Source organism: Anabrus simplex, chromosome 10, assembly GCF_040414725.1.
Source record: "Anabrus simplex isolate iqAnaSimp1 chromosome 10, ASM4041472v1, whole genome shotgun sequence".
NCBI lineage: Eukaryota > Metazoa > Arthropoda > Insecta > Orthoptera > Tettigoniidae > Anabrus > Anabrus simplex.
This window is the reverse complement of record NC_090274.1, coordinates 90,777,602-90,921,780: the sequence shown is the minus strand read 5'-3', so window position 1 is coordinate 90,921,780 and position 144,179 is coordinate 90,777,602. Positions and strand designations below refer to the sequence as shown.

Below are 144,179 nucleotides of genomic sequence, written 5' to 3'. Positions count from 1 at the left end.
ATTCTTCATTAATGTAATTTAAATTGTTCTTTTCTAAAGTCACCTCTGTAGTTTGGGATTAGCCCTTGCATTAGCGGCCTAGAGCCAGATTAGGTTGTAAACAAGTGTATTAGGAGTGCAAATCGCCTCCTCGCAAATTGATATTTTAGAGGCCGTGTAATTAACCTTTTCTCAATTAATAGGCCTCAGTAGGTTGGGTATTGTACCCCTGCGTTCATGTCTTTGGAGGACAGCTTGAAGGTAGAATTAGGAGTGGCCTATGGTAGGCTTGGATTTTAAGGGCAAGTAACCCTTTCTTGAAAATTGTGCTGTCTGCGCGCCTCAATGAGGCTTTTTGGTGTAATTGGAAGCAAGTGCTTCTGGCATGATTGGGGTCTTCTGCCCCTTTGTTGAATGGTGTACATTGTAAAGTTGGGCTTATTGCTCAAGAATTATGTATCTGACTCTCGGAGCCCCAATCGTGTAACTGTGTGATTGTACTTTTGTTACATTGCTACTCTGTACCTGCCGTGCTAGTTTTTTTCTGGATTTTGAAAAGAAAATATAACCTTGTTAAATTTTACATTAACCTTAATTTCGTAGTTTGAGACCCGTTCAAGCCCGCACCTTCTTTCACCTCTACCTGCCACAAAAATAAGGTAACAAGTGGTAGCAGAGCGTGGTTGAATGGGTCTCAATTTAGCCCCTTTTGACAGCTAAACATTGTTTTGATTCGAACTCTAACCGTTTTCTCAGTTGCTGGAATTTTTTGATTTTTTCAAAATTGTTCTGTCATCATGCCCGGCCCTCGCGATGTTCTCCATCTTAACTATTTGCGCAAGGAGGAGTTGATCTATGAATTAACTATTAGAAATGTGCAATCTGGAGGCACGGTTGCGGTAGACACAAACAAGCTTAGAGAGTCCCTTGATTTGCCCATTTCCATCCCCACTTTGGGAGAGAAAGAAATTGACGACTCTCTTTCCACGATCACCGAGAATACTACGGGGCTAGCATCTGTAGTTAGTTTTTTTGACGAAAATGATCCTTTCCCTAATCAAATTAAGCGTGTGCAAGCCAGGCTATTTCATTTTTCAAATAGAGTTAACGATCTGTTGTCTCTGAAGTTGAATGACGTTCAGAGGAAGGAAGCTAGTATGTTGCTTGAAAATATTTCTGAATTATCCAGTAAGGTTACCCAATTGTTAACTGGGGAAGTTCCTCCCAAAATCGATCAACCCACCCCGATGAATGCAGGTAGCGAGGAAGAGCCTCCTAAGGGAGAAGTCAATAGGATAACCGTCGCTGCTCAAACTATCTCTGCCCCATTGGACAACAAGTCTGAACGCCGTAACTCATTGAATAATGTACGTTCTGAATTAACTTCTTTGCCACTTAAACCTTTACCGACTATGTCACCTGGGTTCAGCAGTTTGCCTCATCCATTGTCAATGTTGCTCAGAGGTATCTCGAAGTTTTCTGTCAACACCACCAGTGAAGTTATTTCATTCTTAAGGTTTTTAGTTGAATTTCAGGATCATCCCCTTGTTTTTTCTCTTTCTCCATGTCAAATTTTACAGATTATTTATCCTTATGCAATTGGTATTCTCTCTGACAAAATAGTAAGAGCCATAGCTGAACAGTCATCTATTGAAGATTTTCATGCGCACTTGCTTGCAAATTTTATTCCTGCTCGCGCGAGGTCATCTCTGATTCAGAAGTTCTATTATCGAGTACAGAGATTGGATGAAAATTTGGCTGATTTCATACAAGACATTAAGTTCTACACTAGGGTGTTTGCTCTTCATTTTCCTGAAGATCAGATTGTACAGGCTATTGTAGAAGGAATTTCACCATCCTATAGGTCATATTTATGTTTCGCGGCGTGCCCGCAAACTTTCTCTGAACTTGAAGCATTGGCCGTCTCAGCGGAAGGAGTTAGATACGCCGATTCTTTGCGTGTCGCGAGAGAACCCCCACCATCTTTTGGTAATCCTCGACCTCCACCTCGCCGACCAGTCACACCTCGTAAATGCTATGCTTGCGGGTCGCCCGACCACCTTCGGAACAATTGCCCATTGCTCAAGTCTAGTGGGACAAGGAATGGAGCTGGTTCATCACAAGGCTGTTTTAAATGTGGGGCTTTCTCACATATCGCCAAGAATTGCCCAAATTCAAATAGCACCCCCTCCTGCTCAACTTCTGGTGCAAATTCCACCAATGCCAATAATAAAATGTGACTAGGGGCTTCGGCTGAGTCGACTAATCCCCCTTCCCGAGGCTCAGCCCCTTGTAAACTGGTCGAAAATTCAGGGAACGTTCAATCTGCAAATCCATCTTTTGAATGCCCCAAAGAGTGTCTTAGGATTGCGGCGGATTCCCCCGCACCTGTTCCTTTTCTTAAGATTGAGTTAAATAACGAGCCTATAACAGCTCTATTAGATTCAGGCAGTGTTTGTTCAATTATTTCGGACCAATGGTATTCAAAATTGAAATCTGTTTGTAAACTACCTGACTATGGCTCATCTCCTGTTCAATATGTTTCGGCTAATTCATCTCCATTAGAAATTCTAGGTTCTTTACTGGTCAAAATTCGTATTTTTAAATTTACATGGAAAATCAAATTGTTTGTGGCCAAGCACTTGTCTTGCCCCATTATATTGGGAGCTGACTTCATTTCTTACACTGGTCTTGTGCTCGATCTTCAGAGTAGGTCTTGCACTTTCAAATTTGCCTCTAATTGTAAAATCCCCTTATTAAAGTGTAATTCTGTATCATGTTCATCTATTTCGCCTACCCAGACATCTACCTGAGGAGCAGGCTGATAGTATTCGTAAATTGTGTCAGTCGTTTCCAGAGGTGTTCTCTGATACTCTTGGTGTTACTGACCTTATTGAGTACAAAATTGAGGTCAAGGATTCGATTCCTGTCCGTTTTCCACCTTATAGGCTATCTCCACCAAAAATGAAGGCTTTGAAAGAAATTATCGATCAGATGTTGAAGGATGGTATTATTAGGCCCTCTAAGTCGGCGTATTCTTCGCCTATTTTTCTAGTCCCGAAACCCCAAGGGGGCTTCAGGCCTGTCATTGATTATAGGGCTCTCAATCGGAAGGTGGTGTTACAATCTGTGCCCCTTCCTGACCTTCATTCTTGTTTTTCATGGTTTCGTAACGCCAAGTTCTTTACTATCTTGGACTTGAATCAGGCCTATAATCAAATTCCTCTAGCCGAAGAGTCTAAACATCTTACAGCGTTTGCCACGGACTGGAATTTATACGAATACAACCGCGTGCCTTTCGGGCTCCCCACGGGAGCAGCTGTACTCACTAGGCTGCTAGATAGGGTCTTCTCCGACATCAAATTTGAGTACTTGTATCACTACTTGGATGATGTCGTCGTATTTTCGGAGACCTTTGAAGAACATCTAGATCATCTGCGAGAAGTTCTCAATCGCCTTCGTAAGGCTGGGTTAACTGTCAAGTTGTCCAAGGTTGCCTTTGCTAAGCCCTATATGTCATTCCTAGGGCATATTGTGTCACCTGATGGTGTTGCCGTCGATCATTCTCGAACACAGGCCATCCGTGATTTTAAACCTCCCAAGGACATCAAAGGTATCGCCAGGTTCATTGGTATGGTGAATTTCTTCATGAAGTTTATTCCTAACTTCGCTAATAGAGCTGCGCCCTTGAACCTTCTTCGTAGGAAAGGCATTAAATTTGAGTGGGGACCTTCTCAACAAGCCACTTTTGAAGATCTTAAATTAGCTCTCTGTAATGCCCCGGTCCTTGCTATGCCCGATTTCTCGAAGAAATTCATCGTCCAAACCGACGCGTCGTCGTCGACGGTAGCTGCAGTCCTTCTTCAAGAGACTGAACTAGGGAGGCGACCCATCGCCTATGCATCTAGGACTCTATCGGCTCAAGAAGCCAAGTATTCCATCTATGAGCTCGAAGGTTTGGCAGTCTTATTTGCCTTAGAAAAGTTCCGTCTCTATCTGGAACATGTCAAATTCGACCTGGAGACAGATAATCAAGCCTTAAGCTGGGTCTTAGGTAGGCCGCGTCGTACTGGTCGTATAGCCCGTTGGGCCATCCGTATTTCTGCCTTCCAATTCGATGTCAGGCATATCAGAGGTACCGAAAATGTTGTCGCTGATGGACTCAGCCGTATGTTTTATAACGACGTCGAGACCCATGAACCGGTCGACAGTTCATCACCTCCCGAGTCCATACCATCTGATGTTAATGCCATCTTAACAGATGCTCCCATGCTCTTTAGGGATATCGAGAAATACCAACGTGAAGATCCGACGCTGGCTCAGATAATGGAAACCCTTTCTTCTGGGGAACATGTCGTCCCTTACGTACTGAGGAATGGTGTTTTATGTTGCCCATCGAGGCATGATAAGATGATGAAAGTTGTCGTTCCAGCTGTTCTTGTGCCTATGATCATCAAGTACTATCATGAGACCCCATTAGGGGGGCATCTAGGCATATTTAAAACTCGTGAGAAGATTCGTGAAAAGTTCATCTGGAAAGGTATGGACGGTGAAATCCGTGAACTAGTTAAGGCTTGTAAATCCTGCTTGCTTAGTAAACCCACTATGTCCACCAAGGTAGGCCTTTTGTCGTCGCATCAAGCGTCGCGCCCCATGGAACGCCTGTATATTGATTATGTAGGACCCTTCCCTCAGTCAAAGGGAAATGCCAACAAGTTCATCCTTGTATGTGTAGATGGTTTTACTAGATTTTCCTGGTTATTTCCGACTAAGCTGGCTACCGCTCAGTCCACCATTACTTGCCTAAATTCTATTTTTGCTTCTTTTGGTCCGTGCCAATATATTGTGTCGGATAATGCTAAGGCGTTCACATCAAATCTTTTTCGTAAATTCTGTTTTGACTTACCCATCTCTCATGTGACAACTTCTGCTTATTACCCTCAACCATCTCTGGCTGAACGGGTTAATCGTAATCTCAGGTCCGCGCTTATTGCCTATCATCATGAAGATCATTCTAGGTGGGACACGTCCCTGCATTGGTTAGCTTTTGCTTTGAATTCGGCGGTTCATGAATCTCATAAGTTTACTCCAGCTTCTTTGATGTTCAAGTTCGTTCCCAACACGCCACTCTCTAACCTCTGGTCTCTGAGCGACATTCTCCCTGAGACAATAGATCCGGATACCATTAAAGATCTTTGGAAGAAGGCTAAAGCCAATCTTAAAGTCTCTCATGAAAGGGTTAGGGAAAGATATGATCGTGGACGGAGACCCATTTGAAGGTAGGTGACCAGGTGATGGTCAAGAATTTTGTTTCCGCGGGCAAGCTTGCCCCCAGATTCCATGGGCCGTGTATCATTCTCGATTTCCTTACTCCCGTTACCTTATTGTTAAGCAATCCAGCCACCGAGAGGATATTTAGGGTTCACCTGTCACAGGTGAAACCGGTGTAATTTCTGTGTTAACTTGCTTCACATGATTTTGAAAGGAATATGAAGGTTAATTCTTTTTTTTTTTTTGAGTTTTCACCTTTAAGGCATTCTGCCCCTTCTATAATGTTTTGTGTTATATGTAAGCCTTTTGTAAAACCTTCCCCGAACCGTTAAACTGCCATCCTGCCGTTGCCACGGCCATTACCATGCTCCCGTCTCCTGCTCCACTACACACAGTGGCTTGTACATGAAATAGATATCTGCACGCCGCTGGCCCCTCAACCTTTCAACAAAGACTGTACCCTAAAAAATAATTCTGATCAAACAAAATTCTGCCGCCGAGTTTTAATGTTTCAGTTCCCCCGCAGCAGTGCGGCGCCGTAACGATCCTGAGGCAGGGTACGGGCCCGCCCTTCCCCAGTGAGGCCAACCTGTGTACGGCGAGCCGGAGCCCTCCTCCCGGCCAAGGCTGATGTGCGGCGCACGACCTGCTACTTGCCCGCAGCCTGTATATGTTCACCGCGGGCGCGGCGTGCTTCTACACCACCACTCCTCTCATAGTGCGGGCGAGCGGTATCTCAGGGTACTTGAGGGGTCCGAGCGGCCTCCTCTGGACACAAGCCGCAGCGGCCGGTCTGGCCATCCAATTTAATCAACTACATGGACATTTACTATCAGCAATTACTACACTTGGGAATTCAACTGCAATATTTGGTGGACTTAGAAAATTTTCTTCACTTTCAGTATTAAAATTCAGTTTCTACAAACATAAAGACATTACTTCACCAGTTACTACAAGAATTTTGAAACTGAATCAAACCAAATTTAGAACATTTTATAAATGCTTCTGCAATTAATCTCCATATCAATATCATAACTTGGACCTTATTTTCAAACAATTTCATGTATCACCCCTGGAGGGACTTTTGGGGGGGGGAGGTCTGTACCGGGCGGTACACCTCCACGCCGCTAATTCAAACCTTGCGCCAGTTGAAAAACCTCTGCTGGAGGAAGTACGAACTTTATCTACGGTATTAATTTTCAAGTTTCTCAGAAGATGTCACTACTTGGAAATCTTGGAGTTTTTGAACGGGGTCATTTTTGATGTGTTTTTGTTTTACCGGTAGTAAGAAGTGCGAACCTTCTCTTCTAGAGGACACTACTGAAGAACTACAATAGTGCACCCTAGTGCGTTGTGAAAGAACTGTTTTTTTTTTGGAGAAATTTTTATTTCAAAAGTTTGTTTCTTGTTGAATTTCTTTCTGGTATTATTTAAGTTGGCTGTATACCCCTTCCTTCCCCTTGTTTTGAATTTAGCCAATCCCGAATTTCTTGAAGTAATTTGTGACCAATAAGGTGTTTCTTCTTGAAATTGGATATGCTGCTTTGCCCTAACCAATAAAAAGATCGTGGGCGGGTGTTTTCTTTCCTGAAACGCCTCGAACTTTCTGCGAGAGTATATAAACTGCTGATTTTAGGGTCTCTGTGCCACTTCTCTACCAACTTTCAGTGTGTAAGGTACATAGCAGGGGGCGGGAAGCGCCTCTTTCTTCGGGCAGCAGTCCTACAACCAGGTAATGGCCATTTAATAACTTCTTTTCTTGCTAGCTCAGCAGTTTAACTCTCGGGGCGGGTCCGAAGCGTTTCCACCATGTAACCTTTCCTTAAAATGTAAAGACACTTAGTATCTATTCTATCTTTGAAACTACATATTGGGATAGAGAGTGCTTAACCCTCTCGAGCTCCCACTCATATTGTGTTGAGGTGATCTTATTTTTTACAACCTATTCTTCATTAATGTAATTTAAATTGTTCTTTTCTAAAGTCACCTCTGTAGTTTGGGATTAGCCCTTGCATTAGCGGCCTAGAGCCAGATTAGGTTGTAAACAAGTGTATTAGGAGTGCAAATCGCCTCCTCGCAAATTGATATTTTAGAGGCCGTGTAATTAACCTTTTCTCAATTAATAGGCCTCAGTAGGTTGGGTATTGTACCCCTGCGTTCATGTATTTGGAGGACAGCTTGAAGGTAGAATTAGGAGTGGCCTATGGTAGGCTTGGATTTTAAGGGCAAGTAACCCTTTCTTGAAAACTGTGCTGTCTGCGCGCCTCAAGGAGGCTTTTCGGTGTAATTGGAAGCAAGTGCTTCTGGCATGATTGGGGTCTTTTCCCCCTTTGTTGAATGGTGTACATTGTAAAGTTGGGCTCATTGCTCAAGAATTATGTATCTGACTCTCGGAGCCCCAATCGTGTAACTGTGTGATTGTACTTTTGTTACATTGCTACTCTGTACCTGCCGTGCTTGTTTTTTTCTGGATTTTGAAAAGAAAATATAACCTTGTTAAATTTTACATTAACCTTAATGTCGTAGTTTGAGACCCGTTCATGCCCGCGCCTTCTTTCACCTCTACCTGCCACAAAAATAAGGTAACAATAATAATAATAATAATGTTATTTGCTTTACATCCCACTAACTACTTTTACGGTTTTCGGAGGCGCCGAGGTGTCGGAATTTAGTCCCGCGGGAGTTCTTTTACGTACCAGTAAATATACCGACACGAGGCTGACGTATTTGAGCACCTTCAAATAGAACCGGACTGTGCCAGGATCGAACTTGCAACGTTGGGGTCAGATGGTAAGCGCCTAGTACTTTCTGCGATATGGATTCGCCAAAAATACTTCAGTCAGTTAACTATTGTAGCTCTGATATTATGTGTCTTCTTTTTACAAATATAGATAATATCTAAAAGGAAAAGAAAAGAAAAGTAAAATTATATTTTATACGTTTTAAAAAATTAGCTTACTTTTTTCAGATAAATGTAGAAAATCAAGCCGAAAGATTTTTCTCAATAAGAGTGGACAGCGGATAACAATCACCGTTGATGATGGAGTAGATAGCAGATAAAAATCACCGATAATGATGGCAATAATGATGAAGATAATTCTGAAAAGAAAAATCGTAAATATATAACTTGCTTTTTACTTTTCAAATAAACATTATTTTTGCAAACAGTACGCACATATAGCCTTGTCTTGTTGGTGTCTCCTAAGGCAGCCAGTAACTCAGAGGGAATGTCATCAATTCCAAGTGCCTTGTTCCTGTTTAGGTCGCTTACAGCTCTGTCAAAATCTGACCTCAAATTTGGGTCTCCCATTTCATCAGCGTCAACAGCCTCTTCATGTTCCAGAACCAAATTATCTACATCTTCACCTTGATACAACTGTTGGATATGTTCCTGCCATCTTTCTGCTTTGTCTTCTTTCCCTATAAGTGGCTTTCCATCTGAGCTCTTAATATTCATACAACTAGATTTCCTTTCTCCAAAGGTTTCCTTGATTTTCCTGTATGAAGCATCTACCTTTCCTAGGACCATACAACCTCCGACATCCTTGCACTTCTCCTTCATCCATTCTTCCTTAGCTACCTTGCACTTTCTATCCAATTGATTCTTTAATCGCCTGTATTATTTTCTGCCCTCTTCATTTCTAGCATTATTGTATTTCCGTCGTTCATCAATCAGGTCTAGTATCTCCTGAGTTATCCCCTGTTTCTTAGTTGATCTTTTCTTCCTTCCTAACATTTCTTCAGCAGCACTGCTAACTTCATTTTTCATGACTATCCACTCTTCCTCTATTGTGTTTCCTTCAGTCTTTTCATTCAGTCCTTTTGCAACATGTTCCTTGAAACAATCCCACACACTCTTTTCTTTCAGCTTGTCTATATCCCGTCTTTTTGCATTCTTTCCTTTCTTCAATTTCTTCAGCTTCAGATGTCATTTCATGACCAACAAGTTGTGGTCAGAGTCCACGCCTGCTCCTGGGAAAGTTTTGCAATCGAACACCTGGTTTCTGAACCTCTGCCTAATCATAATGAAATCTATTTGATACCTTCCAGTGTCTCCAGGTCTCGTCCACGTATACAGCCGTCGTTTTTGGTGTTTGAACCAAGTATTGGCAAGGACAGTGCAGAATTCAACCAACCAACTTTCTCTTTCGTTCCTTTGTCCCAATCCAAATTCTCCTACAGTATTACCTTCTCTTCCTAGGCCTACCACTGCATTCCAGTCTCCCATCACAATTAGATTCTCGTCACCTTTTACATATTGTACTAAATCTTCTATCTCTTCATATGTTCTTTGGATTTCCTCATCATCCCCTGAGCTAGTAGGCATATAGACCTGCACCATTGTGGTGGGCATTGGTTTGGTGTCTATCTTGACGACAATAATTCTTTCACTATGCTGGTCGTAATAGCTTACCCGCTGCCCTATTTTCTTATTCATTATTAAACCAACTCCTGCATTTCCTCTGTTTGATTTTGTGTTGATAATTCGGTAGTCGCCTGACCAAAAATCCTGTTCTTCCTGCCAACGTACTTCACTTAAACCAACTACATCTAACTTTAGTATATCCATCTCCATTTTCATATTCTCTAACCTACCACAACGATTCAAACTTCTAACTCGCAGAATGTCAGTATCCATCTTCCTGATGATCGCCCCCTCTCGTGTAGTCCCCAACCGGAGATCCGAATGGGGGACTAGTTTACCTCCGGAATATTTTACCCGGGAGGAGGCCATCATCAGTACATCATTCATACAGAGAGCTGCATATCCTCGGGAGTTAGTTACGGCTGTAGTTTCCCGTTGCTTTCAGCCGTGTAGCAGTATCAACACAGTTAAGCCATGTTGAGTATTATTACAAGGCCATATCATCAATCATCTTGACTGCCACCCTTGCAACTTCTGAAAGGCTGCTACCCCCCTTTTGATAAACCATTCCATAGTCTGGTCTCTCAACAGATACCCATCCGATATGGTTGCACCTGCGGTTCGGCTATCTGCTTCTTTGGGACACGCAAGCCTCCCCACCGCGGCAAGGTCACATGGTTCGCAGGGGAGGGAATAACCATTAATTATTATTATTTTATTTAATGAAGAAGTGCACTGATAAAACACATCTGAACAGAGCAAGTGCCTATATGTAAGTGTTCTCGGAAAACTATCTTCAGGGCTGGCGACTAGCATTTGACTGATTTGAAAATGTGAAACCAAGGAAAACCATTTTCAGTAGCTGACGGATAAGTATATTGCTTTGCGACTACCTCTACATTTACACACACACGCACACAGATATTTGTTTACCGTTGTTAACGAACAACCAATAATAATTATTCAGTTTTAATATAAAATTTCACTGATATATTCAGGCAAACGGAGAGAGTGTCTATACGTAATTGCGCAGCACACAAGTACTGCTCCACTGCTGTCTTTTGTTCACACGATACTCCATAGGCATGGGCGGCCAGTAAAGATTATATGCTACGGCATGAATAATCTTGATATTAATCTTTACGATACAGATAGGTCTTGTACCAACGATGGGGTTTAGCCCATATCCTTAATTAAAGTATAACCCTACCTCTTGCATGGTGTAACAATTGCAAAACCACGGAAAACTATCTTCAGCGGCTGCTAACAGTGGGATTCAAAACCCACTATCTCCAGGATGTATGCTTACAGCCACCAATGATTAAATTTATATAAAATGCACTAATAAACACAAGTAAACAGAGCAAGTGTGTATGTAACTGTTCTCAGAAAAAAGCTATCTTCAGGGCTGGCGACTAGCATTTTTGCCTGGTGTGATAATGCAAAACCGCGGAAAACCATTTTCAGTAGCTGACGGATAAGCACATTGGTTTGTGTTCACCTCTACATTTACACACACACTCGCACAGATATTTGTTTTCTACTGTTAACGTTCGACTTGGTCGGTCTAGTTCCTTCTGTATGCTACGTCTTTTGAATTTCCCCAGTGGATCTTAACTTCGGACCGTGGGTTGGCGACTACGGCGCACTTAGCTGAGTCCATGATTTTTTCCACTTCCTAAAACAATAATCACTACTACCAAATACAAGCTTACAACTGGGTATCCTCTGTCTTTGCTCAACTAGATTGGTCTTGTAACGACAATGGGACAGGAAAAGCGGCCGTGATTATTGTAATCGTAAGCGCTGAAGTCAGTTCAATGTAGTCTTGGACATCCCTTGCCTTCGAGCTGTGGAGTTTATCAAATGAATTTCTTTGCGTCAGCAAATGTTCGTTTCCTGTGTGCCTTGACTTGCCTCTCCTTGCACTGGGCTGCAAGTACCTGCAGATGCTCTTTTGTAAATCTATCGACTCTAGGCTGTTATATTTTAAAAACTTCAAATACTGAGGAACTGAGCGTACTAAGATAGTAACAGGAAGGGCATACGTTACGGTCACCAAACTTGACTTCATAATCTGCAGGTTATCGAGCAGAACAGAGGTCGCTCTGTAGGTCAAGGCCCAGGTAGGTAGCCTTTATCCAGGAGAGAGTAAGTTCGAATCCCACTGTCGCTAAAGATAGTTTTCCGTTGCTTTGCATTTTTATATTATTATCCGAGGTGTCAGAATGTTCCCGCTACGGGGGGGGGGGGTGTTGTGTGTTTAGTACGATAAATCCGCTCGTTCGTTATTCGATTCTAAGCGGCGAAAGACGTTCAGTTAGCAGTTTTACGTGGTTTTGCATTTTCTCATTAGACAAATTATCATGAGACTGTACCTTAATAACCAAGCGAGCGCTGTTCATCTTAGAGCAAGAGGCAGGCAATATTATTATTACCCGTGGACCAGCAGAGGTGAAGGAATGTGCCGGGATGAATGGGTCTAACTACAAAGTCAAAGTTAATTTTTTAACAAAGGTTATATTTTCAAGAAAAACATCAAAATTTTAACAACTTTTCACTTAGTGACGTAACAAAGACATAGCGATTTAAAAAACAAGACTTAGAAAGATCCAAGATTACAGAAATTTAACACTCTTGGGCTACATGCCCGTAGTATTACAATTTTTGTGTTCCCAGCTCAAATTTTGCAAAGCACCAATTTGTTCAAAGGGCAGAAATTACAATTACAATATCAAGTCTCCCAGAGGCATTCTTACAATACATGAAAAGAGCTGATGTGCTCTTTGTGTTCCCAGCCTACTCAAGACAACACAATGTGAAAATCTAATAATTACTGGCCTTACAAGGCACTATTTACACAAGCGATGATCGCACGCTGTTGTGGAAGACGTTTAGTTCGATAGTCGATGCATACATCATCGATAGGTGATGGAACATAGCTCTTCCTTGTGCTTTAAGTTCGTGCACATGGGTTAGGGATACACAAAAGCGATTGCTACATGCTCTAGCGGGAGAAGCCTAGTACGATAGTCGACGCATGCATCATCAATACGTGATGTGTACACGCTATTCTTTATTCTTTAAATTTACGCACATAGGTAGCAGCACACAATTGCGAACGTTGTACACTCTAGCAGCGGAAGTTTAGTACGATATTCGATGTATGCAAAATCGATAGGTGATGTGTACACGCTGTTAAACATCGTTATTTGTTATGCTTTAAGTTCGCGCGTATAGGTTATGCTAAGATAGCAGTGCAATCTAGCGGAAGAAGTTCAGGGTGATGTGTACACGCTTTGAAACATGGCTATTCGTTGTACTTTAAGTTCATGCACATAGGTTATGCTAAGATAGCAGCATAATCTAGCGGAAGAAGTTTTAGTACGAGAGTCGATGCATGCGAAATCGATAGGTGATGTGTACACGTTTTGAAACATGGCTATTCTTTGCACTTTAAATTTATGGGTATAGGTTATGCTAGGATAGCAGCACAATCTAGCGGAAGAAATTTAGTACGAGATTCGATGCATGCAAAATCAATAAGTAATGTGTACACGCTTTGAAACATGGCTATTCTTTGCACTTTAAATTTATGGGTATAGGTTATGCTAGGATAGCAGCACAATCTAGCGTAAGAAGTTTAGTACGAGATTCGATGCATGCAAAATCAATAAGTAATGTGTAGACGCTTTGAAACATGGCTATTCTTTGCATTTTAAGTTCATGCACATATGTTATGCTAAGATAGCAGCATAATCTAGCGGAAGAAGTTTTAGTACGAGAGTCGATGCATGCGAAATCGATAGGTGATGTGTACACGCTTTGAAACATGGCTATTCTTTGCACTTTAAATTTATGGGTATAGGTTATGCTAGGATAGCAGCACAATCTAGCGGAAGAAGTTTAGTATGAGATTCGATGCATGCAAAATCAATAAGTAATGTGTACACGCTTTGAAACATGGCTATTCTTTGTACTGTAAGTTCATACGTATAGGTTATGCTAAGATAGCGGCACGATCTAGCGGAAGAAGTTTAGTACGAGGGTCGATGCATGTAAAATCGACAGGTGATGTGTACATGCTTTGAAACATGGCTATTCTTTGTACTGTAAGTTCATACGTATAGGTTATGCTAAGATAGAGGCACGATCTAGCGGAAGAAGTTTAGTACGAGGGTCGATGCATGTAAAATCGATAGGTGATGTGTACATGCTTTGAAACATGGCTATTCATACTGCTGCTCTGTTCCCAAGATTTTTAAACATAGCTAATCCTAATGCTGCTCTTAACGACGTAGTGCTAAGGATTGATTACGTGACCGTGACGTCACAGCCACGTGCTCTTGTTTAGTAAACCAATCCACGTGCTTTTTTGACAGCCGTCTTCTTGACGGACCCTAACCTCACATTGAAGGACAATAGAGCGTCGCTAACCTCACTGCTGCCATCTTTACGGCGGTAAACATCAAGGCTGCCATCTGATGCATGTTATAGCGTGGAATTTAAAATCCAACAACAGAACGTCGCTAACCTCACTCTTGCCATCTCGATGGGCTTAATCCTTACTGTTGCTACCTTGGTTTTACGCTTTTGTGTTAGTTTACTGTTAATCGCTAAGCTGTTCGCATCATCGAAGTAGAGAGTAACAAATGTCAAGTAGATTTAAAGAAGAATCTGTTAGCAGAAGATAAAAGTCCATCATGGAAAAACCTATTTCTAGGTATATTTGCGAAGAGTGTGGAAAAGCATTTTCCCGAAGCTATCACAGGAGACGTCATGAGATATCATGTAGGGCAATTTTTCAATGCAAACATTGTAGAAGAGAGTTCAAGAACGCATACAACGCTCAACGTCATGAAGCCGCGCGTAATGTAGCTTCATCGGGAACAAAATACAAAGAGCTCAACCATATTCCAGCGAACACTGATTTATGTTTAAAAAGCACACCTCTGCGAGAGATTTTTAATTCTCCCTTGTTGTCTAGACCTGCTGCAAGTTCTGTTACTAAGCACAAACTTCAAGATAAAGAGAGGCAAGATCATGATTATGATAATAAGGATAATGATGTTGATCGAAACAGTAGTAAAGGGAAAGTAGAAGAAGAAGAAAATTCACTGCCATTACATCTTGATGATTTTACTTCATTTCCTAAGCCTACTACACGTTCTGTCGCAGTGCAAACATCTCAAGAAGAGATGCAAGGTAAAGAAGAAGGAAATTTCAACGCTTCATCGCTATCGAAACAAGTTATGTTTGTACCTAGAAACGCTACTGCTGAAACACGTAATACATCAAAACAAGTCCCTACACATCAACTGTCTGCATATAGACTCAAAGTTCACAAGAAGCCTCTGTTACCCTATGTAGATATAAGATACTGTAAAGACCCCAACGTACTCGTAAAACGTTTACAACTGCTAAGAGCCTATCATGATGCTGGTTACACACAGTACAAAGAAGATATTTTTGAAATAGAGCATGAATTACGTCGTATAGGTACTATTAAGTAAGCTTTACCCTCACCTATGTCATCCATCTGTAGTATATAGTCGATCGAGTAGCTATATTCGTATAGATTATTTCCCAACATTCTTCCTTCCTTAGGGTGTTAACTCCGCCTCTAGTTGTAGAGCCGGTCTCAAGCCCGGATAAAGAGAGGAGAGGCACCCTAGCCCTTTAGCCCTTTAGCCCATTAGCCCCTTAGCCCATTAGCCCTTTAGCCCTTTAGGCCTTTTTCCCATTAGCCCTTTAGCCTATTAGCCCTACAAGGAATGTGCGGTAACCTAATCTTCATAGAACAAAGGTATAACCTGACATGTTCTAAACACATGCTGCATCGAGTACAGTGTTCTATTTTAGTCTTGATCACTTATTTAGTGTTCTAAACACTTCAATCAATGTTCCGATCACATGATAAAGTTAACGGCATAGAGTGCAGTGTTCGATTCTTGTCTTGTTATGTTTCTTTAGTGATTTGCAGGTCTAAACATGCATAATGACGTCATCACTGCAGCACGTGCTTACTCTAGGTATCCCGATGCAGGTTTAAACTTGTTCGATAGAACTATGCCTTGACATAAGAGGAGGCCTTAACAGCTTATGTATAGCCGCTATTGTTTAAAGATAGCTGCTGTTAAGAGAAAAGCACGTAGAATTTTTAAAATTACCCGCCACCTCATTTCAAAGGTATGAGGTTTAGTGCTGTAAAGATACCTGCACGATGCAAAGCTACCTTTCTTCATCAGAGCAGCCACCATCTTGTGTAAGCACCCCTAGGCCGTATCATAAGGAGCTGTGTATAGTCACCGTCTTGTCGCTGCTACCTTGCGCAAGCACCCCTAGGGAGTCTCATAAGAGCAGCAGCCATCTTGTGTAAGCGCTCTTAAGCTATCTCATAAGAAGCTATGTATAGCTGTCATCTTGTAGAATTAGATAGCTGCCAATGCCAAAGGGTCTAAGTAGGGATCGAACCGTCGATCTCATCATTAGACTATGTTTTTCTTATGCTATCGTGTTCCTGATACTGCAAACCTAGGTATCAGGTGAAAATATTTTATCCGTTTTGCTCTACGATGCACCGTTTTCGAGATATTTAACCTTTTGCATTTAAACCCCAATTTTAATGAATCGAACCTGCACGGCACGTTATACCCTCTACCATAGCTAGACCTGATCATGTTACGAAGACTTGCTTCAATACAAGCTAAAACAGAGCGAATGCCAAAGGGCCTAAGTAGGAACCGAACCGTTGATCTAATCATTAGACTATGTTTTTCTTATGCTATCATGTTCCTCATACTGCGAACCGAGGTATTGGGCAGAAAAATTTTACCCGTTTTGCTCTACGATGCACCGTTTTCTAGATATTTAACATTTGGCATTTAAGCCCCAAATTTAATGAATCGAACTAGCACGACCTGTTAACCTCTAAGCTAGCTTTCTTCATAAGAGCAGCAGCCATCTTGTGCAAGCACCCTTAAGGCGTCTCATAAGGAGTCGTGTATAGCCGCCATCTTGCGTCCGCCATCTTGCCCAAGCATCCTTAGGGCGTGTCTAACCATCTTGTGCAAGGACCCTTAAGCCGCCTCATAAGAGCAACCGCCATCTTGCGCAAGCATCCCTAGGGAGTCTCATAAGGAGCCTTGTATAACCGCCATCTTGCGCAAGCATCGCAAGGGCGTCTCATAAGAACCTATGTATAGCGGCCATCTTGCATAAGCACCTTTATAGAGTCATGTATAGCCACCATCTTGTGCAATTAGCGTCGAGAGATGGCTGCTTTAGAATTTTTCTTTTTAAATTATCCGCCACCATATTTCAAAGGTATGTACCTAAAGAGTGTAGCACTGAGGTTTGCGATGTAAGATGGCGGATGACAGCTGACAGAAAAGCGCGTGAGTTTGTTTAATAAACAAGAGCACGTGGAATTTTTCAATTTGCCGCCACCACATTTCAAAGGTATCTAGCAAAAGATGGCAGCACGGTGCTCTCTTGATTAAAGATGGCGGATGACAGCTAACAGAACTTTTCAAATTGCCCGCTACTACATGTCATAAAGAGGGCAGCACAGTGCTCTGTGGATTAAAGACGGCGGATGACAGCTGACGAAATTGCCCGCATGATAGCAGCACAGTGCTCTATTGATTAAAGATGGTGGATGACAGCTGTCAAAAAAGCACGTGGCTTCGTTTACTAAACAAGAGCACATAGAATTTTTCAAATTGCCGCCACCACATTTCAAAGGTATCTAGCTAAAGGTGGCAGCACGGTGCTCTCTTGACTAAAGATGGCGGATGACAGCTAACAGAACTTTTCAAATTGTTCGCTACTACATGTCATAAAGAGGGCAGCACGGTGCTCTCTAGATTAAAGATGGCGGATGACAGCTGACGAAATTGCCCGCATGATAGCAGCACAGTGCTCTATTGATTAAAGATGGTGGATGACAGCTGTCAAAAAGCACGTGGCTTTGTTTCCAAACAAGAGCACATAGAATTTTTCAAATTGCCGCCACCACATTTCAAAGGTAACTAGCTAAAGAGTGCAGCATTGACGTTTGTGATGCAAGATGGCGGATGACAGCTGTCAGAAAAAAGCACGTGAGTTTGTTTCCAAACAAGAGCACGTGGAATTTGCCACCACCACAAAGAGGGCAGCACGGTGCTCTCTTGATTAAAGATGGCTGTTGTCACGTGGAATTGCCTGCCACCACAGGTATCTAGCTGAAGAGGGCAGCACGGTGCTCTATGGATTAAAGAAGGCGGATGGCAGCTGTCAAAAAAGCACGTGGATTTGTTTACCGATACAAACCTCACGCTAGTGAGGTTAAGTTGGTAGCACTAAGGTTTAGGCCCGCCAAGATGGCAGCACTGCCGATGACAGGTGACGAATTTGCAGCTACTGCGATAAAGAGGGCAGCACGGTGCTCTGTAGTTTAAAGATGGCGGATGACAGCTGTCAAAAAAAGCACGTGGCTGTCAAAAAACACGTGGATTTGTTTATCTAGCGCTAGTTAGGTTAATTTGGTACGACTGAGGTTTAGGCCCGTCAAGATGGCAGTACTGAGGTTAGCGATGCGTTGGTGTCTGTCAAAAAGCACGTGGCTGTCAAAAAACACGTGGCTTTTTTTACCAATTCAAATCTCGCGCTTGTGAGGTTAAGTTGGTACCACTGAGGTTTAGGCCCGTCAAGATGGCAGCAGTGAGGTTAGCAGTGCGTTGTTGTCGATGACAGCTGTCAAAAAGCACGTGGCTTTGTTTACAAATTCAAATTTCCCGCGGGAGGCGGAGGAGGCCTCTGGGAAGGCCCCTCGGGAGGCGGAGGCGGAGGAGGCCTCTGGGAGGGACCCCGTGAGGCGGAGGCGGCCTCTGGGACGGCCTCCCGTGAGGCGGAGGCGGAGGGGCCCCTGGGAGCCCGGAGAAGGAGGCGGCGGCAGAACTGTCCTATTATACTACTCACTGGTGCAAAGTTTAGAGAGGGTTTGTCGAAAGCTTAGAGCATTGTAATCGCAGAGTGTGAACAGCACCATTTCATCCACCTTGCGATGCAAGGCCAGCATCATTGTAAAAGGGTTTAAGAAGTATCGTCATACAGTGGCATACGATCAGAACACGAACTCTGCGTGATGCTGCTAACATGGATGCTAAGAATTTTAAATCTCTTGATGAGTGGAAAAGATGATGGGAAGCAGCAACGGATGTACGCCTTCATACCTTCTTCTCAGGTCCCGAACTTCCAAGTGGATCCCCCCTACCACGCAAGACCTGGACTGCTCTGAATATAATCAGAACAGGACATGGCCGGTGCAGAGTTGTTCTTCATAAGTGGAAAAAGCTACCTAATATAGACTGTGACTGCAGAGCTCCACACCAGACTGTTCATCATATCGTCAGGGAATGTAAGATTCGAGCGTATTACGGTGATGAAGATGACTTCCTGCTGGTATCTCCAGAAGCTGTACGTTGGATTGAAAAACTTGATATTCAATTGTGAAGTACAAATTAATTTGTTCTCAGCTGTAAATATGTATGTATATTACTGATATTGTCTGTATAAGCCATACGCTAAATAATAATAGAACACGATATCAGAATTCTGCTTGGCTGTTGCGGTTAGCATTAAACTCCAATACAACCGTGGATAAAAGTTAGTATTTATGACGGAAATCCTTAAAACGAAAGAGACCGGCAATAGGTTAAAACCACATTCGGAACATATCCCATTCCCGTGATAAGCACTGTAATGGTTTATTGTAGAGGTCACTCCTCACTGTACCGGACTACTCGCTACTAACACATGAGTAGCACTATAATGGTTGGTCACTCCTCACTGTACCGGACTACTCGCTACTAACACATGAGTAGCACTATAATGGTTGGTCACTCCTCACTGTACCGGACTACTCGCTAGTTGTTCAACGTTCACTAACACATGGAAGGTTTTCGGCAATGGGGAGATGGAAAAGTACTAGAATTGGAAACGGATGGCCGTGGCTTTAATTAAGGTATAGCCTGGAGTGAAAATGGGAAAACACGGAAACCAACTTTAGGACTGCCGGCGGTTTGACTCGAAAACACTATCTCCCGAATGCAAGCTCATAGCACCCCTTGTGTGTAGGGGTGGTAGAATAACAACCACGGTATCCCCTGCCGCTTGTAATTGCCGACTGAATTGTACCCCACTTGATATTCACTTGGGAGCGTGGGTTGGCAACCACAGGGCCCTTAGCTGAGTCCAGGTATTGCTTTCAATTATTTGTGCGAGGCTCCTCTTTCATCTATTCCATCCGACCTCCGTTGGTCTACTCTTGTACTGTTCCTTCCACGACGGTTTGCGAATACTAAGGGAGTCTTTCACTTTCATGCTTTTCGTCACATTTGCCCCTTAGGGGAGATGTTCACAAAATATGATTCGAAAACACATTTTTCAAATAAATTATTTTATCACAGCACAGAGTCTCATCAACATATTCCCAATGTTCCATGGCGAAAAATGTACCTAAGTACCATAAAACATCAAAAAATCACGTACGTGCGTTTCTGCCACGCCCACCAGTCAAAGAGTAGTTGCCTCCTTGTAAGGCTTATTCCCATTTCTTGCAGGTACTTACAATAACTGTTATTTCTTTGTACTGTTCTTGTAGCAAGACTGGGGCAATGGTCTAGAAGGCTGTGTGTTTGTCCTTACGTGATTTGTTATTGTTGAGACTGTTTCCATGTAAACATCAAGCAAAATACATAATGTCCTTTCCTATCTGTGCATTTGTTAATCAGCTATGGGATGATCCTCTCGGAATTTTAAGAAAGTTACGAAGTCTCAAATAGGTAATATAACGTCAAAAAACAAGACGCGTTTCCCAATAACGTGTGTCTTTGCTGGAGACAATGCTGGAAATATCGTTCTCCCAGTGAAAACCACACCACCAAATGCTTCCTGTCAGAAACTGAAACTTGGACTGTTTGAAGAGCGTGTGAAATGTGACATAGGCCTAAATAGTGGTTTCTCTCTGCTGCTATAAATATTGTATGTTGTTGTACACAGAGTGGAAGTCCGAGTATACATCTTATTGATTATGTAAAGCGAATAGGTCTTGCTTGTAATCTCCAAACAGTGTGCGATATCTGCAAGGTCTGCTAACTGAAATATGAAGTAAACGTTCGATTTGTGTATGGAATGAGACGTATTGGAGTAGGGAGAGAGGGTGCAAACTTATTTTGTGTCATTATGAATATGCCACCACCTCCTGCAAGATTCACTGCTCTAAATACTGTCATTTGGAAGGGTCTCAGTGTTGTTTGTGAGATGAGTATGAGCTAAACAGGCTGTGACACACAATGAGAATAGTGTACCTACTGATTTGTGTGCACCTCGTGATGGCACATGGATGAAGTGGGGCCATCAGACCCTTCATGGTGTATCGACGGTAGTTTCTGTGGACACAGGCGAAATGTTGGACGTAGAAGTAGTTGGTAATGACGAGCAAGAGGAAATCGAGTGGTGTAACAAACATGAAGAGGCCTGTGGTAAAATCCTTAGTGGTTCAAGTGGCGGTATGGAGGCTGCGCGAATGAAACCAATATTTAGTTGTTCTGTCCAAAACTACGTTGTTCGGTATGTAAAGTATCTCGGAGATGGAGACTCCAGTGTTTACAAGGCAGTGTGTGAAACCCAAGAGTATGGAGCTGACTGTATAGTTTAAAAACTGGAATGCATAGGATATATCCAGCAAAGGATGGGAAGTAGGCTGAGGAAGGTGGTAGCTGTTTCGAAAGGAAGATGGAATAAATGACATTCAATACTATTAAGGTATGGCAATCAGGAACAACATACAGGATGTGAAAGCAATGCAGAAATTTGTGTGAGCTATTTACTTCCACTTGCTGTCAACAGATGAGCACCCAATACATGGTTTGTGTCTGGAAACCTGGTGCAAATATACAAAAAAGCACATATCAATGAAGAACCATTTGAGCATTAAAATAAACTTCATGCAGCCGTGATGAATGAAATAAAGCCTACTTTTAGAGTCTTTAGACACCCAGACTTTCTGAAGAAATGTTTACATGGAAAGACGCAGAATCCAAATGGGAGTCTGAACAGTCTCATTTAGAAAAGGTGCCTAAAATCCACATTTGTATCAGCAAAGGTTGTACAGATTCCAGATTTTGGTACAGTAGTAGATTCAAATAATGGTAATTCTGCAAGCATTGACACAATTCGTAATCTCGGTTTCTCTCAGGTGAATTCACTTTGAGGATTTTAAAAGACATTGGTGACAAACGTGTTGCTGCTGCAGATGCATCAATGGAAACAATGTCTAGACTTGCTCAATACATGAGGGAATCAAAGAAAAAGAAACCACTACTTGAAAAAAGAGACCCAGAATACGCATGTGGTGAATTTTAGTGAAGAACTCCAAGTGTGATATGTGTCCAACTTTAAGGATTTTTCTGGGAACGTGATATTTTCACATTCCTGCACATTTTTCTCAGAAACTATCAGAGATTATAAAACAAATTTTGTGCAGATGCACATGTAAGTTCATTGAAAGTTTTGGTGGAAGGATATTTTGATAAATTAAGGGGTAACTATGGTTCAGCCCTGAAAATATCGTTAAAATTGGCCCAAAATTTATGGAAATTTTAAATAAGTTGACTTTTAAACTCCTTTACTTCATGCCCCTTCCACCGGTTTCTTTGTACATACATTGACTACGACTGCACTGAATTTCAGATGTCTATCGCCAGCGGTGTAAGAGAAAAAGGTACCGGTACAAAACATTCTTTCAAAGCTTTCAATTTAATTTATTATAACTATTTTAAATAATAAGTGATGGCACTGAATACATTTGGTAGGATTCCTTATCGTATACTGCCCTCACATGCTACGTTTCAGTTTTCTAGGTTTAATAATAGTCATAATATTAAAAATTGCAGCAGTGTAATTTTGCCTTTATCTCCCATTTAAGGCAGACAACTTCAGTTTTCGAAGCGTCGGACACCTTCCGTTATTTCCCTTTGATTAGTGTTGAGAGGTTTACTTTCTCCAAAAACTACCACCACCACCAAGCTTACAAATGCGTGACCTTAACAGCAAGGTCACCTCGCTCGGTACTGGGTTTACTAGGTGAAAGGTAACCTAAAAATCGTCCATTATGAACTGTAGCCAAATTTTAATTATGAATGCGACTGACACCCACAATAAACACTTTATGAACTGCACAAACAGCTGTAAAATACTGTTTTTACTATGCTTGGTGCACATTTGACAGAAATAGGCCTACATCAAACCACTGCCAAAGCGCAAGACATGGAGAGTGACACACAGCCTTCAGGACCATTATGGAGAAAACAAAGAAAGAACTTGAATATCAAACTTCAGTCAATCACTTACCAACAGCAGATTGAAACAAAAAATATCTCATGGACAAAAGGTAAACAGGTAGGCTAACAAGAAATAATCATTTATGATAAGTTGGAAAGAGGGAACATACAACTCAACTCAAACAACTCATACAACTGAAAACATGGCTGCCCTTGATGAAAATATCTCCGTGAGCGATGACGTCAGGCATACAGCGCCTCTGTGTTGCTCTAGCTCGTTGGCTGTTTACAAATAGAGGATTCTGGGGGTGCTTAGTGTATTCACAGACGCTGCACCAGCCGTACCGTCGCTCGCTGGCACAAGTTAAACGTAGAGAAGAAATACCAAAAATACACAAAGTCAAATAAAAATTAATAAAACAACACGATACTCACCGCAAGTGGGTGAGATGGGAGCACAAAGATCCGAAGATAAATTAAAAATATTGGGCACAGTAGAAAATAGTTGAAATACCTCGAAAGGAAAGATATAAGTATTTCTTTGTAATAAAGTAATTATTTAATTAGTAAAACAAGTGAATTAAAGTACACTAATGTAAAATATGTCCTCCAGATTAAAAGTCAAATAACTAATTAAAATCAATTAATAAATAAAAACTTAGCAACGACTACATAAGTGAAAGAAGTGAACTGAAGTACATTAATGGGAAAGTTGCCCTCTAAGTTAAAATGCAAATAACTAATTAAAATCAAGTAATTAATAAACTAAAAACTTAACGAGGACTGCATTAGTGAAACAAGTGAACTAAAGGACATTAATGGAAAAGCCGTTCTCTAAATTAAAATGCAAAAACTAACTAAAATCACCAAATTAATAAATTAAAGACTTAATGAGGACCGCCTTTAGAAAAATAGGATTTAACAGGACCAATTTTGATTCTTAAAATTAGTAGTAAATCTTTGGTAAAATAAAAGAAACGTATTTTCTACTTTACAGTTCACCTCGACGTTACATTTAATTCGAAGATTTCAGCACTTTTCTTTTTCCTTTTTGCTTATACCAGAACCATGCAAATAGCGATCACATAGGTCAGTTCCCAAACTCACGTTTCAGAAAAGTAAAAATAACTTAATACGTATAACCTGTCCCAAGACAGAAAAATGTGACCAAGGAATGGAAGGAAAATCAAACAAGTAACATTAAAGAAGGGATCACATTCAAATATCCACGATGAAGCAAGATCAATACAGGTCAAGTCATCTAGGTCACACCCACTCGAATCAACAAAGTCACTGTCACCAACACTGCAGTTACCACAGAAACGACAACATGCCCATAAAGGCCAGAAATGACCAATCATGAAAGCAGAAATAAGAATGGGGTAGACCCTGAGAAGGAAAGGAGTACAACAAGAAGTTAAATGCATAAAACAAACAAATGAAATTAAACAAGTAGGAAAAGAATAGCTCCGAATCCAAATCCCAAACTGAGATTCCGAATTCCAGGCGAAATCTCACGTGATCTCTACATCTTCAATAAATTAAACCCATGATGTTGCTCAATACCATTAATGTTTAAATAATTTTCAGGTATCGTATTCCCAATTACGCAATTAATAAATATTACTACTACTACTACTACTACTACTACTACTACTACTACTACTAATAATAATAATAATAATAATAATAATAATAATAATAATATATTATTACCAAGGTGTATGTAGTAATATTTCCAGCATACGATTTAAAATCAAAACTCCTTAGGAGGTATTAACTACATTAATCATAATAAACCGTTTTACATTTTAGTTACAGAGAGAACGAAGGCTACAATTTCTTCCTTGAGATCCTAAAGATGCAAACAGTTCAGAGGAGAAAACAAATATCCAGAAGTTGTATTTGACCAGTCCCAGAAGGAAGAATAAAATTGGAATAACGGTGAACTTACATGATGTTTTCAGATTAGTAGCAACGCCTTGGCATCTCTAACGTAATACCCACCCAGGTGAGATGAATTCAGTAAGAATAAAATAAAAGGAGGACACCTTCCAACTAACCAGTAAGTAAATGGTTCTGAGGGTATAAAACGCTCGCACAAACGGATTTTATCCCGGGGTCATAATGTAGACTGAAGCCAGACACTTATGTGCCCACCAAACACATCTCACACGCATCATGGCTGATCATCCACTCAACTCGGCAGGGTAGCCCACACCAAGCAGGACCTCTCCAAGCCTGCCCAAGCGTACTAATTGATTGGAAAGAAAGCGAGAACGAGGTTTGGCTCGCTCCAAAGGTGGCACAACACTGGACCCAAAAATATTACCCGTGGTGAGTTAATTGAATACAAAAGACATTAAAGATAAACCATACATCCTAGGGCGGAGAGGATAAAAATAAAAATTTAGCGACATGAAGTCGCACAAAAGGTAGTAGTTGAATACAAAACGGAAATAAATTCCCATAGACACCAATTTCTACAGCGATATTGCTAGTCCGAAAATATAGTGGTAGGGGCCTAAAACCACGTCACCAATGTGACAAGGCCTGCCGACTGAATGCTAAAAGGCTTAACAACATATAATTAATTTAGTTTATTTTCGGGGTTGAACCGTGTTGTTGTTGTCTGTACACCACGCACAGTTTGCCGATGTTTCGAACTCATTGCAGTATTCTTTGTCAAGGCGACTGCGAGACTGATAACTGGACAAAGAAGACTGCAATGTATTCGAAACGTCGGCAAACTGTAAGTGATGTACAGACAACAACAATACGGTTCAACCCGGAAAATAAACTAAATAATTCTTCACACCGTTGAGGCTACACCCCTAATATATAATTAAGATATATGTATGGCTGTAAAAGAGTGTAAAATTTACTTTGCACAGGAATACCCTTGAAGCAAATTTCAGTTATACAAACGATATACCTGACTTAGCAGATGTCATGGGTCTCCTCTGGCCGTGAGTCGACAAGTCCCTGGTAGTCCTCTGGATGCAGCTGACAACAAATCGTTTGCAGAGCGGCCGCCAATGCTGGTGTGTTCGTGGGAGCAGAATCCTTCCAGGACATCCCAGATATGCTCGATACGGGCTCCTGGGCTGCCATGGCAGTCGTTGGACCTCCGCTGCATTTTCCTGGAACCATTCCCCGGCGACGTGGGAGCGATGTGGTGGCGCGTTATCATCTTGAAACACCGCAGAACCGTCTGGGCGCTGGAAGGCCAAAAATGGGTGGAGAAGGTCTCCGAGCAGCTCAACATACCGCGTACCATTCAAAGTCTCTTCCAGAACAACTATGGGGCCCATTCCATACCAAGAAAATGCACCCCAGACCAGAACAGAGACACCAGCGCCCTGGACCACACCTTCAAGGCAGGCGGGATCCATCGCTTCATGTGGTCTGCGCCATACACGGTGCCTCCCATCGGCATGGTGCAGTTGACATCGTGATTCGTCCAACCATATCACGTTACTCCATTGTTCCAGTGTCCATCCCTGGTGACTGGCGACAAATGCGCGTCGTTGTGCCCGATGACGTTGGATTAACAGTGGCATCCGTGTGCGGCGCCGGCTCCGACACCCCATAGAACCCATGTTCCTACGTATTGTCCTCTGGGAGACGTGTCTAGCACAGCCTGTGTTGAATTGAGCCGTGATTTGTTGCACGGTTGCCCGTCTGTTACTATTGACAATGCGTGTAAGATGTCGCTGGTCACGGTCATCGCTGGTGGCTGGACGGTCGGTCGGTCGGTCGTTCGTCCTTTTTGAACGGTGACACCCGCACTCAACATTTAACGATGCACCCTGGACACGGTTGATCGTGTGAAGCCGAATTCCCGCACCACTTCCGAAATCGCACTTCCCATCCGTCGGGCACCGACCACTATACCCCGTTCGAACGGTGTCAGCTCACGACGACGACGTTCCATGTAACACCTGTCACATGCACAGCCACGGTTCACAAGGTCTCCTATACAACTGCTGCTGGCAGAGGGGGCGTATTGTGCGCAGGCAACTCGCCTGCGCATCTGTGCTCCGCTATCCAATGACATTTGCTCAGTCAGTGGACACATCACACTTCTTTAGCATTCCTTATCAAGACTTAACCGTTACAAAACACTTCATTTGAGCCATCGCTCACTAATGACAGTTACTTTCAACTGTCACGAGGGAAGCTGAAAACCGACAACGCTGAGAAAACATTTAGCTGTTACCAGTTGCTTTCAAGGAGATAATTATCACATATCAGTCACTCAGCTCATGGAATGGGAATGGCGGTGAACATGGCATGTCACAAACGATATCATCACTCTGATACACGACATACCAAATGGTTGCTCACTTAGAGGCATTTGTCAATTCTTGGTGTATAAGTTAGTTTTTCACGTGTATTGGTGTTATTTAAATTATCTGTGGCATTAGTGACGGGATTTCTGTTAATTTCTTCGAATTGTCTCGAGTCCTGAAGTGCAGACATACGGTATAGTTTAACTTTTCCTTGACATTGATCATGCACTTGGAAGATAATCATCTACAAAGCCGCGCTCCTAAGAGAAGAGTAATACAAAACAATACGGCATCAGCTAGTTGGCAAGAATAGCGCTGTGTCAGGATACATTCACATGTAGTGCTGCATTTCTAGACCATGAGAACATCAAAAGGAGAATTTTATTACGCTTTCAACAAGAAGGACAATGAATTAGGGCTTGTCAAGGAATGCAAGTAGCGTTAGTACTGTGTCATGATGTATAAACGAAGTGCCTTTTCCGCTTTGCCGTAAATTCTTCGTAGGTCACAGGTGTCTTACGAACCATATTAGTAAGTCACATATTGATGTACATAGAGAAAATCCTGAGCCAACCCACATCATGAAGGATAATCGACACGGCTCCTCGAGATGTGTACGTATTAACAGTCCGGAACTGAAAAAAATTGCCACTATATAAAAAGGGTCCGCTCCTTATTGTTAAAAATCAGGTGTCCCTGTTCTGCGCCGTGTGTATAGAGGTGCTCGCTCAACCGTAGCCGACGCCTTGCGTGAAGTTGTTCGCCGTGTGGTGGATACCAACGATACTAGTACCTGGAATGATCTTCTGTTTCCTTTTGCTGCTCTCCGTGTTCCTCAGCTATCAGATGAGGTGACCAACATTACGTCGTGGGTTGAACTGAGAGTTCGATGTTGGAATAAGGTCCACCGAGATGCCATACCCTGTTCTTCTTTACATGATCGGAAGTCTCACTCTTCTCTCAGTTCAGTCAACGTCAAGAGCGTGGAGAACAAACTTTCCGACGGTGACGTTCGGGGAGCAGTTCTGTTGCTTATTTCTGATTACACTGTCACTGCGTCTGTATTGGAAGACCTTCGTGAGAATCTACCTACCAACTTAGGTCCAGTCGTTCTTCCAGATCCTCCGAAGATATCAACTTTTGTTCCTGAAGTGACAACCATCTCTACTTTTACTTCTGGATCAGTTGGTGGACTGGATTGCCTTCGTCCGTTGGCCCTGAAATACCTTCTCCAATGTTAATAGCATGATTGTAAGAAGCAACTCAAAGGATCTTCTCGAGGTCTACTTGACCTGATTTCTGACAAAGTCCCTTTCGAGGTTCTTCCACTATTTTTTGGTTCCTCACTCACTGCTTCGAAGAAGAAATGTGGTGGCATTCGCTCTACTGCTGTCGGTACAGCTTGTGGTCTACTAACTGGGAAAATCTTACGTTACAGAATCCGTATACCTGCTATGGACTTCTTATCTCCCCACCAATTTGGAGTGTGAGTTGCCAATGGAGCTGAATCTGCTGTCCGTGACGCATATATCTATTACTCGTCTCCTCATCAGTGTCCGAAAGCTTTCGTTAACTTAGACTTTCGTAATGCTTTCAACGAGTTCCATCGTGATGCTATGTTGTTTCCTTCCACCTGACAACTGACAAGTGACTTTTCCTTGATGAAGAAATTATACTTTCTCAATGTGCAGTTCAACAAAGTGACCCACTCGATCCTGCTCTTTCGCAGTTACTCTTCAGTCGATTGTCAACTCCATTAATACCGAGTTAAACATTTCGTATTTGGATGAAGGTACCATTGCTGATGAACCTGACTTTGTCCTTTATCTCTAGAGAACATTCGCACATATGCTTCAAACATTGGTCTACTCTTAAATTTTCTATGAGCGAAGTGGGTTTTCTTGGCGTTCATTGGGAAAAAGCTGGGATACTGTACGAGAAGCTTAATGCTTCTGCCCAGGAATTCGTCTTTTAACAACATCCAATACTTTTCCAGTTGGTGCAGCGCTATCACCTGGAGCTCTGTGCAGAATATTGGCTGAAAGGACGACGAAACTTAAGTCGTATATATCACGTCTTTCCATGGCTTCGTCACATTAAGCCTTCTTCTTGCTCTGCGCTTCGTTTTCCATCACGTGATTGATGTACTTCCTGCGTTGTTCTCCGTCTTGGCGTGAGACCCCAATATTGGAGGAATTCGATTTTGTGTTAAAAACCGGCCGCGAAACCTTCCTCAAGTGCTCCCTGAGTGGAAATACCTGGTTACCGTCTTTCCTTACTCTTCGTTCTGAAGGCCTCGGCATTCGTCATGCTGCGGTTAGGGCAATTGCGTCATTTTAGCTTCTTTCCACGTTTCTGTTCGTCTTGTCGAGACTCGTCTTCTACCTGGTGGATGCCTGGACCCTGATGGTGCCCTACAAGAGAGGGCATCTTGGTGGTCAAGCTTGGACGGCTTAATTCCCCCTGATATTGGCAAAAGCAGTAATCAGGCCGCTTGGGATGCTGCTCCTATAAGTCAACCCCACTCCTTTCAGCAGCAGCCAACCAACAGTCTTCAAGACAAAGACTTTCCCCTCGCTGCTTCTCCTGAATCTGCTGCATTGCTCCAAGCATTACCGTCGCCTTCTCTTGGTCTTCATCTTTCCAATGAGAGTTTCCGAATCGCTGTGGGTTTACGTTTGGGAGCAGCCTCTGCAAACCTCACCGTTGCTCAGCTTTTGTGCCTATGTTGATCGACGTGGCCTCCATGGCCTTTCCTATTTGAAAAGTAAAGGCAGACTCATACGCCTCTCCACTATCAACGATGTCCTCTTGCGCGCTCTGATTTCAGCAGACGTTCCTCCTATGCGAGACCACACTAGCTGCTGCCGTTCAGACAGTAAAAGGCCAGACGGAGTGACACTTGCGCCATGGGAAAGGGGTAAATATCTCTTGTGGGGTTTTACCTGTGCCGACACATTCGCCCAGTCCAATCTTCCGCTTTCATCACTGACTGCTGGAGGTGTACCCGCGAATAGGAAATATGCTAAAAGAAGAAAATATAGCGATTTGCTGGACAAATTCTTTTTAGTAACCGTAGCCATTGAAACGAATGACACTTGGGGTACGAGGGTTTCAATTTTATCAAAGAGATAGTCAATGTAATGCTCATATTTCAGGCGATGAGCGATCAACTGCTGATCTTATTCAGCGAAAAATCATAGCTCTAATGCGTCGTAACGTCACATCCATTCTTGAGACATTACCACCTTGTAAAGAGCTGGATGAAGTTTTTCTTCCTTAATCCATGACTTTGTATTTTATGATATTCAGGGTATATTAGATTAGTATTTTAATAAGTATTTAAAAACACAAAGTACATTTCTTTAAAAAATTCATCTGATTTGACATTTTTACAACTGGAAGAGTGGTATACTGTACCAATGGTTGTTTAGGATGAGAGATTATCTATAATGAGGTGAATCTGATTCACTACTGAACCACTTTCTTCTACCCAAATTCTTCTCATGAAAATCAACTGTAAAATGCATCCAAATTCCTGGAATGAATATCTGACTATTTCAGAATAGGCATTCCTAGTTAAAAATACCATTTCACATTTATTCAAAAATCTTACAGGGATATGACAATATTTTGGAACCGCATCACGAGTCATATTGGTGGAAATTTACGATGCAGGAAAATTTGAGTCCGTTGACAAGTAGGCCTAAAATCTTATACTTTGCAGGGAAAAGAATACACTTCATTATCAGCTCACCATTGGAACTGTCTCTGGAAGTGAGTGAATAACATGTACATAACCTCTTCTATGATAACCTAGGGGTACAGAGCTTGATAGGCACATATTCAGCCTTCTCATCACCACATTCCTCTCACTTAATTTGTTCAGAGAGGATGATTACATAGTTGAAATTCCTCTTAAAACAAAAATCACCACCGCAAACACACGACTTTCTAATATAGAATCAAGCAATTTCGCCCACCAGTAATGGATATACACTTCAAGATCACTAATAACAAAATACAAGTATATCCCCGTTTCCACTACCTTGTATTGTTATCAGTCCCGTATACAGCATTACTTGAGGCTTGCAGCAGCATTTATAGGAAAAATATAGTCAGTAATAACTGTATCTAAGGCAAAATAGGGCATACATTCGAATATATATTTTGTGGTTATACTGTAATACTCATTGTTATATTGCACTGAAATATACAATATGAACGACGAAACTAAAATTAAAAGTAAACTTACACAAAATTTTTGTTTATCATTTATACCTTGGTAACCTGAAGAAGATATATCTCTTATGTAGCCTAAATAAGTCGTAAAAAGTACCCAGAAACCAGTGCCCAATTAACCAACCCTATGTCCGCCGATAACTAGTACTAAGTGTAGGGATGCGTTTGCTGTCACACCCTCTACCGGCACTGCGGTGTACTTCTTCTTACTTACAAACTTAGTTCAATTCATCACGCGCATATGTGTGCCACAACTTTCAGTCTCCAATCTAAATAATAGTAACAGGCAGGATAATGAGGAAGGTACATTTGCAGTTTTGTTAAAAAGTCAAGGGATTTAAGGTGAGCCAGGCAAAGTTTTTCAGACAATATAGTGTAGGTCTTCTGAGCTAGAGTTGAAGGGCTACTTCCTTCTACAGTCTGCTGGAGGCCAAATCGACCAGTCTCGTTTATTAGATTTTTATTCAGGGTAAAGAACTGAGGGAAGAAATTTTGGAGTTATGTTAGATCAACGAACGTTGGTAGACGTGTTTATACATCTGAAAAATGAAGTTGATTCAAATTCCCCGCAAATCGCATTAGCGTGGCCCTAGTAGCGGCCATATTACTTTGCACATCAGGTTTGGTTTACAGGCTGTACTCTGCAAGAGCGTTAGTTACCTGTGAGATTGGACAGAGTGACTATGAGTGGTTCAAGAATGCCCTCTACAGCGACGAAGAGGACAGTATGTACATCTCACTGCGGTACTAGGGCTACTTGAAGGTGGATTTTCCTTCCGCGCTATTGCAGAATGACTAGGCAGGAATGTCTCCACCGTGCATGCGTGCTGGCAGCATTGGTCACGAGAAGGTACTCTCGCAAGGAGGCCGGTCTCCGGATGTCCCCGTGGCACCACCGAGACGGCGTATGGCTGTTGTGAAGCGGACTGTGTCTGCAGCAGCAATTCCAGCTGTAGTTGGCACCTCAGTAACGCCGCCGCTCTGCGGTGTTCGTTTCACTTACCCCACAGTAGTAGTCTTCAAGACAAAGCCCGTCTCCTAGCTGCGAATTGGCCGTGTGAAACATTCAGTGGCAAGTTTTTATCCCAACATCCAAGATGAAAAGAGCGAGTGTTCATTTTATCCATTCTCACGAAACCGCTGATGTTCTTTCCTCCTACATCTGACTACATTTCCACAAGTGCACAATAATAGAAATAATAGAAAACGAGTAGAACGTGGTGCCTACAGGGAAAGAAGCAGGATCAAGGTGGACAAGCTCTCCATGTCTTGATAAACAAGCTGAATAACCGATTGCGTTTATAGAATGAAATCTCTTGCGAGACGTCATTGGGGGGTTTGGAGTGGACGTCCGCTGTGTTTTCCGATTAAAGCCAGTTCTGTCTCGGTGCCAGGGATGGCGATGTGTTGGTTATAAGGAGGCCAGGTGAGCGCCTGCACTCCACCTGTCTGTGGCTTCGACACACTGAACTTTCACCGGGAGTTCTGGTCTGGGGAGCGGTATCCTATGGCAGCAGAAGCACTCTGGTGGTTATCCCACGCACCCTGACTGAAGCTGTATACGTCCGTCCGTCTGATGATTCGATCCGTTGTGCTGGCGCTTATGAACTGCATTCCCGGGATGTTTTCAACAGGATAATGCAAGCCGCTATGCTGCTGTTGTAACCCAACGTGCTCTACAAGGTGTCACGATGTTGCCTTGGCCTCTGGATCAGCCCATCTTCTGCTAATCTAGCACGGATGGGACATCACTGGACAACTTCAGCGTCATCCACAACCGGCAATAATCGTCCCTGAATTGATCAACCAAGTGCAAAAGGCACGGAACTCCAACCCAATTTTTTTTTTTGCTAGGGGCTTTACGTCGCACCGACACAGATAGGTCTTATGGCGACGATGGGATAGGAAAGGCCTAGGAGTTGGAAGGAAGCGGCCGTGGCCTTAATTAAGGTACAGCCCCAGCATTTTCCTGGTGTGAAAATGGGAAACCACGGAAAACCATTTCCAGGGCTGCCGATAGTGGGATTCGAACCTACTATCTCCCGGATGCAAGCTCACAGCCGCGCGCCTCTACGCGCACGGCCAACTCGCCCGGTAACCCAAAATCTAACATCCAGCACCTGTACGACCGAATGCATGCACATTTGTATGCCTACATTCAAGTGTCAGGCGATTGCACCAATTATTAATGGACCAGCATGGCACATTTGCGATGGCTTTTCTCGCGCGGACATTAACATATAGTCTTGTACCTTAAATCAATTTAATATGTTACCTTGAAAAATACATTACCAGTATTTCCGTATGCTCCATTCCTTACGTCATTGTGTTTGGATTTTTTTCCGCCAATGTATTATTATTGACTAGCTGATGTACCCGTGCTTCGCTACGGGATTCTCAGAAAGACTGACATTGTGGTTTTCCTAACTGAAGTCAACAAAGGTCATTACAAAAGCGTCAGTAGGAATGTAGCGATTAAAAGCAATGCTATCATATAAAATACTCGATCAAATGGAGAACCGCACGAGTATCACTTTTAACGAACTGTACTGTGGTGCCAATCTAACAGTCCGAAGTTCCAGAGCTGGAATAACCAGGCCGCAGTTTGCCATGAACACTCATCTGCCATTATTCCGTTAAATATGCACACTGTTCATTCCAATCAGTGCCTCAGAGTAGGGTTTGAATAGCCCGAATGCTATGATGATCCAGTGTGTTACGTACCAGTAATATCAGAAAATTCATGAACCAGGGGAATGGAATGCTAAAGAAGAAAGTTATCTAACCCCCCAGCTACTTCCCATCAATATTCAGGCAGGCTGTTACACTCTTTACGACTGGGCGAGTTGGCCGTATGGTTAGCGGTGTGCAGCTGTGAGCTTGCATCCGGGAGATAGTAGATTCGAACCCCTATGTCGGCAGCCCTGAAGATGGTATTCCGTGGTTTCCCCCTTTCACACCTTAATTAAGGCCTAAGGCACTCCTAGCCCTTTCCTATCTCATCGTCGCCATAAGACTTATCTGTGTCGGTGCAACGTAAATCAAATAAAACATACTCTGTACGCAGCAGTAACTCTATCTACCGGAGATAAGGGCAACAGAAGACACACAAAGGGCATCACGACAAACAATGGTCAATGTAATGTTATTTTTGATCAACGTTATGAGCTTTCTGTATCGTAGGCCTTCACATTTAGTTTTCTTTCGACTCAGTGATTTGTAAAATATTTTATACCGTAAACTATAGTTCCTTATTCTCCGACTTTACATACCGATTTTCATTAAATTCTCTTTACCCATTTTCTCGTTACTCGGCGCTGATCTTATAACAGCCATATAAATGATAGGAGGAATGGCTTCATTAAAAACATGATATGGACTTAGTAGCAAAAATAAAAATTCATGAATATCCTTGTGATCACAGCCGGTACGATAACAAGGTATGACATAAATGATAGGACATTTAATACTATATAACCTTACTTATGTAGCATTTATCGATTACACCTCTAATAAGAAATATTTGAGGAATAAATTTTAGGCCTACCCCTAAACTACCATTTCACTCAGCGCGAATAAAATAATTTACGGCCTAGATTATAGCGACTTATTTCCCAACTTTGCATACCAATTTTCATCAATAACAAAAATATTTGAGAATTAAATTTTAGGCCTTCCCTTAAACTGCAATTTTTCTCAGCGTGAATACAATTATTGACAGCCTAGATTGTAGCAACTTATTCCCCGACTTTGAATACCGATTTTATTTAAAATACGACCATCATTAACATAAATAGTTGAGAATTCAATTTTAGGCCTTCCCCTGAACTAACATTTCACTCAGCGTGAGTTAAATGATTTATAGCCTAGATTGTAGTGGCTCATCCCACGACTTCACATACCGATTTTCATTAAATTCTCTTCAGCCGTTTTCTCATGATGCGTGTACAGACAGACAGACAGACAGACAGACAGACAGACAGACAGACAGACAGACAGACAGACAGACAGACAGACAGACAGACAGACAGACAGACAGACAGACAGACAGACAGACAGACAGACAGACAGACATTACAGAAAAGTAAAAAGTGCATTTTCTTGTTACTATGGAGATGACCGATACAGAAATACCATTATTTTCAAATTTTGAGCAATGTACAGACAAAACTCTTATTTTATATATATAGATAGTACATAAATTTATTCTCAATTTTGCCTAAAGCTATCCATTCCCACATAATTCTGGACAAAGTATTAATCATACATTTCTTTATTATGGAACCACTTACTATGAAGAGGCAGGAGACGTTCGTTTGTTTGCGGATTTCAACATAGAATCAGCATTTATCATCGGTGCTGCAGGGCAGACTAACATTAACGATCAAAAGGACCACATCGGTTTTTCTGAGTATGTAGCAAAAATGCAAGTTTGATTAGACTGAACATGACAGATTTGATGGAGGAGTAAAATAGTCGAGCAGCTGTGCCAAACTTAGTCATTTGGTTTGAGGGACCTGCGTCGTGTGCTTGTCCGAAATATGAATGTTTTTAAGCTCCACATTACTTCAAGTATGTCATTTCCCAAGCCAACACAGTGCACAATAATAGAAAATTATAGAACAAGTATAACGCGGTGCCTACAGGCAGAGAAACAGGATCAAGCGAGACAAGGTTTCCACGTCTTGATAAACAAGCTGAAAAACCGATTACGTTTACAGAATGAACCCTCTTGTTGTTTGAAACACACACGCTAAAACCTACATCACAAAACTTACTGTATTAACGTAGAGGCGCGTGCTGAAACAGGGCGAAATAAAAATTTGCACATCAAAAATGCCTGAACGCTACGGTACTTACTTTAAAAATAGATATATTCTCTAAATACATCACGACTGGAGGAAAGCTCTTGTGGACAGCGATACTAACAGGCCTTCTTTTCCGAGCAGCCATTTACCCAAATATATAAATAATTGAAATTGCAACAATTACTTTTCGAATGGGAATATTTCGACAACTTAAAATTCTAGCACACAAGGGAAAGATCACGCTGGGAATTGCTTTCCAGACAGAACTACTTGCATACTTATTTCTCAGTGTAAAAGCTGGTCACACCATAACTGCAAAGTGGCCGTATGAAACATGCAGTGGCAGATTTTTACCCTAACATCCAAGATGAAAAGAACGAGTGTTCATTGTATCCATTCTCGCGAAACCGCTCATGTTCTTTCCTCCGACATCTGACTACATCTCCAGTAGTTGTTAGCTTGAATGTTAAACACGGCACTGAAGCTTAACACAAAATCCTACGTACATGAGGAATTATGAATCCACCTCAATTAATTTTCCCTAGTAATCACCATGGCTATGCTTGCAGCTAAATTAATATCCGGAGTAAGTTCCTCAATCGGATCTCCGGGAGGGGCAGATACAAGCACAGCGATAGATAGACTGAAATATCAAGATAGAGTCAAAATTGGAACTTGGAATGTGAAGACGATGAGCCAGGCAGGAAAGATCCACAATGCAATAAAGGAGATGACAAGAATGAAAATAGATATTCTAGGAGTAAGCGAAATGCGGAGGCCAGGATCTGGAACCATCAACATAGACGAGCACCGAGTTTGGTACTCGGGTACAGACAATGGTATGCATGAACATGGGGTAGGAATCATATTGAATAAAAGAGTAGCCAAGTGTGTTGACAACGTTATTCCAGTCTCACCACGTGTTATGTTAGTTCAAATCAAAGTAAGGCCAGTTGAGTTAAATATTATTCAAGTCTACGCTCCTACTACAGACAAACCAGATGAGGAAGTTGAAAATTTCTATAACAGCATAAAACATATCCTGAATAAGCTAAAAAAGAGAAGACCTCAACATAGTCATGGGCGAATTTAATGCAAAACTTGGGGCGGGAAAAGCATCAAACGCCGTCGGACCCTTTGGTCTAGGAGACAGGAATGCTCGAGGAGATGACTTGGAACTATTCGTAGAAACAAATCAGCTAGTGGTGATCAATACATGGTTTAAACTACCACCACGCAAGTTATACATATGGAAATCGCCCATGGACAAATCAGGACACATTGTGAGGAATCAGATTAATTTCATGATGGTGAACAAGAGATACAGAAATTGTTGTACATCTGCCAGAACATATCCAGGAGCAGACATACAATCAGACTATGTCCCAGTGGTTGGAAATTTTAAGATCAGAATGAAATATGCTGTCCCCAAAACAGCACGGAAATAAGACTTGAGAAAATTGAAAGATGCTACCATACAGCAGACAGTCAAGACAGCTCTAAACAATAAATTGATTGACAATGGTGACGATGTTAATGAAAAACTCACACACATACAAGAAGTGATAAAATGAGTAAAAGAAGAACCGGACGTTAGAAAGAGGAAAACGTGTATGACAAATGAGACCTAATGGAAGAACGAAGGAAGAGAAGAGGTAATTCGATGGAATACAGAGCGGTTCAAAATACAATCAGAAGGAAAATTAAAGAAGCCAAAGAGAAAGAGAAAACTGAATTATGTGCACACATATAGTTTTATGAAAGTATATATGACGATTTTAATGTGCACTGGAAGGTCAGAGAGCCAACAAAAAATATCGCAAATCAAACTGTGCAAAGCTTGTAGCTAGTAGCGGTAACCTCATAATCGACAAGGAAGGAAAAAAGAGAAAATGGGAGAAATATCTGGAACAGTTATTCCAAGATGACATAAGGAGACAGGAAGCAGAGATGTCAGATACAACAGGACCAGATATCCTAGTAAGTGGAAGCGGGCATACAACAAACGAAGGAAGGGAAAGCAGCTGGGCCAGATGGCATACAAGCAGAATTTCTCAAACTGCTCAGTGAGGAAAACTTAAAAATGATCACAAAAATATTCAACGACATTTACTCATCACGTAAAATCCCTCCAGAATGGTTAAAATCAGAATTTATTGCTTTACCTAAGAAATCAAATGCCGAAGAATGTGGGGACAACCGTGCCATCAGTTTAATGAAACATCTGCTAAAATTATTTCTTAAAGTGATACACAAGCGGATATACATTATTTGTGAAGAACATATAGCGTCCAACCAGTTTGGGTTTTTGAAGGCAGTTGGCACTAGAGAAGCAATATTTAGTGTACAGGTATTGTTCCAAAGATGTAGGGATATCAACCGTAATGTATTTGCATGCCTCATTGATTATCAAAAGGCGTTTGATCGTGTGAATCATGAACACCTGATAGACGTACTCAAGAAAACAGGAATTGATGGGAAAGATCTAAGAATAAAGGCAAATTTATACTGGAACCAATCTGCGGTCATGAAAATAGGTCAAGATCAATCTGAGCAAGTGAGAATACGCCGAGGGATCAGGCAAGGATTTCAGTGAATGGTGTCAAACTCAACAATTTGCGCTACACAGATGACACAATTGTCTTTGCAGATACGATGGGAGGGCTACAGAAGTTGATGAACAAAATTTCTGAAACAAGCAAGAGATACGGTCTGGACATCAACACTAATAAAACAAAATTGACGATCATCAGAAAGAAGAACATCCGAGGCGTGAATCTGTTCCTCAGTGGAGCAAGTATAGAGAGAGTTTCACAGTATCCGTACCTGGGTACCAGCATTAACGAAGCAAGAGATAAAGTGTCGCATTGGAAAAGCGAGAAGTGTTTTCAATTCAATTAGCTCACCCTTCAAGAATCACGATTTTAGCATGGATACCAAATTGCGACTCCTTAGGTGCTATATGTTTTCAGTTCTCTTTTACGGTGTGGAAATATAACCCTTACAAAAGCCACCACTGCTAAACTGGAAGCATTTGAACTCTGGCTATACAGGAGAATTTTGAGAATATCATGGAATCAGAAAGTTACAAACGTTGAGGTTCTACGCCGAGTTAACAAGAGACCAGAGCTGATCAACACCATCAAGTGTCGTAAAGTACAATATTTTGGATACATCACGAGGAATCAGAAAAGATATGAGCTGCTCGAACTTATCCTGCAAGAGAAAATAGAAGGAAAAAGATCCCCTGGGCGAAGAAGAATTTCCTGGCTTGACAACCTTAAAACCTGGTTCAACAAAACATCTGCAGAACTGTTCCGAATTTCAATGGATAAAGCCAGAATATCCATGTTTATCGCCAACGTCCGAGGCGGGCAGGCATGCTAAGAAGAAGATGAATCCTACGTTCTGCCGGGTAATCAAGTCTCCTCGCACAAGATTGCAGGAATAAAGTTTGTATTTATAAGTAGAGTCTCCATCTGTTAGGATATGATCTGTTGTGTTTGCAGGTTTGGTATCTCAACTCTGGGCTCCGGAGACAACTACAATTTGTCCGTGTAAAGCAATTTAGTAATAATGTTTCGCTTTACGTCACACTAACTACTTTTACGGGTTTCGGAGACGCCGAGTTGCCGGAATTTACTCCCGCAGTATTTTTCCTGCCAGTAAATCTACCGACACGAGGCTGACGTATTTGAACTCCTTCAAATACCACCGGGCTGATCCAAGATCTAACCTACCAAGTAGAGTTCAGAAGGCTAGCACCTTAACAGTCTGAGCCATTAAGCCGGGCAAAATATTAAATAGTGTTGAATAGAAAATACATACGTTTATTCATCGTCTCATTGCATTCTTGGTTGTTATAGTGGGATGGAGTGATCTGTTTTGTTGCTACCTGATATGTTTGGATTAAAACACGTATTAACTCGCAGTGGTGGATTGATAATCTACAAGAACCCAAAGCTACCCCAAACTAAATAGTAAAGCTTAATACATACAAGGTAGATACCACGTCCCTTATGCGAGCAAAATCAGACAAAATTCTTAATTAAATATAAAACAGCCTATAAATAGTATCATATCCTACGCTGAGTTGTAGATTAGGTGCACCAGAATGAACCACGTAGGCTAATCAGCATTGGTGAGGATCGAGTCAAAAGAGTATGTTCTCTCATTTGAAGATTCCTCGTGTGGCAACACATACGTTGACTGAAAATCCATTAATTCACTGCAAAATTTCGAAGGTTCAATTACTCGTCCTCAGTTAATCATCACTTGACAGCATGCCTGAACATTCCAGGTTAACTGAGACCTGGGTGTTCTATAATGAGTGCAGTGAACTCGGGAGTGCCCTCCAGAAGATTTGCAAGTAGGAGAAATATCTCGATAAAGTACACTTCTATTTCATTCTTACGGACCCCGTACACACGGCCCTCGAATTCATAGCTGTGTCACTGTATTCGTCTCCATCATGGTGAGGAATTGCGATTCATAACTAAGTACGTAGGTACATTATCAGTGGAAACCTCATGTGTTAAAAACAAGACAAGATTCATACTGCTATTAATTTATGAAAGTGAAAGATCCATTACCGTAATTCAAGAGTTTGTCTCTTCATTGACCTCATTGCACAACACATCAAAAATTTGTCATCTCCGGTGTTGTGTTATTTTTTCACTACTTTCTCAATTACGTTAATTATAACTGCAGTTGTTTCCAGGCGCGTTATAGGTTATGCAGATTTCCATAATCGATCTTTGTCATAAAAATTTTCTGTACTCTTGGGTTGTAAAGACAACAGAATATTCAGAAGTTAATGAATAAATGGTTTGCGTGACTTTACTGTAATGTTCTGCGTAATACAAGTCAGCTTTAACTCAAGTGCTTCATGTAGTAAGTACAGGCTCAACAGAATGAGGAATGAGGAATACGCTGCGCAATTTTCCAACATTTTAATATTTTCGTTTCATCTTTCATGTCATCTTTAAATTTGGCCATCATATTTCCACAACAAACATGCATATGTTTCCATGTATTATTGATACGCCTGGGATTGAACTCAGGTACTCTACGATTGCAATGGGAGCTGTATATCCAGCATTCAATGAACAACTTAGGAGATTTAGCTGATACGTTCTGCCTGTTACAACTTAGCTTTAAACCAAGTGCCTCATCTTGTAACTATACGATGAGGTGGTATATTGCATCGTTGTATCTGAGCCCCACGCCACGTGGACAATTCAATGCGGATGCCATTACTAAATAGCAACATCAAAATTGGATGGAAGCAAAGAGCAAATTTCGTTATTCAGCAAGGGAAGATAACGTCAGATTTATAGAAGTTTAATGAAATTATTGAATCTTACCAAACAACGATCCCAGGACATAATACTGAGTGCTCTTATAGCGCCGATCACGTTTATCAGTCCGTGAACCAGCAGCGCACACCGAGGGAATGATCCGTTTCTCAAGCGAGGTAGTCAAAGTGCAGGGCGCGCAAAGCCCCACTGTGTGAGAGAGAAACGCGCAAGCGAGACAGTCACAGAAATTTAATAACCCAAGCTTGTTCAATTTGTTCGGGGAAATACAATTGCCAATTGTGAGGGGGAAAATATTTGATGCTTGAACGTTCGAAAACCCAACGAACTGATTTCATTCCAGCACGGGCACCCGATATGGGCGAAATAAAAAAGCAAAACAACCAAGATATAATTACGGTTGCTGAGAAGGAAAGAGTAACAACTCAAAAACTGAATTTTTGCGATTTTTCTCTCAGTGTTTACCGTATGCCGACCTCTAAGACCTCCGAAATTGTAACAGCACAACATCTAATGCATTCATTTTAGCAAGCACTTCAAACAGTTTTCATTGTTCTGAAATTCGTCGTTTTTGTTCATTCAAAAGGCTAGCATTATGAGTTATAACTCTATTCTACATTATAACAACCACGTAATATTCACGTACACACCAATTTTCATAAAAATTTTGAAACACGTAAATTTTTGAGGGGCAATGATGTAAACTGCTAGAACACTAAAATTTTCTCTTGAAGAGCAAAGATTTCGAATTGTAACTCTTTCGTTCTGGACCATCAAATTATACAGCCATGCCCAATCATTCTTTAATTCATCATTCTGGTAGAAGATATGAAATTACAGTGAACAAATAACAGGAAGTCGGCTGCCCTCAGAAAGAAATGTTTGTTAGTGTCTGTTGAGGGGGCCGTGACTTCAAAATATGAGGGTGCGATGCTTCCCTTTTCTTTTGCCCAGAGCTGTTGCTAGAAGTGCGTGTCGCTTGTCGCGAACTCGGAGTTCTTTGTGAGTTGTACATTTTGCTCTTCGTTCAGGGCGGTTAGAGAATAGAATCCAGGGATTAATATGGAAGACCTAAGGTGGTAACAGTGGATTAGTAAATAGATTCAATAATAATTGCAACCCTTAATGTGGGCGCTGAACTAGACAAGCTTGTGAAATTTGTACTAAGGAATATGTACTTGGAGTTGGACGAACTAAGACCATTATGCTGTTGATGCTTTTTATATAATAAGGCTGAACATCTAAGGTATTCGGCCCCAACTAAGACCATTAGGTGTATCTAATATCTGCTTACGAATGGACGGATTAATTCCAGTGAGGCAAGTAAGCACACCAAACACTATCTTATATTTTTAAAAGCTGGAGCATTTGAGTTCGAGTTTTGCACGCGGTAAACGTGTACCTTAAAGTTCGTGCGGCCCTCTAGTTCAGAGAAGTGTAAGTGATCAATTACTAAATAGCCCAATGTGTTATATAGCAGCGACGCATTTTACAACCCATGAACATTAAAGCCTCACAAGTATGGTGGTCGATATCACAAACGGACCCATGAACTACCCTGAAGTCAATATTATCGCCATGAATCACTAATCACCAATGACAGACACTACGAAACCCATGTCCATCAAATGATAGAGACCAGGTAGGTACTAATCAATATTATTTTATTTAGGAGAGTAGTAACCAAACCGCACACGGTCATCTACATAAACCTGTAAATATCTGTCACTTACGATTCATTGTGGCGATTTTAATTTTCCTACTTACCTATCTAACCAACATCATCCTCCAGACCACCGAGCCAGCCTTTTGGATAATGGGTAGAAAAACTTTACACTCCGAAAGGGGAAGGCCCCCAGGAGAGAAGGTTGGTAGCGTGTTCGCCCCAAAACAGGGAGTTAAAGCTAACACCACATGAGGCCCAAAAGGACAAGCAAAACAACAGCACACCAAACAGATTAAACAAGAGTAAGTACGCGTACCTGGGGAGGCGGAGGGAAGCAGAAAAAGGCCGCGGTCGAAATCGAATAAGAAACAGTGACAGTGCTCTATTGTTCCAGTGAAATGAAAATCCACAATTTTCAAAATCAATGAATAACTTTAATTAACCTTTCAAAAATATATGCAGTAATCAATTAAGAAAATAGAATTTTAACTGAAACATAACTTAAATACTCTCTGGATATCGCTAATAACCTCTGGGAAAACATTCCAATGAGGAATGAATAAAACCAACGAGTTAAAAAATCAATTAACTGAATTAATTAGTAATTAATAGTTATTTAATTGACATTGACAAATATGAATCCAATTAAATAAATTGATAAAATAAAAATAAAAGCTGACCTCGATTATTAAAAGAAAATTAGAGTAGCACAAGGATAAGGTTTACCTTCGTGACCGGTCACCTACCTAAAATTGATTAAACTTGAATCTAGTAAATAATTAGCCCTATGTTGCAGCAACATGTACCCCAAGAAAACTCCTTAGCTGGACGGTAAGCCTTCGCAAAGGATAGTACATAAAACCACAATGTACCACAAAACCACATTTCAAATTTTCCCAGCCGAAACAAATTAAAGGCAAAATAAATCAGAGATAACGTTACAGTTAGAACACACGAAAATCAAACACATCAATTAAGATACCACGCTCCGATGAAAAAACAAGTTAGCCCAACAATGCCAAAAACCAACCCGTTGCTAAGGCAACAACAACAAGGAATTTTCAAGGCGACAAATGCAAACACCAAAATAGCCCGCAAAAGAGAAACATAAAAAATAATAGCCGGGAAAAGCAGAACGGGAAACAGAAATTAACTGTAAACCCAACCCCAAAGAACAAATTTAGGAAGGTTAACCAAAATTTTCAAACAGAATTTAGTGATGGCTTTCCGTTTACATGAGTTTCTGGAAAAATTTACCAGTAAAAATCATAGTTAAACTTAAAATTAATTTTGATTTCAGTCCGCACCGTGCTTTCTTACTAAAAACACAAAGATGAAGCTTCTTGCTGAAATGCGTTGCAATGTAACGAACATGCAGTTCTTACGCAATTTGTAGATGGTTCTTATTATTATAATCACGGCTAGAAATATTTTTTGACATCAGACGACGAAATTTCTTGGAAATTTTCAGGTTCCTTCAAGACAGTATTCCACATTATTAGTATTTAATAAAGGAACCTACAGTTTTCGGTCCATGTGTACGAGGTGACGCCAAAGGCTACATAATGTTACCTCACACCAACTGGGCTTCAAGTCCGGTTTAAAAGCAGAATAACTCCTTGGGCACAAAATTAAAAATAACGAGGCCAACTATCCATTTATCGGGCACCTAAGGCCCACAAGTGACCGGTTACTGCCGTTGTCGAAGATACCGCCTCCAAGCATGTTGCCAGACACACACACACAACTGTTTCCCATGGCGTCTTCTCTCCAACTGCACGCTTCATTACTGCAAGCAAACGTGGCTTTCCGTTGCTGTTATCACGCGCGTATCTTCCTTCAGGCTCTCCAAAGTTCCAAGCCTAGCCACCAGAGCGTAGCACATCATAACACGACACGGCACGATAAACAAATTCAAACCAGAAGGGTAAGATATTACACAATAAATGTGATGCGGCAATGTTCGTTCCAAATGTGCATTGACACGAATTTCTAGCGGTGTAGGATCAAGTCCAAAAGGTTTACAGAGAGGTTCTGGTACACTAAATACCGTCACAGTCTCCCCTCTCCGAAGCACGACATATACTCACATACTCCAATGAAAAATGACCACTGAGATTAAATTGTTCATATTAAAGGTCTACATGACCAAACTGATAATAAGGATACTGTTGCACATGAAGTTGCCCTTTGAATGATAGACGAAGTATACTGAACATTAATTACCAGACGCATTAATTGTCCATCCAGGTAATTGCAGCAGAAAATTTCACATCAAACTGAGAGCATTTACACCAGAGTTTTCCAATTTGCCAATTGCACACGGTATACTTTCAATCGAGGTGTCACTAAAGCATGAACAATGTTCACTTAGTAGTTTCAAAAATCTAACATAGATTTCAAACATTCCAACCGAGAACCAAAATGAAAACCCTTTCAGTACAAGTTCATGCATCCAGGTTATTCCCTAAAGCACGGTGGTAACAATTTTAACGCTAGAATACATTTACAAATCTCGTTAGGTTTTAAGGATGTGCATCATCTCGTGTTGCAAATGAGCCACAACAGGCGAATGAAACGTACAATTAGACCCGGAGGAGGGCAAAAAACCGCAAGGAGAGTAAGTTTAAGAAAAACAGGAAATAATAAACAGGTGAGTATTCAGTACAAGGATCAATAGATCCGCCAATTAACTTTACATCTCTTTAATTACCAACAAACTAACTGAGGCCCAGAGCGCTCCACATGGTCCGATTAGGCACGGGAAGAAAATGAAGAGTCAATTCTACAACAATCAAGGAACAAACAGGAGATCCCATAAAATATACTAGGTTACTCCACCACGAAGGGTATGTACAGAACAATCAACAAGAACACAGTAACACTTACTAAGGCCGATACCACAAATGGTTCAATAAAATAACAGCAGGGGAAGCAGTAAAATTACATGAGCACAGATCACAAAATGATAATCACGTAAATAAAGATACAGGAACACGCAAAAGCATAGTCGCACTGGGAACATATGGTATGGTGTAATTGGAGTAAAATCAGGAGGGCAAAAACATTAATTTGCATATATAGATGCATGGGTAACACACACACACAACTGCAAAGTGGTGAACTCGTCAATTTTTCAACGGATCAGAAATCAGCAGCAAAAAAAAAATACTCGCTAGACTAGGATCATCAACTTATCCCTAGTTACCTACTAAATCTCGGGGAAGGAATCGAGAAGAGAAAACTAATACCTTAAACAGACCAAAGTAATACCAGCAGAAGGAAGAGACGCAGAAAATAACTCAACTTAAAGGGAGGATTGAAAGGGGCAACAGTACAGTTAATGGGCACTTAGGAGACTCCTATAGGTTACCAGATGGAGGGTTCGCGATCAGCAGGTCATCCGCAACCGCCACATCAAAGGTACGACCACAAGAAACAATGCCCAGATACCAGTACACTAACTCATGAACTTTCCATCTTAAACACCATGACAGACACAGGGCGCGCTTGGCTAGAAGGAGAATGACGGGACGAAAGCTCCGCAAGTTATAGGGGGTAGATAATGAACCCATTTCAGAGAATACGCTTGGTTAAAGAAGGATGAAGGAAAGAACACAAGGTAGATATTTCATAATCTTTTACCAGGAAAAAAGGTCATAAGCAAGCAGGGTACTTGAGAAGAGCTTAGAGTTACAAAAATATAGAATCGTGACGACAGACCGAGATTAAGTGGGAAAGAATAAGTTGAAGAACACAGATCCTACTAAAATTAAGATATTTCCACCAAGAAAGGTTACTCCATCAGAGTTGTGGACTCAATAACAAATGGCCAAATCTACTGCAACACAGAGGTAAATTAAAGGACAAATCACATCTCAACCAATGTGTCTTGACAACCAAACATCTGAAGCTCAAACACAATTACAATAATGACAAACTAGAAACACGGGTCAACTCATTAAGAGGTCAAAGGATATCCATCCTCAACGCGTGCTCACCAGCCATTACACAAATTCAGCACAATACGAAGCAGAAATTACATAATCAAACCAGGTACAAGCTAAGGCACAAAGGAGATACCCCCTCAGGGAAGAAGTCCAATACAGTACCACCGAACAACCCATACAGCAACTAGTAGATAAGGTAAATTACACTTCATCACATCAAATCCACAACTCAAAAGGATGAAAACAATACCACAAATACATTACCAAGTCACAAGACAAGGGATACAACCACAATGCTCGCAGAAGTGCACAAACCAAATACCCACAGATAAGGAATCAGGAGACAGATTTTCTACATAATTTCAAAACTAAAGGTTAGGAGGATAAATCCCACACCAAAACACTTACAGGCAAAATAAGATTATCGGTGGTTCACACATAGATTACCACACTAAAACAGCTGGCAAGTGCACCCAAAAGTAAGAGTGTTAGATCACTTGATCATGGATGAACAAAAGACATCAGTAGTCAGAAAATGAAACACCTTTAAGACGTACAGTCCATGCACAAGGCAAGCAGGGAACCTTTCCGACACCAACCAATCGTAGTACACCATAACCAGAAATCGCACAGGTTGCAACCAAATCATAACTAAGCTCCTCATACTTTCACACACATACAATGAAAGGATGATAATATGGTAAACCATTCGGGTCCCAAACCCACACTCTCACATTCCATCCCAAACTCACTATAGCCCACCAATGATTAAGTTACTCGATGATGGACGGATACAGCGCATGGAATTCCATGCGGAGCCACGAAGGAAATAAGTCCATAAATTTACATTTTAAAAACCTTGAGTAAACAGAAGATCAGTACAGAAGCACAATTTAAAGTTAGATGAAATTAGACTTCCTCCATGGTAATTCAGTAGCGCACCACACAAGCATAAGGTTCAATAACACGAATATACCATTCCAAGGTATTAATACCACCATCACAAGACAGGTAAGGTAAACAGTTTTCTAGCTACAAGAAACCAAACAGAGTAACAGTAATACACAAAGAGCACTAAATTAGACTCACCAACCCAAGGCACAGTAAGGACCAAATTGACTCGCTCACCAACCCACAGTATGTGTGCTAGGTTCAACTAACAGTACGGATCAGTTACCAAAGGTGCATCCTACCAGCAGAGGATGAAGTAAAATGTTGCCCGTTTAACCAGGCTTAATTTGTGAAACATGAACGCGCCTAATCCGTTTTGCTACAGGGTCACATACCAAAATTGAAACCGGAGACAAGAACTCCAACAATGTACACGGGCCTTGGTATATAGGGGCAAGCTTTGCCGAAAACTTATTCATGGCCTTACTTATGGGGTAACATATAACAGATCAGCAACGTTTAATTTTGACGGCTTTCCACCTTTATCGTACTTCCTTTTGACCTTCTCATATGACACAGATAAATTCTTTTTGGCTTCGTTTCAGATCTTTTGAACGTAATTAGGCTTTGATAGTTCCGGCAAAAGATCTTCAATACATAGAACATTAGACATAGGGGAGTACGGGGTATAGCTGAACATTAGAGACATAGGCGTCTTACCATGTGACTCATGAATAGCGGAATTAAAAGCATGGGCTAACCAATGCAGACAGGAGTCCCATTTGGACTGATTGTCATGATGATACACTATCAACGCGGACTTTAGGTTCCGATTCAACCTCTCGGCATAAGAAGGATTTGGGTAGTACGGGGTAGTGGTGACATGGGAGATGCACAGCTCAAACAGATACCTTTTGGAAGAGTTACTGGTGAAAGAACTAGCATTGTCAGATACTAAGAAATTGGGTGACCAAAGGATGCGAAGATAGAATTTAGACAGGAGATAGAGGTACGCGAATTAGTGGGCCAGGTGGGGAAGATCCAACAAAACCGAGAGAAGGCATTTATACAGACAAAGATGTGGGTGTTTCCTAGAGAAGACTGAGGGAGGGGACCTACGAAGTCGACGAACAGCCGCTGCATTGAGCTGAAGCTTGTGATGATGACAATAATCCCACCCGATTATTCAAATTAGGTTTGCTGATGGCGCAAGATTTACAGAATGTGATCATATTCCGGATGTCGCTGTCCATTTTCTTCCAAACGAAGAATTACCTAACTTTCCGACGAGTTTTGAAGTTACCTAATGACCACCAATGGAAGAGCAGTGGTAATATTTAAATATGACCGGTACGATAACATTTGTAACGACAATTTTGAAGTTATGGTCCTTGTGACCCATACAACAGAGAACGCCCTTAGAGAAGGAGTAAGATTTTACTTCGGTCCCACTACTGATTGTGTCAATGATGATTTTCAGATCAAGATCAGTTTTTGGCGATCCCCAAATTCTTGGTACAACAAAGGATGGCACTAACACTGCAAGCTCATCGACACTCGGGTTCGCTCCAGTACAAGAATTACCATCAAACATCCTGCTCAAACCATCAGCAATGACATTCTTGGAACCACGTATATGTCGAACATTGAAATTAAAAGATGAGATCTAGTTATCCTACCAGTCCTTTTAGGTCGATTTAACACCCAAGGAAGAGCCTGGTTATCGGACTCTAGATCAAAGTTCACATGTTCTATAAAGGATCTAAATTTTTCTAGTGCAAACAGCACAGCTAGACACTCCAATTCGTAGATGGAGTATTTAGTCTAAAGATCATTGAGGACCCTGGATACATAAGACACCGGCCTACGTCCGTCTTCATATTCCTGTAGTAGGACACCAGCAATAGCACGCCCGATGGCATCAGTTTGAACAATGAAACGCTTCACAAAATCTGGAATGGTTAACACAGGGTCAATGCGACCTTCAATGAATTGAATGCTCCCTGCTGGGCACTATCCCAAGTGAATTTCACATTTTTCCTCCTAAGATAGTTCAACGGGGCAGCTAATTCAGCAAAGTTTGGGATAAATTCTCTGAAAAAGTTCACCATACCGACGAATCGGGCGGCACCTTTAACATATTTGGGAGGTGGGAAATTCCTGATGGCCTGAGTTCTGGAATGATCAATAGAAACACCTTCAGAAGAAACTACATGTCCTAGGAAGGACATGCTGGGTCTGGCGAACGCTACCTTTGATAACTTTACTGTCAGTCCGGCTTTCTTTAGCCGTTGCAAGACTTCCCTGACGTGTACCATATGTTTCTCAAAGATATTCGAGAAAATTATCAAGTCGTCCAAGTAATTAAAGACGTACTTGAACTTAATGTCCGAGAGAATGGAATTTAGCAGTCTCGACAACACAGCTGCTCTACAGCTTAAGCCGAACGGGAGTCTCAGGAAATCTTACAGGTTCCAGTCGGTTATAAAAGCAGTAAGGGGAATGGATCTCTTGGATAAAGGCACTTGGTAGTATGCTTGGTTCAGATCTAGCACCGTGAAAAATTTCGCTCCCAAGAACAATCCAAAACAAGTATGAAGGTCGGGTAACGGGATAGATTGGAGCACAATCTTGCTGTTTAGAGCCCTATAATCTATAACTGCGCGAAAACCACCAGAAGGCTTGGGTACCAAGAACACAGGGGACGCGTACGGAGAAGTTGATGGCCTAATTACTCCATCTCTATCCATTTGCTCAACAATTTTCTTCAGTTCCAACATACGGGGTGGGGAAAGACGGTAAGGAGGAGATTGAACTGGCTGATGGTCAGGAAACTCGATATCATACTCCAGAACGTCGGTGAAGCCTAACTTACTAGTGAACACATCGGGAAATTCCTTACAAGAGCGCGGACTTGACAGGCTTCGGCATCCCCTAAATGATTCAGGTCAAGGCGATCAATGTCACTAGCCTCATCGGACTGAGGGTAACCCACACAAGAAACAATAGGCATTTTCAAAGGAACGTTAATCAAGTCAAACTTCAAATCAGGAGAAAATATGAAAAATAATTTTTGACACTGTAGATCCAAAACAAGCCCAGCCCTAGATAGAAAATTGGCCCCAAGAATAACGTTACATGATAGATTAGATGGTACTAAGCACTTGATTTTCCAAGCAAAATGACCAATTCTTAACTTGACCTTCACTGAACCCAAGATATTAAAAAACTGACAATTGGCAGAAAACAATTCAGGTAATTTACATGAGGTTTTCATTTGACGGTACCATTCATAATTCATTAAACATACTACACTACCAGTATCGAGTAGAGCATCCACTGGTTCATTATTGACCTCAACAAACGTGCAAGTACCAGAGGAGGGGACATGAGCGGAGATTCTATTGCACGTAGGGGGATACACAGGCTTTCCAAAAGATTCAGAATGTACAATCTAAGGATGGGCATGCCCTGCCCTCTTGCTCTGTAGTCATTGAGTACTCTTTCGACCTACTATGGGGCAATTTTTCTTAACGTGCTGTCTAGAGCCACAGGAAAAACATCCACTAGAATCTCGTCTGACATCAGGACAAGAATTACTTAAATGATTTCGGGTCCCACAGATATACCATTTACGAGCTTTCACCTCTTTAGATGTTGATGAAACGACAGGATAATTAGGTGTAGCAGGAGGAGGAAAATTCACAGGCCTAGAGGCATCCCCGTGTTTGACATCCTCGGCAAAATAACAGGCCTCTTCTAATTCTTGAAAATTAGTTGGGCATCGAGTCAAGGAAAGGTAGGAACGATATGCAGGAGATATTCCTTTTAAAATTCTAGCTATCATCTCTCCTTCTGGAACTGAAATTTTAAATACTTTACAAAAGGATCGTAGATCTAGTACATCCGTCTGTAGGTTTTCATGCAGAAACTGTGTTCGGAAACAGTACTGTGGCACTAGACTTTGAAGAGCAAGGGAGGGAATGAATTTAGACAGGACATGCTCATGAAACGTGTTAATAGTTAAATTTCTAGAAATAGCTTCTGAAATTTCCCTTTTCAGGATGCCTTCACAATGAGGGAAGAGGGCGCGGAAAATCCCCAAATCATCGACCGAGTAAACATTTCCAGTGTCTGTTAACTCTACAAGGAATCGCAGAAATCTAATACTCTCTTCGACTGAATTCACTGAAAAACACTTTACTCCACGGAAAACTTCTTTCGGGCAGTTGGGAGAGGAAACAGAATTTAACCTAGACACTAAATTTTTCAAGAAAGGAGCTGTCACACACCATGACCCTTGACTCTGGCAAGTAGACACAAATTGGTTAGTAGGAAAATTGGAGGCGGGTACAACGGGATCATGGCAACTGAGATAGAGCAATTCTCCATATTTCTACTGAATAATAACAAATCTAGATCAGCACCACCGTTAACAGCCTAGCGCATTCCGAAATAAATTCAGGAACAGGCTTAATGGAAAATAGGTCCTGAATTCGGCCCGAGTAGTGGTTCGCTCTGGCCCTCAGCCGGTTTACTTGGGCTATCGATGGAGGCATCTCAATAAATACCTCCCTAATTTTATTTATTTCATTGAGGTTCTCACAAATTGAATTCAGGTACTCACCAACTCGGCTCCTATTAATTACCGATAGGTTAATGGGGACCTGGGAGTAGGCCGATAGCAAGGCAGCACATTCCGCAACAGTACGGGCAGATTCCAGACCACGAATAGTTAATTCATACTCCAAATCAGCACGACCTAGAAAGGAGGGGTGCATAACAGCGCCCGCCATAGTAGAAGACATGCAACAAAATCAATGACAGAATTACACGAGATCCTAGCACTTCCTTTCACAATAATTACACTAGCCTGCAAAATAAAACTTTTTGTGCGGTAAAAACGAAACTAGGTGGGTTTTATGAATTTATTAACGCAGAATTCGAGAAAAAAATTAGTTTTGGTGAATCACGTCTGGTTTGGTGGTAATTTTACAAAATATTATTTTGTTCTTACGTAAAAGTTTTGATACTTAGTATTGATTAAATTTGATGTATTAATGTAAATTTCAGCTTGCAAAACGCAATCATATTTTTCATGCATTGAATACACATAAATGCTGCTTTGTAAGCAAGTAGGTAGTATGTATTATATTTTAATGTACACTGAAATTCGTGAAACTGAAGCATAAAGCGCCTATTTAGTTTCAACTGTACAGTTGCTTTTAAATTAATATAACCGTACCTTGAATAAAAATTAGTTGGTTAAACATACATAGTTTTGTTACTTACATTATGTGCAGGTTAGATTCACACCTCCGTCTTTTCCCGTGGAATTTCCGGGTTTTTGAAGTTCTTGAATGATCTCTAGAAGAGTCGTCTCGTGCAATCGACCAACAGTAATCGGCCATCATATTCACATCCCAACGTCCCTGATAGCGGCGTTCTGCATCTTCGAGATCCTGGTGAAACCTTTCACCTTGTTCTTCACTGACAGCTCCGAAATTTAGAGGGAAATTATCCAGATGCGAAGCTAAGAAATGAAGCTTAAGGCTCATATTACAACCGAGTTCCTTAAACTTTACCAACATTTTCCTTACAATTTCTTTGTATTGAGGTTCCTTAATGTTGTCAAGGAATTTAGTCACTACATCTTTGAATGCGATCCATGCCTCTTTCTCAATTTTGGTCATCGTGTCTGTGAAAATTTTTTCCTTCATCTGATTACGAATCTGTGGTCCATCAAATACGCCTTCTTTGATTTTTGCATCTAATAATGAGGGAAATTTAGTGGATAAATATTGGAAGCATAGGCTACTTTTATCTAATGCCTCGACATACAGTTTCATCAATCCAAATTTGATGTGCAAGGGTGGAAGTAGAATTTTTTCACGGTCAATAAGACTTACATTCAAGACATTTTTGGATTCTGGTTGTAGTTGTTTCCTTTCTGTCCAATTCACTGTATCCCAATGTTTATCCCGTGCCCTGCTATCCCATTCGCATAGGAAACAGGGAAATTTTGTATAGCCTTTTTGTTGTCCCAGCAACAATCCAATGATCTTCAAATCACCGCAAATTTGCCACCCATGCTCATGATATTTAATTTTTTAAGCACCAACTTTAAGGTCTCGTATGTTTCAGACATTTTTGTGGAGTGTGCAAGTGGACGGATGCCAGAACATTTGTATTATGAAGCAAAACAGCCTTTAAACTTATTTTGGAAGAGTCAATAAAAACACGTCACTTACTAGGATCATACTCTTTCTCTCCCAATCGACATAGAAGATTTGAAACATCCGTACAAAATACAAGTTCATCTTCTTGAGTATAATGCCTTCGGACTGTTATCTTTGAAAGGAAACTGCTTGATCAGTCCATCATAAACATTGCATAAGGGCTGGGGCTTTTAACACGTCTGATTATTCAAGTGCTCTAAGATGAAAGACAAACTCTCAACTGTCTTATCTTCAATCCTACATACCTCGCGGTCTATTGCGTATCTGGGGGAGTTTGTTATGAATTTACCAGCAAATCCCCAACTACAAAATGAAAATTTAGACAGCAATAAACCTATAATAAAATGCAAACAATAACAAATCAAATCACATAATTGTATTCTAAAAATTGTTGCGTGAGAACATCCCTCAACATCACATCTTACGAATTCATGCAGATACTAAAACACTGAATTGCGTCAAAACTAGACGTGATAGGAAAAATATAGCATCATTTTCGGAATCAGGGCAGCGATTTCCATAAGAAATACATATTTTCTATTATACCGCAAAATCATGTTGGCTAGTGTTATTCACAGTAAGTTTTAACTTTCTTTGTTTTTTGATTTTCATCCACCATCAAATCAATACAGCACTGCACTGTACCAAACAAGGGAAAATGGGGTGAGGAATTAGGCTGCACAAAGCAGAAACAACTAAAACCAGGCAGCAGAACAACAGTTAAACAACAACAACCACTGCTCTGCGCACCACTCTCTAACCAACATCATCCTCCAGGCCACCGAGCCAGCCTTTTGGATAATGGGTAGAAAAACTTTACACTCCTAAAGGGGAAGGCCCCCAGGAGAGAAGGTTGGTAGCGTGTTCGCCCCAAAACAGGGAGTTAAAGCGAACACCACATGAGGCCCAAAAGGACAAGCAAAGCAACAGCACACCAAACAGATTAAACAAGAGTAAGTACACGTACCTGGGGACGCGGAGGGAAGCACAAAAAGGCCGCGGTCGAAATCGAATAAGAAACAGTGACAGTGCTCTATTGTTCCAGTGAAATGAAAATCCACAATTTTCAAAAACAATAAATAACTTTAATTAACCTTTCAAAATATATGCAGTAATCAATTAAAGAAGAAAATAGAATTTTAACTGAAACATAACTTCAATACTCTCTGGATATCGCTAATAACCTCTGGGAAAACATTCCAATGAGGAATGAATAAAACCAACGAGTTAAAAAATCATTTAACTGAATTAATTAGTAATTAATAGTTATTTAAATTGACATTGACAAATATGAATCCAATTAAATAAATTGATAAAATAAAAATAAAAGCTGACCTCGATTATTAAAAGAAAATTAGAGTAACACAAGGATAAGGTTTACCTTCGTGACCGGTCACCTACCTAAAATTGATTAAACTTGAATCTAGTAAATAATTAGCCCTAGGTTGCAGCAACATGTACCCCAAGAAAACTCCTTAGCTGGACGGTAAGCCTTCGCAAAGGATAGTATATAAAACCACAATGTACCACCAAACCACATTTCAAATTTTCCCAACCGAAAAAAATTAAAGGCAAAATAAATCAGAGATAACGTTACAGTTAGAACACACGAAAATCAAACACATCAATTAAGATACCACGCTCCGATGAAAAAACAAGTTAGCCCAACAATGCCAAAAACCAACCCGTTGCTAAGGCAACAACAACAAGGCATTTTCAAGGTGACAAATGCAAACACCAAAATAGCCCGCAAAAGAGAAACATAAATAATAATAGCCGGGAAAAGCAGAACGGGAAACAGAAATTAACTCGAAACCCAACCCCAAAGAACAAATTTAGGAAGGTTAACCAAAATTTTCAAACAGAATCTGGTGGTGACATTCCGTTTATATAAGTTTCTGGAAAAATTTACCAGTAAAAATCATAGTTAAACTTAAAATTAATTTTGATTTCAGTCCGTACCGTGCTTTCTTACTAAAAACACAAAGATGAAGCTTCTTGCTGAAATGCGTTGCAATGTAACGAACATGCAGTTCTTACGCAATTTGTAGATGGTTCCTATTATTATAATCACGGCTAGAAATATTTTTTGACATCAGACGACGAAATTTCTTGGAAATTTTCAGGTTCCTTCAAGACAGTATTCCACATTATTAGTATTTAATAAAGGAACCTACAGTTTTCGGTCCATGTGTACGAGGTGACGCCAAAGGCTACATAATGTTACCTCACACCAACTGGGCTTCAAGTCCGGTTTAAAAGCAGAATAACTCCTTGTGCACAAAATTAAAAATAACGAGGCCAACTATCCATTTATCGGGCACCTAAGGCCCACAAGGGACCGGTTTCAGCCGTTGTTGAAAATACTGCCTCCAAGCATGTTGGCACACACACACACACACACACACACACAACTGCTTCCCATGGCGTCTTCTCTCCAACTGCACGCTTTACAACTGCAAGCAAGCGTGGCTTCCCGTTGCTGTTAGCACGCGCGTATCTTCCTTCAGGCTCCCCAACGTTCCAAGCCTAGCCACCAGAGCGTAGCACATCATACCACGACACGGCAGGACAAACAAATTCAAACCAGAAGGGCAAGATATTACACAATAAATGTGATGCGACAGTGTTCGTTCATAATGTTCATTGACACGAATTTCTAGCTTTGTAGAACCAAGTCCAAAAGGTTTACAGAGAGGTTCTGGTACAATAAATATCGTCACACCTAGTATATAATTGGTTTAAAGCATGTCCTTTTTAAACATAATTTCAGCTCTTCCTCAGAGAAACGCTACCCAGAAAAACGAAGGTATTACAAAAACCCATAGCACTACAGTAAGAAAGCTCACTGTTAAAAGCTACAGTCGTCATCTTGCAAGTAAACAGGGTATTTCTGAAGATAAAGGGCGGTAGAAATCTAATAAATTGTAATATGGAATGGAAATGCAAAAATAATTGTCAACGACAAAATTATTCGAGATTCTAAAATTAATGCAACTCTGCATGGGAAATAATAAATTATTAAATTGTCAGGAGGTAATAAAATTGTCATCAGCCATTGCACCACATATCCTGAGTTACATTTTTATAAAAAAGTACAAACTGAAAAATAAGTTTGTTATCTTTGAGGACAATTGAAGGGTTGATAGGAAGAACAACCCATGTAACTTTTTTGTCGAAAACGAGTCATCGATATCAACGGAGAGTGTAGGACATCTAGCATCTGTTTATGCTTACGGTTTCGGGAAAAACAGACCTTGTCAAAGAATATAACATTTGATAATAGCAGTGGTTCTGAAAAAACAGCCTATGTCAAGCGCCAGTTCTGGAAGTACGACCCTTGTCAAATGACATGGGTTGATTTTCTCAGAAATTTGGCAAAACTTGCATTGAAGGAATAACAACATGGACGGTAAGAGCTGCAATGATGTAGCTCTTGATATTAGGCCCAGAATGCGAAAGAGAGCAATTCATATAAAGGACATAATCAAGAAAGCAGAACTCAGAGGTGAATCGCATATAAACCACGTAGGCAAACAAATAAGTGCCAAGGGGTTTGGAGATTACTGTAGGTAATTCGAATATGCTCAGAATAACACAAGAACATGAGTACCTTGCAGTCAAACATACTTACAATAGGGCTTGGAGGTCATGCGTTATAAGAAATAGGACAAAACTGCGAAACGAACTGTAACTGAAGAGACTCTACAACGGCCCCCTTCCTCTGAATCCTGGAAAACCTGGAGATTTGAAAAAAACTGTGTTAAAGGCCAGCAGTCTGTTATTTAACAAATCACTTGAAATGCATGTTGCCGGGGATTCTGAAGTCGATAATGATATTGAAGTTGCTCTGGCAGATAATAGCAGCGGTGAAGACGAATAGAGATGGATAGCAGGTGAAATGGGAACTAAAAGAAACCTGTCTATTGAAAACTAGAATATGACGGCAGCATGGTGTCGGGGGAAACGCGTCCACCTGTCATCCGGCGGCCCCGGGTTCGATTCCCGGCTGGGTCAGGGGTTTTCAATTATTGTAAAATTACTTTTCGTCGTGTCCTTAACGTTCCTTTCCTCACATTCAACACTCTACATTTCCACCATTCTAATTACACGTAGGGGCAAAGATCTCTACAGGTCGACGCCACGAACAAATAGCATTAAAAATGCTATAAGATTTGATTCGGTGATTTACTTTGATACCTAGGTGTTATAATATTATTGTTAGGAGAAATACAAAAATCAGTTGCCTTATACGGTCGTTTACGTCCACATTACTGATATGAATATCTAGGAAAAATAACCATTGTCAACGTGAACGTCCCAAAAAATGCACAGTAACTTGAAAAGTTTTCTTAATAAACTAAATCTAATATAAAAAATACATTGATAAAACATGAAGGAATGTAAACCTATAATTTCAGTGTTATATTCCTTTAAGGAATTAAGGTGTAATGATTTTTCACTCTCCTGAAAAAAAAGTGTTCGTATTGTCAAGGGTTGCTTTTCCTATCACCCCTTCATGTACAATTTACCTCCTGATATTCTCAGCAATTACGGATGTGATGATGTAAATTTTATGTGACATGAAATTACATTTAAACGGTCTGTCCACGGTAACTGGTAGTATACATGAATTGTGTACGACTAGTGGCAAGTATAAATTCTATTGCTCATTTTACTCAAGTTGCCATCGCATTTGTGTTGCTCTTCTGCACATGAATTCCAATTCTCTAATATTTCAAATTCTCGTTTATTTTAGCACGAGGGCATTTACTCTTCTTATGTCGTTTCCTAAAATAACATTTTAAACAAGAATTACCTGCTTGCGCCCCTGTGCCGCCCCTCATGATATTACCCATCATAATTGCAAACAATAGAGGTGACTACACATTTAATAGATTTAAGACAACTTAAAAACTTGTAGACTATAGCATGGAGCACTATTGTGGAGTAAATACACGTGCGTAACAGTATTCTGGAGTGTCATCGAGCTCGAAGTGTGGAACTTTAGGTTGCTGAGCGGCAACAATATTATTCTATTCATACAAGAAAGCAAAGATCTACTTCCACTGTTGTCTTCATACAATTATACTTTTTAAGATATTTCCACAAATCGAACATCTAATCAGCCATACTCCACAGTAAGTAGATATAAGGGTATTAACGGGAACTTACTGGACAAACAAACTTTCAGGCACAGCAAAACTCTACAAGACATCTCCGGAGAGAGATAAGAATTTTATGTAATAATAACAATAATTTTACTGAGCCACACATCCCGACTGTTGTTCAAGGAAAGACCAGTTAGAAAAACCTGGCACTGTATACATGAGATAAGTGCGGCCTCAATCATGTGTTAGTGGATTGGTAACATCGACGATTTTACCACAGAAAAAAGTACTATTGTATACATCGCTATGGATGGGCGTTAACCCAAACCATGTTAACCCTAGAACAACAGTGTGATAATCGCAAAATGAACGGTCGGGCTAGGTGTGATAGACCCAATATCAAAACAATTACGTAAACTATTTTAGTGATTAATTTAGCACCAAAAATATTTTACAATGAAATAGCATGTCAATATCCTGAAAACATTCTTAGAATAGTAGACTCAAGAAACTTCAAAATGTCCAGTGAAATATCAGCATAACATTTAGGATTAAAAAAACACGAGGATATGAAGATTTGTGGCAAGCAATATGTGTTTAATACATCTCCCTGTTAGGAGTACTGTCCACAAATGAACGCAATGATTCTCAATATGGCAAGCAAAATGTAACATGTATATGACACTTAGAGAAGTTCGAACTGGATCACATTCGTTGGTTTATTCTGCCTTTATCAACAAAATAACAAGGACAGCCATTTGCATTTCGATCCTGTGTAATCACCGTAAAATTCGAATTAGGTATAGTTACATCCCCAATGCCGCCTTCTTCTTTATTAAATTAGTTGTTGGATTCAATATTACTGGTTATCACAAAATCTACGTCAGTGTTTGAATCATCATTCTAGAGTTAAACAGTCATCACACAAGATGAGACCTCAGATACAAACATATCTGCACGTTGAACACAAGGGTGCAGCCGTTCTATACAATATTTTCTAAGATTATGAATACCAGAAAATAACGTTGAAACGAACAATATAACAACATAGGCGTTACCGATATGGTTTAAATATGTGTTCCTTGCGAGTGTACTTACAAAAAGAACATAACATTAGCGTAGATGTTCACTAAGGTGAGCTACCAGGGAGTCTTGTGGAATAAATGGCTTGATCGTTCTGCAGTGTTAGCCGGTGAGTTCTTCTTAAGATAAAGCTTCTACGAAAGTAACGACCGCTTTTATATGACAGAAGCATCTATTCTGGAGACTGAGTGAGCAGGTTTTTACAAAAATTACCACACTCCTTACAAGAGTGAGAGACGTTGCACCAAATTATTCAGAAGAACGTCCCCGTTGCACACCACAAGTCAGCATATGAAGTTTTATTGCACACTTCAGAAAATTTACCATCACATTGACGTGAACAGTGTGGCCGTAGCTTGGGTTGACTCACCGGATATTTTACAACTTGCCTCTTCCCTAAATCTTTTACCTCCTTCGTTACCCAGTGTGGACGTTTTCCCTTAAAAGTGACCTTGTACATTCGAAAAATAGATATCTTGAATTACTTACTGCCCCATTATTTACAAATTTGCAGGCGCCCAGCAATATGCGTGGGCAGGTGTGTTTGAAGACGAGATGTCAGGGTAAACACTCACCACAAGAGTGCGGAAGCTCTACAATATCTTTAAGCAGTTTATCGTTAAGCGTACACTTTTCTAGAAATATTTTACGGGAGTTTGGGCGAAAATCAGTATGTATGAACAGGTGTTTCCGAAAATTTTATTTGCAGGACACGCGCTGCGATAGTAGAGAAAGGAGTGGCAGCCGAAATGTATTTTAGCAGGTGGCCATTGGGTGTGCTCTTCTCACGAAACATTTTGCCACGTTAGTTACGAGAGTTTGGGCGACAGATGTTTCCGAAAAATATATTGGTGGAAGACGCACTACAACATTCAACATGAGAGTGTGACCAATACACATACAGTGTGTGTGTGCGTTGTGGTAGTACATATATCACACCCTCGCACTAAATTCAAAAGTAGGAGATATTTTCAGTATTTGATTTATTATCATTATTTCATTTGTATATTTATTCCTAATATTTTGAACTGGACCGTATCAATATGTGATATGAGTAATTTCTTTTGTACAAACGGATGGGAAACAGTGCTAATTACAACTCGGAAATTTGTATGAGTAATGCGGACATCCCAGAGTCCGACGAGGTGAACTTGTTGATGTTTTAGGCGGAAAGTTCCTATGAGTCATGTGAATAACCCAGAGTCTGATGAGGTGGCCTTGTTGATGACACGAGATGCGGAATAGGTTCGGGGCGTGGTCTTGACAAGATCTTCCACACGTGATTGGATGGTCAGGATCAATCTGGACGCATCATGTACGAGGTCTATATAGGCATGTGATCAAACGCCGAGAAGCCTACTGGACTCTGCTTCATACTGGAATGGACTTCAAACTTTGGTGGAGAAAACATGGCTTCAAACAGCGGAGGAGAGATGTAACTTGTAGGAATCTGGCTTTATTGTGTTTGTGAAGCGTGGTAATAACCTATAAATGTGGAGTGATTAGGCAATTGGTATTGTACCACTTAAGGCGTCTTTGTATTATATGTTGGTGAGAGGTATGTGCTGCTGTATTTCAGACTTTCCACAATTTATGTTTCGGAACAACAAGCGTGTGTTGCTCGAGTGATGTATCTTTATACCAAGTGTTAGAGTCAGTGAACACAGTATTATAAAGGTACAGTATCTGTGTTATATAACAAGTGCGAATAATAAGAATATGGAAGTTGTGCTGATACACAGAGACAGTTAAGGGTACTTATCTACATATGTGCTTTGCTCAATGGGTTGCCTGCAAGTGGTGGCTTGGACCTCTCTTTTGGTTTCCCACTGTATTTTTTGTCGATTATTGTGTAAATATGGAGTCTTCTAGTGATATATTGTGAGTGTATATTATGCATATTTTGGTGTGTTGATGATGTGCCCATCACGAATATTTTGCAGCATATAGTTAATAATTTTAGAATCAGTGGAGTTATTGATGAATCTAACTGAAGTTACCACATGTTACCTATTAAGTCGTTTTCAGAAGGCTAGGTAAGGCCTGATATGGTGTACCAGTACAAAGCCTTATGTACACGTCCTGGTAGAGAAAGAATTATCTTGCTGTATCAAAATTCGAGGGATCCATTCTAGTGAACTCTGGCGCTTATACTACGGACATTTCGAAATATTATTTTATTAATTTATTTTATCTTAATTATGTTAGTAATTTATTCAGATAGATTTCATTTTACGCCCAATTAAATTGAAATAACAAATAACGTAGTTCAACCAATTTAATACAAGAAAATAAGACATGTAGTGTTACATTCTTATTTAATTATAAGCGGAAGCGGTACCGGTTTCGACCACAATCTGGGACATCATCAGCCGAGTAGAAGTAAAAAACAATGTATAGGGAAATAAATTAAAGGATGAGTCTTTCACAAAAACGGTTGAAGAAGCAATATAAGATAATGGCGATTAGCACTGCGTCATTTTAAATCGTAAAATCTAGAAGAAGTAGAAGGCCAGTCACTTACATGAAGTAAGGCGCAATCTTCTGAAGAGTAGCACAACACTCACGAAGTTGGGCACTGTGTCTCAAATTGTTTACGGGAAAAGGTGAACAGTTAAGTGAGCCAGTCTGCATATACTATCAGGCGCGAAGTCACTACACAATTTAATAAATGTGAAGTCCCAAAATTCTGTAAAAGTCGAAGACGAGTCGCTTGATTGAAGAAAAATGCTACCTCCTGAAGATCAGCGCAACATACTCAATGTCCGGCACTGTGCTTTCAAATGCCGACGAAACTCGGCGATTAGCTTAATGATCCAGCCTCTAATTGTTTCGGTTGCGAAAATGTATATAATAAAATTAAATATAATTTAACAAAACGGAAGTATGTAACTAGGATCCTGTAGATTCTTTGGAACAGCTGACTTAAAAAACAATTGTTACGTCAAATGTTCTAAAGAAGCTACAAGATCCTAATTACATAATTCAATTATATTAAATTATATAAAATTATTCTTATATTATATTAAATTGTATTATATACATTTTCGTAACGGAAACAATTACAGGCTGGGTCACAAATCTATTCACCGAGTTTCGTCGGCATTTGAATGCAAAGTGCCGGACATTGAGTATGTTGCTCTGATATTCAGGAGTCAGCATTTTGCTTCAATCAAGCGACTCGTCTTAGACTTTTACAGAATTTTGGGACTTCACACTTATTAACTTGTGCTGTGACTTTGCGCCTGATAGTATATGCACGTAACAGTTCACCTCTTCTCGTAAACATTTTGATACACAGTGGCGAAATTTGCGAGTGTTGTGCTACTCTTCAGAAGATTAGTGACTGACCTTCTACTTCTTCTAGATTTTACGATTTAAAATGACGCAGTGTCAATATCCATTATCTTATATTGCTTCGTCAACTGTTTTTGTGAAAGACTGATCCTTTAATTTCTTATTTTCCTATGCATTGTTTTTGTACTATTACTCGGCTGATGATGTCCCATATTGGGGTCGAAACCGGTACCGTTTCCGCTTATAATTAAATAAGAATATAACACTACACTTTTTATTTACATGTATTGAATAGGTTGAACTACGTTATTTAATGGTGATACAGTTCAATACAGAACATAATGAAATTTTTATCTTTAAATTTTACGCCCAAGCATGAGGCAATTAAGTATTTTATTCTTATGTAATTTTATTTTAACCATATTGCAGTGGTTAATTATGAACATTACATTACAAATGGCACCCAGCGTGAGGTGCTTAAGTATTTTATTTGATCTGATTATTTTAGTCATATGGCAATGATTATTAATGATTTTAATCAGTTTTACACATACTGTACAGAGTATGTGTAAGATATTGTACTGCATATAGAGTTTGCATTTTTCCAGAAACTTCTTACCACATCCAATAGTGGGCGCTCCGCATTAATCGCAAAAATGTTTTCGAACATTAGGCTAGGTTGAAATATTACCATATTGAATAAAATGTTATAGCCGGGTCTAATAACAGCACACTTTTTCATGCATATAAAATATATATGAGCAAGAGCATATTCAAGTCAGACTTGTGAGCAAAACAGTTACGCACGTAAACGAAGTGGGAGAGCAGCAATATATCTTATTTTTTCGAAGACTGGACTTAGCAATGAAACTAATTATCGCATTGATTATATGAATGTAGGGGTAGGCGTATGTTCTCGAAGAACCTCACTTTCAGAAAACGTCTTCACAGTATCATAACCAGAATGTGGACCCTAACGAGTATGCATAAGCATGTGTTGTTGAATAGACGTCTTGTCTGGATGCTTAGCAGTATGCCTACGTAGGTAATGTGGACGGTCGTCAGTATGCATAAACAGGCGATTTCAGAAATATCACTTCTGAGAAAACGTCTTCACACATTGTTCAGAGGATGGTGACGGTCACCAGTAAGAGTAACCAGGTGTGTTTGACGATGCCACTTCAGGAAAAACTTCCTACCACATTGTGTACAGGAAAGAGAACTTTCACCAGAACATGTTAGCAAGTGTTGCCGATGATTATACCTATGAGTAATCTTCGAACCACACTGAACAGAGGAATGTAGATGCTCTCCAGTACGTGTAAGCAGGTGATGACGAAGGTGCGACTTCAGTATGTCTAAATAGATATGGCTGAAAAAAACACTTAAGAAAACGTCTTCCATTGTGTACAAGAGGTTGGACGCTCACCAGTAGGCATCACCAGATGGAGTCGTAGATTTGACTTTACCTTAAACGTTGACCTGCATTGATCACAGGACGCTCACCTGTATGAGTAACCAGTATTGCTCTAGATGCGATTTCAGAGTAAACTCCCTACCACATTCCTCACAGGAATGGCAACGCTCCCCAGTATGTGAAAGCAGGTGAAGCCGAAGACACTTCTTTGAGTAAACTTAGAACCACATTGATCACACGAAAATGGATGCTCTCCTGTACGTGTGACCACGTGTTGCCAAAGATGACACTTCTGAGGAAACGACTTTCCGCATTCTTGACATGAAAGCAGACACACAACATTGTGAGAGGAATGTTGACGCCAAAGATCAAACCTGTGAGCAATTGTCTTATCATAGAAACTACATTAAAGTGGAAGCTCCCTAGTATGTGTAAAAACGTGACGGCGAAGACTTGCCCTTTGAGTAAACCTAGAACCACATTGATCACAAGAAAAATGACGCGTTCCTGCATGTACGACCACGTGTCTACGAAGATTAGACTTCGTAGAAAACGACTTACCACACTCATTACAGGAATTCGGACGCACATCTGTATGTGTGAGTATATGTCGCCGAAGATAGGACATCGCAGAAAACGACTTACCACAATGGTTACAAGAATATGGACGCTCCCCAGTATGTGTAAGCAGGTGATGCCGAAGACTTGCCCTTAGAGTAAACCTAGAACCACATTGATCACAAGAAAATAGACGCGTTCCTGTATGTACGACCACGTGTTGACGAAGATTAGACTTCTCACAAAACGACTTACCACACTCATTACAGGAATGCGGACGCAATTCAGTATGTGTGAGTATGTGTCGCCGAAGATAGGACTTCGCATAAAACGTCTTAGCACAAAGATTACACGAATGTGGGCGCTCCCCAGTATGTGTAAGCAGGTGATGCCGAAGAGCTGTCTTTTCAGTAAATTTAAAAGCACATTGATCACAGGAAAATGGACGCTCTCCTGTATGTATGACTAGGTGTCGCCGAAGATTGGACTTCTGAGAAAACGACTTACCACACTCGTTACAAGAATGCGGACGCACATTAGTATGTGAGAGAATATGTCGCCGAAGATTCGACATCGTAGAGAACATCTTACCACAATGTCCACAAGAGTGTACACGTTCTTTCGTATGTGAAAGTTCGTGTTGCCGAGGATTTGACTTCAGAGAAAACTTCTTACCACATTCCTTCCAGGAACTGCGACGCTCCCCGGTATGTCTAAAATTGTGACGCTGAAGATAACTCTTGTGAGCAAAGCTCTTACCACAGAGAATACAAGAAAAGGGACCCTCATCAGTGTGAGTACCCTCGTGTTTGCGAAGATGCGACTTCTTAGAAAATTTAGAACCACATTCATTACAATACAGTGCCGTTTGTTTTATGGGATGGATTGGCCTTTGATCAGAGTCACAGAACATGTGTAGGTTGCATTCATTACGATTGGGCAAAATGCACATTACCTCACTTCCTTCTTTCAATACCTTGTACCTACTGTTACATGTACCCACTGGACCTCCAGTCAATAATGCAATGTTCTCAAATCTAGAAAACAGAAAGATATTATATTTTACAATTAAGATAAAAAATCAAAAACAATATTCAGAAGCAAACGCAATACATGTACCAAGATCGCTTCTTATCACATTACATAGCACTCTAAATCTGAGATAAAGGCTCTAACACATAAGCCCATATAATTTCCAATTGCCAAATAGAATATATGATAAGTTAGCACATAACCACAGCACATCCAAAGAATTCAAGATGGTCCGATATGGAGGCAAGTATTGTGAGAATGCTTCCCTTAGTCATTCTCTTATGTGCATTCCTCAACTTATTTTAACTGAGACTCATCTCATTTAGGATGACAAATAATATCTATTATGTTAATAGCTTCATCCTTAGTGAGGTTACATGTTGACTAGATTTCTCTATCATGTACAGGGACATCGGCATGGGCTTCTACACAATTTGATTTGTAATTTCTGAGATAAACATGTGTACTGCAAAGCCGGGAAGAAATTTATCACTGAAGCTCCTCAGCTACTTCAAATGAGCTAGTACCTGTCAACACAACATCAACATAAAAACAAGGGTATGCAGTAGGGTGAGATTCTGTGTGTTCATCAACAAGATGAACTAGAGTTCTCAGAGCAAGAATTGGTGCAGAACTTGAATCAGAAGATGATTCTGGCAGGTTTAATGGCAATTTTCCTCTTCGTCCTCAAGTGTCACCTGTAGCTCAGTCTAAGCATAATGCTGTTAAAATGCTCGAACACATTGCTCTTCATCAGAGCATTCAAGCCATGCATTATTCTGAAGATTCCTGTGGTCGGGATGAATGAACACAAAATTGTATATCTTACAAATAGTAGCTGAATGAGTAACAAGATAACTTGTGAAAGTCAGGCAGCATTTCACTGTTAACCATTTCCAAAGATTCAAACCTATCCCCTTTCAAGAATTGCAACATCTGTCAAACTCAGCTCCTGGCTTGGTTGTAATGATAGAATCTTTGAGCACACAATGATGGGGCATATGAAAGCTTTATGAGTTAGAAGTCACAAGGGGTACATTTTCCCTGTGTCGTGTTTCAGTGTATTCAAGCATGAAAATTATATACAGCTGTTTCAAATCTCGATCTCTAGCAAACTTATTTTCAATGTGTTCGAGCATTTTAACAGCATTATGCTTAGACTGAGCTACAGGTGACACTTGAGGACGAAGAGGAAAATTGCCATTAAACCTGCCAGAATCATCTTTTGATCATTATTCAAGAAAATGTTCTTCTCATGCCCTTTCTTTAGGAGTAAGAAATGGCTGATGGATTTCTTCAAGCCTCCAAAACCTTTGCAATTTTGTGTAAAGAGAATCAAGATTAATAAGTTTGGCACACCGAACCTTGGTGTTATTCGTAACAAAACTCAGGGATAGTGCCTGACAAACCCAACCAAATCTGGTCATCTAACAAGGTGAGATAACATTTCTCATGCAATGTATTAGAAGACAATATATCATAGTAGACTTCAGCTCTTAGCAAGATATCCATAGCAGAACGCTGCGTAAATATACTAACATTTAAAATGACATCACGAGCAATATACTAACTGGAACAATAAATTTGCTGTGCAGGGAGTTGGCTTGTGGTTGTATTCACAACTGCACAGTTCGAATTCAATGTATAGTCTCACACGTAAGAGAACGAAACAAGTTGCATTTGGACCATCCAGGCGATACATCAGTATTGCCTATACCAACTATAGGTAGCCAACAAATCTTAGTACAAATGCCAAGCTTCGTGACAAGACTATAAGACACTAAAGATAAATGACACCCCCGGTCCAAAAGAATCTTTAACTAGTACAACCTCTCCTGAACTGTTCTCCACTGCTACACAAGCTGTGCTTAACTAAACATTTGAGTGGGTGGCACAATTGCAGAACTTCTAACATTCATAATATTATTGGGAATTATTTGTTCTTTGCAAACCAATAAAGTGTACGGTCCATTGTACCGGGGGCACTTGTGTCGCTTACACTGTATAGATAAATGAGAAGCAAAAACATGGATACCAACGGTTATTTTCTCTCATAAACTTGCGGTGATAATCAATGTTTGTTTGAACTTTCTACAATCAAAATTGCTATGATTATCAAGTTTTCAACACCTACAATTTAAAAAAATGCTCTTGTTTGCATTGTGAAATAAAATCTAAAAGAAATGATAATGTCAAAATGCCCATGAATCAGTGGATCCAATTTACAATGCCTTATTTTCAGAGATAATGCTCGTTGTCCAAAACGGTCCAAAATCCATGTCACTGAACAATGCAATAATATTAATTACTGGTAAAACAGAACCACGGTATCATGCTCATGGCATTCCTCTGATGGTGGTACTAATCACAGGTAATATAGACACATGGCATGACATATATAATGGCACCACTCACACGTAACACAGACCAATGGTGTTTCTCCACTTTAGAGTATTACTCATAAGCAATGCAGACCGATGGTGTTCCACACGTAGTGGGACTAAACACGGTCACCGACTAGATCGATGATGTTGATGATCATAATTCTGGTTTAAAGTGGCCTACCCGTTAGGTAATAATGGTGTATCGCCTCCGGAGAGGCCTGGTGCGCGTCTTTTTCCCGTAGACGGCCTATTCGGCGACCTGCATATGTGTGAAGATGAGGGCCCTACCTAAGATGATTTCTAAAGCTGAATACGCCACAGACACCCAGCCCCCGACCCATTGGAATAGACCAATTAAGATTAAAACCCCCGACCCGGCCGAGAGTCGAACGTGGGACCCTCTGAACCGAACGCCAGTACACTGACCATTTAGCCAACGAGTCGGACAACCGGCTATGTACGCCCTAGGTAACCAGACCCTAATGATACGAGGGACAAAAAAGGAAACGATAATTAAAAGTTCAACATGTATTCACGAACATGAATCTAAAGTAAATGATAATGAAAAATTAGCATGAATCAAAAAATCAGTGGATCCGATTGACAACGTTTTAATGGCTCCACTATGCAGGGTAGGATTAGAAAAAAACTTTAGGATAAAACATACAACTTAGCTTGGATTCCCAACGCTCAATGCTGCATCAGCCTGTTTGCATCCCGGAGTTTTCGTGCTTTCCTCCCCCAAAGAGCGAGTTTGCTACATGTTTTTAGGTCCTATAGCCTAGAACATTCACCCGAGGGATGGTAAGTTCAAATCCGCAGCTAAAAAGATTGTTTTAAAGAGGTTTCACATTTTCATGCCAAGCTGGTTAACATAACATCAATGTAGTGTGAAACAACTCCTCCTCAAAGACGTAGTAGCGCTTGACCTCCTCCTTATGGACAGAGTACTGTATGACTTCTCCGTACTCAGTGCTTATTTCTGTTACAAAATTGAATAAACCTTAGATTTATCTCTCGGACTTCTTCACAGACAATCAAACTTACACCTTTATTGAATAGACCTAAATGAATTGCTGTTAAAATGTATACTTCATCCATTCAGATTAAACTAAATGCCTTCCTCACCACCACCATTAAGGAACAAATGCTGAATCTCTGAGTTCTCAGACAGGGAAGTGAACCAAAAAACTACAACAAAAACTACACTCGTATTCACTTGGCAAACTGGTATTGATATAGTCCTTAACAGAGAATCGGTCCATCATGAGTTTCGACTATGGAGTAGTATCACTATTATAACTAAACTTATGTTTTAATGATCTACCTTTTCAATCCTATGTTATGGAATGTATATAGTCTATAAAGCATTGGAAAGGTGGACCATTAAAACATAAGTTTAATTATTATTGTGATCACAATTCAATACGGATCAAAACCATGAAGTTTATATCCTATGATATTGAGTAGTATGGCAAAGCAACTATTAGCTACGACATAACAACTTCAACAGAAGAAATATACTACCTGCGAAAAAAGCTTCTTCCACTGTGTCTGGAAATTCTACACCATCACCACCACCAAGAGGACAACGTTCGCTGTAGTGAGCAATCGCTGTATGTCTGGGGGAAATTGCTTAACAATCGTCCGAACCATTTCCATTTCTGTGGGTGGCGAATAGAGTTCTTTTAACCTGCATTATAAAATAATCAGCGAATCTACTCGGACCTGTCAGGGAATACTTCTTAGAATACAACTCGAATCTAATTCCTTGCTGTATGTCAACTCCTCAAAATTTATATAGGAAAGCTTGTTTGAAACCAGCGTAATCCTCAAAAATACTGTATATCTAAAAGCTTTGTACCATATTAGTGGTGCTCTCTCTAAATAACTTTCAACTCTCTTCATTCGACGTTCTGGAGATATCTTAGCCTCTTGGAAATATTTCTCTATTTCGCTAAGAAATCCGCGAGGAGTCATGCCGGACCCTATGTTTCCATTAAACATCTTCGGCCCGCCTTCATGCGTCCGTATTATGTGTATTTCCCGTATGAGCTACTCCATTTTCACTTACATCGATGCTCAATTGTGGTATCTCTAACTGGCTACATTTTTCAGTTTTTCTTCAGTTCTTCCCAGTTGATGATCGGCGGTCGACCAAAGACGATATCAAATTTTTACTCGTTTCATTTTCAATTCTTAAGTTATGCATACCTTTTCGAATTGCATTTAAATCATCCTTCAGCCCTTTTATTTGCTGACCCTTTGAGGCTTTATTTTCATCCCACTCTTCAATTACTAGATAAAATCTGTCGTTAATCTGTTCTCTAGCCTGCGTTATCTCCTTCTGTATATTTTGGTTGGTACTATTCACTTCATCCGTCACTCTTTTGAATTTCTCCTCGCAACTAATGTCTGATTCTCTCATCTTTCCTTGCATCACATCAACCTCTTCTTTGAGTTGATTAAGGTCCTCATTGACTTGAACTCGTGATTCATAAATGTTCAATTTAAATTCGGCCTCCAATTCCTCAATTTTTTCTTGAACGCTCCTTTTATTCTCATTCATCGCTGCATTCATTTCATCTTTTAAATTTTGTACATCCCCTTGTACTTCGGATATCCTAGATCCTAGCGACACGACTTCTTCTTGCATTACGCTCAGATCCTGTGGCAACATATCTGTGATTTTGCAGAAGTTTCCTTGCATTTCAGTCTTAATTCCTTACCTCATTTATTTTCTGGTAATCTCTTGCATTTCTCTCATTTCCTTCCTCGTAATTTCCTGTATTCTTTCCTGTAATTCACGCATCTCATTCCTCGTAATTTCTTGCATTCATTTTTATGATTCCCGGATTTCTGTCCTAGTAATTTCTTGTGATTCACGGATTTCTGTCCTAGTATTTTCTTGTGATTCACGGACTTCTGCCTTTGTATTTTCTTGTGATTCACAGATTCCTTGCGTTCTCCTTTCCGTGTTTTCTTGTGGCTCACGTATTTCCTGCATTGTCTTTTCTGTATTCTCTTGTGATTCCTGCATTTTAGTAATTTTTCCGGCTAGTTCCTCTAGCAACAACTTAACCTGCGCTAATGATGCCATTTTATTTCCCTTTCTCGTTGCTTACTCTTGCGATGACTCACTTCTAATGTCTGAACGACCTCTAACCTATACCTAAATTGTATCCGCACACGGTACCTCCTGTAACTATCTAGCATGACCTGTTCAACAAGCTATACAATTCAATAACCTGAACGTATGGGTCCCTCCGGATCTGGATTATGCTGAGATGAATGACCAAATGACAAGTGCCAACGAACAAATCCCTTCGTATCATTTCCGAGTTAATAAATTTACCTATTTCTCACCAACAAAAGTCTGAGTTTACGGAATATCCTTCCATCACCTCATACAAACTCAATTAAATCCTAATATCAACTAACGGACGTATACTTCCAACATCTTATCAAACTTAAATAAATATTCTAAGCTTCCTTCATAAGTAAATATGTCAATGCCTCAACGTTAGATGTCAGAAATTTTAGTGCCTATTCCAACGGTGAATATTATCTCTGATTTCTTTCTTTATACAGTCATTTCATGAGTGATATTTGTCCTTCATGTATGTTTATCCTCTGTACTCAAGCCGCTATTTATACTTTGCACTCGAGCCTTCGCGTTGGTCGCCAAATAATCTACTTTAACTTCTGTGACCTTTCACGCATCTCTACATCTGGGTTCAAGTTGAAAATATTATGCCTCGGCGAAGATGCAAGAGATTCCACTCAAGGGACCTGAAAGATCATCGAGCCTGGTCACAGTATCGCATCATTTATTCCTTTAAGATCTGACTGACGTATAGAGATGCATGTGAACTAGTTACTTAATCTAAACCATTATGATATAAACTTATCCTATTAATGTTACGTTTAATAACTATCAAATTCCGAATATAAATCATAAAAAAATTAATTGGACAAGCAACACAAATGGATGTTTAGTAGTAATTGAAAGTCAAATTATTCGAACTATTCCAAATCCCTAAACTTTTTTGGTTATGATCATAACAACATGTTGGCTGCATTATTAATCTTTAAATTACAACAAATCAAAAAGAAAACCAACATTCACGTTGCTGAAGGCTTAATTCAAAACGTAAGTCCATCATTTACTTCATCTATCTTCTGGTCAATAAATAAAATTAACGAAATCTTATTCTCTTGGCACTCATATTCACTGACCTCAAAATATGTATCAACATCCCGTTATTATCTTAAAATCATCATCTGATTAATTAAAATCTAGTTAAGCAACTTGAACGCACCAATAACCTGTTCGCACTTCTATTGCTCATATCAACAAGTAATCATTGAAACATAGGACAACGTTATGATTCTTCCTAACACTAAGGTTGCATAATAAAAATGAAATCAGCCTCCTCTGAAATCCGGCAGCAGCTGCACCTAAACAACAAATCCCTGAAATACTATCATCACCAATAACAATGATTCAAGATCTGCGATGACTCTGCAGCCTCTGGGATTCTCTGTGAAAGAAACCTGAAAATCTACTTTCAACTCTAAGCACCAAATTTATAATCTATTGGAAGAATATCAGCTAGCAGGAAGACGAATCTACACACTACCTACAAATAATGTCTACACATTTCATCCGTGACATGGCTCACATCTGCATGGTGTCATTAAATAGCAAAGATCCTATCTCATCCTTTCATATTTGTGTGCAATCACCTATATTAATCTGAAATTAAGGCATCTTTGAAGATCATCATACAAGCCATTTCAGTACTCCTCGGAAACATTATCACAAACATCGTACTCATGCCTACGTAATCATTACCCATTACAACCGGTAAAATCATTTGCATGACGAAACCAATCTTTACTTCAAACAATATATCACCGGGACTTTCTACAATTGCATCATTCCTTTAAATGCGTAACCCCAATGAATCATTCTTCATCAAACCTCACAACATTAATCATTCATATTATTGGACGATCCTGCTACAAAACCTCTATCATCATACACGCATGTCATGCTCAAAATACTCAGGCACATCATGTCACGAAGACTATTCATCCTGATACATCTATTAATTCAATACCAACGCGATAATATTACCATCACGCTCACGAAGATCACGCCTAATATGAAAATACGATCGTAGATGACTAATTCATCCACATATAATCACTTCACGATTCCCTTCAAATAAGATATATCTGAGCAATAAATAAAATCGAGGCTCATTTACAATGACATTATCTCAATAAATGCAGCGTCCATGCCTAGATTTCATCTGCATGATATCTACTATTAGCCGCTTAGATTCCCACAATATGACATACTCTCTCTTAATCTCTCTTAATTCTCAATCCTAAGATTGGTTGGCAGCAATTCGTCTTCTCCACTCTTCTCTGTAATCCGCTAATCTCTTCATTTCCACATATGAGCCTGCTCCTACGTCATCTCTGATCTGTCTTGCATATTGCAGTCTAGGTCTTCCTCTTCCTCTTTTACCTTGAATCATTCCTTCCATGACATTAACTATGATATCATTGTGCCTATAGAGATGGCCAATTAATTGGTCTCTTTTCTTTCTTATTGTTGCTAAAAAGAATCATTTTTATCTATTCGTCGAAGAACTTCTTCATTTGTAAGTTTTGCTGTCCATGAGATCTTTTCCATCCTCCTCCAGCACCACATCTCAAATGCTTCCAGACGTTTCTTATCACATGCACTAATAGTCCATGTTTCTGAGCCATACAAGGCCACACTCCAGACATAGCACTTAATAAATGTCTTCTTAGTCTCCACATTTAAATTCCTTGATGTAAGGAGTATCCTTTCCTTGTAATAAGCAATCTTTGCGTGGGCAATTCTGCTCTTTATGTCGACTGAACTTTCGCCATCTGGATGATTTTACTTCCTAAATAGGTAAAGACATTTACTTGTCTTAGTGGTATATCACTAATTCTGATGTCGACTGGAATATGTTGGCGGTTGCATACCATAATTTCGGTCTTTTTTGTATTAATTTTCATGTTATATTTATCTCTCAATATCTTATTCATATTTATTAATGCACTTTGTAGTTTCTCTTCGTTCTCCTCTATGGCAGCTATGTCATCAGCAAATCTTATCATTTTGATTTCTACTCCATTTATCTTTATCCCTTCCATTTCCTCTTTACATTCCTCAATGCCTTTCTCAATATACAGGTTGTACAACACTGGTGACAAATTACATCCCTGTCCTACTCCTTTCTTTATATAAGCCTCCCATACTTCACCATGTATGTTTATGATGCCTCTTTGGTTGTTATAGAGTTCATATACTATTCGTCCATCTCTAAAATCTAGACCAACACTAGTCATAATCTTCATTAACATATTACAGTTCACATTATCAAAAGCTTTTTCTAAATCGACGAATGCAATAAACAAAGGTTTTCTTACGTCTAGCATTTTGTATGCAACCTGTCGTAACGTTAGAATAGCTTCTCGTGTGCCTCTATTTCGTCTGAATCCAAATTGATCTTCAGCCAAATGTGGTTAATTTTATTGTTTATTCGGTTATATATTATTCTTGTCAATATTTTTGACATGTGCGACAATAGACTCAAGGTGCTATGTTCTTCACATTTTAGAGGTCCACGTTTCTTTGGTATAGGGATGAGAGACTTTTTAAAATCTTCTGGAATTTCTCCGGTTTCATATATTTCCGTGATCAGTTTAAAAATATAGCCGTGTGTTTCACCATCCAGTCTCTGTATCATTTCTCCAGTTAGTTCATCGCATCCTGGCGCTTTATTAGGTTTCAATTCCTTCAGAGCTTTAAAGTATTCTTCTTTTGTTAAAGAGGGTCCCAGTTGATGTAATGTTGTCTTCATTTTCAAGGTCATTTATGTCAGGAGGATCTTCATATAATGTTTCTATATATCGCTTCCATCTTTCTCCCACTCTCAGACAACAGTTTCCCATTTTCACTTAACATGCTGTTACTACGGCCAGTGACTGTTCTGAATTGTTTCTTAATCAATTCATAAGCAGTTTCCACGTTTCCTTTCTCCATTATTTCTTCTATTTCTCTGCATTGCCTCATTATATAATCTTCCTTAGCCTTCTTTGCCTCTCTGTTGACTAGGTTTCGGAGTCTTCTATAGTTTCTGATTCCTTCTTCACACTTTGAGTTTTTAAATTTCCTCTATAAGTTCAAGCACACAATCTGTAACCCATGGTTCTCGTGCTTGTTTCGTCATTTTCCCTATTACCTGATTTGCAGCTTCTATGATAGAGTGTTTAAGGCCCATCCATTTCTCATTTATTGTACCATTGGGTATTTCTGCGACGTTCTGTTTTACCAGTGTTTGATAGTTTTCCTTGATTTGTCTTCTTTTAGTTTCCTGACATTATATATGCAATATTTTTCCACATTCTTCCTCTTCTTTCTTAGTCTTAAATCAGATATTAACAATACTAGGTTGTGGTCACTCGCTACATCAGCCCCTGGATAACTTTTGCATTGTTTGACTTGGTTACGGTATCTTTCCCTTACCATAATATAATCTATTTGATATCTCACTTTATCTCCAGGTGCAGTCCAGGTGTACCTTCTTCTCTTGGGCTGTTTGAACAAGGTGTTTGTAATTATTAGTCCTTTTGCTCTACAGAAGTCTATTAGTTGTTGTCCTCTGTCATTTCTTACTCTAAGACCATACTGACCTACAGTCTTCCCGTCTTCTCTTTCACCAACAGAAGCGTTCCAGTCTCCAAGAAAAATGAGGTTCTCGTTATCCTTAATGGTATCCATCAACTCCTCTAACTGATCATATACCTGGTCTACTTCTTCATCTGAACAATTCGTTGTTGGCATATACACCTGTATTATTATCATGTCAACTGGTTCATTTGCTATTCTCACCATAATTGTTCTATCACTGCATTGTACATAGCTCTGAACTCGTACACCTACGTTTTTACATAATACTATTCCTACACCTGCATGGCTTCCTTTTGCTCCAGAGTATATAATTCTAAAGTCCCCCTTCCCAGGCCACTTTATTTCACTCACTCCTAATATGTCTATGTCGTGTTTAGCCATCTCCTTTTTTAAGTTTTCTACTTTACCACAAATGTTGAGAGATCATACATTCCAAGTTCCTAAAATAATATTTCTTGTGTTTCTTCCACACTTTGTCCCTGACCCCAGCCGGAGATCCGAATTGGGGACAATTTTACCTCCGGAATTACATTTAGTTCCAAAGCCCACCATCACTGCTGCATAACAAGGGATATCCAGTGGATCTTTAATGGAGTGATTTCCCTCTGGCCTCCTCCATCCTATGTCGTTGACCATACTGGTTCATTATTATTATTATTATTATTATTATTATTATTATTATTATTATTATTATCATCATCACAGATGACCGTAAGAAATTACGTTTGCATTTCATTAAACGGTTCGCCAAAGGCTTTGGCAATTTTAAATAAAGGAGACATTGGACAGGGCCGGATGCGTGCATGAGGTAACATATAATTTAGATCCCAAAAAACGCAAATAACGATCCCATAACAAAACTACGGGCAACACTCAAAATAACAGCACGGTTAGAAAACAAATTCAATTAACGAAGAAAATTAGGAAGGAATACACAGACCAACATTTAATAATAATAATAATAATAATAATAATCCCAAAGAATGTGATGAAAATTCAGCACAAACGATAAGTTAATAAATTTTAAACAAATATAACAATAAACAACCTCATAGGCCCTTATCTAGCGATTCCAAATTACCTCACAATTTAATTACAATTAGATCTTGAAATTCTAGGCCACAAAACGTTTAGAAGTAGTTACATATATTAAAAAATTAATCTTCATGATGAATTGGTCCCCTTTAAGAAAATTTCACCTGCAGAAGTGAACACAGTTCAATTACGTAAGCAAACGGTTGCTGAAAAGGTCCATTAATATGTAGGCCAGATACACGATAAAGTCCTTTACTGCAAATAACCCACGGCTTTAGAAGAGCTCCCAAATATGTTAAGATTGTGCAGTACTTAGGGGAGCTATAACAACTACCATAGGAATAATTAAATGATTCCACCAATACGACAATTCCCTTTTATTTCTAGGTTTAACTTTAATTACTCTGACTATAATTCAATGATGACGTGATATTACACGAGAGGGAACATATCAGGGCCTTCATACTTTATTGATGACCCACAGTTTTTACTGTAATAAGGGGGTCTATTGATTCATCAAGTAGATAGAGAAGTCGAAGAGATGGAAGGGCAATGACAATAAGTGTAATTGCAGGGAGAATTGTTCAGATCACCTCAATTGTTTGTCCTTCCCTACATCCTTGTGGTAGAATATCCAGTTTCACAACTTACGCCACATTTATAAGCCAGGCATGCCGGTAACGGTCAACACTCACACAACATTTCTAGTATAGTAATTTAAATACAGGTTGGAGCCACAATGAATCTAAATTAAAGGCATGTCCTTAATTTTCCACCTCCTAGCCCAGAGTGTCTAGCTCTCCAACTACACCAAAATGTCTTCCAAAGAACACACACTGGCACAGCCATCTTGTATTACTGCCGCCAGAGAAGTCGTGTTCTCCACTCGCAAGCAACCTGTGCGCACAGAGCAGAAGTGAGTGATGCACGTGCACGCAACTTATTGATCCACATATTGAGCGAATACGTAATAATCGCAGATGACAGTTTTAAAATAAACTTGCATTGTAGACTGCACAAATAGACGAGCGTTCCAAACAATGGATGATAATGGGAGATAACATTCCAATACATAAGCAGACATGCCACCACTTGTTGCCATTTTCATGTCACTAATTTCACTAACACGTATGCACTCACCTTATTGCTCGATAGTATTGTCCGATCAAACCTTGAGTATTCATGTACAATTTGGTCCCGATGTTCTAAATATTATCTAAATCAAATTAAAGGAGTGCAGAACTGCTTTTTAAGAATATTCATTATAAAAATATAAGATATTACCTTTTAGAAATTATGTTTCATTGAATTTTTGTTGAATGAATTTAAATATGTATCGCTAGCCATTGGACGTGTAATAGCTCAATAAATGTATCTCTATGAGGTTGTTAATGCATTAATTGACTATAATAGTCTGCTTCACGTGATATGCTTTAATGTTAGAAAAGGAAATTTAAGATTTCAGCAATTGAACATAACTCCAGTCTACAAAAATGTATTTTTTAAGAACTCACCGTTTATCAATATGTGTGAAACATACAATAACTTAAATAATAAATATAATATAGATCTTGAATTTGTGTATGAATATGACACATATGTAAATATATTGAAATAATTGTACTAATTAAAGTGATTTGTTTATATCTATAATATTTACAAGATTTGGTTACAATTTATTTTTTAAATGTAGCAACAGACTTCTGTATATGAGGTACTGTTTCATCCATTTCATCACCTCATTTACATAGCATTTTCATATTTTCTTCTTTTTGGTATTTCTGTGTGTGATTTGTGTCAAATAATTTGTAAAAGACACCTATAACTGGAGTGTGTCTCTGTTGGTGGCACATTTAATTAATAAATAAATATGATCCTAAGTTCACTTCTGACTATCATTCTTAGGCGATGCAGTATTTCAAGACTCAAAAAGCTAGTGCTCTGTCACCTGAACTACTCAGCCTAAGTCAGTCTGCAATGTTTCAACATCACGAGTTTACTTTACTTACCTCTGTCCAGTGATCCTTAGATCAGCCCTTTGCGCTGATGACAGTGGAGTGCTCACCTCCTCAGTTAGTCTACACAGACTTCATAGCTATCTTTCAACACATTTTTCAAATGCTGAAGCCAAAGCTTTAATCTCTAAGTGATGTAAACATTACGGTAGAAAATGGAAGTCTCTAAAGTACAAACCTATGAGCTCAAAAAGTTAAAATCAACAAGTGAGTGACCCCATGGTCGCTCAGCTCTGAAATCAATCTCCAATACGTCCATATAAGCAATACAAATTTGTTAGGCCTTACACCATATCCCTAGTCCCATATAAACTATGTATAATCACTACCTTGAACAGAACTACAAGGTCAACTTCGATTCCCTCAGGTTGCCAACCATTACACCCCTATCAGTATTAAACGTTACACCATTTACCTAGTCCCACTAGCAAAATGTGCAGCCAACATCTTATTCCAAGTCCAGCACCGAGTCCCAAAGATCACCCTCCAATCTTTCCCCTGTATGAGTAAAGCATATGTAGTAAGCCTTACACCATGTCCCTAGTCTTATTAGTACAATGTGTAGCCAAAATTTTGTTCCAACATCCGCTCCGAGGGAGCTAATGCTTCTGCACATTGTATAAACGATAACTGGAGGTATGTTGTCAAGTTCGGAAGCAGCATTTTGAAGGCTGTTAATTACCTCGATCTCTGTGAAGTAAAGGATGGAGGGGGGGGTGGGTGTGGTAAAGGTTTAGCTGTGTTTGGGTACATATTTGTACTTTTCCCTGGCTCATTATAGCCAACATTAAATTTCTAACTGAACGTTGAGGCAATGGCCTCCGGGGAGGCGACAATTGTCATTAGAGTAGAATGCAATTTGTGTCGATTTCCCGTGTTTACTATTAAGTTATTAACACTTGTCTTTGCTGTTGTTATTTATCTTTTTCTGTGCAGTTTTCGTATGCTTCAAGGATGAGTTTCTTGGTGGTAGACATCACACATTTATATTTGTCCCACGTAAGATTGCTTGTATCCTGTTTCCATTTCCTGTAAAGCATATTTCTTTTGCGTACAATTTCGTGTCTTTATTTTGTGATCTATGGAGAGTTTTTCTTGGTAATGATGGGTAGAAGGCTTCTTAGAAGTTATGATAGCAGTTCCCAGCCAGCTTTTCTGTAGTAATAGACTACTCTATTACATTTCTTTACTGGTGGTTTCTTTTATTTTGTGGTAGCTGTAACTGCTAGGTGTTCGCAGGAACAGGGGATTATTGCTGTTTTCAGTACTGAGGATGGAGGGTTAGTAAGGACAAGAGTTTGGTTCAGTAATTAATTACTCAAGGAACACATTGTAGAATTCTACAATGACATTTGCTGCTAATGGACTGCTGCCAGAACATTTCCAAGATAAAATCACTAGCCTTCTAGATACGTTTGAATTAATCTTGTACATTTTATACATGGCTTAGAGACAGTAGTAATTCCTCATTGATGTCACCGGTGGAGTTTGGAGCTCGGTACATGGAACCCAAAATGAACTTGCTTCGAGCGCACATGAATTCCACCAAAAGAAATTCTGCATTTGTTTCCAGTAGCTCAAAGTAAACACGGATGAACTCGGATTTCATGACAATAAGTGATCCTCCCCCTGAGGTTTCCTAAATACTGTGTATGATTGAGGTACCACTTCTATACCATAGATTGAAGAATTCAGCCAGGATTCACTAACGCACACAATTGGTGAGTCTAAAGCAGCAAGAGTGGCCAGAACAGCCTGTCTACACTTCACATATTTCAGGCTGTAAAACACAGTAACTGTCCTGTTACGTGCAGTCCAATATTCTGAGTTGCTAACAACATTACTTACACTGATTGATGTCGTATTAAAAATGATTCTGAGATTGAGCAGAACTACACTTCTAACATGACCATGTCTGCACCTCTGAGTTAACTCTCTACAGTAGAGATGTATTAATCATTCCTCATGTTCTCTGGACTGGTGAGTAAAAAAATGTACATGTCACAAATAGCTGAATCACATGATGTTTAGAATTACACATGTTACACAGGCATTTGAATGAGACTTCTGAGTTTGGTCCTGGGTTTAATTCCCCATCTCCACTAAGAGCAACTGAACACATCACAAGGTGGGGAAATGATACGGACAGTTTGGCAACTTTGTTCCGTCCGGAAACCCTCCAACCCTCCAGACGTCCGATACCCATTTCTAAGGTGGACTGTAGACCTTCACGTCTTCACCATACCCAAGAATTAATCTCTCATTTTAAATACTACTAATAAGAGCTTATTAATTTCTAAATCTGTATACAATTCTCTGTTTGTCAAGGAGAACTTTGAGACTACGTTTGCAGATGTTATTACACTTCATACCATTAAAAACACGACACAAACTAGGAGAACTCGTATCACTACAGAGCTGATTGCCACCATTTTGAACTATTTTCTGGTTATTTTGTTGTGATGAGATGCAGATTTAAATATTCAAGAATAATATTCTTGCAAAATTTGAATCCATCACTTTCATCCTACACAGCCAGATAAGGGGCAGTGTTGCCAACATTCCTATCCCAGAATATACTTTCCACCTGAATGAACACTGAAGATGCCGAGGCCAACCTCTTGCTCTGAATCAACCCCACTTTTGCTTTTGTTTACTCACTTGATTTAATCATACCAGGATGCATTTCTCAAATAGATTGCTTACCTGTTACTCATGACCAATTCCTGGGGGTTGATAATACTGGGACACCCTCTCTCCAGGGGTCATAAATATGGAGGGCCCAACCCAGGGTTATGGGTGAAGACCTCAATGGCGTCTGCGGCAGAGAAGGTGGACTTCGGTATGGCGGAGAGGGCAGAAGGGGCAACCCTGTACTCAGGGGATTAAAACGAGTACAATATAAATCCAGAAGAAGGTCAACAGCTTCAACGGCGGATGAGGAATATAATTCCCAACGGCGAAGAAGGTGGAAGAACTATCTTTGAAACACATACAGCGTCTGTTCTCCAGGTTAGGGGCGGCTGCAAAAGGCGTCTGTTCTCCAGGTTAGGGGCGGCCTAAAATAAACTCTGGGGCTTACAACTTCAGTTTTAACACTGAGGTATGGGCTGTACCCATCCTCTCAATTATTTTTAACTTAAGGCATGATGGAAACACTTTCAGTAAAGATTACTCCAGGGGGCAGCCGGAAATGGAAATCCCCCATCGCCATGAGCAATGCAATCAGGCCGTCGGATTCTGGAGAGCCTGAAACATCATGTGGGGAAGACTCGGAGCTTCCCAGAACCTCATCACAGAAGGTATGACCCAAGCAAAAACACCTGCTTGGAACGTTGAATATCAATACCCTCCTAAAAATGGGAAAACTGAAGCAGCTAATCAAAGTTATGGAAGAACGGAACATTTGCATAATGGCATTACAAGAAACCAGATACCTTGATGAAAACCCAATGGATTCAGAAAGTTACAGAATCTACAAAGGAAAACCTGCTATAAAGAACAACTCCAACGTAACGATTCTTGGAACAGCCTTTGTAGTCAAAAAGAACATAATTGAATCCGTAATTGATTTCGCTTCACTATCAGAGAGGATCTCACTCCTCTCTTTCGAGTCGGGAAATAAGGTGTATACGATTATCAATGCGCACGCACCAATAAATGAAGATAATAAGAAAAACCCAGAAAAGGTGGATGATTTCTGGGAAATGCTCGAAGATGCAACTTCAAAAATCCCTCCACATCACACAAAGATCTTGCTTGGTGACTTCAATGCACAGGTGGGCAGGGAAAAAAAGTACAGAAAAATTGTAGGAGACTACCCGGCACATAAACGAACAAATGAGACTACCCGGCACATAAACGAACAAATAGGAATGGTGAAAGACTCATTGCCTTCTGTAGACAATTCAGCCTCAAATTAATGTCTACATACTTCAAAGCACTCCCAAAGAAGAAGAAAACATGGGTTTCCCCTAATGCAATGCTGGGGGAATTTCAGATAGACCCTGTGGCAATAACAGCCAGAAATCGAAAAGAAATTCTTAATGTAAAAGTAAGAAAAAGTGCCAACATTGATTCAGACCATTACGTCTCGGAAATCAAAACAAGATTCCTACCGAACAGAATCAAGCCAAAAGCTAACAAGAAACCCAGCATCAATACAGAAATACTAAAGCAGAACAAAGAAAAGTACATCAAGAATCTGTCAAACCTGGACATGAATAACTGGGAAGAAATGAAAGTATCCTTGATCAAAGCATCTGAAGGTTTGGGGAACCCTCCACGAAAACGTAAGCACAGGTGGTGGACTGAAAAATGTGATGAAGCACTTGCAAAAAGATTAAAATCCTGGAAGAGTTGGAATTCCAACAAGACAGAGGAAAAGTGGGAAGAGTTCAGGAATCAAAGGAAGGAATCAGCCAAAATCATACGAGGTGAAAGAGAAAATATGACAGAGATAGGGTGGAAAAGGCAGAAGAAGAATTTAGAAAGAACAACACCAGAAATTTTTTCAGAATATTCAAAGAGGAACTACAAGGTTATCAACCACCAAGTCTCTGCTTCCAGCGAACAGACGGCAGCATTGCTACCAATAACAAAGAAAACTGCCAACTCCTAGCAGACTATTTCAAAGAGCTGCTAAACTGTGAAGAACCTCTGGACAGACTAGAGACCCAGCAACCAATCCATGAGAACCCAGATTCTAAACCTCCAAATCTAGACGAAATCAAACAGGTAATCAAAGAGCTAAAAGATAACAAAGCGCCAGGTGAAGATGGCGTAGTGGCAGAAATGTGGAAGATTGGAGGAGAAGTCACAGCGGAAGCAATTCATCGCTGTATAGAAGTTATATGCAAAAACTGGGAAGATCCCTGCAGACTGGAAATGTGCGCTTATACAACCGCTTCACAAGAAAGGTAAACGAACAGACCCGAACAACTACAGAGGGATCTCTTTACTGTCAATTGCTTATAAGATATTCTCTAAAGTTCTACTAAACAGAGTTCAGGAACAGACTGACCACCTCATTGGAGAATACCAAGCTGGTTTCCAAAAAGGAAGGTCGTGCGCAGAACAAATTTCCAACCTCAAAAGTATACTGCGAACGAGAGCAATAAGGAGTCAGAACACCGTAGTCATCTTTATTGATTTCACAAAAGCATATGACTCAATAGACAGACAAACCTTATTTAAAGTCCTAGAGGAGTTTGGAATTGACAAGAAAACTAGAGAACTCATTAAACAAACCCTGACGGATACCATCTCGAAAGTCAAGTTCCTCGGAGATATATCTGACCCGTTCAAAATCAAGACAGGGGTCAGACAAGGAGATGGACTGTCCCCGATCCTCTTCAACCTAGTTTTGGAGAAAATAATGAAAACTTGGGAAGAAGCTCTGAAATCGGAAGGGATAAGAGGAATACACCTTGGAAGAGAAGGCCAGAACTTGGAAATTAAATGTCTAGCTTCTGCCGATGACCTCGCCGTCTTAGCTAAAATTCGAGAAGACGCTATAAAGATGATAGAGAAACTGCACGAAATCGCCGGAAAAGCAAGTCTTAAAGTTTCTTATGGAAAGACGGAGTATATGGAGTATGGGCACCGAAATGAGAAGTACATGGAGATAAAGCATGGGAAAATTAAAAGGGCAGAGAAATTCAGATACCTGGGAGAATGGATCCAACCCAATAAACTAGACAAAGAGGCTATCAAAGGAAGAATCAGAAAATTAGAATTGGCCTACAAACTTACCCAGAGTATGTACAACAAACGGGCAATATCCTACATGGCCAAAATCCGACACTATCATTCAGTAATCAAACCAGAAGGATTGTATGCCTCAGAGTGTCGTATTTTGAATAAAAAAGGGGAGCTACAAGAACTGGAAAAGAAAGAAAGGAAGATCCTAAGGAAGATTCTGGGACCCCAGAAAACTACTGATGGAACCTGGAAAAAAAGGAAAAACAAGGATCTTTATAAACACACGGAAAAGATCTCAGACACAATGAGGAAGCGAAGGTTGAACTTTTACGGACATCTAGTTAGAATGGATGAAAGCAGACTGACCAAAAAGATCTTTAAGTACATTGTAGGATTGAAGGCCACCACTAAGTGGGTAGAAGAGGTCAAAAGAGATGCAGAAGAAGTTGGAATTACACTAGAGGTGATCAATAAAAGGAAAGAGTTTAGAAACATAATCAACAAAATCAAATTTTTTGAGGACAAACCACCTAAAAAGAAGCCCAACCGGATAATCTCTGAGTAGGAGAGAAAAATACGAAGCGAGAGAATGAAAAGGTTCTGGGAAGAGAAGAGAAGAAAAGAAAGGCCAACAAGCCTTAAGTTCTATGCGGTCTACAGTTGGCCAAATTCAGAAGGAGAAGAAGAAGAAGAAGAAGTTCTTGGAATATTGTGATGAGTGAGTGAGTGGTGTTTTGCATTTCTACCATACATTGCCTGTGATTGTGCAGAAATCAGCTACTACTTACACTGTCAGATGTAAGAACAAAGATTTTGAAAGAACAATAGGAGACCAAGTTAAATGTTGGAGAGCAATAAAGACTTGACATTTAGACACTTAAATATCTCCAACCTGCATGGAGCAATGTTTATAATGAGGTGATAGAGGGGAAGAAGTATAACCAAAATACAGATGGAATATAACACACCAGTCATTGTGGATCATTGCTGGATTTTTAGCCACTGGATCCCAAGATCCAATTTTCAAAGGTCAGAAGAAATTCTGAGTATGGAAAGCAAATTGAGTACATCAGAACATGGTCATCCAGATGCAAATAATCAGGCCTTGAAATATAAGAAAGATTCCAGGCAGGTTTTTTTTGGTATTTCCTTTACGTCACCCTGACACAGATAGGTCTTTTGGAGACGATGGGATAGGAAAGGCCTGGGAATGGGAGGGAAGCAGCCGTGGCCTTAATTAAGGTACAGCCCCAGCATCTTCCTGGCGTGAAAATAGGAAACCAAGAAGAAACACCTTCAGGGCTACCGACAGTGGGGCTCCAATTCACTACCTCCCGATTACTTGATACTGGCCAAACTTAAGCGACTGCAGCTATCGAGCTCAGCGCAGGCAGGTTTTTGATGTTATTCTTCCACCGGAAAGAACATTAAAAATTATGTACCTAATAATGCTACGATAAAAATCTACTATGCCATCATACGAGCCATTATCTTTAATGGCTTTGAAACTTAACAAGCCAGTGAAGATGACAGTAAAAATATCGATATCACAGTAAGAAGGTATTTTTGAAGTGTCACTAATGAAAGAAATAGGGGTTTCAAAAGAAGAATCATAAAGATGTACACAGGAATGAAAAGAGACAGAATCAAGTGCCTAATACACAGCAGGTTGATTCCCTGGACTGGTCATGTTGTAAGAATGGCCAACAGCAAAGTCATGTTCAACCAGACACCCTAAAAACACCTATTACAATATAGAGAAAAGAACTGGGATGGTAATATTAATAATCATTGTACTGGCTCAGACACCGATTGGTGCCTACTAGGCAGCCTGCTGATCACTAGATACTACAGGCTGACTTATTTCAATTTTGTGGAATTTTCTCACGAGCCACAATCAAACCAATAAGTTTGGACAATGAGTGAGGTACAGAAGACAGAATTTGAGAATGATCTGGATGGACCTGTGCTCGCCTTGAACCCTAGATATTGGGATATCGAGGACTTCACTCGACCTCTTGTCTGCAGAGGGAGCTACTCAACATATAAATAGCAAATAATCATATTGTCGAGGGTTAGGGGTATAAAATCTAATTAAGCAAAACTGTACTTACTTGTCTTCTTCTTTGAAGCAAGCGACCAACTGACGTACTGGATGTTCATCTACACTTATTTCATTCTTAACATCGCTGGACGGCTGTAAGGAACAAATAAGTAAAACAAAGTAAGAAATGTAGAGTAAACAGATAACAAAAGTAAAAGTTTATAAAAAAGACACGACAGCTGACAAAATAAACTGCATAGTTGCACAATAAAAATATCAATTTATACTCGCAATGTAAAGAGGAAACAAGCAAACAAGTGTCAAGTCAAAATTATATGAACAACATGAACATGAAAAGGAACTTATAACAAGATAAAGAGGACAGCACTGGAAGAGGGAGCAAAGGAAGAAGAAAAACTTGAAGGACAACAATAACCTCTGCAATTTTTTTCTTCTCTCCCTACAACTTCCTGTCTTCGTGTTATGTGTTCTTAAATGACTGATCACTTGTTTGTTTGTTGTGTTCCCACAGATGACTCTGATTGTTAGATAGACATACATTGGATCTTAACCTCAGAAAGGTCAATCTCTTGCCTACCATGTTCAAGTTCGTAAAACAAATAGTCAGTTGTTGGACTTTTCATTGACTCTAGACAATCTGTGAAGGCTTTATTAATATAGATTTATAACATTCACATTCAGATTATAAAGGACAATGCTGGCCGTGTTTTCTTCGGATAGCAAGTACACCGCTTTCCCTGAAGCCCCAGAATTGATTCTCAGACAAGTTCGAGATTATTATCAGACTCTGACGGCTAGTTGCTGGTCCAGTCAGGCTGTATAAGAGCAAGGAAGTTGTCAATTGATAGAGATGTAGAGTCCATAGTCTAAAAAGCCAAGACTAATGGCCAAGAAAATTTGTTTTCTTCACCACACAATGACTTATAAACTGCAGGCCATCAGAATGAGCAGGGGTCGCATGACAGGGTAATGCTCATCAGAGCTGTAGAGCCACAGGTTTCGGTTTAGTCTTAAAAGGACTCTCTTCAGAGAGATTAAAACTACCTAGTATGTTTCCCAGACATGACCAGAACAGCCTAAACTTTTTTAAATTATCATTCAGCTGAAGTAGTCTACATTTGACTTTGTATGCAATGTTAGATTAATGTTACCTCTCAGGTTTTTTGAAAGAGAGAAACCTGACATTTTGCTTCCTCACAAGTGAACCTTCCATAGTTCTAGCAAAGGTGAAAGGATTCATTTAGTTAAATGTCATTGATTATTTCATCAACAGAGCAATATTCAAATTAATTCATCAATCTACTAATGAAAGTTGAAGGATCATAACTAACATTGCATATTTTGAAACCTACTACCAGAAAAAGAGAGGAATCTCCCATTGTCCTGTGTAGCAAGTGCTGCAAACAAATCAAGGCTCTAAAGCACATGGGTAACACTTCCCTGGAAAATCTCAAGGTTCAATTCTTCACAGATGAACATCTTCAGGATCGGCTGCATCTATGGATATGCCACAAACACATGTACAATTATATTGACTTTAATGTAACATTTTATACCGGAAAGGCAACCCCAATTGTTCACAACAACAAAGCTTTAAACAATAATCTACAGTATATTAACTCCACGAGAAGAAACATGCTTGAAACAGGCGATTCTCCAGATATACCCATAAAATATTTTCAATGGACTGGTCATATGAAGATTAAGTAGGCCACAGAAGGATGAAAACAGAAATGATATTTAATTAACTCCAGAAAATGAAGGCAAACTGAAGTACGGGAGATAAGAGTGACAACACTGCAGATGAGACGCCTGCAATGGAATTATATAATGTCACTGACAGCACACGTTACTTGTATACATAATGTACCTCACATCACATGCATGGAAACTGGCGTAATGAACACAGCCTCTTGTTAGCTGGCAACCTAAGTCAGTGTTGTCACAACGTTTTTGAAACAGGAACAATGGAATTCTATCAGGCTTGATTTTGCCAGAGGTCGTACAGCACGACAGTGTCCTCAAGGACTTCAAGAGGCTTGCAGGGAAACTGCATAGCCTTACAGGACAGCGGTATGGTGGGTAAAAGCCTTTAATGAGGGACGCCATGAGCGGCAGATGTGTGTCAGCCAGGACATTCTAGTGTCAGTGAAGGAGAAGTACATGCTCTTGCCATGTTAAAGGACACTGTTCGATGTCATATGATATGTAAATAAATCCCGGTCCATTTACGACAGGAAGGGCAACCGGCTGTAAAACAGATTCTTGCGACTTAAAAGCCCAGTCCTATGGTGTTAGGAAGGGCAACAGGCTGTAAAACAACTGTTCATGATGTATGACATTAGATACTGCGATTTAAAATCATAGACCTTAGGTCAAGAATGGCATCTAGCTGTAAAACGGATTCTTGCGATTTAAAATCCCCAGTCCTGGCGTCAGGAAGGGTATCCGGCTGTAAGACAGACTTTTGCGATTCAAAATTTAAGTTGTTGCGTCAGGAAGGGCATCCGGCTGTACAACACGTTTTTGCGACTAAAAATCCTAGTTTTGCGTCAGGAAGGGCATCCGGCTGTAAAATGGATTCTTAGGACTAGGGGCAGGAAGAAGCTAGCCGCTCACTAGAATTTACATTGTAGTTCGGGCGTTATCCCTTGCGATTAGGTATGTACCAGCACCGGGTTTAGAATAAGCAGACAATGGAGTTCCGGCACAGGGTTAGAAAAATATCAGGGATGTGTTTGACTAAAACGTTGTATTAGAGTGAGCTGCATCAAGTCGGCGAGCGCACAGCCTGCGTCAAAAGTAACAGCAGCAGCGTGCTCGTAGCTTAGAACAACAGGTTCGATTCTGTCTTAGTCTGGCGACTCGGTCTAAAGGTGCTTAGTAGAACGTCTCAGGGACAGAATTCTAGCACCCCGGCGTTTTCGGGTTCGATCCTAGCTCAGTCCGGTCGTGCACGGCAGAACTTCTGATGGAATAAATTCCGGCCCTTCGGCGTCTTTAGGTTCAATCCTAACTCAGTCTGAAGGTGCTTAGTAGTACTTCTGAGGGACAAAATTCTAGCACCTTGGCGTCTCTAGGTTCAATCCTGGCTCAGTCTGAAGGTGCTCGGAAGAACTTTTGAAGGACTAAATTCCGGCACCTCGGCGTTTCTAGGTTCGAATCTGGCTTAGTTTGGTGGTATTTGAAGGTGCTCGGAAGAACATTTGAGGGACTAAATTCCGGCACCTCGGAGCCTCGTGTTGTTAACATAAAAGGTTCGATCCTGTGGCTCAGTCCGGTGGTATTTGAAGGTGCTCGGTAGGACTAAATTCCGACACCTCGGCGTCTCCGAAAAAAGCAAGTTCGATCCTAGCTCAGTCCGGTGGTTCAGCCTTATGGCGGTAAATTTACTGGTAGAACTATCGAGGGGCTAAATTCCGACACTTCGGCGTCTTGTGTTGTTAACATAGCAGGTGCGATCCTGTAGCTCAGTCTAAAGGTGCTTGGTAGAACTCTCGAGGGACTAAATTCCGGCACCTCGGCGTCTCCAGGTTCGATTCTGTAGCTTAGTCTGGTAGTATTTAAAGGTGCTTGGTAGAACACCTGAAAGACTGAATTCCGACGCTCGGCATTTCTAGCAGGTTCGATCCGGTAGGGGATACCGTAGACGATACCCCTTTTCTTTGCGGCGGGTTGTTGTTAACTTAGAGTCGCTTCCAGCTAACAACTATTTTTGGAATACTACCACGGGAAGGAAGAAGGGCTTCAGTTTACTGCTACCGAGCTCGATAGCTGCAGTCGCTTAATTGCGGCCAGTATCCAGTAATCGGGAGATAGCTGGTTCGAGCCCCACTGTCAGCAGCCCTGAATATGGTTTTCCGTGGTTTCCCATTTTCACACCAGGCAAATGCTGGGGCTGTACCTTAATTAAGGCCACGGCCGCTTCCTTCCAATTCCTAGGCCTTTCCTCTCCCATCGTCGCCATAAGACATATCTGTGTCGGTGCGACGTAAAGCAAATAGCAAAGAAAGAAAAGTCTACTGCTTACTTTAAAGGCCTGTGTGTTTTCTCCCGACCGCTTAGAAAATCAGTGCATAAACTTTTGTTACAACTGTAGTGCAGACGTATGCTGATTGCATAGCCGCCTAGTAACAAGTCGCAGTCGACCGGATGTAGTCTGTGCGAAACGCACGCCAGTTTGAAGATCTCCGTGTGTGTGTAAAGTGTGTGCATATACAATTCCTGTACTTTGATTCAAGCTGATTATCATCTAACGACTCGTAGTACAACAAAAGGAAAGATTAATTCTTTGATCATTATTACTATTATTATTATTTATTATTATTATTATTTACGATTTCCTTTTTCTATGTTTTAGAAAATCACCGTCTGCTGTTTACATTATTCCAGTAACCATTCTTCAGTGTGCAGCCTTAAACTTAAGGTAAGCCTAAACTGGTGGTTAGTGCTAGGCAGTTCTGTTGATAATCTAACTAACCTTCATCACTATGTGCTACTCTTAGGCAGTAATATCTTTATTGATAATTAGTTGTTTATTGGGTCGTAGGATACAACTTGGGAATAGGTCCAGTACCCTACCCAGGCAGCCTCACCTGCTTGTAGTAGGATGGGAGGATTAGAAGGCAGAGACAAGGAAGAGGTTTTCTTGTAACTTCAAACTCGTAACAATGTCTGACCTCTAAAGGTTGAAACTTGGTTTCTTCCGAACATCGCAACTTTTGACTAATCTCTATTGATAAATGGTTATTCTCTTGAATCCTCATGCTGGTTACTGTATACAACCGTTATTAATTGAATTTTCGTTTTTTCCAGTCTTTAACCTTGCGACTCGATTGAGTTACTATATTTTTAACAACGGCAGCAACACCCTCATCGAACGTTACCTGCAAAAGTGCTTCTACTTTGTTAGGTATGGAACATTTATCTCCCTGTTTGCTTCTTCTAACTTTAAATTTACGATATCTAACCTCTATAGGTAAAAACTTGGTTTCTTCCGAACTTGACAACTATGTGTGTCTCCATAACGTTTACATTTAATTTTGTAACTCCAAACTCGCGGCAATGTCTGACCTCCATAGGTTGAAACTTGGTTTCTTCCGAACATCGCAACTTTTGTCTAATCTCTATTGATAAATGGTTGTTCTCTTTTCAGAACTTGTTGCACTAAACACTTTATTGTAAGAAAGAGAAGGCACTATGTTCCCCTGCGAGCAGTGTAAGGTAATGTTCACAAGACGGGATAACATCGCGCGTCATATAAAAACACAACACCCTCGCATAACATCCGCTTTATGTGAAGTTTGTGGCGTGTATTTCGCTAATGTGGAACAATACCAGCCCACTTAGTAGAAGTACATCAGGTATCTACTTGCGAATATAACCCTCAGGTAGTGCGAAAAAAGCGTGTAAATACTGATGTAGATGTAGAAAGCTGTAGTAACAAAAACCAAGGAAAAATGAAGAACTTCAAACTATACACTGCGAACACTGTAATACTAATGTACCATCTTCACATTTTCAGGGTCACTTACGAAGTAATGCGCATAACAAATGCCTGTAGAAGTGCTAGTAATACAAACATAGAAGAAATTAATACTGCATTTAAAAGTAGGATTTTAGTTGCATAATTCGTATTAGTCAGAAATTTCAAAGCACCGAAAACTCTTTCAATTGCGTTCAACCGGATGTGCAACAACTTCTTGTCAAAACATTGTCAAATCATAATTTATTTAAAGTTAATTTCGAACTTCTGCGTTGTATATTAAGAGCACAGATGAAAGTGAAATAACTGAAATTAAATCATTTAATACGAAGAATTTTGTAGTAAGTGAGTCAACTTATTTTAGTGATGTATTTAGGGATATCTCGAACATTTCATTGTTTCAACGGAGAGCGAGGAATTTCAAGAAAAATAATCAGGGTGCGCTTTAGATGATATTTTGTATCTAGAAGTTAACATCAATAAGTACAATCCCTTGCGAGGATCTTCGTACATCGAACTGCCGACATGGATTCAGCGAAAAGAAGCTGTTGTGAACGTTCAAAACAATGACGAGGCGTGTTTTGCATGGGCTGTTGTGTCGGTTTTAAATCCTGCGAAATCGAATGTAGCGAATAGAACACCATCGTATCCTCACTATTCAACAGAACTAAATTTAGATAGTACAGAATTTATTATGCAGTTAAAGGACATTAAGCGCTTTGAACAACTAAATAATATTAGCATTACTGTGTATGGTGTAAACAAAAAGTCTGTAGTAGGTCCTCCGTATTATACATGTAATAAGAAGTGTACTCATGTTAACTTACTCTATATCGAAAACAGTGAGAATAGTCACTTTTGTTGGATTAAAAATTTGAGTAGGCTTCTTGGTAGTCAGTTGTAAAACAGGTGTAACAAAAAATGGCTATGCGACGCATGCTTGCAGTATTTTAGAACTGAAGATCAGTTAACAAACCATTCTATGAATGATTGCAATCAAGTATGTACAGAGATACCTACTACAGGCAATAATGTTTTAAAATTTACGAATTATAACAAGCAGATGTAGATGCCTTTTGTTATTTACGCAGACTTTGAAGCCATCCTCAAACCATTCAGCACATGCGCGCCTAATCCAGACAACTCTTTTACTAATACTACACACATGCATGTCCCGTATAGCTTCCCGTATTATATCAAAAGTAGTTACGATAGCACGCTTAAAAAGTAAGAGCTGTATCGAGGATTTGATGCTGCTAAAGTATTTTTAGAAAGACTTGAAAGTGATGCAGTGCGTCTTAGCGGTATTCTAAATACTAACATTCCTATGAAACTACCCACCGAAATTCAGTTGCGAGAACATGAACGTGCTACAAAATGTAGTATTTGTGATGGCGTATGTTCTGAAAATGACCCTAAAGTTTTCTATCATGACCATTTAACTGGCTTGTACAGATGCCCTGCTCATAATAGCTGTAATTTTAAGTACAGAGTTCCAAAGTTTATTCCTGTAATTTTTCATAACTTATCCGGTTACGACTCACATTTTATTATTTCACAATTTGGAGCTTCAGATGAAAACAATAGATATAATCATTCAGAACAAAGAGCGGTACACTGCATTTACAAATAGCGTAAAAGTAGATGAGGAGCATACTATCAAATTGAGATTTCTCGACTCGTTTCGCTTTATGGCGAGTAGCCTTGATAAACTTTCGAGTAATTTGCAGCCAGAACAATTTACTGAAATTCGACGTGTTTTTCCTGAAGAAGAGCAGTTTAATTTGATTCGGCGTAAGGGTGTCCTCTGTTATGAATACCTTAACTGCTTAGAACGCCTCGAAGAACGCGCCTTACCATCAAAACAATCATTTTACAACTCGCTGAATTCAGCTGATATTAGTGATGATGACTATTTTACATGCACAACTTATCTGGGAGCAGTTCCACATTCAAACGCTAGGCGAATACTCTGACTTACATTTAGAAACGGATGTACTTTTGTTAGCTGATGTTTTCGAAAATTTTCGCTGTGTTTGCAAGAAAACCTACAGCCCTGTTCCAAATCAGTATTTTACAGCACCTGAGTTAAGTTGGAATGCCATGTTAAAATACACGCAAGTGAATTTGGAACTGCTAACCGATATCGATATGGTGCAATTTATAAAATCGTCTATTCGAGGTGGTCTAAGTCAGTGTAGTGGGCAAATAAGGCAAATAAGGCAAATAATAAGTACATGCCGAGTTTTGACTCTAGTCAGGAATCTCAGTATATTGCATATTTTGATGCTAACGATCAGTATGGGTAGGCAATAAGTCAACATCTACCATTAAGTGGTTTCCGCTGGCTACCGCAGTGCGAAATTAAAGATTTACAGCTGCACGCCCTAGAAGCTACTAAAGGCTATTTCCTTGAAGTTGACTTACAATATCCTAAAGAGTTACATACTTCTCATAATAACTTACCGTTCTGCCCTAGAAATATGAAGTCTCCGTACATCACATCAACAACAAAGATGCTAATCGCTAATTTGTGTGACAAATCTAAATATGTCATTCACTATCGGAATTTAAAACATTGTTTGCAGCATGCTTTGAAGTTAACCAAAATTCATCGCGTACCAGAATTCAATCGGTTACCGTGGCTAAAGCCATATATCGGTCTCAACAATGATTTGAGAACAAGTGCAGTTAACGAGTTTGAGAAAGATTTCCACAAGCTCATGAATAACAGTGTGTTTGGTAAGACTATGGAAAATATTGACAAACGCGTCGATGTAAAATTGATTACAAACTGGGAAAATATTAAGCAAAGGTGCGGTGCTAACCATTTAATAAGTAAACCGAATTTCCATAGCTGTACTATTATACATGAAAATTTAGTTATTATACAGATTAATCATGTTAAAGTTAAGTACGACAAACCTACCTACGTTGGCTTTGCTGTACTTGAATTAGCTAAAACACTGACGTATGTATTCCATTACGATTATATGATGAAGTACGCTCATAATGCGCAATTGCTCTACACAGATACCGTTCATTTACCAAATCAAAACTGATGACTATTACAATGATATAAAGCCAGACTTAGGTAGGTTTGATACTAGTAACTATCCTGAAAATAATCATTATAATCTACCACTAGTCCCTGCTATGAATGGTGTGAAAATGTTGCTCATAGGGTCAGTTGGTGCATGCATTTCAGTGGGCTTGGCAGACTGATATGTAATAGCAACGGCTGGCTCGGTGAGGAAAGCAACGGGAAACTACCTCACTCCTCATTTCCCTAGTACGCCTCTTCAGTGATGCCTAGGCCATTTATGACAGCTGATGGCGGACCTGTTGAGGATCCAACCAGCCTTCGGGCTGAGGACTAAACATACATACATACATACATACAGTAAACAAAAAAGTTCTAGGTAGAATGAAAGACGAATGTGCTGGAAATATTATCGATTCATTTGTAGGTACTAAATCCAAATCATATTGCATAATGCTCTTAAATTAACTACAAATAAAGAGATTGAAAGGAATTAAAAAGAATGTAGTTCAGAATCAGCTAAGATTAGAAAATTATAAAAATTTATTAATAGTAATCCACCTATTTTACATAAGCAAATGGCTGTTATTAGAAGCAAGAAGCATCAGTTGTACACTCATTTAATTAGTAAGGTAGCCCTTAATAATGACGATTGCAAACGGTTTGTCATTCCAAACAAATTCTACCAACACTCTAGCCTGGGGGCATAGTAGCATTGATAGGTAGTACTTCATATGAAGCAGGTGTGTGTGTGTGTGTGTGTTTGTGTCAATATTATGCTAGAGTTGTGTACATTGTAATATATATGCTAAGCTGTCTTACATCACAATTTACTGTATTTATTGTATAAAGATATTAAGAAGGGAGAGGTACGCTGAGAGCGTAGTACAGCGAATAATTTAAGTTTAAACTTGTACATATAAAAATTAGCAGAATTGCATTATTACTTATGAAGGGTGAGGTACACCGACATTGTAAGATGTACATATATGAAGCGAAAATAATACAGCAAGATGAAACTTGTACACACAAGATGTAAACAAATAATGTAGAATTGGCATATTTTTTATTTTAGATTAGGTATTACCTTATCCCCTTCCCACTCTTTCTTCTAAAATACTCAAAGAAGAAGAAGAGGCAGAGTAAGTATGTCAAGAAAGAAGGTGTTTAGCAGATTCGTAAGGATGTTATCGTCTTAGAAGAGCAGCTCAGTAAGTATGTTGAGAAGAGATTTTTTTCTGAACAGTGTTGGATTCTAGTCTTGCAATGCAGTGTTCTACAACATCGAACTATAGTATGTGATTCTAGTTATATGTTTTTGAACGGTAGTACGTGTTCAATTCTAAACATGTACAATAACGTTATCACTGCACACTCTTGCTTTCGCAATGCACGTTCGATAAAGCTATGCCTTGACAGAGGAGGAGGAGGTAAGGAGGAGGGAGAGGAGGGGGAGGTGGAGGAGGTACGATAACAGCCGATGCTATCTTGTGTAGTAGCCTCTAAGTGCTAATTAGCGTCGGGAAGGGCATCATGTCGTAAACTAAGGATAGTCTCCTTTAAGACATTAGATGAGAGGTTGGGTTCGCGAATGCACTAAAGTTTTACTCTTTAATGATGATAGCTAACGGAAATTTTCAAATTGCCCGCTGCTACGATAAAGATAGCAGCACGGTGCTCTGTTGATTAAAGATGGCGGATGACAGCTGACGGAATTTTTCAAATTGCCCTCTACTACGATAAAGATAGCAACACGGTGATCTGTTGATTAGAGATGGCGGATGACAGCTGTCAAAAAACGTGGGTTTTTCCAAACAAAAGCACGGAGAATTTTTTAATTATCCGCTACCACATTTCAAAAGTAACTAAGATAGCAGCAGAGGTTTGCGATGCAAGATGGCGGATGACAGCTGACGGAATTTTTCAAATTGCCCGCAGTGCCGTAAAGATAGCAGCACGATGCTCTGTTAATTAAAGATGGCGGATGTCAGCTGACGGGATTTTTCAAACTGCCCGCAGTGCCGTAAAGATAGCAGCACGGTGCTCTCTTGATTAAAGATGGCGGATGACAGCTGTCAAAAAAGCACATGGAGTTTAAATTACCCACCACCATGATGAGGTTTAGTGCCATAAAGATGGCAGCACGATGGTCTGTTGATTAAAGATCACTGCTGTCAGCTGTCAAAAAAGCACGTGGGTTTGTTTCCTAACAAGAGCACGTGGAATTTTCAAATTTCCGCCACCACATTGCAAAGGTAGTGCCGTAAAGAGGGCAGCACTAAGGTTAGCGATGCAAGATGGTGGATGACAGCTGTCAAAATAGGACGTGGATTTTAAATTACCCACCATCAGCACGATAAGATTTAGTACCATAAAGAGGGCAGCACTAAGGTTCGCGATGCAAGATGGCGGATGACAGCTGTCAAAAAAAGCACGTGGAAATTGCCTACCACCACGTGCCTGCTAGGTTTAGCGCCGTTAAGATGGTAGCACTGAGGTTAACGATGCGTTGTGTTTGAGATTTTGTGCCGTTAAGATGGCAGCACTGAGGTTAACGATGCAAGATTTCGGATGGCAGCTGTCAAAAAAGCACCTGGCTCAGGGTTGCCACCAGACAAAAAAATTCGTACTAAATTTTCCCCTAAAAAGGTACTAGATTACGAAGAAAAGTACTAAATTTTGTTTTCGCACAATAGAGTGGGAATATTCATAAAGGCAGTATATAAAACAAAGTATGCTTATCACAAATAATCATTGATTAAATTAGGAATGTATAATAATGAGAACTTACCACTTTTGATGTATATGATGGAAAGGAGAAATATTGCAATCTCAGTCACCACCCTCCTAAGACTTCCAGTTCTAATCTAACTACGAGTTGATAGACATTTATGTTAATCATATAAACACTATAAATATTATTTTTTTTGCTAGGGGCTTTACGTCGCACCGACACAGATAGGTCTTATGGCGACGATGGGATAGGAAAGGCCTAGGAGTTGGAAGGAAGCGGCCGTGGCCTTAATTAAGGTACAGCCCCAGCATTTGCCTGGTGTGAAAATGGGAAACCACGGAAAACCATTTTCAGGGCTGCCGATAGTGGGATTCGAACCTACTATCTCCCGGATGCAAGCTCACAGCCGCGCGCCTCTACGCGCACGGCCAACTCGCCCGGTATATATAAATATTTTCACGCATTTCAGTTGAATATTCACACCACACGCACACACACGCACGCATGCACGCCTTTTATCTTCATACCAATAATCAAATGTTGGCTGTCTTTTTTGCTCTTATCTTAATCCTTGGAAGACTTTGCCAAAGCAAGAAGCTGTTTCGAAATATGAAAATTTTGGGCAGACGAATGTTTTAGTTTCTCCTTTGTTAAAAGGAGTCCATTCAACGTACTGGATTGGAGTTTGTTTCTCAATTTGGTCTTATTCATAGTAACAGCAGAAAAGACCCGTTCTGTTGCAGCAGAAGAATGTGGTAAACAGAGCATTGCCCTCACAAATTTCGTTAAATTTGGAAATATGTAATCACCTACAGGATTTTTCATTTCAAAAACAGAGTTCCAAAATTTCATGAAGTCCTGGTCTTCTTTTAGTGATTCTGTGGATTTGGCTAACTGCCATTCCCTATCTAACTCTTCATAAACACTTTCTGTAATTACATTAGGGAAATGTACAGCTAATGGAATAATACTGATGAAACTGCCATCTCTTTTGCAGTTCAACATGGACAGATTTCTTAAAATAGGATCACAAAAATCCACCCTCTTAAAAACCTGTTTGCAGAATTCAACATAAAATGACAGACACTTGACTTTGAAATTTCTTATACTTTTTTCCATTTCCTTCTTGGTCTGCTGCAATATAAGAGCTTCTACTCTACCTCCTAAATATATGTTCTCAATAGGTAAGAAATGTCTATTATCTGCGGGATTTATATCTTGAATCGGTGTGTTATTTACATATTCTGACTTCATGTAATATTTCAAAATCATTTTCATTCTATCTCCCAAAGATGAGAGCAACTGGTGAAGTCTATATGAAGTACCCTGATACTCTAAATTGAGCTGGGCCACAATTGGGAGGAAAAAAGCCAAGAATAAGAAATATCCCTTTATAATAGGATCTTGCAGAGCGTTTAAAATAGACTGGGCCATCTCTATCCCATCTTCTACAGCGCATAAACTAAAATAAGATAATAATGCATTCCACTGTTCTACGATCCTTTGAACTACATCATTCATAGACAACCACCGTGTTTTGGCTAATCTAAGCAAGCTATGAGCTTTAATATTCAGTAAATGTTGAATTTCCTTAAATTCCCCTAATCTTTTTGGCTTTCTTTGAATAAAGTTGTATACATCACCACACAGCTCTTCTACAGGATTAGGAAGGCTTTTACATGCTTCTGAGGAACACAAATTAAAGCTGTGACAAATGTATCTAGATACAAATAAATACTTATTCAGCTCTTTAAGCCTAGCTTTAATCCCCGTATGCTGTCCCATCATGACAGAGGCATTATCAGCTGCAAATCCTAATAAGTTTTTGAGGGGTATTTCTAATTCTTCAAAAAGCGAAACGATTGCTTGAAACAAAGATGAACTAGTGGCTTCAGTTACATCTATGACGCTTAGGAAAGAGTCTTCTACCATTTTTGTCTCGTCATCATAATATCTAACTACAACAGCTAATGATTTTGTTGAAGAAATGTCTGTTGATTCGTCAACGATCAAAGAGAAAAAATGTTTTTTCAGTTTGTCTGACAAGATATTTTTAGCTTCAACCGCTAAAGCATTTCTTATTAAATATGATGTCTTAGTGCGACCACATTTGATATTTTTTACAATTTCACTGTCAGGAGCAACTGCTTTCATTAAGGATGGCAATGTGTCCATTAAATCTAAAGGAAGATTGTGCTCTGCAATATAGGCACTCATCCTTAATTCTGCTTCAGTAACTTTATTTTCTAATGAGGAAGCAGAGGACGTCGACAGAATGGTTGCTATGCTAGGTGTAGCGATTGTATCTTGTACGTTTGCTTTATGCTTAGGAGTATTTGCATGCCTAAGCATAAGGCTCTTGCTACCGTTAATATTGATGTTACAATACTTACAGTAAGCTGTATGTTTTTTATCACTACTAGGCTGAATCCAAGACTTCAACAATGGATCTTCTAACCAGGAATCACTGAACTTTTGTTTGTATGACCTTTTTTGTTTTTTAGCAGAGCTGGGCAAATTTGTATCTGAGAGTGAATCACTATTACTTTCGTTGTCAGGAATCACAATATTGTCACTACTTCCCTCAATAACCCTATGTTCACTTGTACTACTGCCCTGCAATGTAGTAATCTGTGATGATGAAGCAGTATTTTTTGATACATTATCACTGTTACACTTTTCTCTCGAAGCTACAAACCTAAACTGCGAAAGTTTTGTCTGTGTTTTGTCCATTCTGATATACGTGAACTACAGAAAGATCAGTTTATAAACTGCACTAATTATTTACACAATAAGACAATCACTTCAACGTATAACCGAAAACTTATAACTAATAAAATTACCAAGTAACACTATCGTCCACACTATACACAACCATCAATGCAGCGACTGAAAATGGATACGGATGGAACTAACGCGATGCAGGACGCAGCTAACTGCACTAGCATGAAAATTCAAAGTCCGGGGACTCCTCCCAGCGGGGTATTCACTATATGATCAAATACCTCGTGACAGTCAAGCGGGAAGTGATGGAAGGGGAGTCCCCACTCAATTGCTAAATGAAATGTACTTGTGTATCGTCTGAAGATGGCATGAAGTGTTATAAACCATTCGGACACTGAGAATCCATCTACAATATGGTGCGTGGTACATTCCATTCTGATGAATGTAATGCCTCTGTAAAAGGTACTAGATTTTCATAAAAGGTACTAACGTACTAAAGATTTTCACAAAGTACTAGGTCTAGTACTAAAGTACTAAAGGTGGCAACCCTGACCTGGCTTTGTTTACCAATTCAAATCTCGCGCTACGATTGCCCTGTGGTTTAGTGCCATAAGGATGCCAGCACTGAGGTTTAGGCCCGTCAAGATGGCAGCACTGAGGTAAGCGATGCGTTGTTGTTTAAAGATGGCGGATGACAGCTGTCAAAAAGCACGTGGCTTTGTTTACAAATTCAAATCTCGCGCCAAAATTCAAATCTCCTGCTAAAATACAAATTTCCCGCGGGAGGAGGAGGCCTCTGCGGAGGGCCTGAGGCGGAGTTGGCGGCCGAACCATCCACTTATACTACTGATGTACCATATACAATGATTCACAGATTTAAGCCGTTCTGACTTCGACTTTATTCAAAAAATGAAGGAACCACTTCGGGGCCTTTGCTCCAGAACCCATTCAGAGATTGGTCAGGCAATAAACTGCTCCAATCGAACTATCAACATAACAGGTGCTGCAATAGATATCCTATGATGTCCACACTGTTGGTAAAAAGATGCACACAATGCTGGTGACTAATCTCTACGACAGTAAATCATGGTATAACATTCATATCTTTTGCATGAGTTATAATTGAATATTTGCTACTATTAAAGTCACATCCCTCATTTATGTTCAAGAAGTTTCTATTTTAAAACTTGCTTCATGGTGTTGCGGCGCAGGTAGGGCTTATGGCAATGAAGGAATAGGAATAGGCTAGGAGTGGGAAGGAAGTAGCCTTGGCATAAACTCATTGGCGTCGACTTACGGAACCGTTCCTTACGCCGGCAATTTGGACCGAACACCGGCACACAGAATTTTCGCATACCAACCTTTAAACGTTTATAGTTTTATTCACTAGCAAGTGATAAGTGAAACTTCTACACTAGTGTCCAAAAGTTAAGCATAATCACTAAACGAGACCATACCGCCTGATAGGAATGTCAGACGGATTGCTGAACAAACGCAAGCTGAATCACATACCATATGTCACAAAAATTGTCCAAAAAATAGTTTCAGAAAGGTTCTGATAGCTAAGGTACACCTTATCCAACAACTAACACAACTTGATACTGTCTTCCACAACAAAATATGCTGTTAATAGGGTGTATGGTTACCCCTAACGGCCACACATGCTTCGCAGCGACTTGGCATGCTCTTTGTCAGATGGTCCAAGAGCTCCTGTGGAAGTCGATCAAATTCCTTCAAAAGAGCAATGCGAAGGTTTTGGAGGGTCCTTGGTGGAGGCTGACGGGATACAATTCGCCTGTCCAATGCATCCCAGGCATGATCTATAGGATTCAGATCCGCAGAACTCGCTGGCCAGTCCATGAAATGAATGTCTTCCCCAGCCAGGAATTCATCCACCAGAGCATTATCGTCCATTAAGAGGAAGTCTGGACCAACCGCACATCTGGAGAGTCGAACATGTGGTCTCAGTACCTCATCCCTCTCTCTCTCCGAGCGTCAACAGTGTTCCTCGGACCACTCATGAAGATGTGCAGGTCCATACGACCATTCAAAATGATGCCGCCCGGCACCATGACGCCACCACCACCATACTGGTCTTGCTCCACGATGTTCCTGTGGTGGTATCGGCTACCCGGTTCTCTGCAGATTAATGTGCGACGGAAATCGTTCTGCAAACCAAAGCGGGATTCATCTGTGAAGAGCACATGGCTCAATTCATTCATGGTCCAGTCCAGTTTCGATGTTGACGGCTCCACAGTAAACGGGCCCGTCCCTGTGCTGGAGTGAGTGGGACGCACACCGCTGGACGTCGGGCAAACAGCCCTGCTGTTCTGGGCCTCCGGTACACAGTTTGCCGGGAAACGGCAACACCTGAGACAGCTTAAAGCTCCGCTGACAATTGTCTTTCAGATGCATTCCGATTTCGTTGGGTGGTTAAGGCCGGATATCGGTTCTGCTGTGGGGTGGTTACCTTTGGTCGACTTGGTACTGGCCTACAACTAACACCTCCTGTGCCTCGAAATCGTCCCCAAAGCCTGGAAATGACACTTCGTGGCATATTGAAGAATAAGGCGACTTCGGTCTGTGTCTTGCCTGCTTCCAGGCGGCCGAGTATTCTACCCTGCAAAAAGGGGACCAAATGCCGTCGTTGTCCCATTATGTTGTCACGTTCACCGCGAGGCTACACTCGGCACATTATAACAGGGCAAACACGACTGAGGGAATATGGGACGCAGGCACTGGCTGTGTTTACCATGCGGTTACACCGCTAGTCAAAGCTGGGAACACTCCCTTCCTATACAGAGCGAACACGTCAGGTTGGTAGGTGCATATCACAGAGATAAGTTTTTTAAGGTTCAACCTCTTCAATATTAATTACGAAATGTATAAGATATTATTTACAACATTTATTTAATAATGGTACCGGTTTCAATATTGAAATGCCATCGTCAGCCATAAAACACATTAATCACACGACTGAGAAAGGACATGATAATAAAAATTGACGTTATGATACATAAAGACATACATAGCTTTTTAACAATAAAAGATTAAAACGTTTCGAAATGTTAAAAGTTTTCGAAACGCTTACTTACACTGTGTGGTGAATAAAATAGTAAAAACTTATAGCAATAAATTGATATAGTGTTCTTGCTGATCTGTTAATCATCACACGGCATATTTACGGTTGCATTTGAATCTTTTGCGATTATTTTTACGTCCTTTTAAACAATTGTTATTCAAATGTTGTCAAAGTGAAAACGTAATTTTAGTTGAAAACACCTTGTTCATGTAAATAACTCGTAGAAATATGGTTTAGTATATCTCATTACACTCGTCTCGAAAGACTTGTTGTGCTCGTTAAAATTATACAATGATGTATAAAGTAAAGTTATAAAATAAGAAACGTTTAATGGTAATTGGTTGTCCTCGGTCAATTTCCTGTTGCCCTGCTTACTCGTAACCTATGCTTAACTTTTGGACACTAGTGTGAATTGAATCCACCCTTCCCAGACCACAGAATACTGTGTACAAAAACAAAATGCTATCTCCTTGCGCTTGTTAGTAAACAAATATGGCTGATGATTATGTAGGTATCTTCAAGTGGTTAGAAAATGATAATGAGAATGATTTTTCTTCAGACTGGGCTATTTCTTACACTAATAATGATAGTGTTAGGGAAAATGATTCTAGTGGTGACGACAGCATGGACGATGTAAGACCGAGGTGGCGTGACTGCTTTACGAGATGGATTGTCCACATGGAATTTGTCAAACATTTCCAATACACGAAAACTATTCCATTCACAGGCGTTTCTGGTCTCAGTGCCACTTTTTTGAGAAGACTGTATTAGATGTGTGTTCAGAATTTCTTGGGGATGAGCTCAGGGAAATGATTGTACAAGGAACCAATGACTATGCTGCTTTCCAGGCGAATAATTTGATAAGAAAAAAATATGAAATGTGACAGTATATGGTATCATTGAACGGTTAAAGAGATAAAAGCGTATTATTTTCTGATGATTCTCATGAGTCGAGTAAGAAAACCAAAACTCAAGTTGTGCTGGTCTAACAGGAAGGCTCAGAAAGTAAAATATAACATTTGAACTATTCTATCAAATTTCACGATTTCTGCATTTCCCTGATGACATGTTTACAGATCCAAAAGACCGCCTAAGAAAAATCAGACCACTTATTTCATATTTGCAAACAAAGTTTCAGAATATCTACAATCTTGACACAGATATATGTATTTATTACAGTGTTATGAAATTTCTAGGTAGACTCCGATTTGTGCAATACAATCCTGTCAAAGAAGCCAGGTTTGTTATTAAAATTTATAAACTCTGTGAAGTGCTTCTGGATACTATTCAAGTTCAAAATGTATACCAGACAGGCAAACAGGGTGTTATTCCAGTAACGAAAGCAGCAGTGTTGGAACTAATGGAAGCAAACTTGAACTAAGGACATATCATACATCTTGATAAGTGGTATGTTTCTCCTGAACATTTCACACCTTGTTGGAGAATTGAACTCATGCTGTGGGTGCCTTATACTGTAACAGGAAGAACGTGCTTCCAGAGTTCCACTTGGTAAAACTGACGAAAGATGAGGCTATTAGTATGACAGCTACTAATATTATTGCCATAAAACGGAAAGACAAAAAGGATGTGCATTTACTTTCAACTGTCGATAAGGACTTGGACTCTGGTGTGAAAAATTCAAAGAAAATTAGGTGGAGGAGAGGAAGTAGTGAAAACACCAAGGGTACTGGAAGATACAACCAGAAAATGAATGCAGTATATCGTCAAGACCAAGTCCTTGCATGTTTCCCTGTAAAGCGATGGACTATCAAGGGTTATAAAACAGTAATACTGTATCTACTGGATATGGCTATCTTCAATCCATACATTGCGTTCATGAATGTTACTGACAGGTGGCTACATTATACAGAAATTCTCACAGCATTTCCCGAGCGATTGTTGCAGAGTGTTGCTCTCCTGCCTACGACAACAAAAAGAAGAACGCCCAGTCAACACAGCCACCTGTGGCTTCAGGCAAATGTATAGGGACATTTTCCAGTGCCTATTCCTCCAACAGGAACGAAGAAACATCCTTCTAAGCCCTGAAAGTTTGCAAGGGTCATAAAATAAAGTCCAAAGTGAGGTGTTGATGTGAAGAATGTGGTATTCCACTCCACCTGGAGAGCTGCTTCAAAAAATATCACATGATAATTCACTACTGAAGGCTGAGAAACAGTTAATGAACAGTTAGGCATTGACCTGTGATGTATATAGCTTTGAAAAAATGCCACTTTTTGACCAATCCTCAATATACAAATTTAAGACATTATTTTCAAAAAGAAATAGGTTTCTTCCCCAGCAGGTTAGACATTAGTCAGGTTCCAATGGGTAAATTAAAGTATAGTTTGAGAATTTGGGTGGTTTAAAAGTGGAAAACCAGAGAAAACCATCTTTGGAAGAAAGGCTGAAAGAGAAGTGCAAGGATGTGGAAGGAATTATGGTCCTAGCAAAAGTAGAAACTGCATACAGGAAAAACAAGGAAGCCTTTGGGGAAAGGAAAACTAGGTAAGAAAGAGTAGTGATGATGGATTGGATATGGAGGAACATAGTCAACAGCTTGCTGCAGTCCAAAGGTTGTGCTCATTTCGTATGTACATCCTTCCCACTGTATCCAAACAAATCCCCTCAACAAGAGCTCAGATGGATAAAAGGAACATATCCAACACCAGTATCAAGGTAAAGAAGTAGATGATAGGGTTCTGGAAAAAATAAGAGGCTGTTGATGCTGATGAAATGGGAGTCCGAATTTAGAGGTCAGAATTTGAGAAGTTTTGAAAGACCTAAGAATAAAAACAGGCACCAGGAATTCATGGCATACCCTCAGAAATACTGACTACCTTAAGGGAAACCAGCATGATGGGGTTATTCCCCTTAATGTGCAAGATGCATGGAAAAGGACAACTGCCATATGATTTTAGGACAAATGATGTTATATCGATTCCTATGAAAGCGATGCTGACAAGTGTGAAAACTATCACACCATTAGTTTAGTATGGAAAGACAATTTGACACTGAGTTGGAGGACATCAATTTGGCTACAAAAGAAACGTAAGAACACATGAAGCAATCCTGACTTCACATCTGATCTTAGAGGATTGAATTAAGAAGGACAAGCGCAAACACATAGTGTCTGCAGAACAACAAAAGGCATTCATTATCAGATACGGAGAAGGAAGAATAATTTACAATCTGCACAAAAACAGTCTGCATTGATAAGAATCAAAGACTTTGAGAAAGCAGCAGTATTCCATAAGTTAGTGAGGCAGAACTGGAGGTTCCCCCTCCTTTTGCAACATTCATATAGAAGAAAGGGGCAGTAAAGAAAACCAAAATCAAAGAGGAATTTGGAAAGGGTATCACAATCTGGAGAAATTGTTGAATGGTACAGACAGCATCTTAAGGAAGGATTACAAGATCAAAATAAATAAATCCAAAACAAAAGTAATGGAGTGCAGTAGAACGAAGTCAGCTGATGCAGGAAAAATTAGATTAGGAAATGAATTTCTAAAGGTAGTAGATGAATATTGTTACTTGGGTAGTAAATAAAGGAATGACAGCAGAAGTAATGAATACACAAAATGCAGACTGCAGGCTAGCACAAGCAAGGAAGGCCTTCCTTCAGAAAACAAATTTGCACCTTTCAAACAGTGATAAACGGATTACATAGATGTTTTTGAACACATTTGTCTGGAGCATGGTACTGTATGGAACACTAACATGGACGATAACTACTCAGGAAAAAAGGGTAGAAGCTCCTGAAATATAGTGTTAAATATGAAAGTTGAAAGTGAGCTGGAAAGATCGAATCATGAACGAAGAGATACGGAATGGAATTGTTGAGAGATCAATTTGGCTAAATTTGACAAGAAGAGACAGAATGATAGGACATATCTTAAGACAGCCAGGACATGTTCAGTTGGTTTTGGGGGGAAGTGTAGTCAGTAAGAACAGTAGGGGTAGACAACGATATGAATATGACAAGCAGATCAGAGCACATGTAGGATGTAGTAGTTATCTAGAGATGAAAAGGTCACCACAGGATAGGGGCTCATGAAGGGCTGTATCAAATCAGTCTTTGGACTGATGACTCTCAAACAATAACAAGCGAGAAATTGTGTCCTGGTTAACAGAGACTGCAATTCGTTTCCAAGAAGACATGCTCAGAACCTGGTTATATTCATTAATTAAGATGAAAAAGCCAGTCAAGTGCACTTATAAAATAGACTGCCTTTAAGCCGAACATGGTCATACTGTATTACACCTTTCTCCGTATCACCCAGAATTGAATCCCATTAAGCTGATATGGGCAAGTGTCAAGCATGGCATTTCTGAACAAAATGTGGTGTTCAGAATTTATTTTATTATTTATTGTCTTGTTTTATATGGCGGGACTCTGGCTATGAAGCCTGCTATTCTGTCAGGCCATACGTACACTTACATGAAGAGTTAAATACACACCCAATTATCTACAATTTAATATCTTAAGGTATCAATCAAATGTTTTAATTAACCTAATAACTTAGATATAATCTAATCCTACAATGTTATGAATTGTTATTACTTATTAACCAGGTTTGACAGTTTCCTAAAGCGGAGGTGGTTTGACACGCTCCTAATTTTAGCAGATAGAGAATTCCAAATTCGGCTGGCGGCGACTACAAATGATCTACTGTAGCCAGTTGAGTGGTGAATGGGAATGCTTAGTACTGAGGTGGATAATGAACTGGTAGGAATACTAGAAGGTGATGCTAGGTAATAGAATTGTGTGCCAAGGTATTCAGGGGTGTTCGGTTCAGTATACGATGTAACAGGGAAACAGGGAAATTTCGTCGCTCTCTTAAGCGTAGCCATGAAAGTCTATCATATGCGGGAGAAATATGTCTAAACCTTGGTATAACTGAAATAAATCGAACACATGCGTTATGTGCCTTTTGGAGCTTGATGGAAAGTGAGGCATTCAGGCTGTATACTACATCACCATAGTCGGATATTGGCATTACCATACTTCGGATAAGCAGTTTTCTTACATTTTGCGGGACTAAATCTCTGAGTTTCTTAAGGGAATGTAAGGAATAAAACACTCGCTTACATATACCTGTTACATGATCGTTCCAACTAAGGTTTTTATCTATTATCATCCCTAAGTTTTTAACTGTGTCTTTGAATTGTAACTAAGTGCCTCTTAATGTTACTGAGTGGGTATGTAGTCTGTAAGTCGTGCGTGGGTTTTCTGGGTAGCTAAAAGAATACACTGCGATTTTTGGACATTGATTTTTAGTGCATGGTCATCGGTCCACCTACATATTCTTTCTAGGTCGTCATTCATATTACTTATTGCAGTCGGTAAGTCACAATGTTTAATTACTTGTGTTAGTCCTGAAATGAAGATCAAAAATAGGAGTGGGGCTAGCACTGACCCCTGTTGTATTCCAGTCTCAGAATGGAAGCATTACTATAATTTATGGTGAACAAATTGCTTCGAATACAAATGAGGATTGGAAGTAAAATTTGTGAGCACATTAATATATTTGACGATCAGTAATTTCAATTGAAGGTTTATTGGACCATGGTAGACATAAACGTGGGAAGTGAAATGGACAGAAATAGTGACAGTGATGGAAGCAATACTGAAACCTCAAGAGAAACTGGAAACAAAATCACAGACACTGCCAGCAGAAGTGAAATAGGCATGGATATAGAATACCGGTATGATGAAACAGTGGGAGAGGCATTCTCTAAGAGATTTAGTATGCCTAGATATTGTGACAGTGAACGATCCATAGTCTTCTATGAAGTGACTAAAATACCGAGTTAAGTGAAATGTGCAGTTACGTGTTAATTATTGGAAGTATTTGTGAAAGGCTTCTTAACAGGAATACTATAATTTACGATGAGATTGTATGTTTCATAGTTCTTGTCACCTTCCACTATAGCACACTTCCTGTCCTGCATTCAAATGAGTGTTCTCCACAATTTGCAAAATCTGTACCGAAAGACTGTGACTTTGTCCTCAACACAACAAAAGCAATGTAAAAAAGAAACCTACACTGTCAGAAATTTTTCTTATGTACAATATACGGGCAGACAGGTTACAAAATTATGGTATATGTAGGGAGTAACATATGACCATTGTGCTGAAATCAAATGCTGGACAGAGGAAGCAGAGTCCACCTTCATTAGGATGTGGCAATGCCTATCCTGAAATGATCTCAGAATAAATTTCAAAAAGAGAATAACAAAGTGCTGTGTCCTCTCCATCCTACAAAATACAATAGAGCCCTATATATTTTATTACCCACAGAAAAGAGAATCGAAACTTTCAAGATCTGGATATATAATGGCAAATTGTGTAATTCCTGTAGGTTATTTTCATGTCTCACCAACAGAGATAGGTCTTATGCCGACAAAAGGATAGGAAAGGGCTAGGAGTAGAAAGGAAGCAGCCATGGCCGTAATTATGGTACGGCCCCAGCATATTAATATAAAAATGGGAAAGCATAAGAACCATCTTCAGGGCTGCTGACAGTGGGGTACCACACACAACCATCTGTAGACCTCGACTTATCAAGACAATTTAACTCTAGAGTCTGAAACACATGTATCACATTATGAGAACTCCTAAAAAGGACAATCTGTTACGAGTATGTTTTGAGGAAAAAATTAGGCAAAAGAGGACTTAGAAGAAGACGGTCATCTCAGATCAATATTTTGAAGAAATGGGTTGGAGCTCATTGGCACATGACAAAAGGAAGATAGCCATGCTCGTAGCCTAAATATGGTTAGGATAAGGTAGCAGCAGTAAGAGTGAAGAAACCAGCCACGAGATGAAATGCAGTGGAGGGATTTTGAACAATAATAGCTGCTATGTATTACGCTAGCATAAAATTTCGAACTACATGAAGAAAATATGAAAATCGTTTCAAAATATTGGAAATCTCCCTATACATCTTTCCAAGGATCTTCAAAATGTCTGCTGTATAATGAGGAATTGCTCAATGAGGTCTATTCAGAAGTTTGTTACAATTTGCATTATCAGAAAAAGTCTTAAAAATATCAGATTAATTCAAATGTGTTTACCTGTGTTTCTCTTGGCACTGCCAAATCTGATTTTGGTTCTTCTTTCAAATGCATCTCTTGTGATATAATTTTGTAATTGTCCTGTGGTAAAGTTAATATATTAGGCAAATTTTTCAGACACATCCAGAAATAATAATAATAATAATAATAATAATAATAATAATAATAATAATAATAATAATAATAATAATAATAATAATAATAATCAAAACTGCAAAGGGCTTACAAAATCACATGGAACAGATACAACAAAAGATGTATATCAAAAAATGCAAAATTACGACACTACAATACAGTCATCAAACCAGAGGCACTTTATGCATCTGAAACACTGATCATTGGCGGCAGGTCACAAATGAAAAGCATTGAGAAACAAGAGAGGAAAATTCTCAGAAAAATCCTAGGACCAAAGTTCGAAAATGGAATATGGATGAAAAAGAAACCACACGAAATTTTTCAATTCACAGAAAAAATCACAGATACCATCAGAAAGAGACGACTAAAATTCTACGGACACCTACACAGATGGATAACAACAGGCTGACAAAGAAAATTCTAAACCTAGCTCTAACCCTGAAAATCCGCAACAATTGGTTAGCAGAAATACATGAAGATCTACAAGAAATGGGTATCGAGGACGAAACCATTCAAGATACAATGAAATTTAGAAGCTTAGTAAACAAACATAAATTTGCAGAGAAACCAACAAGAAAAAATACAGGCTGGACAGAAACACGCAGAAAGGAACACAGTGAAAAAATGAAGAGATATTGGGAAGAAAAGAAGAAGAAACATTGTGCAAAATAAGTTCAAACGCGCTCCACAGCTGGGCACAACGAATCAAAAAAAAATAAAAATAATAATTGTTACGGAGATATCCGTGGTAGGTAGAGGTGAAAGAAGGTGCGGGTGTGAATGGGTTTCAAGCTACGAAATTAACGTGCAATGTAAAATTAATTTAAAATTTAACTAGGTTATATTTTCTTTTCAAAAACAAGAGATAACAATCATAACAGGTACAGAGTAGCAAAAATGTAGGTACAATATTACTGGATTCGGGCTCAGTGCCCTTACTTCATAACTCTTGGGCAATCAGCCCCGCCTTACTCCAAAAAAATTTTAGCCAAGGGGCAGAAAACCCCATTCATGCCCAGGAGCACTGGCTCCAAACATTACACATAAAGCCTGCACGAGGCATACAGAAACAAATTTCAAAGAGCGATCCGCTCTCAAAATTGTAAGCCTATCACAAGGCCACACCAAACTCTACCTTCAAGCTGTCCTCTAAGGACGTATTCACAGGGGTAAAATACCCAACCTACTGAGGTCTATTACATGAAAAGAAGGTTGATTACATGACCTCTAAAATAACAATTTGAGAGGAGGCGAACTTGCACTCCTAATACACTTTGTTTTTAAAACCTAATCTGGCTCTGGGCCACTAACGCAAGGGCTAATCCCATACTACAGAGGTGACTTAGAGAAGAACACTTTACATTACATAAACGAAGAATAGTTTGAGAAAATAAGTTCACCTCAAAACAATATGAGTGGGAACTCGAGAGGGTTAGCACTCTCTATCCCAATATGTAGTTTAGAAGATAGGATAGGTACCAGTAGTTTTTACATTTTAAAGGAAAGTTACATGGTGGAAAGCTTAGAACCCGCCCCGAGGATTAAACTGCCGACCTAGCAAGATAAGATGTAATTAAGAGGCCATTACCTGGTGTTGAACTGTAGGTGAAGAAAGAGGCGCTTCCCGCCTCCTGCTATGTACTTTACACACAGAAAGATGGAACAGAAGTGGCCTGGAGACCCTAAAATCAGCAGTTTATATCCTCTCACGGAAGATTCTAGGCGTTAGGGGAAAGAAAACACCCTCCCACAAAATCTTTATTGGTTCGGGAAAAGAAACCCCTACCCAGATGAAGAAGAAACACATTATTGGTGGAAAATTAATTAAGGAAATTCGGGGTTGGCTAGATCCAAAACAAGGGGAACAAGAGGGGTATACAGCCAACTTAAACAATGACAGAAAGAAATTTAACAAAGAACAAACACTTGAAATTAAATTTTCTCCCAAAAAACAGTTCTTTCACTTCACACTAGGGTGCACTATTGTTGATCTTCGATAGTGTCCTCTAGAAGAGAAAGTTCACACTTCTCAATACAAGCAAAACAAAGGTACGTCGAAAATGACACAGTTCAAAAACTCAAAATTTTCCACGTGGTGACATCTTCTGAGAAAGTAGAGAATTAATAGAATAGACAAAGTTCAGATTTCCACCAGAAGAGGAATTTCAACTGGCGCAACTTTTAAATAACCGGAGTAGAGGTGTACCGCCCGGTACAGACCTCCCCCCCCAAAAGTTCCTCCAAGGGGTAACACAGAAGAACATAAACTTTGTTTCCAAAATAAGGTCCAAGTTTTGATGTTGATATTAAGATTAATTGCGGAAGCATTTATAAGATTTTAGTAATTTGGTTGGTTTCAATTTCAAAATCTTGTTGTTGCAGGTGCAGTAAAGTCTTTCTGTTTGTAGTAGTTGAATTTCTGAAGATAAACCTTTAATGCTTAAAAGTGAAGAAAAGTTTTGCAATGTCCACCCAATATTGCTATTGAATTCCCATGAAGCGGAATTAAGGTTGAACAGGAATGTCTATGTAGTTGATGTAGGCTAAGTTGAATGGCCAGCCCGGCCGTTATAGCTTGCGTCCAAAGGAAGCCGCTCGGACCCCTCAAGTACCCTGAGATACCGCTCGCCCGCACTATGAGGGGAGCAGAGGTGTTGAAACACGCCGCGCCCGCGGTGAACATATACAGGTTGCGGGCAAGTAGCAGGTCGTGCGCCGCACATCAGCCTTGGCCGGGAGGAGAGCTCCGGCTCGCCGGGCACATGTCGTCTTCGCTGGAGAGGAGGGGGCCCATCCCCCTCCCCAGATGCTGCACGGCGCTTCGCGGCTGCGGGGGCACTGAAACATTAAAACTAGGCGGCAGAATTGTGTTGGACCATCATGTTTCTTTGAGGGCACAGGCATATAGAGAGATTGAGGGGCCAGCGGCGTGCAGATATCCATGGCATTTCATTAAGCCACTGTGTAGAGTGGAGCAGGAGACGGGAGCGTGGTAATGGCCGTGGCAAAGACAGGATGGCAGTTTAATGGGTCAGGGCAGGTTTCACAAAAATGCTTACAAAATATTATAGAAGGGGCAGAATGCCAACAAATTGAAAACTCAAAAAAAAAATATAACCTTCATAATCCTTTCAAAATAATATGAAGCAAGTTAACACAGAAATTACACCGGTTTCACCTGGGACAGGTGAACCCTAAATATCCTCTCGGTGGCTGGATTACTTAGCAATAAGGTAACCGGCGTAAGAAAATCGAGAATGATACAAGGCCCATGAAATCTGGGGGCAAGCTTGCCCGCGGGAACAAAATTTTTGACCATAACCTGGTCACCTACCTTCAAAGTGGTGGGTCTCCGTCCACGATCATACCTTTCCCTAACCTTTTCATGAGATACTTTAAGATTAGCTTTAGCCTTCTTCCAAAGATCTTTAATGTTGTCCGGATCTATTGTCTCGGGCAGAATGTCATTCAGAGACCAGAGGTTAGAGAGCGGCGTGTTGGGAACGAACTTAAACATCAAAGAAGCTGGAGTAAATTTGTGTGATTCATGAACCGCCGAATTCAAAGCAAAAGCTAACCAATGCAGGGACGTGTCCCACCTAGAATGATCTTCATGATGATAGGCAATAAGTGCGGACCTGAGATTACGGTTAACCCGTTCAGCCAGAGATGGTTGAGGGTAATAAGCAGAAGTAGTTACATGAGAGATGGACAAGTCAAAACAGAATTTACGAAATAAATTTGATGTGAACGCCTTAGCATTATCAGATACAATATATTGACACGGACCAAAAGAAGCAAAAATAGAATTTAAGCAGGTAATGGTAGACTGAGCGGTAGCCAGCTTAGTCGGAAATAACCAAGAAAATCTAGTAAAACCATCTACACATACAAAGATGAACTTACTAGCATTACCCTTTGACTGGGGGAAGGGTCCTACATAATCGATATACAGGCGTTCCATGGGGCGCAACGCTTGATGCGAAGACAAAAGGCCTACCTTGGTGGACATGGTGGGTTTACTAAGCAAACAAGATTTACAAGCTTTTACAAGTTCACGGATTTCACCGTCCATACCTTTCCAGATGAACATCTCACGAATCTTTTCACGAGTTTTAAAGATACCCAGATGCCCTCCTAATGGGGTCTCATGATAATACTTGAAGATCATAGGTACCAGAACAGCTGGAACGACAACTTTCATCATCTTGTCATGCCTCGAAGGGCAACATAAAACACCATTCCTCAGAACATAAGGGACAACATGTTCCCCAGAAGAAAGGGTTTCCATTATCGGAGCCAGCGTCGGATCTTCACGTTGGTATTTCTCAACATCTCTAAAAAGCATGGGAGCATCTGTTAAGATGGCATTAACACCAGATAGTATGGACTCGGGAGGTGATGAACTGTCGGCCGGTTCCTGGGTCTCGACGCCGTTAGAAAACATACGGCTGAGTCCATCAGCCACAACATTTTCGGTACCTCTGATATGCCTGACATCGAATTGGAAGGCAGAAATACGGATGGCCCAACGGGCTATACGACCAGTACGACGCGGTCTACCTAAGACCCAGCTTAAGGCTTGGTTATCTGTCTCCAGGTCGAATTTGACATGTTCCAGGTAGAGACGGAACTTTTCTAAGGCAAATAAGACTGCCAACCCCTCAAGCTCATAGATAGAATACTTGGCTTCTTGAGCCGACAATGTCCTAGACGCGTAGGCGATGGGTCGCCTCCCTAGTTCAGTCTCTTGAAGAAGGACTGCAGCTACTGCTGACGACGACGCGTCCGTTTGGACGATGAATTTCTTCGAGAAATCAGGCATAGCAAGTACAGGGGCATTACAGAGAGCTAATTTAAGATCTTCGAAAGCGGCTTGTTGAGAAGGTCCCCACTCGAATTTGATGCCTTTCCTACGAAGAAGGTTTAAGGGCGCCGCTCTATTAGCAAAGTTAGGAATGAACTTTCTGAAGAAATTCACCATACCAATAAACCTGGCGATGCCTTTAATGTCCTTGGGAGGTTTAAAATCACGGATGGCCTGTGTTCTAGAATGATCGACTGCTACACCATCGGGTGACACAATATGCCCTAGGAATGACATTGAGGGCTTAGCAAAGGCAACCTTGGACAACTTGACAGTTAACCCAGCCTTACGAAGGCGATTCAGAACTTCTCGCAGATGATCTAGATGTTCTTCAAAAGTCTCGGAAAATACGACGACATCATCCAAGTAGTGGTATAAGTACTCAAATTTGATGTCGGAAAAGACCCTATCTAGTAGCCTAGTGAGCACAGCTGCCCCCGTGGGGAGCCCGAAAGGCACGCGGTTGTATTCGTATAAGTTCCAGTCCGTGGCAAACGCTGTAAGATGTTTAGACTCTTCGGCAAGGGGAATTTGATTATAGGCCTGATTCAAGTCCAAGATGGTGAAGAACTTGGCCTTACGAAACCATGAAAAGCAAGAATGAAGGTCGGGAAGGGGCACAGATTGCAACACCACCTTCCGATTGAGAGCCCTGTAATCAATGACAGGCCTGAAGCCTCCTTGGGGTTTCGGGACTAGAAAAATAGGCGAAGAATACGCTGACTTAGAGGGCCTAATAATACCATCCTTCAACACCTGATCTTTCTTTCAGAGCCTTCATTTTAGGTGGAGATAGCCTATAAGGTGGAAAACGGACAGGAATCGAATCCGTGACCTCAATTTTGTATTCAATAAGGTCAGTTACACCAAGAGTATCAGAGAACACCTCGGAAAACGACTGACATAATTTACGAATACTATCAGCCTGCTCCTCAGGTAGATGTCTAAGGTCTAACAACATCTCATCCTGGGTAGGCGAAATAGATGAACATGACACAGAATTACACTTCAATAGTGGGATTTTATAACTAGAAGCAAATTTGAATGTGCACGACCTAGACTGGAGATCGAGCACAAGACCAGTGTGAGAAATAAAGTCCGCTCCCAGTATGATGGGGCAAGACAAGTGCTTAGCCACAAACAGTTTAATTTTCCATGTAAATTTGAAAATCCGAATTTTGACCAGTACGGAACCTAGAATTTCTAATGGAGATGAATTAGCCGAGACATATTGAATAGGAGATGAGACATAGTCAGGTAGTTTACAAACAGATTTCAATTTCGAGTACCATTCAGCCGAAATAATGGAACAAACACTGCCTGAATCTAATAGAGCCGTTATAGGCTCGTTATTTAACTCAATCTTAAGAAAAGGAACAGGTGCGGGGGTATCCGCCGCAATCCTAAGACATTCTTTAGGGCATTCAAAAGATGAATTTGAAGGCTGATTGTTCTCTGCATTTACAACCTGTTTACTAGGGGCTGAGTCTCGGGAAGATGGATTAGTCGACTCAGCCGATGCCACTAGTCACTTTTTATTATTGGCATAGCTGGAATTTGCACCAGAAGTTGAGCAGGAGGGGGTGCTATTTGAGTTTGGGCAATTCTTGGCGATATGTGAGAAGGCCCCACACTTGAAACAGCCTTGTGAGGACCCTGCTCCATTCCTTGTCCCACTTGACTTGATCAGAGGGCACTTATTCCGCAGATGGTCAGGCGACCCGCAAGCATAACATTTACGGGGATTGACTGGTCGGCGAGGTGGAGGCCGAGTGTTACTAAAGGAAGGCGGGGGTTCTTTCGCGACACGCAAAGAATCGGCGTATCTAACTCCTTCCGCTGAGACGGCCAATGCTTCAAGTTCCGAGAAAGTTTGCGGGCACGCCGCGAAACACAAATATGACCTATAGGATGGTGAAATACCTTCCACAATAGCTTGTACAATTTGATCCTCAGGGAAGTGAAGAGCAAACACCCTAGTATAAAACTTAATGTCCTGTATGAAATCAGCCAAGTTTTCATCCAAACGCTGTACACGATAATAGTACTTCTGAATAAGGGAGGACCTGGCCCTAGCCGGGATGAAGTTAGCTAGCAAATGGGCATGGAAATCCTCGATAGAAGATTGCTCGGCAATGGCTCTAACTATTTTGTCAGATAGAACACCCATAGCATAAGGGTAGATAATTTGCAAAATTTGACATGGGGAAAGAGAAAACACAAGGGCATGATCCTGAAATTCCACTAGAAATCTTAAAAATGAAATTACGTCACTGGTGGTATTAACGGAAAACTTGGATATACCTCTGAGCAACATTGCCAATGGATGAGGCAAGCTGCTAAACCCGGGCGACATAGTAGGTAAAGGTTTCAATGGCAAGGAAGTTAATTCGGCCCGTACATGGTTCAATGTGTTACGGCGTTCGGACTCGTGGTCTGATGGGGCAGAGATAGTTTGAGCAGCAACGGTTATCCTATTGCCTTCTCCCTTAGCAGGTTCTTCCTCACTACTTACATTCACTATGGTGGGCTGATCAGATTTGGGAGGAACTTCCCCAGTTAACAATTGAGTGACTTTACTAGACAATTCAGAGATAGTTTCAAGGAGCGTATTAGCTTGCTTCCTCTGAACGTCATTCACCTTCAGAGACAACAGATCATTAACTCTATTTGAAAAGTGATATAATCTGCCTTGCACACGCTTAATTTGGTTAGGAGACGGATCATTTTCATCAAAAAAGCTGACTACAGATGCTAGCCCAGTAATATTCTCGACGATCGTGGAAAGAGAGTCATCAATTTCTTTCTCTCCCAAATTGGGGATGGAAATGGGCAAATCAAGGGACTCTCTATAAGCTTGTTTGTGTCGATTGCAACCGTGCCTCCAGATTGAACATTTCTGATAGTTAACTCGTATATCAACTCCTCTTTGCGCAAATAGTTAAGGAGGAGAACATCGCGAGGGCCGGACATGATGACAGAACAATTAAAAAAAACTCAAAAAATTCCAGCAACTGAGAAAATTGTTAGAGTTCGAATTAAAGCAATGTTTAGCCGTCAAAAGGGGCTAAATTGAGACCCATTCAACCACGCTCTGCTACCACTTGTTACGGAGATATCCGTGGTAGGTAGAGGTGAAAGAAGGTGCGGGTGTGAATGGGTTTCAAGCTACGAAATTAACGTGCAATGTAAAATTAATTTAAAATTTAACTAGGTTATATTTTCTTTTCAAAAACAAGAGATAACAATCATAACAGGTACAGAGTAGCAAAAATGTAGGTACAATATTACTGGATTCGGGCTCAGTGCCCTTACTTCATAACTCTTGGGCAATCAGCCCCGCCTTACTCCAAAAAAATTTTAGCCAAGGGGCAGAAAACCCCATTCATGCCCAGGAGCACTGGCTCCAAACATTACACATAAAGCCTGCACGAGGCATACAGAAACAAATTTCAAAGAGCGATCCGCTCTCAAAATTGTAAGCCTATCACAAGGCCACACCAAACTCTACCTTCAAGCTGTCCTCTAAGGACGTATTCACAGGGGTAAAATACCCAACCTACTGAGGTCTATTACATGAAAAGAAGGTTGATTACATGACCTCTAAAATAACAATTTGAGAGGAGGCGAACTTGCACTCCTAATACACTTTGTTTTTAAAACCTAATCTGGCTCTGGGCCACTAACGCAAGGGCTAATCCCATACTACAGAGGTGACTTAGAGAAGAACACTTTACATTACATAAACGAAGAATAGTTTGAGAAAATAAGTTCACCTCAAAACAATATGAGTGGGAACTCGAGAGGGTTAGCACTCTCTATCCCAATATGTAGTTTAGAAGATAGGATAAGTACCAGTAGTTTTTACATTTTAAAGGAAAGTTACATGGTGGAAAGCTTAGAACCCGCCCCGAGGATTAAACTGCCGACCTAGCAAGATAAGATGTAATTAAGAGGCCATTACCTGGTGTTGAACTGTAGGTGAAGAAAGAGGCGCTTCCCGCCTCCTGCTATGTACTTTACACACAGAAAGATGGAACAGAAGTGGCCTGGAGACCCTAAAATCAGCAGTTTATATCCTCTCGCGGAAGATTCTAGGCGTTAGGGGAAAGAAAACACCCTCCCACAAAATCTTTATTGGTTCGGGAAAAGAAACCCCTACCCAGATGAAGAAGAAACACATTATTGGTGGAAAATTAATTAAGGAAATTCGGGGTTGGCTAGATCCAAAACAAGGGGAACAAGAGGGGTATACAGCCAACTTAAACAATGACAGAAAGAAATTTAACAAAGAACAAACACTTGAAATTAAATTTTCTCCCAAAAAACAGTTCTTTCACTTCACACTAGGGTGCACTATTGTTGATCTTCGATAGTGTCCTCTAGAAGAGAAAGTTCACACTTCTTAATACAAGCAAAACAAAGGTACGTCGAAAATGACACAGTTCAAAAACTCAAAATTTTCCACGTGGTGACATCTTCTGAGAAAGTAGAGAATTAATAGAATAGACAAAGTTCAGATTTCCACCAGAAGAGGAATTTCAACTGGCGCAACTTTTAAATAACCGGAGTAGAGGTGTACCGCCCGGTACAATAATAATCGTATGGCCTCAGCTACCGTGTGCAGACATTTCAATTTGACGCCATCTGGCTGTCTGCTCGTCAATTTTGACGTTCCCTTTTACTCTAGGCCTCCACTAGATGGCAGACCGAGTAAACCGAAACTCTCTTGGGCGTCCATGGCTGAGATTTAATGAATTTGGTCGGGTAAACACCAAATGTGTCACCAGAGATCTTTTACATGCCGACATCGTACGACATGGAGTGTCGAATGGACATTTTTCCGCCCTTCAAAAATCCGACTACCTCTGCCGGGTTTGAACCCGCTATCTTGGGATCCGGAGGCCGACACTCTACCGCTGATCCACAGAGGCAGCTACATCCAGAAATGTATTTATATATGAGTGTTAGCTATTCATCATTTGCTAGTAAATGAGACAGTTTCAGTTTCATATCATCATTATCACCTGTCAGAAAATCTTTATGTTGAGTATCCATAAAAGCATGACAACTAAGAGACCTTCAGAAGCGGAGGCATATCATGTTTGAATGCTCAGAGTTATTTTTCAAGAGTAGAACAATTATAGAATATAAAACCTTCCAAAATAACACTGATTGATCACAAAAATGTACAGACAAACAAATAATCTGCTCATTATAAAAAAAACAAATTCTGAAATATTAAGAAATTCATAATTTATCACTGTTATCTTTCACATCCTGTACCAGGATATAAAACTTAGCAGGAAAATGTATCTTCCATATTTCCTCTTGTACATGAAGTGCTCGGCCTGAAGGCAGGGAGGATCCTCAACAGCTCTACCATCAGCTGCCAAAGAGAGCTAGGTGTCACTGAGGAGGCAAACTAAGGAAATGAAGAGTAAGGTAGTTTTCCATTGCTTTCCTCTTCCAGCCAGACAGTGCTATTACTTACCAGTCTTTCATGTTCACTGAACTGTGCACACAGACCAGCTATTTCACATCTTTTCCTATAGGATCTGGCAGTATTAGCAATGGTGTTACCCATACTGCTCATATCTCAGTCACTTTCATATTGTACGAGGCAAGGATGAGACTTGAGACCCAAAATACAAGTGACAAACTTGTCCTGGGCAAATCCAGAAGACAGCAGGAATTGAGCACACAGTATCTCAACAGAGATGGATTAGGGCAGGCCACCTCATATGGAAGTCATCTAGGACATAATGCCTAAACATCATGAACCATACAAACAATTATTCCAATAGGTTAAGTACAATGTCAATCAGTGCTCCTTGTGAAGGCACAAGTACATATGGTCAGCTGACAGGGATATTGCAATTTGCCGTACATTGCACTAACACAGATAGGTCTTTCGGCAATGGTGGGAGAGGAAAGTGCTAGGAGTGGAAAGGAAGTGACCATGGCCTTAATTAAGGTGCAGCCCCAGCATTTGCCTGGCGTGAAAACAGGAAACCATGGAAAAACCATCTCCAGGGCTGCCAACAGTGAGTTTGACCCACTACTTCCTGAATACAAGCTCACAGCCGTATGACCCTATATAATTTTTGGGATCAGCACTGCATGCTGATAGTACCAAAATCATGAAGAAGTTGTAGATCAAATACCTAAATGTAGTACGGAGCAAGTTCTTGAAGAGTAGCAAGACATATGTGTATACTTCGTGAACTACAACTGATAATACATATTTGATCCTAGACTTCTTCATAACATTGAATTTCCAACATACAGTGCTCCCAAAATTGTTATGGTGCTTCTCAGACCGCATCTGATGGAATTTTTTAAACTTCACATTTTGTTTACCTGTTTTGCCTTTTATTTGCCTTTTGCCTTTTGTTTGCCTTGTATATTTATTTGCAATTGGCTGAAATTTCAACACACAGTGCTGCCTAAAGTGCTTTAGTGCTTCACAAACAGCAACTGATGGAATTATTTAAACTTCACATTTTATTTATCTGAGCATTGTCTTTTATACTTATTTGTGATCGGCTGATGATAACCAAAAATAATGGTCAAAACCAGTACCAATTATAATTATGTACGAATGTAAAAATTACATTTCTTATTTTAATAGTATTGAAAGTTTGAACCATCATATATCTCCTTTTAACTTAATAGTGTGTAAAATATACCTCTAAATCAATTAAATATGTGCAGTATTTGCGTCTTTTGCAGTGTTACATAATATCAGCTTCATATCCATACTGGCAGTACTGAATTATATACCTACAGGACTTTATTACATCCTCCTAATCAACACAAACTTCAAGGTCACTTCACTGATAACTTCAGGCCATGCTGCCAATGAGCAAAAACGCGGACTGCACTAATGCAATTCATATCTTGTATTGTATATAAGGAGCCAATAGAGCCCAATAAAGGTATAATTCTTTTGTAGTGCACAAGCACTGACATATGTGGATTGGTGCAATGTAGTGAATCTACTAGAAACACATCCTTTTCTTATCATCATGGTTGAATTGCACAATATGGAATATATGACGCATTTATTGTTCTTTGCCTCAGTGCTTAGACATTCATGTTTTTCAATAGGAGTCAGTTCAAACAATTTGCAACATCCACAATTATTCTTCTTCTTTCATCGTTTCAGCCTGCTGTGGACCATATTTTTTCAACCGTTTGCATTCTTGAGCTTTAATTATTCCCCAGTACTCACACATTCTCGTTCTGTGAGCCTCCTTTCTTTCATCAGTCCACTTCTTGCCTGTTTATTATCATCATCAATATTCTGAATGGCAAAATTAAGATGAGAAGGACCATTCCTTGAAAATTTTGTTTCATTCTTACTCTAATAACAAGACTCTTCCTTAATGGGGCTGACTGATCAAAAATCACCATCAAGGAGGTAAACTAAAAGTGAAGCAACACTCAAATAAGATAGCATTTTTGTATATCATGTAATAAGGCAATAAACTGACGATTTTATGTAAGAATGCATTTAGTATTTTGTACTGCATAAAGAACAGAGAAATCTTCCACATAACTTCAGGCCATGCTGCCAATAGTGGCAAACATGGACACTGCACTAATGCAATTGTTATCGATGAGCACATTATGGAAAGGAATAGGTACATACATACATGCACATTCATTATAGACTGTTATTCTTTTTGGTGTTCAGTCAGCAAGCCTCTGTGAATGTACTAATCACCACAACAATCCCCCATTTCCAACTAGTTCTACATGTCTTATCTTTATATCATTAAAAACTGAGTCTAATCATCACCACCTTGGTCTCCCTGTATTCCTCTTACCCTCCATGACCAACTCCATCATTCCCCTAGGTAACCTATCTTGCTCCATTTGCCTCACATAATACCCACCAATGCTTCTAGATTACAGCTCCATCCATAGGGTTCAATCTTAATTTAGACTGTATTTCTTAATAACAAGTACCCTCCTGCCATTGTTCCAACCTGTTTTTACCAGCAATCATTATTGCAACTTTCATGTCTGTTACTTCTAAATTTTGAATAAGTTATCCTGACCCCACCTTGCATGTTATAGTGAATATTAAGATACCTTGATAATCGTTGCAATCCTTCCTCTTTGCCTGCTTATAGGTAGGTGCAATTACAGCTTCCATCCAATCTGAAGGTACCTTATTAACATTCCATGATAATCTTATTTTATGAAGCCTTTCCAACCCTTCTTCTCACTACACTTCACAATTTCAGGTCTAATTACAATTATTCCTGCTGCTTTATGACAATGGAGTATATCTATGATCCTTTCCTATTCCTTAAGAAAATTTCACCAACATAATTGCTCTCTTGACACAAAAGTTGAGAAACAATAGGGATTGCAAGTAATATATGACACAGTGAAGTTGCAGAAGAAAGACTGTGTTCTATGACTGAGAAAATTATTCATGATAATTAATTTGATGTGAGTGTGATGCTGTGTTGTTTGACTCATCAGACTACTTACAGTGGTATTATGGCAGCATGTCTACTGTTTCATGTGAATATAAAAACTGATTAAATCTAGAGTGATTTACAATCAATGTGAAATTCCTCTCAGGTATAAATAAGTTTCTCACAGGCTATGTGCTTTAGGAATTAAGACAGTAAGGCATTCTGAAAAGATATCTCTCTCATTAATCCTCCTATCAAAGTAGTGTACATGAGCAGAAAGTTTTACAAATAGATTTCCAGTAAGGTTGGTAGATTTCAAATTAGGTTGGCCATGTATATTTTTTGGCAGAGTAAGATTACTCTTTCAGTCTTCACATAAATCTCCAGTTAATTCATGGATGTTGAAATTTTATTGCACCTAAAAACAATCCACGGATAAGAGGATTCTAAATGTGGGTTCATACACATCCAGTATTTTTCAGTTACAAGAACTCTAACAACAACAAAAAGAAAGGCAAGACCCATAAGCTAAAAATATTTAAGTATCATTATTACATCTGAAATGGATAATTAAAAGAAAATACTGCCACAGATGCACAGTTGTTACAGTTTATAAATATAGATTACAGTCTTTACTAATAAGCATGGTTCATCAGAACATGGACTAGAATGATGCAGCTTTCCATGTCAATTTATCCTGTCCTACCAGTTTCTCCTCCAACTAGTGCAGTGTTAAACGGATATCAGAAAATTTCAATTTATTCCCCTCACGGCATTCGTATTAACAGACGGGTAACAGTAACTGCAAAATTGAACTATTTTAGTTCATTTACCCTGAACAAGACAACAGAGGATTTTGAACTTCTAGTGTTCTACCGCTCATTCATAATCAAACAATATTGGGGATTAATATTCCATTGCTGTGGAGTGGCATACGGTTTTGTGTCATCACTAAAAACCACTAAATATTTAAACTCCGATGTAATTATGCCGAAAATAATGATTGTTCATTTAACTAAACAGCTTTACAGTATGTAATTAGCACATATCTAGGTTATGTTAGGTTTGCAGTCTGTTAACATGGCAGGGCACTTCACCCATTCAGAGGTCTAAGGGATAGCACTGTAGTTGAACTAATATTTACAATTCTTTTATCATATTAACATCATGGCCTGCCTTATCATTCTAAACCTCTAGACTTGCTCCTAAATTAAATTAATGAAATCCTGCGGGAAATAGTTTCTAAAACGATAACAATAATAAAATTGTTATAACATTCATTCAGTTATGCTAGATTTCATAGAACATTAATAAAGCTGGCCCTGCGGTTTAAGGGGCAACGTGCCCGCCTGTCACCGGACGGTCCCGGTTTCGATTCCCTGCTGGGTCAGGGGTTTTTCATTGTAAATGATTAATATCCCTGTCCTGGAGACTAGGTGTTTGTGTCATCCTTAACGTTCCTTTCCTCACATTCAACACTGTACACTTCTTCCATTCCAATTACACGCAGGTTCATATTACATGGTGCAAATATTGGCAAAAGATCTCTATAGGTCGATGCCCTGAACAAATATCATTAAAAAAATAATAAATAAAGCTGTTGCAGTACCTACAGCCACACAATCAGGTCAGGTGATACCAGTGTTGTAATATCATGGTGGAAAAAGAGGTGGTAACTATTTTGCCATTAACTGGTTTTTAATTGCAGTATAAGGTGACTTTTCATTTCTATGGAATATTTAACCATCTCACTATCCACATGTGCCCTGTAAATTCCTCACCCTAACAGCAAATAAGTATAGTACTCCCCTAGATTTATCCATCTGTGCAATCTCAAAAGCAACACTTCATAAAGATTTAAGAGTATTTTTTGCTAGGGGCTTTACGTCGCACCGACACAGATAGGTCTTATGGCGACGATGGGATGGGAAAGGCCTAGGAGTTGGAAGGAAGCGGCCGTGGCCTTAATTAAGGTACAGCCCCAGCATTTGCCTGGTGTGAAAATGGGAAACCACGGAAAACCATTTTCAGGGCTGCCGATAGTGGGATTTAAGAGTATAGGGATGTACTGAAACACTACCGATAGATGTCTCACGTGTAGTACCCGGTATGCGCTTGTCGATCATCATTTGTTTATATGTGTTTTTAATGGAAGTTTCTAGTTAAATGCTAAAGTTAAAGATTTAATATATCGTTACGACAACAAAGACGACGAGAAAATTGTGATGCCTGACAATTGCTGTGTCCCAATGTCCCAAAATCAAGGTCGACCGTATTCATACCATCAATTTCCTAAGCAAGATGCTTTCCGTAAAAAGTGGTTGCATGCGATTCGTAGGCAAGACCTACGAAATAAAAATATGACTCCTAATATCAAAGTCTGCTTGAAACATTTTACAGTTGAAGATTATGTCATTACTGAAACTGGTAAGTAAGCTAATTAGTACTAATTGAGAAATAATTTTATAATAAGGTAGTACATTCTTAAAAGTTAATATGACCTATTTCAATAATTTTAGGCGAAAGACGAAGACTTAAGGAGAACACTGTACCTTTGATATTTTCATTGTGTGGCACCGTTACCTTGGAAATAACTCCGAGAGCAAGAAGATATAGAAATAGGAAAACAGCCATAACACCGTGTGCGGTACGGTACCCTGAATCACACAGTGACCTATAATTTGACACTGGAGCACCATCAATTTCAGACTTCCTGAACAGGAAATAACTCATTACTTCCAAATTTGAAATTTTTATACCGGTATTTGTCTTATGGTCCGAAACAAGATCCTGAAACTCGTGCGCTACACGGAAATGAAGTTCAGTCGTACTGGATGTAGCCCCAGGCACTGCTGTCACACCAATGGCGTGCCTTATGTACGCCTATAACCGGCAAAGAAAAGAAAAAATACCGTATTAGGAATGTTTTCAAAATGCTATTTGTACTTTAAAAATTCAATCTAAAAAACCGCTAAAAGAAGGAGTTGCTGCATTTATTCCTTACTGGTACCTTTCAATCAACTCTTGCATTTTTCCGGATAATTTTTCACCCCTTTTCTTTAATTCTGCTTCCAAGTCCGCAATCGCCATCGTCTTGTAGAAAACATTGGCAGAATATGGTAACTCCATTTTAGTGCATTTAAAGCAAAAGTTTCGTTTCAATGATCGCAAATGTAGGAATACTCCATATAAGTCTCATGTAAAACAACCGAGCAGCGGAAAGCGCATACCGGGTATTACCATTACGCTGCCTAGCGGACAAGTTTTGCGTGATACATCCCTATTGTGACAGTGGACATACAAATTATCAAAGTTGATCATCAATGTTATAAAATATTTTCAATCAGTAGTTAAAGATGAGTAAAAAATCAATAATGAGCAAGCTCCCCATATAAGACTAAATTTAAATCTGTTGAAGCCAAAGAGGATAATACAGAATTATCAATACTGCATTAATGGACTCGATACCCTGATGATTTCAGGCGAAAAGGAAGCAATCAGTCACAATCAGTAATTTTATCATGGACATTAACCTAAATATCACTGCAGTAGCTTTACCTAATGAAAAAAAGTCCATAGCATGGATAGGATCCAGAATTTCAGGTACTGATATCTCAAATTCATTGGAAATCTTACTTGGGCCTTGTAGGTAAGATAAAGGTGTTCATTCCTTAAAGAATAGGGCCAGGTCAGTTAATTTACACTGAAAATAATTAGTGTTTTGTAACCAATCATGAAACTATCCATGGGGAAAAATAATGAATCTAAGGTTCCAATGCCAACAACTAACTACTATTTCCAACAACAATGAATGACATCCAGCACATAATATACTATGGGTGATGGTGTGGTCATCCCTGAAAATATATTATCAGTTTCAAATTTCGTACAATTATTTCACCTGTACATGTTTTGGGAGCCCCAAATTACTTCATCAGTGACTTCTACATCACAAATCAATATATCCCATACCTTAAGCTCTAACATTATTCATCTATGCATAAGACATCATCAGTATATACCATCATTTTTAACATATACACACATAATGGCCATTTCTTGATAATGATTGTTGTAATGGATGAGTGAACCTCAGGGTCATATGAACCTCGTTTCTTAAATCTTACGACTTCCTGGCGGGGATTCGAACCCACGTCCCTCCGGGCAAACCAAACACGCCTTTACCGCCTCGGCCAGGCAGCCCCTCCACTTAAGTGCAAGCCTATTAAAAAATTAACTATTATATTTTTGTCTTGTTATTCCTAGAACACTTTCTAGAATGAACTGGTTCATCATTGAATTATTTGAATCCTTAAGATCTAAACGTGTAAATCATTATTATCATGCCAGATGGAATCTTTCTATGTTGGTGTTGAGCTCGAATTTCAACAGAGCGGATCAAATGTCCCATCATGTCCTTGAATTCATGGCTATTATTTGCTCTCCTTGCTGTAAATTATTGAAGTGGAGGAAGACTACCAGCTTACCAGCCTAACACTTATTGGTTCTATGTCGTGCAAACTAGCTTTAAAGGTTTTGAAACACTAAGATGACAGGAATCGTTCCCCAAAAGGCTAATGTATTTGAGCACCTTTAATACCATCAGGGTGATAAAGGATTTAATATGCCAACTTGAAACCAGAAGTCAAGCCATCCACAATCTGAGCTACTGAGACTGCCATTTTCCCTGACAAGAGCTATAAAGCAAAGAGAGATGAAGAGAAACCCACTTCTTCTTCAGCTTTTAGACATGCTGTGCCTAATAAAAGGTGAATATTTTTAAATTCTGCATTTGTGTAGCCGTAAAAAGTATACTTAATCAATTTGAGATTACTATACAAATATATATGTGCCTTAAGAAAAGACAGCACGATTCTCATATATCTCCTGAACATCAGTTAAAAGTAGAGTTACCGGGTGAGTTGGCCATGCGCGTAGAGGCGCATGGCTCTGAGCTTGCATCCCGGAGATAGTAGGTTCAAATCCCACTATCGGCAGCCCTGAAAATGGTTTTCCGTGGTTTCCCATTTTCACACCACGCAAATGCTGGGGCTGTACCTTAATTAAGGCCATGTCCACTTCCTTCCAATTCCTAGGCCTTTCCTATCCCATCGTCGCCATAAGACCTATTTGTGTCGGTGCAACGTAAAGCCCCTAGCAAAAAAAAAAGTAGAGTTATTTAACCAATCAAACTCAGATGACTGCTAAGGGTTTAATTGTAATCACTATATAGTTACCTGGAATGATACTTACGCATGAAGTATTTGAAGTTTCCTCAAAGCAGATTGGTTCCTCTTTGACCTTTACTTCCAAATCCATTTTAAATAGTGTGCAAAGATATACACGGTTTTGGGATATAGATTACTTCCACAGACCTTGCACTGAAACATGAGCAACAATCACTATTATTGCTATCTTAGAGGTGAAGCTTCCATGGTGTGAAGAATTATTTAGTTTATACTAGCATGTGCCCGCGGCTTTGCCCGCGTTTGTTAATCGAACCATTAGATGCTTCTAAACTATTTATTTAAAAGCAAATTAAAACATTGTATTTATTAACTCACACCGTATTGACGTAAATTGCATGAAATACATTATTTTATTTGTATTATTTTGTTACTTTCATTGCTTAAGAGCTTAAGATACCGGGTTGATGGATGATACAAATTGTTATATAATACACAATATCGTCGCTTCACCAGTAAAAGGTTGTAATCCACAAAGCTCTTCTTATCGATTATTCTCCTTAAGACTGGTCACGCCTCCCAGCCACATATGGATATGCAGCCCATCAGAACAATGTCCGTTGTGTTCGTTTTCCTATGCCAACGAGTAACCGAAAATGAACCTAACATGCATTATACAATAGGAGTAAGTAAATACGTAATGCAAGCACACATTCGTATAGTACGGTACAGTAAGGTTAATTTTCCTTTACACATGGGCATAGGAAAATGAACACAACAAAATATGTTCTGATGGACTGCATAACCATATGTGGCTTGGAGGCGTGACCATTCTTAAGTAGAATAATCGACAGGAAGAGCTTTGTGGATTACAACCTTTTACCGGTGAAGCGACGATATATTGTTCCTCAGAGCTTCGGAATAAACTATATTAATGTCCTTCCATTTGGAGGTAGCATACATACTGTATTGTGTTTGCCTGGCATTGCTTCCACTTACTTGTGCCAGGCTCCTCACTTTCCTCTATCCTATCCGACCTCCCTTGGTCAACTCTTGTTCTTTTTCAAACCCGACGTTATTAGAACACTCGAGGCCTATGAAGTCTTTCATTTTCACGCCCTTCATGGCCCTTGTCTTCCTTTGACCGATGGAGTCCTACAACTTTAAGCGATTGTCCTATGTCAAAATTTAAGATCTCTGTGTGCCGTAGATTTGACTGGGCTACGCACACATACACCCAAACATTTCCGAATATTACGGGCTGATTACTCCTAGTGTCGCGGACAGAAAATGGCTTCCTATTCAACGGATTTGCAGTCCGAGGAATACTACTTTGCCCACAGCATGCTCAGTAATGATGGTGGCTTCAATAATATTCTTCATTAGTTTCAGAGCCGTGTTCATTGCAGAGCATCAACAGCGTCATATGCCCATACAGCATATAAGACCAAAAACTCTTTCCTATGCCCTGGACGTAAAATGGCTCCTTGAATTTTGTGTTCTCTACCTATCTTATGTGCGTTGCCTAGCGACAGCGACTCGATGCATTTCATCTCGGTGACAGCACGTTGGATTGTCATATCCCAATGCACGTTTTCCGATGGTTTTTCATTCATAACTCACCAACGAAAGCGAAAATGAAAATTCCGGCTTCGAGGTGCATTCGGACCCCTTTCCATCTTCCTACGTAAATTTCAGATATCTGCGTGCTGTAGATTTTGCCGGGCATCGTGCACAGACAGACAAACACTTCCTTTTATAATTATAGATTTCCGGGTTGAACCGTGTTGTTGGCAATACATCCCGTGCAGTTTGCCGATGTTTCGAATACATTGCAGTATTCTTTGCCAAGGCGACTGAAATAGTGATGAGTCAGTCTTCCAGGCAGCAGTCACAACTGCAAGAGTGGCCCTGACCTTAGTCTTTTATATCCTAACATTTCTGGCTGACATAAGCCTCTGGCTGTCTCGTGAGAATTCTGGAAGGTATGTGTAAGAGCCAGGTAGTGGGGGATTGCCCGCGCTGTTATGTAAACACGCAGGCCGAAACCCCAATTACATAATAGCGCGCCCAAGCCCTCACTACCAGGCTGTTACACATACCTTCCAGAATTCTCTCGAGACAGCCAGAGGCTTATGTTAACCAGAAAGGCTAGCATATAATAGACCAAGGTCAGGGCCACACTTATAGTTGTGACTGCTGCCTTGGAGACTGACTACCTCGGATCGAGTACGGGTATTTCAGTCGCCTAGACAAAGAATACTGCAATGTACTCGTAACTTCGGCAAACTGTACGTGATGTACAGACAACAGCAACACGTTTCAACCCGGAAAATAAACCAAAGTATTATTGCTGTTTTGTAGTCAAGTCTGTAGTTTTAAGTGACTTGAAATTGTGCTCATAGCCACAGGACCTTCAGTTTTACCTGGAAACTGAACCTCAGGGATAAACATTTTCAATGAAAGAACATCCCACACCCAAAGAATGGGATTAATTTTCACACCACTTGTGAAAAGCCTGTGACTATGCAACTTACATATTGTCCACTACACTGGGAGTCTAATGACTGCTTTGATGTACCTTCTTTTTTTCATGATTTGTTTATATCATACTGACAACGATAGGACATATGGCATTAAGGCTAGGAGTGCGAAGCAAGTGACTCTGGTCTTGAGTGAGGTAGAGTCCCAGCACTTCTTTGGTGTGAAAATGGGAAAACACAGAAAACAGTATCTAGGGCTCCGACTTCCTTTACACTCCTAGCCCTTTCCTATCCCATCACCTGTGTCAGTGCAATGTAAAGCGAACTGTAACAAAAAAAAAGACATTCTACAAACAAACCTTCGAAACTAATCTTTTCTTGTTCAACTTGCAGGGAAAATGATCTGCTTTTAGCCACTGTGAAGACACAATTACCACACCCTGTTCCTCCACTAGCTATATTGGCTGTGTAACTTTTGTACTGCTCAATATAAAACTCACTCTCTTTACACTAGAATCCAGTGGTGATTCAGATACAATATAAAATTTGAAAGTCACTATTAGGAATGTTCTGATATAGTACATTCAGTTTTGTTTTCAATCCACAAACCTTCAGATAGTAAGTGGTGAACCCAGTCTTATTAATAACACTAGCAAATTATCCTGGATGTTAATGACAATTGTGGGTAAGCCCTGTGCCTCATGTATTTTAATAAGCCAGTTTCTTAAACAGATATAGCCATAGTACTTCTCTCGACGCACATTACTCACGGGCTAGCAGCCCCTTTAGGAGATAACATACAATATGTTGAATTCAGTAGCAGTTTAGCCAGATTCCTTATTGATTAAACAAATTATTTGATACAGGATAGCCAGGTACTCATTGGCAACTTTATCCAAAAAGTTGCAATCATTACTGATTTTGCTACAATATGTACTGTATGTCCATTACAACAAACAGCTTCAAACTGGTTATGAACTCCTTCGTTACAACAGTTCCAAACTGGCTATAAACAATTTTGTTACAACAAACAGTTCTGAACTGGCTTCAATCTACTTTGTTACAATGAACAGTTCCAAACTGGCTATGAACACTATCAAAATTACTTTAATGAGCATACATGAATCAGAATGCTTCCAGAACTGATTGTTAATAATGGTTTGTTGGAATTAGTAAATGCATTTGTTAACTGTATAAACGCCTTCTACGAATTGTTACAAAGCCTTAAAAATGGATTATGGAAGATCTCACTGTTCCAATGAGAAGTACTGCATGTAATCACACCATTTACTGGTCGAATCAAATGTGCACGTATAGAACAAGCAGTCCCTGGTATTGAAGGCGCACTGCTGGCATTGGCTCTGAAATGGTTCTCAATGCAGTTAGAACAGCATGAATTCAGAACTTACAGTTCAGAAGCAGTTCTGAATTTCTGTTGGAACAGCATGTACACTGCCACCAAAAAGCATTGGCACAGACACTTTTTCGCATCTAATACAATTGTACAAATACTAGGAACATTATATGTATACCATTAACCCTTATTCAATAAGGGAAATAATTTGTATATTGAACTACTTTCTAAACACAACATGAACACATTTATTCTGTTAAATTACGGTTTAATCCCTCTCAAAAAAGTATTGGCACACTACGTTGTTTGTTAATGAGCTTTACAGACAGCACCGCACGTACTAGATTTGTGCAATCGGAGTTGACAAACAGATCAGTCGCTTGCCTGATGCCATTGTAAGGGTCATTCACTTGCCATGATGAATCCGAAGGTGAAGGAGCATTCCGTGTTGTTCCGCACCAAGGTGGTACCTTGCATTTGCAGGGTAAAAGTTACTGTGAAATTAGTAAAGAACCTTCTGTTACTTATTCAGCAGTGCAGGCAATCATCAAGAAGTTTCAAGAGACTGGTACAACAGACAATAAATGCAGATCTAGGCGTCTAAGTGTTCTTACATGTGGGGAGTGTGGGAGCATAGTTCGTCTTGCACTAAAAGAGTCCTTTAAAATGCAGGGTCGATTATATCGGACATCCAGTCAACTTCCAAGAAAAAGGTCATTTCTCAAGCTATTAGGAATGTTTTGAACACAGCTGATATTCATGTGAGATCTCCCAGAAAGATACCATTTATCTTGGAAGTTCACCAAAGATTATGTCAATAAATCGATTGAATTTTGGAATTCTGTGATATTTTCTGACAAAACCAAGTTTAACCTGTTTGGATTTGATGGAAATATAAAAGTGTGGCGCAAACCAATTACAGAGCTCCAATCACAACATGCCCTACCAACAGTAACACACGGGGGAGGAAGCATGGTGCTTTGGGCATGCATGGGAACTTCTGGTGTTGGTGTCTCGGCAATTATTGAAGGTGTCATGGATCATCGTAAATATGCCGATGTGTTGCGAGGCCACTTATGTAGCAGTGCCCAGAAACTGGGTCTTCATGGCATCTTTTACTTTCAACAAGACAACGACCCAAAACATACGGCGCTGCGAAAACAGGAGTGGTTACTATAATGCACCATGAGGAGTTTTCACTTCACACAGAGCCCTGATCTTAACACAATAGAGCACCTTTGGAATCACTTGGAGACAAAAGTTTGAAAATGTCGTTCTACTGGGAAGCGCGAGTTTCAGACGGTGTTCTTGGAGGAATGGTCAAAAATCTCAGGAGAGATAACTCGCAACATGGTTCCCTCCATGACAAGATGTCTACAAGCTGTCATCAGTGCCAACGGTATGCACACAGGCTACAAGACTTGAGTTATGTGAATTACAGAGACTTTAGCTTCATTTGTGTATAGGTGTGCCAATACTTTTTTGATGTGTAGAGCAACTGATTTTGTTTCGTAGATATGTATTTTTGTTGTGAGAAACCAATTATAGCCTACTCGAAGAACCTTATATTTACTACTGTACATTTCAATCAACGTTATTAGTGTGGAATTTGTATATAATGGTAGGTGTGCCAATACTTTTTTCGTGCCAGTGTATACTACAGCGCATGAGCAGGCTATTCAGAATCAATTCCGTACCATGTTGGAAAATAAACTTGCATGTTTTATCACTTAGAATGGTAGCTGAGATATATTTAATGTAGACAGCCTACATTTGGCCGAACATCAGAATTATCTTGCCGATGATCTTATGTTTAAATACGAACTGAACAATAAAGCTTACCTTAGTTCCTATCTCGTAAAGTACGTGTTTAAAGTTCCTTATGGAGATTTACCAGACTGAGACTTCTTTGGACGCGGTGTAAAACGTACGAAACTGCAATTACCTGAAGTAGAAAATCTTAAGTGAAACAGCACAATCCACAGAATAAATCTACACAAGCAGCCGCAGTATGTCCGAGATACACAGTGCAAAACAAATTAATTTGAACATTAATTAACAACAAGCCAACCACTTCGAAACTAAACCGGAAATAATGAATAGGGCTCCTCACCAATTTATAACCAGTGTGTTGTTCCTCGACCGTATGCATACACATTCATTCATTCATTCATTCATTCATTCATTCATTGTTTCATTTTTTTATTTCAATTAATTCCAACGAGCCGGTATACACACCCGGTATAATTTATTTATCTCCAGCTAACTACTGTGGTAGCCATATTGCTCTGCTCTGCAACGTCTTCGAGGGTGTGTTCCTTGCTTGCTTGCTGATGCTTATGGGCTGTGTCTACGACATTTCACCCAAACCGTTGCCTACGTGATTAGTAATAAGGCCTCCGCGTGGCAGCTTATGCAGCGTGCAATACGTTCTAGTTCCAGACTCGCCGCTAGACTGCGTGTTACTCCTCCACTGTTTAAAATAGACTTATACGGAAATAGTGAACAAAAAGTTAAGTTAGTGAGTTTTTAGGTGATATAGGCCTTAAAATTAATTATATAAAGCGTTGATTTGTGTATTCAGCTTGTGGTGAGCACATAGTTTCTATTTAAACATAAAATTAAGATATTTTTTTATGAATATTCATGAATATACAAGGTTCTGTATTTGGCGCCGAGAGAGTTATTTACTGTAAACATTCTATTCACAGGATGTTTATTGCACGTGATAAACAATGGTTTATTGCTGTGTTCCATTCTGCAAAAGTAAACTGCAGAAAGGTAGTGGGATTTCCTTCCACGAGTTCCCAGTAAATGCAGAATTACGAGAAAAATGGGTCAAAGTTATATCTCGTCGGGGTGACGAGAAAAATAGCATGTGGCAACCTTCCTCAAAATCTGTAGTATGTAGCGAACATTTTGAAAGTACGTGCTTCAGCATTTCTACTAAAATCAGACGCCTTCTTCCGAATTCAATTCCAACGCTTTTTTCAGGGTACCCATCGTATTTTCATGACAAGAGCAGGCTTAATAAAACGCGTAAGCTACCCAAGAAACGAAGCTATGAAGATGCATTCACGCAGCCAAGTACAAATGTTTCACATGACGTACAAGAAGAGCAAAGAGAAGACGAAAAAGCCATCTCACGTTCAGTCCAAGTTGACATGACCCCCCAGTATAAAGTACAGTCAACTTCCACAACTAAGGTAAATGCGAGACAACTGGCATCGCGTACTCTCAAAAGGAAAAACCTTATCATAAAACAATTGAGGTGCAAGAATAGGAAGTTGCTTGCTGAAGTGAAGAAACGAAAGAGAAAATCGTATGCAGATAAACTCTTTGCTACACTTCAGGTTTCTAGTGAAGCGAAGGACTTGAAAGCTACGTGTTTACTTGAACAACTGAAGGCATTTGGCAAGAAAAAGATACAGTATACAGAATATATTATAAAAATTTGTGTTCTGTGGCAGAGGAAATCGCCAAAAGGCTACGAATTTGCTAGGCAGATGGAAATATTGCATTTGCCACACAAAAGTTCGCTAATGAAATATATTGGCAGATCATCTGGAGAAACAGGAGTTACACAGGAGATAAAAGATAGGTTGGAAGCAGAATTACAGACACTTTCTACGGAACAGGAAAAGGTTGGCTCTCTTATTATCGACGAAATGGCAATACAGCCTAAACTTATATATGATCGACAATTAGACCAGTTTCATGGGGGTAATGAACTTGCTACGGAAGGAGAATTAGCTAACAGATTGCTTTGCTTTATGTTCAGAGGTCTGGCAACAAGATTTCGAATTCCCGTGGCGTTTTTCTTTTGCTGTAATTTGGACGGAACTGAGCTCTAAAAAAGAACACTGCAAGTAATAGCAGCCGTAGAAGAAATAGGATTTACGGTGTTGAGAATCGTGACCGATAATGCCAAAGTGAACGTGTCTATGTATGAAAAGTTATGTGGTGGGCATGTTAAACCAGAAACGGCCCATCCTTTAGATGAAACTCGCAAACTATTTCTGAGCTATGATCAAAGTCACATAATCAAGAATGTTCGGTCACAGTTTATAGAAAAGTCATTTCAAGATGACGGAAAAGAAATCTCAGGAAAGCACGTAAAAACTCTGTACAGACTACAGAGGAACTTAATTTTTTCTCCAGTTCGCTACTTGACCAGAAAGATGGTATACCCCTCCAATTTTGAGAAAATGAACGTTAAGCGTGCGAAACTTTTATTTTCAGTCTCAATTACAGCTGCTCTGGAAACCTGTAGTTCTGTTGCAAGTGAACATTTTCCCGATAAGGAGAGTCTTAATGCTACGGTACACTTCATGAATGTAATGAGAAAGTGGTTCGATATCCACGATGTTTGCAATCGAACTCATGCTCTATTCGCACGAAATTCTGATAAGTTGCATTTCTTTTCCGTTAGTGATGAAAGACTTGAATGGCTAACTGATACCTTTTTGCCTTATTTTCAGAAACTTCAGGGTGCAGGAAGAAACAAAAATGAGACGTTAAGTACGGAGACTTACCGTGCTCTTGTCATTACTACACAGTCGACGGTTGCGTGTATCAAGTACTTGTTAACTATGGGCTTCCACTATGTGTTAACGCGAAATTTCTCCAGTGACGATGTTGAACTGTTTTTTAGTCACCTCAGGCAATTGGGAGGATTTAATGATATGATGGATGCTCGTGCTTGTACGCATGGAATTGAGACCACGCTGAAAAGTGGAATCATACGTGCATCTATGCATGCAAATGTCGAGATGAATCCTGATAATTTTTCACAAAATTGGCTCGGAACTCAGCATAAAGAGACTCAGATGGAGATGGCAGAAATTCAGCTACCGAATGCTGTGATGGAAATATTAATGCGCCCTTTAAGTAGTAAGTACGAATAATCACATTATATTAATTCCAATGTTAACATGCTTTTTGAAACAAAAATTTTCTTTCCTATTTTTTTTTCCAGCTTGTCCAACAACGTTGAAAGCAGCATCCGTGACGTTTGTATGTGGTTATCTCCTAAGAGTGGCTGAAGAGAACACAACTTGCGATCACTGCCTGGACATGCTCACAACAATTACCACAAACGCACCACTGAATATGCTGATTCAGAGACAAGATAGGGGCGGACTTAGATACCCTAAGCCATCGTTTATCTCTCTGGTGCTACTTCTTGTGGATTTTTGCTCTAATGCTATTCCACTTTTGCCGAGAAGAAATGTTAGAGCAAAACTGTTTAAGTACTGTAAAACCAGGTTTTTTAATGAACTGAAATGCAGTGAATGTGACAATGATGAACTTTGCTCTCTTTTGCTCATCAAGTTGTTGAATCCTCTATTGGACAATGTTGGCAGAAAAGTGACGGACAAACACGGTCGTGCGAAGCAGTACAGTTTTAAGCCACTCAACAGGAAAGTTATGAAGTTGTAGATGTAGCCTACACGACGTGACGCAATTACCACAAGAAACATATCGGTAAGTGAAGTTTTCATAACATTAAATCCTGCTATGTGAAAACTGAAGTGGTTTTAAATATACAGTGGAGTATTTTCATTTCTACTTGGAAGTGATCTTTCCGGTCACTATTATACGACGTGACTGTATGAGCTCTTCTTGAATTACTGTGTGATACATTTATTTTTATGTATTAAATATCATAGAAATATCGCTTTTCTACTCAAAACTCAATGTTTTACCTCCTTAATGAGCTTTTATGTGCAAATTATTCTCGTAATGCCAATTGGGATTGTGCTAAAGAATGGAGGGCTTGCCTGACATCTAGCGGCGGTATTTGAACTGCTACTGCTCTGCCAATTTAGTGCTTGAAAACACCGCGCATGCAGAGGCCTGTACTTATCTCGTAGGCAACGCCCAAACTCTGTTCCTAATGCCAGGGAAGGACGTTACGGAGAGCACAGGAGACAACACTCCATGCGGAGAATGTGGAAAACAGATAACAGAGACCAGTGCTGCTGTGGGCTGTGATGGAAACTGTCGTAAGTGGTTTCACAAGGAGTGTTCCGGAGTTAATGCGGGTGACTTCGCGACCCTCAAAAAGCCTAGCACTACATTGCTATGGATGTGCAAGATATGCAAAGATGATTTAATTATGTTAAGACATGGAAAAGAAGAATTAAAAGCAATATGGGAAGAAATAAGAAGTCTTAAGGAAAGCATCAAACAAACGGTTGCGGAAGAGATAAATAAAGCGATGCCTAGACAAAATGAAGAACATAAGAACAGTTCTAAAGGAACCAGTACTTCTGTTATAGTTCAGCATCCTCAAATCACTGCCAAGAAAGGATTGGCCCCGAAACCACCAAAAGTGGAGTCAAATAGCCACGAACAGAACATTCGAGTAATTGAAGACAAAGAAACGTCATCTGATAACACCGAAGAGGGGACTTGGACGAAGGTTGTGAAGCGAAACCGGCACCGTAGACAGGTAATCATAGGTTCGAGAAAGGCTGATGAAACTAGCAACCTAAGAGCGGCTAATAGAACAGCCTGGTTGTACATAGGCAAACTTCATCAGAACACGGAGAGGGAGGATATTATTAAATTCCTTCGAGATAACAACATATCTGATGACATTATTTGTGACCAATTAGACACAAAAGGTACAAAGAAGGCGTTCCGAATTGGTATTGGATTTGACCACCTAGAAAAAGTAAATAACCCAGAATTCCGGCCAGGGAGGATTTTAGTGAGGAGGTATAATTTTCGACCCCATAACGACTCGGGTACAATGCTCTCAACCAAACCCCGATAAGGACGACAACGTTTTGCCTACATCAAAGATTAAGCTACTATTATGGAATATTGAAGGACTGCTGAGCATGACGAACACACTAGAAGAGATGATACAGGAATTTGATGTAATAATCCTAGTGGAAACATTTTTAACGCATGCGTGGTAAACTAGTAGACATTATTCAACATTCGTCATGGCAGAAAAACCTCCAGTAGGGAGGCCCAAAGGAGGCATTGCATGTCTGTTCACTGATCAGTTCTCACCATTTAGTGTACAATACAGATCTACGAACGTTTTAGTAGTTCGAACCAAGCCGTGTGTTTGTGTATGTGTATATTTCCAGCCAGATTTCTCATCAACTGAGATTATTGAGGAAGTTAGTAAAGCTTTAACTGTGACTACTAGGGATGATGCCATTATCCTTGCCGGAGACCTAAATTGTCGCATCGATGCAGAACATCGAAAATCAACAGACGTTTTGGACTTCTTAGAAGAGGAAGGTCTTCGGTTGGTGAATGCCTCTGACATGAATACCTACATGTCTCATAATGGTGCTAGCACAATAGATCTGGTGTTTATAAACTCTAAGTTTGTGTCGATCAAGCAGGAGGTTATTCTCGAGACGCAACGGAAACACCTACCAGTTGCAACTTCCTTACAGCTGGAGAATAGGCCTAGTACGCTTGATACAGTTAGAGACCGTACAAAAATAAGTAGAAAAAGTAATCCGTCTCTTATCTGTGGTGAAGATAATCAAACGATACTTAACCTATTACGAGACGGAAATGTTAATGAGGCTGCATTATATCTAGAAATGCTGCTCCAGAATGCTACTCTACCAACAATACCTGTTGTGCCCTACTGGACCCTGAAGTTCCGGCCAGGCGAAAGCCGGTCTCGAACCCAGAGTACAGTAGTGAAAGAACTCTCACAGACGTGAGCTGGTGTACATAGTCTTACCTGAACATAATCCTCTTCACTCAGCCGGATAAGCGTTCTTCTCAGGGATAACATGGGTATAACGGGGCAACAAAAGATAAACACGAGGATATGTGACAAATCAGGTAAGAGTCGGCTAAATTAAAATAAAATAAAATATCTAACAGAAAACATCGCTGCCTTCAAAGTTTAACAAATAGGGATTTATTACACAAAATTGAATTATTTACAAATGAAAGAGCTTTTCATTATGATAGGGTAAAATAACGCTGAGCCGATGACAACCAGTTCACTGCCTTCACCAAAACAGCTGTTCTGTAACAAGCATGTTACAATAGTGTAAGTAACGAACTCTAGAAAAACAGATATCTGCTGAAATACACATTATTGAATGACTCCCATAAAATTTACTATGCCTCGAACCGTCGAACCCCGGTGCAAACAAAAATCACCACAAAATGTACAATGACCTGACTCGGTCACGAACCCTAGTCCCATGACGAGTAAGGCGTATGATACATATGCAAACAATATAAAAAGGACACAATCAACATATACATGGGTGTCAGTATCAAACGGGCCAGTGTTAAAAATTTACGTAAAACCAATAGGACATAAAAAAGATCTCTCCCTGCTTTCAAAACATCAAGGTCCTCCTTTCCTTCGCACTCTTGACAAGCTGCAGACGACAAAAACCAATTCTCAAGCCTGTGACGTCAAGCTCAACGACCTTCACCCTCACCACTTCACTAGCTACAGTCCCCCTAATTTATGAGCTCATCTGTGCGGCAGGCAAAAAAATCTCGCCTTTCAAAAGAAACACCTCACGTAATCTGCTGCTAAAAGCCCTCTTTTATATACACCTGGGCTATCTGCCCTCGTCTCAATATCACCAGCAGTATCGCAAATCTTACTTCCGCCTCTCATGGGCTCAATCTTGGTGCTACAAAAACACTAATCATTAAGCGATAGTCACATGGCCATACTGGGCATCTCCAAATACATCCAATATACTCTCAATTGTGCTGGGCTCTCTCATATCAATCGCAAATCTTACTTCTGCCTATCATGGGCTCATATCTCTTAAATATACGGACTCGCTCGCTCTCTCAGTGAAGCTTGGTGAATTACGGGTTCATTCTGGTCTCAACTATACGAATCTACGTCTGCAGAAACAAATGCCTAAATGCGATCTAAAAAGTGCCTATCTGTTAGACTAACCTCCTATGACAAAAGGAGTTCGATCAGACCCTTAAAAATCACACGTACGTTAAAATAATACACTCGAAATGAAATACACACGCTAACAAGGAATCTACAAAATATCACCTACCTCAATGTACGGGGTTCGAGCTTGAGGCCTAGCTCTAAATTACAAGGAAAATTCCTACCATAACTAATCTGTTGACTGACGGCCCCCATATTCCTATCTAAATTTAAATGACATGCTTGAAACAGAATTGGAAAGCTCTGACCTTATGTTATCGATGACATAACAGAGCGGCCCTCCCTGTGGACCACTGAATCTACCACATCATGATAGACTGCGGTGCTGGCATCAGATACTGTTGACCACTTGGAGACATTCTTTCTTGTGTGGCGCCTTCGTACAGCTCCCACTGTAGTTGGAAGGTGTCCCCTTCGACGTCGCGCTGATCAGGTGCTCCCAACGTTCCTGGATCGATGCCCGTTGTCGTGTTGGCTTCAGCTCCTGGTTGTGGCTTCCTTGCAATGATGATGTCAAACACTCGTTCTGACTTGATGCTGGGGTTACTGAAAATAAATTCATATATTACAGACTGTCCAAACTCGATGCCTGTTTCCACTACTATCGTGTCTCACACGTCACATTGACCAAGTCTCGTTCAGAGTTTTAAAACCTGGTACACAGTTTCTTCCCTACTTTAGGTCATTGTTATTTCATCCCTTCACTCGGACAACATGTCGTTTCTGAATTCCTATCCTGAGCCAATCTTAATTCTCGCAGTTCGTCAGTCATAACTTGACCTCATAGAAATATGAAGCTACTAGTTCATTAGTCTCTTATAAGCAGTACCTCATCTCCCCATAGC

The 144,179-nt window shown here is 40.0% G+C and overlaps 1 protein-coding gene across 1 annotated transcript; it reads right to left on the bottom strand.

Moving 5' to 3' along the window:
* Positions 1–64,339: 64,339 nt before the first annotated feature.
* On the bottom strand, positions 64,340–136,345 carry LOC136881846 (oocyte zinc finger protein XlCOF6-like). Its single transcript, XM_068229450.1, has 4 exons — positions 136,245–136,345; positions 130,633–130,760; positions 87,844–87,926; positions 64,340–66,853 (listed from the first exon to the last, which is right to left on the bottom strand). Exons 2-4 carry the CDS (start codon positions 130,696–130,698, stop codon positions 65,665–65,667), a joined length of 1,338 nt encoding a protein of 445 aa, XP_068085551.1. The 5' UTR covers positions 130,699–130,760; positions 136,245–136,345; the 3' UTR covers positions 64,340–65,664.
* Between the last annotated feature and the right edge of the window lie 7,834 nt (positions 136,346–144,179).

Bases quoted from the DNA above. Each gene is read 5' to 3' on its own strand.
- LOC136881846 (XM_068229450.1), bottom strand. From the start codon at position 130,698: ATGGATTTGGAAGTAAAGGTCAAAGAGGAACCAATCTGCTTTGAGGAA. The intron at 87,927-130,632 runs GTAAGTATCATT...TGTTCCTTACAG, and splicing joins AAACTTCAAATACTTCATGC to CCGTCCAGCGATGTTAAGAA. The intron at 66,854-87,843 runs GTAAGTACAGTT...TCTGTTTTCTAG, and splicing joins TGCTTCAAAGAAGAAGACAA to ATTTGAGAACATTGCATTAT.